Genomic DNA, 144,179 nt, shown 5'->3' on the forward strand with positions numbered 1-144,179 from the left:
TAATTCTGACTGATTATGCTTCCCCTTTCCAAGTCTCTCTGTCCGGATAATCCCTCAATGGGAATTGATTTTCCTACTCCTAATTGATTGCGTTTTACGTGGCCACCTATACGTAACTGCCATTTTGGCACATTTTGGAACACCAGGAACAATCATCCCCAGATGGGTTTTTTCTATTCTATTGATTATGAACCCTAGGGCCTGTCCTGGTGACTATATTCCCTATATAGTGCGCTACTTCTGACTAGGACTGATAGGGCTCTGGTCAAAAGTAGTGCACTATGTAGGGAATAGGGTGCCATTTGAGATGCAGACGAACGGATCAATATTCTTTGTTAAACCTTCTTAATCTCCTGTCTGTGTGGGGGCTATTTCTTCTGGATAGGTTTTTGAGAACGAAACAAAAGTGGGTGCTGAAGACAATTTAGAGTTTTTAGAAACATTTTGTCAAATGTACAAAAATATTATTAAAACGGTTTGTATACTTTAACAATTGTAATCTAATTTAGGCTACTGCTATGTGAACACTGTTTATACAGTGGAATTGTCTCTGCCAAAATCAATATGCTACCAATTTCCATTGGTAGCAATGGAAATGATGCACCAATGTTGTGGTATAAAATCTCTATATACTCTCCACACTTGATAAATGTATTGGTTTTAGTTGGTTAAAAACAATTGATTAAAAGCTATTGTTCTCTACATTGCAGCTCTAACATGCATCAACTCAGCCTAAGATAACAATCAACAATAAAATGATCGGTTGAGCATTATTAACCATAGTTTTTGGTGAACAGGCCCTCGGCTGCCATTAAACAAGCTTGTCAGAGCAGTATAGCGGCCCGGCTTGAGTTCTCTGTCCCAGAACCAGAGCATGCTCCTCAGTTACCTATTTAACGAGAGACCGGGGGCTTGTCATGAAATAACTAGCGTCCTCTCTGTACACTGACACTGTTCTCTTTCTCTCTCTCTCTTTATTTTACTTTTGCCATCTCACACCCTCAATGTTTGTCTACACTGACACCAAACTCTTGTGATGCTATTTCTGAGACTCTCTTCCCAGCTCTGGTGCTTGTTTTAGTTCTGTGTGTCTGTGATCACCGGACCGTGCTCCTAGCTCCTCTGTTCTCTACTGCTTATCCACACCCCACTACATCCAAATGCAGCCCAGTTAGTCCAACACCCAAAAGACTATACTGGAAAGCTCAGTGCAGAAGGGAATCATAATGCTTCTCGGCTAATCTCCCGCCACAAATGTTTATTTAATCACTTTTCCCATTTCTACCAGCCGCAAGTATAAGGCTACTTCCTCAATGATACCATAGGGAATTGTTTCATTCAGGACAAAGGGTGAATTTTGTTTTTATTTTTACATGAATATGAATCTCGCCTACTCTGCATATCAGCAAGTTTTTTTGATCTTTTGATGAATATTTTTCACATTTATTCAGCATTTGACAAAATGTTGGTACGTTTAATTCACATTACAAATTGTTCTCTTTAAAACTCCAGTAATGCTATCTCATTTGGTACCAAACTGTATTAATGAAAACTCTTATTGAAAATGAAAATGTTCCCCAGAAACTTTTTCAAAATGTCTGCCATGTTCAGAGAGATAGAACCTTTGATTACAATGAGGTAGTTTTCTCATGATGTTGATATATAATGATATCTGCTGCCTCTGCCTGTCTTTGCCATTCACTGTCAGGTGGAGATGATGAGTGATAGAGGAGGAAAGGAGAAACCGTTAGAAAAGCACATCACTCCGTCTTCGAGATGGAAAGGGAGGGAGGGTAAGAGGGGATTCTTGGGAAAGGTCTTCTCTCCTGGTAATAATTGAAAGCACACACTAAAAGAATGTGAGCAAGTTTTTCTTGAAAGAGGAGGATATCAAAGCTCATGAGTTATGATCCACAGATGCATTATCATATATAGAAAGGCTTATACTGAGTCAACATACATGTCTGCATACAAGGTTCTGGGTTCAATCTACTGGATTATTTTCTTCACTTATCTTCTATGAATTCTTCTAAAGATCTTGACATGTTTTATGTTCATTTTAATTGGTTGTACTAAACACTACTTCAATCAAAGATGGTGAAGTAATTGGAGAGAATTTGGAATACGCTGTTTTCAATTTGCCATAATAGATGGAATGGTCCTAGTTATTTGCCATAATAGATGGAATGGTCCTAGTTATTTGCCATAATAGATGGAATGGTCCTAGTTATTTGCAATAATAGATGGAATGGTCCTAGTTATTTGCCATAATAGATGGAATGGTCCTAGTTATTTACCATAATAGATGGAATGGTCCTAGTTATTTGCCATAATAGATGGAATGGTCCTAGTTATTTGCCATAATAGATGGAATGGTCCTAGTTATTTGCCATAATAGATGGAATGGTCCTAGTTATTTGCCATAATAGATGGAATGGTCCTAGTTATTTGCCATAATAGATGGAATGGCCCTAGTTATTTGCCATAATAGATGGAATGGTCCTAGTTATTTACCATAATAGATGGAATGGTCCTAGTTATTTGCCATAATAGATGGAATGGTCCTAGTTATTTGCCATAATAGATGGAATGGTCCTAGTTATTTGCCATAATAGATGGAATGGTCCTAGTTATTTGCCATAATAGATGGAATGGTCCTAGATACAGTGGGGCAAAAAAGTATTTAGTCAGCCACCAATTGTGCAAGTTCTCCCACTTAAAAAGATGAGAGAGGCCTGTAATTTTCATCATAGGTACACTTCAACTATGACAGACAAAATGAGAAGAAAAAAAATACAGAAAATGACATTGTAGGATTTTTAATGAATTTATTTGCAAATGATGGTGGAAAATAAGTATTTGGTCAATAACAAAAGTTTATCTCAATACTTTGTTATATACCTTTTGTTGGCAATGACAGAGGTCAAACGTTTTCTGTAAGTCTTCACAAGGTTTTCACACACTGTTGCTGGTATTTTGGCCCATTCCTCCATGCAGATCTCCTCTAGAGCAGTGATATTTTGGGGCTGTTGCTGGGCAACACGGACTTTCAACTCCCTCCAAAGATTTTCTATGGGGTTGAGATCTTGAGACTGGCTAGGCCACTCCAGGTCCTTGAAATGCTTCTTACGAAGCCATTCCTTCGTTGCCCGGGCAGTGTGTTTGGGATCATTGTCATGCTGAAAGACCCAGCCACGTTTCATCTTCAATGCCCTTGCTGGTGGAAGGAGGTTTTCACTCAAAATCTCACGATACATGGCCCCATTCATTCTTTCCTTTACACGGATCAGTCGTCCTGGTCCCTTTGCAGAAAAACAGCCCCAAAGCATGATGTTTCCGCCCCCATGCTTCACAGTAGGTATGGTGTTCTTTGGATGCAACTCAGCATTCTTTATCCTCCAAACACGACAAGTTGAGTTTTTACCAAAAAGTTATATTTTGGTTTCATCTGATCATATGACATTCTCCCAATCTTCTTCTGGATCATCCAAATGCTCTCTAGCAAACTACAGACGGGCCTGGACATGTACTGGCTTAAGCAGGGGGACACGTCTGGCATTGCAGGATTTGAGTCCCTGGCGGCGTAGTGTGTTACTGATGGTAGGCTTTGTTACTTTGGTCCCAGCTCTCTGCAGGTCATTCACTAGGTCCCCCCGTGTGGTTCTGGGATTTTTGCTCACCGTTCTTATGATCATTTTGACCCCACAGGGTGAGATATTGCGTGGAGCCCCAGATCGAGGGAGATTATCAGTGGTCTTGTATGTCTTCCATTTCCTAATATTTGCTCCCACAGTTGATTTCTTCAAACCAAGCTGCGTACCTATTGCAGATTCAGTCTTCCCAGCCTGGTGCAGGTCTACAAATTTGTTTCTGGTGTCCTTTGACAGCTCTTTGGTCTTGGTCATAGTGTAGTTTGGAGTGTGACTGTTTGAGGTTGTGTACAGGTGTCTTTTATACTGATAACAAGTTCAAACAGGTGCCATTAATACAGGTAACGAGTGGAGGACAGAGGAGCCTCTTAAAGAAGAAGTTACAGGTCTGTGAGAGCCAGAAATCTTGATTGTTTGTAGGTGACCAAATACTTATTTTCCACCATAATTTGCAAATAAATTCATTAAAAATCCTACAATGTGATTTTCTGGATTTTTTTTCTTCTCATTTTGTCTGTCATAGTTGAAGTGTACCTATGATGAAAATGACAGGCCTCTCTCATATTTTTAAGTGGAAGAACTTGCACAATTGGTGACTGACTAAATACTTTTTTGCCCCACTGTATTTGCCATAATAGATGGAATGGTCCTAGTTATTTGCCATAATAGATGGAATGGTCCTAGTTATTTACCATAATAGATGGAATGGTCCTAGTTATTTGCCATAATAGATGGAATGGTCCTAGTTATTTACCATAATAGATGGAATGGTCCTAGTTATTTACCATAATAGATGGAATGGTCCTAGTTATTTGCCATAATAGATGGAATGGTCCTAGTTATTTACCATAATAGATGGAATGGTCCTAGTTATTTGCCATAATAGATGGAATGGTCCTAGTTATTTACCATAATAGATGGAATGGTCCTAGTTATTTGCAATAATAGATGGAATGGTCCTAGTTATTTGCCATAATAGATGGAATGGTCCTAGTTATTTGCCATAATAGATGGAATGGTCCTAGTTATTTGCCATAATAGATGGAATGGTCCTAGTTATTTGCCATAATAGATGGAATGGTCCTAGTTATTTGCCATAATAGATGGAATGGTCCTAGTTATTTGCCATAATAGATGGAATGGTCCTAGTTATTTGTATTTTTTTATCTGTTGTAATATGCTGGACTTTATCAAAGTGAGTAAAATCATTTGAAACAATTAGGAATATAATGTTTTTGCTTTGCCAATATAGAATGAATGACCATTGTTATTTTTCACAGATTTTTTAAACAAATTGTTTTATCCATTCTAAATCATACTAGCTAACTCAAAAGTAATACAATGCACGTTCCCTCACACTAACTATGAAACTCCAGGTAGGACCTCCTACCAAATGTCTGCAAGAATAAATTATAGCAGTTCACGAAATGTTATTATCAGCCTATCAAACTCTCAAAAATACACCAACGTGTCTGTGATCATTAAAGACGTACAAAACTTGGCTCAAGTCTAGAATGACATCATTTCACTTGTGGCATGCTCACCCCAATGCCAAGTGTTTTCATGTGGTTATCAACATTTTCCTGGACCATCCAAGGTATATTTTAGTGCCAATGGAAGAATGTGAGGAGAAAAGTTGATTTATGAAGTCTTAAAAAGACAAGCTCTACTTTTGCCACACTTGCAGCGTTGTTTTACTGCAAGTAATACAATGTGATAAAGAAAAATACACTGGCCTGCTGGTGAACACCAAACAGCTTCTGGCTGAGATGGATTTATTGCCTTCTCTTCTAATTCATGCAACACAACCGATGGCCATTCTTCATCATTCGTTTTCTACAATCAAATGTCCCCCGAGACTTTCCAACACTGCTAAATAGCCCTGATTTATTTGCATCTACAGTATCATCAGAAACAAAAATGCATCAAGACTGAATTGTTTCTACTTCTCCACAGAAAAGGAAAGATCTTAGTTGGATCTGTGCAGTGTATCTCACCTAGGCAGACCTTGGAAATTATCTTCGAAGATCCACTGCAGATTGCTTTACTGCCCATAAAAAGACATAGGCCAGACCCCATCTAGTGATTAGTTAATAGTTGTGTAATTTAGACCTTACTTACTTAGCTGTCCAGAGGGAGGGAGAGAAACAGAGAGAGAGAGATGGACAGAAAGAATGAGAGAAACAGAGAAAGAGTGTAAAGTGAATGGCACATGTTTTCCTCAGTGACAGACAAACACATTTAAAGAAAATGCCTAAGCCAGGCGCAGATAAGAGAAGAGCTCCTGATGAGATAAACATATCTGAACCCACTGACCATTTACATACTGTAGATTAACCAAACAGAAAAACAGAAAATGCATCCCTTCAATGACCATTTGTAAATTGGTCATCTGAGACCAGAAATAGGTTAAGGCAGAATAGCGAGTGGACAGAAGTCAAGTTACGTAGTTATCTTCACAGTAGAGCTAGGCATGCTGTATTTCTATAAATATACATTTCAATGATCAAAGTGGCATTAATTACCTTTCAGGTACAGTCCCAGTGTTCATAACTTAATTACAATTTAATTTGAATTTGCTAAGTATGAATTATTATAGTTATTTAATTGTAAAAGTGTTAGGCATGTTATATGTTGGATTTTAAATGTGCCACCTGTCAGTCACCAAAGCCAGATGAGATCACAACAGGAACCGCCTCACTAAAAGGGTTATTTTGCACACAGGGAATGGGTGTATTGTATGGGTGTCTGTGTCTGTGTCTGTCTCTCTCTCTCTCTCTCTCTCTACCCCCTTCTCATGTGTAATTTATTTTAGGGTTGTTTTGGACACAGGGAATGGGTGTATTGTATGGGTGTCTGTGTCTGTGTCTGTGTCTGTGTCTCTCTCTCTCTCTCTACCCCCTTCTCATGTGTAATTTCTTTTAGGGTTGTTTTGGACACAGGGAATGCAACTGTATGGATGTGTCTGGCTTCACTGAGAATCTCTCTCTTTCCCTCTCTCTCTCCCTCTCCCTCGCTCTCCCTCTCTCGCTCTCAATTTCAATTTCCATTTCAATTTAAGGGCTTTATTGGCTCTTAAAAGGACAAAGTACAAAAGGGAAAATAAATCAACATAAATATGGGTTGTATTTACAATAGTGTTTGTTCTTCAATGGTTGTGCTTTTCTTGTGGCAACAGGTTATTGAATTCTTTGTGTATCTGTGTAATCTGAAGGAAAAATCTGTCTCTAATATGGTCATACATTTGGCAAGAGGTTAGGAATTGCGGCCAGGTTGAGGCCAGGTCATGCAGACTGTTCTAGTGCCCTCGCCAATTCGTTGATATATATGTTGAGGAGGGTGGGGCTTAAGCTCCCCTTCTCATGTGGAAGCTATTTCTTTAAACAGAAAGTCATTCCTTTGATTGAACATTCCACCGTAACAAAAACCTTTGTCATTGTGACATGAAAGGATCCTGGATTAAAGGTACAAACGCAAGTTTACCAATTCTCTATTACCTCCTAGTGGTCTGTCTAAGACTATAGAGGTAAATGTCCTCTTTGTTTCTGATGTTGTTGTCTTCTGGGACACAACGTCCCCATTCAGACATCTGAGGCTGCGGGGCATGTTGTGTGGATCAAAAACCGCTCTCCCATGATGCTTTTCTGTGAATGAGAACATGGCTCGGAAAGGCATAGCAGTAATCCGGTTAATATTAGATTTTTCCCTCCAGTGTTGTCGTCACATGTAGTTCCTCTTACGTCACCAGTAGGGGTCGATATGACAGAATGCACTACAGTGAATAGGGGACGCTAGCGCCATAGAAATAGAACAGGCCATTAGAACGAGATCAATTATTATATTTTGATGGAATTAGATCCATTATTCACGCACAATTAAACTGGGGAAGAATGTGCTGCTGGCGCTGTTCGTTAACGACTCGGGAACTCTTTCAACGTGGCCACGTTCCAGGCCTGGGAATGCGGTGGCAGCTCCGCTCTGATCTCGTGTGACTGACGAATCTGCTATAGAAGCCGGATCCTTTCTATTCCCCGCTAAAATAAGTGTGGTGTTGACTGTTGACACAACATGTGATGGAACCTGTGGTGCATAGGTTAAATGTTTTGTTTTATGGGTGTGATTAATAATGAGGATTAGTTAGCCAGGGAGGAGGGTCCAGAGCTGGGCTGTCTTCTAGCGTGACTCTGTCCCAACGGGTCCAATGCAGCTGAACTGTCTGTGTTGCCTGACAGTGAGCAGAACTACAGAACCAGAACACTCTAGTGTCAAGCTACATTAACCTTTTGGAACCGTCACTTATTTGGAGTGAGATTTACTGTAATGCTTTTATTAAAACGCTGACAAAGCGGTGAGTTTTGCCATAAAATTAAGTGATATGTAGGTTTATAATCATAGTGTGTTTCAAAGGTTTATTTTAGCTGTACGTCTTTAAATGATTTAGCAAAATCAGAAAAGGCCAGTGAAGAGAAAAGGTTGATGTCAGAACCACAGCTGAACTGTACATGTATTAGTAGACTAGCATTCTATACACCTTTCATGTCTCTGTCATTTCTGAAGGAAACTGGGTTGTCCCTGAAAATACACAACAGCTGGAATAACCATACAAAATACTGTATACCCTGTATAAACCCTAACATACACAATGGGATGGTTTAGCCACCGGTAATGTGTATATGAGAGTGTGGAGTAGACACACACACACAGTGAGAGAGAGAGAGAAAGAGAGAGAGAGAGCATAAAGAGAAATAGAAAGCTCCAAGGGAGCAACCATGCAGGCAATAAATACTGTGGTTTGGTGGTAGCTGGCATGCTGACTGACTGACACTCAGGGAGCCAACAGAATAATGAGATGATACCACTCCGTCCTCTGAATCCTGTTTAACCCAACTGCAGCCTCTCTTTTCTCCTCCCGTACCTCATTTATATCTGTCATAATGTTCTCATGGCTGTGCTTGCCAGGTTTGCAAGCATGCTCACCCATTTGCATAAGAAATGACTTTTGCAGGTATTTTGTGTTCCCCTGTGCTAGTTAAAAATACATGTTGAAGAGATTTCCATGGAATGAACATTGGAATATTCTTGTTTTTTTATGGTACACAAGCAATATTTCTGTCTTGTTTTCAGAGAGAAAGACTTGTAAATGCATTGTTAGGTAAATATTTTCCTCGGAAAGTAAGTTGGGGGCGCTTCTTTCCATGGAGAGGGGGAGAAGCCCAATAACAGTCTTCTTCTCATTAAGGTTAGTCGGTGTGTAGCCTACCCCTTGGCCATATTGCATGATGGAAGACTGACATCCCCTTCGAGTCTCCATTGACCTGACTGGGCTCTGCCTGCTTCTCTGCTCTCACAGAGCCTGCGTCCCAAATGGCACCCTATTCCTTATATAGTGCATTACTCTGTCAAGAGTAGTGCACTACAGCGGGAATAGGGTGCCATTTGGTACGCAAACAGAGCTATTTCTGGCAGTTTTTTGCCTCCTACCCGCTCTGATTTATCGGACCAATGTTGCTTCCATTCACCAAGCGCTGCACTTCCCACAGCTCTTAGACACTCCCTTTATGCACCTATATTTATCCTTGAGCATGTCTGTGTACTTTCTCTTTGAAGCTTTGAACCTCTCAATTTGAGTCCCAAGATTGAGTGTTAGGATTAAGTAGGATTTCTGGCCTATTTGGCCTCCCATCTAGTCCACAGATCTCTATCATCTCTCCTAGATCCTCAGCTTTTGACCCTGAGGCCTAATCTTGGTTTGACTGGATGTGGCCCATCAGTCCTAATGCTTTAGGACAGTGGCAGCTCAGCCATACCTGTTGTGCTGTTTTGATCACACTCATATTTCTGACTGTCTTAGCAGTTCCACTATGAGGCCAACCTTTTTATTATCTAGTAATACCTATGTGAAACAGGCATAATAAACGTTGCCTTATAATTCAGTTCTGATTTTAAAAAGATGGCAATATTGTGCACTTGTCTGACATAGGAAAATGGATACACTCTTACAGTATGTCATGTGTTTGGGATGTCATTCCTGCCTGTGTTTTCCCTTTCAAGGCCTAAATGGCCTAAAGGTCTAGCAGCAATATTCAATAAATCACTCTGGGTCATAATAGTTATGACTGTCTGCTTTTGGAGAGGAGAAGAACAAATGTCACTCGCTGAGAGATGACATATACAGTATGTGGTGAAAAAGTCAAAGGAAATCAACAGACAGAGGGAAGGATAAACCAGTGTAGGATAAATCAGTATAAACAGAGGGAAGGTTGGCTAAATGAAAGGACTTGTTATTCTCCCCCTATAATAGCCCTCAGCCCTCATTCAAACGTAGATATCCGTATAATAGGCCTGAAATCATGGACTTTTTATCCCCTTGAAAATAACTATTATGCAATGTTAGAGAAGGGCCTGAAATCAAGGGGTCTACCTAGAAACAGGAGAGCGAAACAATACAAAATCAGTCCAGGTATAATCAAAATGGCGACACTGTCAGAACAGAATTTGCTTGTCGGCAAGAAAAGAGCACTGTTGTTCCTTTAACTGAATTACATTTATTTATTTATTTTCCTTTGTTGATATCAAAGCGCAAACAACTGTGAAAATACAGGGAAAATTATAGGATATTTGACAGATGTCTGCCACCCCAGCACAGCTGCATGCCTTCATTGCCTTGCAGTAGAACAAAAAGAGGATGTCGTGATCGTGCAAGCATTACTACCCACAGTGCTGGAAGCAGGGTGAATTTACAAGAAGAAGTGTGTAGGATTTAGAGATGATTGACTGTCTGCAACATCTCCTGAATAAAATCCTGAGACAAAAACAACATCTCCTGAATAAAATCCTGAGAGAAAAACAACATCTCCTGAATAAAATCCTGAGAAAAAAACAACATCTCCTGAATAAAATCCTGAGAGAAAAACAACATCTCCTGAATAAAATCCTGAGAGAAAAACAACATCTCCTGAATAAAATCCTGAGAGAAAAACAACATCTCCTGAATAAAATCCTGAGAGAAAAACAACATCTCCTGAATAAAATCCTGAGAGAAAAACTAAGTCCTATTAGTCCTAGACCACAGTTTAACAGTCTGGTATTGCAAATATTTGGGGTTCACGAGTGTGGACTGTTATCCTGGTGATATACGGTACACCAGAACTGGGTTACAAATACCTACATCGATTCACATAGTGTATCTGTGTCTGTTTGAGCTTGCCTGGCTTAAGAAACAAACAGGAAAGTAAAAAAAACTGCAAACCCTGCCCATCTGGCACTTCAGGCAGAAGGCAAGCAAACGTTCCAAATATTTGGATACATCTTTTTTATATTTGAAGCACAGGTCTGTGGCACAAATGGTGTTTTCATCCATATAGTAACTCTCCATGTACTTCCGATGTTTTCAACATCACAGAAACCTATCAATGTAATGTGGTGTTATTGTTGTCATGCGGTGTTGCTACCATCTGTGCTGTCATGTGTTGCTGCCATGCTATGTTGTTGTCTTAGGTCTCTCTGACGTGGTGTGGTCACAACAACATACAGGAACTCAAGTCCTTCTGTTCACCTGATTTAGAATTCCTCACAATCAAATGTCGACCGCATTATCTACCAAGGGAATTCTCTTCGATTATAATCACAGTCGTATATATTCCCCCCCAAGCAGACACATCGATGGCTCTGAACGAACTATATTTGACTCTTTGCAAACTGGAATCCACAGAAACCACATCCTGAGGCTGCATTCATTGTAGCTGGGGATTTTAACAAGGCTAATCTGAAAACAAGACTCCCTAAATTGTATCAGCATATCGATTGCGCAACCAGGGCTGGTAAAACCTTGGATCACTGCTATTCTAACTTCCGCAACGCATATAAGGCCCTGCCCCGCCCTCCTTTCGGAAAAGCTGACCACGACTCCATTTTGTTGCTCCCTGCCTACAGACAGAAGCTAAAACAAGAAGCTCCCGCGCTGAGGTCTGTTCAACGCTGGTCCGACCAATTTGATTCCACGCTCCAAGACTGCTTTCATCACGAGGACTGGGATATGTTTCGTATTGCGTCAAACAACAACATTGACAAATACGCTAATTCGGTGAGCGAGTTCATTAGAACGTGCGTTGAAGATATCGTTCCCATAGCAATGATTAAAACATTCCCAAACCAGAAACCGTGGATTGATGGCAGAATTTGCGTGAAACTGAAAGCACGAACCACTGCTTTTAATCAGGGCAAGGTGACCGGAAACATGACCGAATACAAACAGTGTAGCTATTCCCTCCGCAAGGCAATCAAACAAGCTAAGCAGAGACAAAGTAGAATCACAATTCAACGGCTCAGACACAAGAGGTATGTGGCAGGGTCTACAGTCAATCACGGATTACAAAAAGAAAACCAGCCCAGTCACGGACCAGGATGTCTTGCTCCCAGGCAGACTAAATAACTTTTTTGCCCGCTTTGAGGACAATACAGTGCCACTGACACGGCCTGCAACCAAAACATGCAGACTCTCCTTCACTGCAGCCGAGGTGAGTAAAACATTTAAACGTGTTAACCCTCGCAAGGCTGCAGGCCCAGACGGCATCTCCAGCCGCGCCCTCAGAGCATGTGCAGACCAGCAGGCTAGTGTGTTTACGGACATATTCAATCAATCCCTATCCCAGTCTGCTGTTCCCACATGCTTCAAGAGGGCCACCATTGTTCCTGTTCCCAAGAAAGCTAAGGTAACTGAGCTAAACAACTACCGCCCCCCCGTGCTTTGAGAGACTAGTCAAGGACCATATCACCTCCACCCTACCTGACACCCTAGACCCACTCCAATTTGCTTACCGCCCAAATAGGTCCACAGACGATGCAATCTCAACCACACTGCACACTGCCCTAACCCATCTGGACAAGAGGAATACCTATGTGAGAATGCTGTTCATCAACTACAGCTCAGCATTTAACACCATAGTACCCTCCAAACTCGTCATCAAGCTCGAGACTCTGGGTCTCGACCCCGCCCTGTGCAACTGGGTACTGGACTTCCTGACGGGCCGCCCCAGGTGGTGAGGGTAGGTAACAACATCTCCACCCCGCTGATCCTCAACACTGGGGCCCCACAAGGGTGCGTTCTGAGCCCTCTCCTGTACTCCCTGTTCACCCACGACTGCATGGCCACGCACGCCTCCAACTCAATCATCAAGTTTGCGGACGACACAACAGTGGTAGGCTTGATTACCAACAACGACGAGACGGCCTACAGGGAGGAGGTGAGGGCCCTCGCAGTGTGGTGTCAGGAAAATAACCTCACACTCAACGTCAACAAAACTAAGGAGATGATTGTGGACTTCAGGAAACAGCAGAGGGAACACCCCCCTATCCACATCGATGGGACAGTAGTGGAGAGGGTAGTAAGTTTTAAGTTCCTCGGCGTACACATCACAGACAAACTGAATTGGTCCACCCACACAGACAGCATTGTGAAGAAGGCGCAGCAGCGCCTCTTCAACCTCAGGAGGCTGAAGAAATTTGGCTTGTCACCAAAAGCACTCACAAACTTCTACAGATGCACAATCGAGAGCATACTGTCGGGCTGTATCACCGCCTGGTACGGCAACTGCTCCGCCCACAACCGTAAGGCTCTCCAGAGGTTAGCTAGATTACTCGTTGGTTATTACTGCATTGTCGGAACTAGAAGCACAAGCATTTCGCTACACTCGCATTAACATCTGCTAACCATGTGTATGTGACAAATAAAATTGGATTTGATTTGATTTGATTTGAGGGTAGTGAGGTCTGCACAACGCATCACCGGGGGCAAACTACCTGCCCTCCAGGACACCTACACCACCCGATGTCACTGGAAGGCCATAAAGATCATCAAGGACAACAACCACCTGAGCCACTGCCTGTTCACCCCGCTATCATCCAGAAGGCGAGGTCAGTACAGGTGCATCAAAGCTGGGACCGAGAGACTGAAAAACAGCTTCTATCTCAAGGACATCAGACTGTTAAACAGCCACCACTAACATTGAGTGGCTGCTGCCAACACACTGACTCAACTCTAGCCACTTTAATAATGGGAATTGATGGGAATTGATGTAAAATATATCACTAGCCACTTTAAACAATGCTACTTAATAATGTTTACATACCCTACATTATTAATCTCATATGTATACGTATATACTGTACTCTATATCATCTACTGCATCTTTATGTAATACATGTATCACTAGCCACTTTAACTATGCCACTTTGTTTACATTACTCATCTCATATGTATATACTGTACTCGATACCATCTACTGCATCTTGCCTATGCCGCTCTGTACCATCACTCATTCATATATCTTTATGTACATATTCTTTATCCCTTTACACTTGTGTGTATAAGGTAGTAGTTTTGGAATTGTTAGCTAGATTACTTGTTGGTTATTACTGCATTGTCGGAACTAGAAGCACAAGCATTTCGCTACACTCGCATTAACATCTGCTAACCATGTGTATGTGACAAATAAAATGTGATTTGATTTGATTTGATTTCTTCATGTAGTGTTGTGGTGTCTCTCTTGTCGTGATGTGTGTTTCGTCCTATATTTTTAATGCCAGCCCCCGTCCCCGCAGGAGGCCTTTTGCCTTTTGGTAGGCCGTCATTGTAAATAAGATTTTGTTCTTAACTGACTTGCCTAGTTAAATAAAGGTTCAATATCATCTAATAAAATAGTTCTGCGTGAACTGTGAATGAACTAACATGTTGGTTCGATGTTAGATATAATGCTATTCTTCCCTCTTGGCACAGCTGAGAAAGAAGCTGCAATAGAAACGTTTTCTATTTACGGGTAAACAGTATAATTCTTTGAATCTCTATGTAGCAGCATCACTGTTTAGATAACCAATTCCAGTACACTACCAGTCAAAAGTATGGACACACCTACTCATTCATAATATACTTAATTTATTATTTTCTACATTGTACAATAACAGTGAAGACATCAAAACTATGAAATGTGTCCATTGGTCTGATGAGTCTAAATTTGAGATTTGCTTTGCTGGTGACACTGTCTGTGATTTCTTTAGATTTTAATTTAATTTAACTACTCGGCAAGGCAGTTAAGAACAATTTCTTATTTTCAATGACAGCCTAGGAACAGTGGGTTAACTGCCTTGTTCAGGGTTAGAACAACAGATTTTTACCTTGTCAGCTCGGGGATTTGATTTTGCAACCTTTCGGTTACTAGTCCAATGCTCTAACCACTAGGCTACCTGCCACCCCGATTCAAGGCACACTTAACCAACATGGCTACAACACCATTCTACAGCGATACGCCATCCTATCTGGTTTGCGCTTAGTGGAACTAACATTTGTTTTTCAATTGGACAATGACCCAAAACACACCTCCAGGCTGTGTAAGGGCTATTTGACCAAGAGAGTGACGGAGTGCTGCATCAGATGACCTGGCCTCCACAATCACCCAAACTCAACCCAATTGAGATGGTTTGGGATTAGTTGGACTGCAGAGTGAAGGAAAACCAGCCAACAAGTGTTCAGCATATGTGGAAACTCCTTCAAGACTGTTGTAAAATCATTCTAGGTGAAGCTGGTTGAGAGAATGCCAAGTGTGCAAAGCTGTCATCAAGGCAAAGGGTGGCTACTTTGAAGAATCGAAAATCTAAAATATATTTGGTTACTCCATGATTCCATATGTGTTATTTCATCGTTTTGATGTCTTCAATAGTATTATACAACATAGAAAATAGTAAAAATAAAGAATGAGTAGGTGTGTCTAAACTTTTGACAGGCACACCTATTAATTGAAATGCATTCCAGGTGACTACCTCATGAAGCTGGTTGAGAGAATGCCAATAGTGTGCAAAGCTGTCATCAAGGAAAAGGGTGGCTGCTTTGAAGAATCTCAAATATAAAATATATTTTAATTTGTGTCCAAACTTTTGACTGGTACTGTAGATAATAAGGAAAAAAATCCCCAGCTGTCAATCTTGCTCTTTAATCTTCCTCCGCGTCCCAGGTGTCCCAATGCCATCAGCACAGAATACAATCACACACATGTAAATCATTCTGCAGAGTTGTTAGAGCACCATTCAACCAGGGTGTTCAGTGCACTGTTTCTGACCAGGGCCCATTATTGCTTCCTCCTAGTGAGTGTGTTAATGAATCATACTTTAAATATGCAGCACACTGTTACTAAGAATGAATAATACCCTAAATATTCAGACTGTTACTAACAACATGACTTTATTCTCTGCCTGACATAAATATAAAACCTGAGTGTATTTCGGGACAGCTGTTAATGGAGATGGAAGGATGGAACAATCTGGCTCATTTTGAGATATTGCCTCGCTCTAAAAGGGAGTGCTTAAAGGTTCTATCCTCAGAGCACACAGACATGCGCGTATGGAAGCTTATGGGTCTGAGTTATGACAGAGTGGACTGGGAGTTAGCCTTAAGACACCGACAGTATTCCATGTGGTCATATTCAAAGTGTTGAAGGAGGAAATGCTCATTTATTCTCAGCAGGCGCCTTCACAAACATAAAACCCCCGTTGTAAATCTCCACCCAATGCTGCCTGAGAAGAGCCTCAGGCTCCAAAACACTGTCCAACGTGGCCTTCTCCCGTTAAAACAAAATTCTATCCTTTTTCATAGTGTATCCACTATCCATATTACTCCCCCTCCCTTGCCCTGTAACTCTCCCCGCATTCCCCCATCTCCACCCTTGGTTCTGCTGCTGGCTTATAAAGGAAATGCGTGGGTTGCCATATAGCGTGCCGATGTGATATGAATCAAGTGTACATGGAGTAGTAAACGCCTGATGGCTTGCATTGAAGAGGCTCACCACCAGAGTACTTGACACTGCCTGCCTCTCTTTTCCTGTCTTCCATTCCATTCTGTCAAAAATAAAATCTGCTCACACAGTGAAGGGTGCTCCTTCTCAAGGGCAGGAGAGGATAGGAAAGAGCTGGAGTGTGTCTCAAAAGGCACCATATTCCCTATATAGTGCACTTGTTTTGAAAAGAGCCCTATGGTTCCTGGTTTTAAAAAAGTAGTGCACCACAAAGGGAATAGGGTGCCATTTGGGACACCGACCAGGCCTGCTCAGGCAGGGAATAACCCCCAGTGCTCTGTTAGAATAACTATGGGACAAGGGCCAAGTAACAGATCAATAGCTTTTGCTCTTATGAATCGTAAATATTAAAATATACTTGTAATTTTATAACAAAATGGGCTTAAAAATGTTATTGGACAAGATAAGTATTGGCCTTCTGGATAAAAATGCTGACTGTGTCATTGGATCCTGGACACATGTATTTAACCATTCCTGAAAGGATAGCTGGGTTACTGAGCTCTTTTATCCAAGCTGGGCTTCACAATAACAACATTGGTGTAGAAACATTTTCTATTACATTTTTTGTCCATTCAGGTGTTAGCTCAAAGTTAAACAACAGAAAAGTAAACACAATTTTTTTTTTGTATCCAACTCAAGCAGGAGATTATGGCTGTGTATTGTCCTCCTAAATACATTATCTGCATGCGGCACCAAATTTACAAATCCAATTTACCTGGATCTGACTCCCAGATGGAGACTTAGAATAAAGATCTCTCATTCGGCGAGAACGTCAGAACGCTGCACGCCGCCACTGTTTGGTAGGCCTCCATTTTAATCACACCTAACAGGTTTTGGGCCCATAAAGCCACAGATATAAAATAAATAAGTCATTCTGTGGTTAATTGCTTGCAGTTGCTGTTTTCCCTCCATTCGTTTTCTATTATTCCATATTTTTTTATGCTGTCAGGCCAGTCTCCGGGGGCTGCGTCGTTGAATATATGCCTTGTCTGGTTCTTGGGGAATAGCAGCAGCTGGATGACATGTGGAAATGGAGTGGAGAAGTGGAAGACGAGGCGGAGACGGATACACTTGAAATGGGACAAGTCTCAAAAGAGGAACTTTGCTTGGAACCGAGGAGCAGAGGATATATAGGTTCATGAATCAGGATATCAGGAGGAAAGGATAGTTCATGAATCAGGGATCAGGAGTAGAGGATAGTTCATGAATCAGGGATCAGAAGGAAAGGAGGAGGAGAGGATAGTTCATGAATCAGGGATCAGGAGGAAAGGAGGAGAGGAGTAGAGAATAGTTCATGAATCAGGGATCAGGAGGAGAGGAGGAGAGGAGGAAAGGATAGTTCATGGATCAGGGATCAGGAGGAGAGGGGGAGAGGAGGAGAGGATAGTTCATGAATCAGGGATCATGAGGAGAGGAGGAGAGGAGGAGAGGATAGTTCATGAATCAGGGATCAGGATGAGAGGAGGAGAGAATAGTTCATGAATCAGGGATCAGGAGGAGAGGAGGAGAGGATAGTTCATGAATAAGGGATCAGGAGGAGAGGAGGAGAGGATAGTTCATGAATAAGGGATCAGGAGGAGAGGAGGAAAGGATAGTTCATGAATCAGGGATCAGGAGGAGAGGAGGAGAGGAGGAGGGGATAGTTCATGAATCAGTGATCATGAGGAGAGGAGGAGAGGAGGAGACGATAGTTCATGAATCAGGGATCAGGAGGAGAGGAGGAGAGGATAGTTCATGAATCAGTGATCAGGAGGAGAGGAGGAGACGATAGTTCATGAATCAGGGATCAGGAGGAAAGGAGGAGAGGAGGAGATGAGAGTTCATGAATCAGGGATCAGGATGAGAGGAGAAGAGAATAGTTCATGAATAAGGGATCAGGAGAAGAGGAGGAAAGGATAGTTCATGAATCAAGGATCAGGAGGAGAGGAGGAGAGGAGGAGAGGATAATTCATGAATCAGGGATCAGGAGGAAAGGAGGAGAGGAGGAGACGATAGTTCATGAATAAGGGATCAGGAGGAGAGGAGGAAAGGATAGTTAATGAATCAGGGATCAGGAGGAGAGGAGGAGAGGAGGAGAGAATAGTTCATGAATCAGGGATCAGGAGGAAAGGAGGAGAGAATAGTTCATGAATCAGGGATCAGGAGGAGAGGAGGAAAGGATAGTTAATGAATCAGGGATCAGGAGGAGAGGAGGAGAGGAGGAGAGAATAGTTCATGAATCAGGGATCAGGAGGAAAGGAGGAGAGAATAGTTCATGAATCAGGGATCAGGAGGAGAGGAGGAAAGGATAGTTCATGAATCAGGGATCAGGAGGAGAGGAGGAGAGGATAGTTCATGAATCAGGGATCAGGAGGAGAGGAGGAGAGTAGGAGAGAATAGTTAATGAATCAGGGATCAGGAGGAGAGAAGGAGAGGAGGAGAGAATAGTTAATGAATCAGGGATCAGGAGGAGAGGAGGAAAGGGTAGTTCATGAATCAGGGATCAGGAGGAGAGGAGGAGAGGATAGTTCATGAATCAGGGATCAGGAGGAGAGGAGGAGAGAATAGTTCACGAATCAGTGATCAGGAGGAGAGGAGGATAGGATAGTTCATGAATCAGGGATCAGGAGGAGAGGAGGAGTGGATAGTTCATGAATCAGGGATCAGGAGGAAAGGAGGAGAGGAGGAGAGAATAGTTCACAAATCAAGGATTAGGAGGAGAGGAGGAGAGAAGAATTCATGATTCAGGGATCAGTAGGAGAGGAGGAAAGGATAGTTCATGAATCAGGGATCAGGAGGAGAGAAGGAGAGGAGGAGAGAATAGTTCATGAATCAGGGATCAGGAGGAGAGGAGGAAAGGGTAGTTCATGAATCAGGGATCAGGAGGAGAGGAGGAGAGAATAGTTCACAAATCAGGGATCAGGAGGTGAGGAGGAAAGGATAGTTCATGAATCAGGGATCAAGAGGAGAAGAGGAGAGGATAGTTCATGAATCAGGGATCAGAAGGAAAGGAGGAGAGGAGGAGAGAATAGTTCACGAATCAGTGATCAGGAGGAGAGGAGGCAAGGATAGTTCATGAATCAGGGATCAGGAGGAGAGAAGGAGAGGAGGAGAGGATAGTTCATGAATCAGGGATCAGGAGGAGAGGAGGAGAGGAGGAGAGGATAGTTCATGAATCAGGGATCAGGATGAGAGGAGCAGAGAATAGTTCATGAATCAGGGATCAGGAGGAGAGGAGGAAAGGAGAGTTAATGAATCTGGGATCAGGAGGAGAGGATAATTCATGAATCAGGGATCAGGAGGAAAGGAGGAGAGGAGGAGAGAATAGTTCATGAATCAGGGATCAGGAGGAAAGGAAGAGAGGAGGAGAGAATAGTTCATGAATCAGGGATCAGGGATCAGGAGGAAAGGAGGAGAGGAGGAGATAATAGTTCATGAATCAGGGATCAGGAGGAGAGAAGGAGAGGAGGAGAGAATAGTTCACGAATCAGTGATCAGGAGGAGAGGAGGAAAGGATAGTTCATGAATCAGGGATCAGGAGGAGAGGAGGAGTGGATAGTTCATGAATCAGGGATCAGGAGGAAAGGAGGAGAGGAGGAGAGAATAGTTCACGAATCAAGGATTAGGAGGAGAGGAGGAGAGAATAATTCATGATTCAGGGATCAGTAGGAGAGGAGGAAAGGATAGTTCATGAATCAGGGATCAGGAGGAGAGAAGGAGAGGAGGAGAGAATAGTTCATGAATCAGGGATCAGGAGGAGAGGAGGAAAGGGGGAAAGGGTAGTTCATGAATCAGGGATCAGGAGGAGAGGAGGAGAGAATAGTTCACAAATCAGGGATCAGGAGGTGAGGAGGAAAGGGTAGTTCATGAATCAGGGATCAGGAGGAGAGGAGGAGAGAATAGTTCACAAATCAGGGATCAGGAGGTGAGGAGGAAAGGATAGTTCATGAATCAGGGATCAAGAGGAGAAGAGGAGAGGATAGTTCATGAATCAGGGATCAGAAGGAAAGGAGGAGAGGAGGAGAGAATAGTTCACGAATCAGTGATCAGGAGGAGAGGAGGCAAGGATAGTTCATGAATCAGGGATCAGGAGGAGAGGAGGAGAGGAGGAGAGGATAGTTCATGAATCAGGGATCAGGATGAGAGGAGCAGAGAATAGTTCATGAATCAGGGATCAGGAGGAGAGGAGGAAAGGAGAGTTAATGAATCTGGGATCAGGAGGAGAGGATAATTCATGAATCAGGGATCAGGAGGAAAGGAGGAGAGGAGGAGAGAATAGTTCATGAATCAGGGATCAGGAGGAAAGGAAGAGAGGAGGAGAGAATAGTTCATGAATCAGGGATCAGGGATCAGGAGGAAAGGAGGAGAGGAGGAGAGAATAGTTCATGAATCAGGGATCAGGAGGAGAGAAGGAGAGGAGGAGAGAATAGTTCACGAATCAGTGATCAGGAGGAGAGGAGGAAAGGATAGTTCATGAATCAGGGATCAGGAGGAGAGGAGGAGTGGATAGTTCATGAATCAGGGATCATGAGGAAAGGAGGAGAGGAGGAGAGAATAGTTCACGAATCAAGGATTAGGAGGAGAGGAGGAGAGAATAATTCATGATTCAGGGATCAGTAGGAGAGGAGGAAAGGATAGTTCATGAATCAGGGATCAGGAGGAGAGAAGGAGAGGAGGAGAGAATAGTTCATGAATCAGGGATCAGGAGGAGAGGAGGAAAGGGGGAAAGGGTAGTTCATGAATCAGGGATCAGGAGGAGAGGAGGAGAGAATAGTTCACAAATCAGGGATCAGGAGGTGAGGAGGAAAGGATAGTTCATGAATCAGGGATCAGGAGGAGAAGAGGAGAGGATAGTTCATGAATCAGGGATCAGAAGGAAAGGAGGAGAGGAGGAGAGAATAGTTCACGAATCAGTGATCAGGAGGAGAGGAGGCAAGGATAGTTCATGAATCAGGGATCAGGAGGAGAGAAGGAGAGGAGGAGAGGATAGTTCATGAATCAGGGATCAGGAGGAGAGGAGGAGAGGAGGAGAGGATAGTTCATGAATCAGGCATCAGGATGAGAGGAGCAGAGAATAGTTCATGAATCAGGGATCAGGAGGAGAGGAGGAAAGGAGAGTTAATGAATCTGGGATCAGGAGGAGAGGATAATTCATGAATCAGGGATCAGGAGGAAAGGAGGAGAGGAGGAGAGAATAGTTCATGAATCAGGGATCAGGAGGAAAGGAAGAGAGGAGGAGAGAATAGTTCATGAATCAGGGATCAGGGATCAGGAGGAAAGGAGGAGAGGAGGAGAGAATAGTTCATGAATCAGGGATCAGGAGGAGAGAAGGAGAGGAGGAGAGAATAGTTCACGAATCAGTGATCAGGAGGAGAGGAGGAAAGGATAGTTCATGAATCAGGGATCAGGAGGAGAGAAGGAGAGGAGGAGAGGATAGTTCATGAATCAGGGATCAGGAGGAGAGGAGGAGAGGAGGAGAGGATAGTTCATGAATCATGGATCAGGATGAGAGGAGCAGAGAATAGTTCATGAATCAGGGATCAGGAGGAGAGGAGGAAAGGAGAGTTAATGAATCTGGGATCAGGAGGGGAGGATAATTCATGAATCAGGGATCAGGAGGAAAGGAGGAGAGGAGGAGAGAATAGTTCATGAATCAGGGATCAGGAGGAAAGGAGGAGAGGAGGAGAGAATAGTTAATGAATCAGGGATCAGGAGGAAAGGAGGAGAGGAGGAGAGAATAGTTCATGAATCAGGGATCAGGAGGAGAGAAGGAGAAGAGGAGAGAATAGTTCATGAATCAGGGATCAGGAGGAGAAGAGGAAAGGGTAGTTCATGAATCAGGTATCAGGAGGAGAGGAGGAGAGGATAGTTCATGAATCAGGGATCAGGATAAGAGGAGGAGAGAATAGTTCATGAATCAGGGATCAGAAGGAGAGGAGGAAAGGATAGTTAATGAATCTGGGATCAGGAGGAGGAGAGGAGGAGAGGATAATTCATGAATCAGGGATCAGGATGAAAGGAGGAGAAGATGAGAGAATAGTTCATGAATCAGGGATCAGGAGGAGATTTGGAGAGGAGGAGATAATAGTTCGTGAATCAGGGATCAGGAGGAGAGAAGGAGAGGATGAGAGAATAGTTCATGAATCAGGGATCAGAAGGAGAGGAGGAAAGGGTAGTTCATTAATCAGGGATCAGGAGGAGAGGAGGAGAAGATAGTTCATGAATCAGGGATCAGGAGGAGAGGAGGAGAGAATAGTTCACGAATCAGGGATCAGGAGGAGAGGAGGAAAGAATAGTTCATGAATCAGGGATCAGGAGGAGAGGAGGAGAGGATAGTTCATGAATCAGGGATCAGGAGGAGAGGAGGAGAGGATAGTTCATGAATCAGGGATCAGGAGGAGAGGAGGAGAGGAGGAGAGAATAGTTCATGAATCAGTGATCAGGAGGAGAGGAGGAAAGGATAGTTAATGAATCAAGGGATCAGGAGGAGAAGAAGATGTAGAGTTTCATGAATCAGGGGATCAGACTACGGAGGAGTCACTCAGTGATTGGGGAGGACAGTAGGGGGACGAGGGGGTGACACTAAGCACATGAGGACTCCCTTGCGTCAGTGGGATCCCACATCTGGGAATAATAATACCCAAGGTCAATCATAGCAGTGAGCGAGTGGGACTGTCATCCAGACCGTTCTAAAAGTTTTACTGAGGTAATTTACCTCTTTAACCTTCGTCCTGTACTAGATTACCCCTGACTTGACCTGAACAACTAATACATGTGAGCTGAGTTTCATGGGAAATGAACGGGACTCTCTGGTATTGTGTGGATTATTTATTCACAATAAACATGTCACCCGCAATACATACAGTGGGGCAAAAAAGTATTTAGTCAGCCACCAATTGTGCAAGTTCTCCCACTTAAAAAGATGAGAGAGGCCTGTAATTTTCATCATAGGTACACTTCAACCATGACAGACAAAATGAGAAAGAAAATCCTGAAAATCACATTGTAGGATTTTTTATTTATTTATTTGCAAATTATGGTTGGAAAATAAGTATTTGGTCACCTACAAACAAGCAAGATTTCAGGCTCTCACAGACCTGTAACTTCTTCTTTAAGAGGCTCCTCTGTCCTCCACGCGTTACCTGTATTAATGGCACCTGTTTGAACTTGTTATCAGTATAAAAGACACCTGTCCACAACCTCAAACAGTCACACTCCAAACTACACTATGGCCAAGACCAAAGAGCTGTCAAAGGACACCAGAAACTTGTAGACCTGCACCAGGCTGGGAAGACTGATTCTGCAATTGGTAAGCAGCTTGGTTTGAAGAAATCAACTGTGGGAGCAATTATTAGGAAATGGAAGACATACAAGACCACTGATAATCTCCCTCGATCTGGGGCTCCATGCAAGATCTCACCCCGTGGGGTCCAAATGATCACAAGAACGGTGAGCAAAAATCCCAGAAACACACAGGGGGACCTAGTGAATGACCTGCAGAGAGCTGGGACCAAAGTAACAAAGCCTACCATCAGTAACACACTACGCCGCCAGGGACTCAAATCCTGCAGTGCCAGACGTGTCCCCCTGCTTAAGCCAGTACATGTCCAGGCCCGTCTGAAGTTTGCTAGAGAGCATTTGGATCATCCAGAAGAAGATTGGGAGAATGTCATATGGTCAGATGAAACCAAAATTTAACTTTTTGGTAAAAACTCAACTCGTCGTGTTTGGAGGACAAAGAATGCTGAGTTGCATCCAAAGAACACCATACCTACTGTGAAGCATGGGGGTGGAAACATCATGTTTTGGGGCTGTTTTTCTGCAAAGGGACCAGGACGACTGATCCGTGTAAAGGAAAGAATGAATGGGACCATGTATCGTGAGATTTTGAGTGAAAACCTCCTTCCATCAGCAAGGGCATTGAAGATGAAACGTGGCTGGGTCTTTCAGCATGACAATGATCCCAAACACACCGCCCGGGCAACGAAGGAGTGGCTTCGTAAGAAGCATTTCAAGGCCCTGGAGTGGCCTAGCCAGTCTCCAGATCTCAACCCCATAGAAAATCTTTGGAGGGAGTTGAAAGTCTGTGTTGCCCAGCAAAAGCCCCAAAACATCACTGCTCTAGAGGAGATCTGCATGGAGAAATGGGCCAAAATACCAGCAACAGTGCGTGAAAACCTTGTGAAGACTTATAGAAAACATTTGACCTCTGTCATTGCCAACAAAGGGTATATAACAAACTATTGAGATAAACTTTTGTTATTGACCAAATACTTATTTTCCACCATAATTTGCAAATAAATTAATAAAAAATCCTACAATGTGATTTTCTGGATTTTTTTTCTTCTCATTTTGTCTGTCATAGTTGAAGTGTATTTACAGGCCTCTCTCCTCTTTTTAAGTGGGAGAACTTGCACAATTGGTGGCTGACTAAATACTTTTTTGGCCCACTGTATGTACCACTCCTAAACCAACCTCCCCATGAATGCACATAAATATGGCATCGTTGTCACAAATATAAGGCCAACCTACTCTCTATGTAAACATACACATCACTCATCCAGAACGTACACTGAGTGCACAAAACATTAGGGACACCTGCTCTTTCCACGACATAGACTGACCAGGTGAAAGCTATGATCCCTTATTGATGACACCTGTTAAATCCACTTCAATCGGTGTAGATGAAGGGGAGGAGACAGGTTAAATAATGTTTTTAAGCCTTGAGACAATTGAGATATGGATTTTGTGCCATTCAGACGGTGAATGGGCAAGACAAAAGATTGAAGTGCCTTTGAATGCAGTATGGTAGTAGGTGTCAGGCGCACCAGTTTGAGTGTGTCAAGAAGTGCAATGCTGCTGGATTTTTCACACTTAACAGTTTCCCAAGACATCCAGCCAACTTGAGACAACTGTGGGAAGCATTGGAGTCAACATGAGCCAGCATTCCTGTGGAACCCTTTCGACACCTAGTAGAGTCCATGCCCCAACGATTTGAGGCTGTTCTGAGGGCAAAATGGGGTGCAACTCAATATTAGAAAGGTGTTCCTAATGTTTTGTACACTCAGTGTACACTATTATGTTACTCTTATGTACACTATTATGTACACTATCTCCCTCATACAAAACTCCCTATGTGTACTACTGTGCACACACTTCCAGAGCCATACATTTAAGATAGATACAATAAATAATGATAATAACATTTTAATAATATTTTAAATATATGGCTCTGCACACTTCCATTTAGTCAGGTCTGTCTCTGGTTTAAAGTAACTGTCCAGTTTTTCCAGATTTTAATTAATGACAATAAGAGTGAAAAAAACATGTAATTACGTAAGTGAAAAAGCAGCTTTTCTGTGTTTGAATTATGTTGGCATACCCAAACAACAGAATGTTGTGGGTGTTTACTGGTCATTAAAAACATTCAATAAGTAGACCACTGATTGGCCAGCTCATCCTACTCAGGAGTTTGAGGTGGGGTTTTTTAAGTTTTTTTTTCTTTAATTCATGTTTTGGCCACAAATAAGAGTATAGGATGAGCCAACGACATTATTTGGGTCTGAGTTAACAGAAAATGAACTTTTAAACGTTTTTTTTTTTTCGCTAGACATTTACTTTACTCGTGTGGCCAAACCCATGACCAAACCAGACTGAATAATGATGTCTAATACAATGACATGTTAGGTGCAGAGAATATTCCCCCTGGAACAGATCATACTGGCTGGGATGATGCATCTTGGAACAGATCATACTGGCTGGGAAGATTCATCCTGGAACAGATCATACTTGCTGGGAATATTAATCCTGGAACAGATCATACTTGCTGGGAATATTAATCCTGGAACAGATCATACTGGCTGGGAATATTCATCTTGGAACAGATCATACTGGCTGGGAAGATTCATCCTAGAACAGATCATCCTGGCTGGGAATATTCCCCCTGGAACAGATCATACTGGCTGGGAATATGTTACCCCTGGAACAGATCATCCTGGCTGGGAATATTAATCCTGGAACAGATCGTACTGGCTGGGAAGATTCATCCTGGAACAGAAGATACTGGCTGGGAAGATTCATCCTGGAACAGATCATACTGGCTGGGAAGATTCATCTTGGAACAGATCACACTGGCTGGGAATATTCCCCCTGGAACAGATCATACTGGCTGGGAATATGTTACCCCTGGAACAGATCATCCTGGCTGGGAATATTAATCCTGGAACAGATCGTACTGGCTGGGAAGATTCATCCTGGAACAGATCATACTGGCTGGGAAGATTCATCCTGGAACGGATCATACTGGCTGGGAAGATTCATCTTGGAACAGATCATACTGGCTGGGAAGATTCATCCTGGAACAGATCATACTGGCTGGGAATATTCCCCCTGGAACAGATCATACTAGCTGGGAATATTCCCCCTGGAACAGATCATACTGGCTGGGTATATTAATCATGGAACAGATCATACTGGCTGGGAAGATTCATCCTGGAACAGATCATACTGGCTGGGAAGATTCATCCTGGAACAGATCATACTGCTGGGAAGATTCATCCTGGAACAGATCATACTGGCTGGGAATATTCCCCCTGGAACAGATCATACTGGCTGGGAAGATTAATCCTGGAACAGATCATACTGGCTGGGAAGATTCATCCTGGAACAGATCATACTGGCTGGGAATATTCCCCCTGGAACAGATCATACTGGCTGGGAAGATTCATCCTGGAACAGATCAAACTGGCTGGGAAGATTCATCCTGGAACAGATCATCCTGGCTGGGAAGATTCATCCTGGAACAGATCATACTGGCCTGGAAGATCACCCCCTGGAACAGATCATACTGGCTGGGAATATTAATCCTGGAACAGATCATACTTGCTGGGAAGATTCCCTCTGGAACAGATCATACTGGCTGGGAATATTCATCCTGGAACAGATCATCCTGGCTGGGAAGATTCCCCCTGGAACAGATCATACTGGCTGGGAATATTCATACTGGAACAGATCATACTGGCTGGGAAGATTAATCCTGGAACAGATCATACTGGCTGGGAAGATTCATCCTGGAACAGATCATACTGGCTGGGAATATTCCCCCTGGAACAGATCATACTGGCTGGGAAGATTCATCCTGGAACAGATCAAACTGGCTGGGAAGATTCATCCTGGAACAGATCATCCTGGCTGGGAAGATTCATCCTGGAACAGATCATACTGGCCTGGAAGATCACCCCCTGGAACAGATCATACTGGCTGGGAATATTAATCCTGGAACAGATCATACTTGCTGGGAAGATTCCCCCTGGAACAGATCATACTGGCTGGGAATATTCATCCTGGAACAGATCATCCTGGCTGGGAAGATTCCCCCTGGAACAGATCATACTGGCTGGGAATATTCATACTGGAACAGATCATACTGACTGGGGAGATTCATCCTGGAACAGATCATACTGGCTGGGAATATTCATCCTGGAACAGATCATACTGGCTGGGAAGATTCATCCTGGAACAGATCATACTGGCTGGGAATATTCCACCTGGAACAGATCATACTGGCTGGGAATATTCATCCTAGAACAGATCATCCTGGCTGGGAAGATTCCCCTGGAATAGATCATCCTGGCTGGGAATATTCATCCTGGAACAGATCATACTGGCGGGGAAGATCCCCCCCTGGAACAGATCATACAGGCTGGGAATATTCATCCTGGAACAGATCATACTGGCTGGGAATATTCATCCTGGAACAGATCATACTGGCTGGGAATATTAATCCTGGAACAGATCATACTGGCTGGGAATATTCATTCTGGAATAGATCATACTGGCTGGGAAGATCCCCCCTGGAACAGATCATACTGGCAGGGAATATTCATCCTGGAACAGATCATACTGCTGGGAAGATTCATCCTGGAACAGATCATACTGGCTGGGAATATTCCCTCTGGAACAGATCATACTGGCTGGGAAGATTCATCCTGGAACAGATCATACTGGCTTGGAATATTCATCCTGGATTAGATCATCCTGGCTGGGAAGATTCATCCTGGAACAGATCATACTGGCTGGGAAGATCCCCCCCTGGAACAGATCATACTGGCTGGGAATATTCATCCTGGAACAGATCATCCTGGCTGGGAAGATTCCCCCTGGAACAGATCATCCTGGCTCGGAATATTCATCCTGGAACATATCATCCTGGCTGTGAATATTCCCCCTGGAACAGGTCATACTGGCTGGGAATATTCATCCTGGAACAGATCATATTGGCTGGGAATATTAATCCTGGAACAGATCATACTGGCTGGGAATATTCATCCTGGAATAGATCATACAGGCTGGGAAGATCCCCCCTGGAACAGATCATACTGGCTGGGAATATTCATCCTGGAACAGATCATACTGGCTGGGAAGATTCCTCCTGGAACAGATCATACTGGCTGGGAATATTCCCCGTGGAACAGATCATACTGTCTGGGAAGATTCATCCTGGAACAGATCATACTGGCTGGGAAGATTCATCCTGGAACAGACCATACTTGCTGGGAATATTAATCCTGGAACAGATCATACTTGCTGGGAATATTAATCCTGGAACAGATCATACTGACTGGGAATATTCATCCTGGAACAGATCATACTGGCTGGGAAGATTCCCCCTGGAACAGATTATCCTGGCTGGGAATATTCATCCTGGAACAGATCATCCTGGCTGGGAAGATTCCCCCTGGAACAGATCATACTAGCTGGGAATATTCCCCCTGGAACAGATCATACTGGCTGGGTATATTAATCCTGGAACAGATCATACTGGCTGGGAAGATTCATCCTGGAACAGATCATACTGCTGGGAAGATTCATCCTGGAACAGATCTTACTGGCTGGGAATATTCCCCCTGGAACAGATCATACTGGCTGGGAAGATTAATCCTGGAACAGATCATACTGGCTGGGAAGATTCATCCTGGAACAGATCATACTGGCTGGGAATATTCCCCCTGGAACAGATCATACTGGCTGGGAAGATTCATCCTGGAACAGATCAAACTGGCTGGGAAGATTCATCCTAGAACAGATCATCCTGGCTGGGAAGATTCATCCTGGAACAGATCATACTGGCCTGGAAGATCCCCCCCTGGAACAGATCATACTGGCTGGGAATATTAATCCTGGAACAGATCATACTTGCTGGGAATATTCCCCCTGGAACAGATCATACTGGCTGGGAATATTCATCCTGGAACAGATCATACTGGCTGGGAATATTCATCCTGGAACAGATCATACTGGCTGGGAAGATTCATCCTAGAACAGATCATCCTGGCTGGGAAGAGTCATCCTGGAACAGATCATACTGGCAGGGAATATTAATCCTGGAACAGATCATACTGGCTGGGAATATTAATCCTGGAACAGATTATACTTGCTGGGAATATTAATCCTGGAACAGATCAAACTGGCTGGGAATATTCATCCTGGAACAGATCATACTGGCTGGGAAGATTCCCCCTGGAACAGATCATACTGGCTGGGAATATTCATCCTAGAACAGATCATCCTGGCTGGGAAGATTCCCCTGGAATAGATCATCCTGGCTGGGAATATTCATCCTGGAAGAGATCATACTGGCGGGGAAGATCCCCTCCTGGAACAGATCATACAGGCTGGGAATATTCATCCTGGAACAGATCATACTGGCTGGGAATATTCATCCTGGAACAGATCATACTGGCTGGGAATATTAATCCTGGAACAGATCATACTGGCTGGGAATATTCATCCTGGAATAGATCATACTGGCTGGGAAGATCCCCCCTGGAACAGATCATACTGGCAGGGAATATTCATCCTGGAACAGATCATACTTGCTGGGAATATTAATCCTGGAACAGATCATACTTGCTGGGAATATTAATCCTGGAACAGATCATACTGACTGGGAATATTCATCCTGGAACAGATCATACTGGCTGGGAAGATTCCCCCTGGAACAGATTATCCTGGCTGGGAATATTCATCCTGGAACAGATCATCCTGGCTGGGAAGATTCCCCCTGGAACAGATCATACTAGCTGGGAATATTCCCCCTGGAACAGATCATACTGGCTGGGTATATTAATCCTGGAACAGATCATACTGGCTGGGAAGATTCATCCTGGAACAGATCATACTGCTGGGAAGATTCATCCTGGAACAGATCTTACTGGCTGGGAATATTCCCCCTGGAACAGATCATACTGGCTGGGAAGATTAATCCTGGAACAGATCATACTGGCTGGGAAGATTCATCCTGGAACAGATCATACTGGCTGGGAATATTCCCCCTGGAACAGATCATACTGGCTGGGAAGATTCATCCTGGAACAGATCAAACTGGCTGGGAAGATTCATCCTAGAACAGATCATCCTGGCTGGGAAGATTCATCCTGGAACAGATCATACTGGCCTGGAAGATCCCCCCCTGGAACAGATCATACTGGCTGGGAATATTAATCCTGGAACAGATCATACTTGCTGGGAATATTCCCCCTGGAACAGATCATACTGGCTGGGAATATTCATCCTGGAACAGATCATCCTGGCTGGGAATATTCATCCTGGAACAGATCATACTGGCTGGGAAGATTCATCCTAGAACAGATCATCCTGGCTGGGAAGAGTCATCCTGGAACAGATCATACTGGCAGGGAATATTAATCCTGGAACAGATCATACTGGCTGGGAATATTAATCCTGGAACAGATTATACTTGCTGGGAATATTAATCCTGGAACAGATCAAACTGGCTGGGAATATTCATCCTGGAACAGATCATACTGGCTGGGAAGATTCCCCCTGGAACAGATCATACTGGCTGGGAATATTCATCCTAGAACAGATCATCCTGGCTGGGAAGATTCCCCTGGAATAGATCATCCTGGCTGGGAATATTCATCCTGGAAGAGATCATACTGGCGGGGAAGATCCCCTCCTGGAACAGATCATACAGGCTGGGAATATTCATCCTGGAACAGATCATACTGGCTGGGAATATTCATCCTGGAACAGATCATACTGGCTGGGAATATTAATCCTGGAACAGATCATACTGGCTGGGAATATTCATCCTGGAATAGATCATACTGGCTGGGAAGATCCCCCCTGGAACAGATCATACTGGCAGGGAATATTCATCCTGGAACAGATCATACTGCTGGGAAGATTCATCCTGGAACAGATCATACTGACTGGGAATATTCCCCCTGGAACAGATCATACTGGCTGGGAAGATTCATCCTGGAACAGATCATACTGGCTGGGAATATTCATCCTGGATTAGATCATCCTGGCTGGGAAGATTAATCCTGGAACAGATCATACTGGCTGGGAAGATCCCCCCCTGGAACAGATCATACTGGCTGGGAATATTAATCCTGGAACAGATCATACTTGCTGGGAATATTAATCCTGGAACAGATCATACTTGCTGGGAATATTAATCCTGGAACAGATCATACTGGCTGGGAATATTCCCCCTGGAACAGATCATACTGGCTGGGAATATTCATCCTGGAATAGATCATACAGGCTGGGAAGATCCCCCCTGGAACAGATCATACTGGCTGGGAATATTCATCCTGGAACAGATCATACTGGCTGGGAAGATTCCTCCTGGAACAGATCATACTGGCTGGGAATATTCCCTGTGGAACAGATCATACTGTCTGGGAAGATTCATCCTGGAACAGATCATACTGGCTGGGAAGATTCATCCTGGAACAGACCATACTTGCTGGGAATATTAATCCTGGAACAGATCATACTTGCTGGGAATATTCATCCTGGAACAGATCATACTGACTGGGAATATTCATCCTGGAACAGATCATACTGGCTGGGAAGATTCCCCCTGGAACAGATCATCCTGGCTGGGAATATTCATCCTGGAACAGATCATCCTGGCTGGGAAGATTCCCCCTGGAACAGATCATACTAGCTGGGAATATTCCCCCTGGAACAGATCATACTGGCTGGGTATATTAATCCTGGAACAGATCCTACTGGCTGGGAAGATTCATCCTGGAACAGATCATACTGCTGGGAAGATTCATCCTGGAACAGATCTTACTGGCTGGGAATATTCCCCCTGGAACAGATCATACTGGCTGGGAAGATTAATCCTGGAACAGATCATACTGGCTGGGAAGATTCATCCTGGAACAGATCATACTGGCTGGGAATATTCCCCCTGGAACAGATCATACTGGCTGGGAAGATTCATCCTGGAACAGATCAAACTGGCTGGGAAGATTCATCCTAGAACAGATCATCCTGGCTGGGAAGATTCATCCTGGAACAGATCATACTGGCCTGGAAGATCCCCCCCTGGAACAGATCATACTGGCTGGGAATATTAATCCTGGAACAGATCATACTTGCTGGGAAGATTAATCCTGGAACAGATCATACTGGCTGGGAATATTCCCCCTGGAACAGATCATACTGGCTGGGAATATTCATCCTGGAATAGATCATACAGGCTGGGAAGATCCCCCCCTGGAACAGATCATACTGGCTGGGAATATTCATCCTGGAACAGATCATACTGGCTGGGAAGATTCCTCCTGGAACAGATCATACTGGCTGGGAATATTCCCCGTGGAACAGATCATACTGTCTGGGAAGATTCATCCTGGAACAGATCATACTGGCTGGGAAGATTCATCCTGGAACAGACCATACTTGCTGGGAATATTAATCCTGGAACAGATCATACTTGCTGGGAATATTCATCCTGGAACAGATCATACTGACTGGGAATATTCATCCTGGAACAGATCATACTGGCTGGGAAGATTCCCCCTGGAACAGATCATCCTGGCTGGGAATATTCATCCTGGAACAGATCATCCTGGCTGGGAAGATTCCCCCTGGAACAGATCATACTAGCTGGGAATATTCCCCTTGGAACAGATCATCCTGTCTGGGTATATTAATCCTGGAACAGATCATACTGGCTGGGAAGATTCATCCTGGAACAGATCATACTGCTGGGAAGATTCATCCTGGAACAGATCTTACTGGCTGGGAATATTCCCCCTGGAACAGATCATACTGGCTGGGAAGATTAATCCTGGAACAGATCATACTGGCTGGGAAGATTCATCCTGGAACAGATCATACTGGCTGGGAATATTCCCCCTGGAACAGATCATACTGGCTGGGAAGATTCATCCTGGAACAGATCAAACTGGCTGGGAAGATTCATCTTAGAACAGATCATCCTGGCTGGGAAGATTCATCCTGGAACAGATCATACTGGCCTGGAAGATCCCCCCCCTGGAACAGATCATACTGGCTGGGAATATTAATCCTGGAACAGATCATACTTAATGGGAAGATTCCCCCTGGAACAGATCATACTGGCTGGGAATATTCATCCTGGAACAGATCATCCTGGCTGGGAATATTCATCCTGGAACAGATCATACTGGCTGGGAAGATTCATCCTAGAACAGATCATCCTGGCTGGGAAGAGTCATCCTGGAACAGATCATACTGGCAGGGAATATTAATCCTGGAACAGATCATACTGGCTGGGAATATTAATCCTGGAACAGATTATACTTGCTGGGAATATTAATCCTGGAACAGATCAAACTGGCTGGGAATATTCATCCTGGAACAGATCATACTGGCTGGGAAGATTCCCCCTGGAACAGATCATACTGGCTGGGAATATTCATCCTAGAACAGATCATCCTGGCTGGGAAGATTCCCCTGGAATAGATCATCCTGGCTGGTAATATTCATCCTGGAAGAGATCATACTGGCGGGGAAGATCCCCCCCTGGAACAGATCATACAGGCTGGGAATATTCATCCTGGAACAGATCATACTGGCTGGGAATATTCATCCTGGAACAGATCATACTGGCTGGGAATATTAATCCTGGAACAGATCATACTGGCTGGGAATATTCATCCTGGAATAGATCATACTGGCTGGGAAGATCCCCCCTGGAACAGATCATACTGGCAGGGAATATTCATCCTGGAAAAGATCATACTGCTGGGAAGATTCATCCTGGAACAGATCATACTGACTGGGAATATTCCCCCTGGAACAGATCATACTGGCTGGGAAGATTCATCCTGGAACAGATCATACTGGCTGGGAATATTCATCCTGGATTAGATCATCCTGGCTGGGAAGATTCATCCTGGAACAGATCATACTGGCTGGGAAGATCCCCCCCTGGAACAGATCATACTGGCTGGGAATATTAATCCTGGAACAGATCATACTTGCTGGGAATATTAATCCTGGAACAGATCATACTTGCTGGGAATATTAATCCTGGAACAGATCATACTGGCTGGGAATAATCCCCCTGGAACAGATCATACTGGCTGGGAATATTCATCCTGGAACAGATCATCCTGGCTGGGAAGATTCCCCCTGGAACAGATCATCCTGGCTGGGAATATTCATCCTGGAACAGATCATACTGGCTGGGAAGATCCCCCCCTGGAACAGATCAAACAGGCTGGGAAGATTCATCCTGGAACAGATCATACTGGCTGGGAAGATTCATCCTGGAACAGACCATACTTGCTGGGAATATTAGTCCTGGAACAGATCATACTTGCTGGGAATATTCATCCTGGAACAGATCATACTGACTGGGAATATTCATCCTGGAACAGATCATACTGGCTGGGAAGATTCCCCCTGGAACAGATCATCCTGGCTGGGAATATTCATCCTGGAACAGATCATGCTGACTGAGAAGATTCCCCCTGGAACAGATCATCCTGGCTGGGAATATTCATCCTGGAACAGATCCTACTGGCTGGGAATATTCATCCTGGAACAGATGATACTGGCTGGGAAGATCCCCCCCTGGAACAGATCACACAGGCTGGGAATATTCATCCTGGAACAGATCATACTGGCTGGGAAGATCCCCCCCTGGAACAGATCATACTGGCTGGGAATATTAATCCTGGAACAGATCATACTTGCTGGGAATATTAATCCTGGAACAGATCATACTTGCTGGGAATATTAATCCTGGAACAGATCATAATGGCTGGGAATATTCATCCTGGAACAGATCATACTGGCTGGGAATATTCCCCCTGGAACAGATCATACTGGCTGGGAATATTAATCCTGGAACAGATCATACTTGCTGGGAATATTAATCCTGGAACAGATCAAACTGGCTGGGAATATTCATCCTGGAACAGATCATACTGGCTGGGAAGATTCCCCCTGGAACAGATCATACTGGCTGGGAATATTCATCCTAGAACAGATCATCCTGGCTGGGAAGATTCCTCTGGAATAGATCATCCTGGCTGGGAATATTCATCCTGGAACAGATCATACTGGCGGGGAAGATCCCCCCCTGGAACAGATCATACAGGCTGGGAATATTCATCCTGGAACAGATCATACTGGCTGGGAATATTCATCCTGGAACAGATCATACTGGCTGGGAATATTAATCATGGAACAGATCATACTGGCTGGGAATATTCATCCTGGAATAGATCATACTGCTGGGAAGATTCATCCTGGAACAGATCATACTGGCTGGGAATATTCATCCTGGAACAGATCATACTGCTGGGAAGATTCATCCTGGAACAGATCATACTGGCTGGGAATATTCCCCCTGAAACAGATCATACTGGCTGGGAAGATTCATCCTGGAACAGATCATACTGGCTGGGAATATTCATCCTGGATTAGATCATCCTGGCTGGGAAGATTCATCCTGGAACAGATCATACTGGCTGGGAAGATCCCCCCCAGGAACAGATCATACTGGCTGGGAATATTAATCCTGGAACAGATCATACTTGCTGGGAATATTAATCCTGGAACAGATCATACTTGCTGGGAATATTAATCCTGGAACAGATCATAATGGCTGGGAATATTCATCCTGGAACAGATCATACTGGCTGGGAATATTCCCCCTGGAACAGATCATACTGGCTGGGAATATTCATCCTGGAACAGATCATCCTGGCTGGGAAGATTCCCCCTGGAACAGATCATCCTGGCTGGGAATATTCATCCTGGAACAGATCATACTGGCTGGGAAGATCCCCCCCTGGAACAGATTAAAAAAGGCTGTGAAGATTCATCCTGGAACAGATCATACTGGCTGGGAAGATTCATCCTGGAACAGACCATACTTGCTGGGAATATTAATCCTGGAACAGATCATACTTGCTGGGAATATTCATCCTGGAACAGATCATACTGACTGGGAAAATTCATCCTGGAACAGATCATACTGGCTGGGAAGATTCCCCCTGGAACAGATCATCCTGGCTGGGAATATTCATCCTGGAACAGATCATCCTGGCTGAGAAGATTCCCCCTGGAACAGATCATCCTGGCTGGGAATATTCATCCTGGAACAGATCCTACTGGCTGGGAATATTCATCCTGGAACAGATGATACTGGCTGGGAAGATCCCCCCCTGGAACAGATCACACAGGCTGGGAATATTCATCCTTGAACAGATCGTACTTGCTGGGAATATTACTCCTGGAACAGATCATACTGGCTGGGAATATTCATCCTGGAACAGATCATACTGACTGGGAATATTAATCCTGGAACAGATCATACTGGCTGGGAATATTCATCCTGGAACAGATCATACTGGCTGGGAATATTCATCCTGGAACAGATCATACTGGCTGGGAATATTCATCCTGGAATAGATCATACTGGCTGGGAAGATCCCCCCCTGGAACAGATCATACTGGCTGGGAATATTCATCCTAGAACAGATCATCCTGGCTGGGAAGATTCCCCCTGGAATAGATCATCCTGGCTGGGAATATTCATCCTGGAACAGATCATACTGGCTGGGAATATTCATCCTGGAACAGATCATACTGGCTGGGAAGATCCCCCCTGGAACAGATCATACTGGCAGGGAATATTCATCCTGGAACAGATCATACTGCTGGGAAGATTCATCCTGGAACAGATCATACTGGCTGGGAATATTCCCCCTGAAACAGATCATACTGGCTGGGAAGATTCATCCTGGAACAGATCATACTGGCTGGGAATATTCATCCTGGATTAGATCATCCTGGCTGGGAAGATTCATCCTGGAACAGATCATACTGGCTGGGAATATTCATCCTGGATTAGATCATCCTGGCTGGGAAGATTCATCCTGGAACAGATCATACTGGCTGGGAATACTAATCCTGGAACAGATTATACTTGCTGGGAATATTAATCCTGGAACAGATCAAACTGGCTGGGAATATTCATCCTGGAACAGATCATACTGGCTGGGAAGATTCCCCCTGGAACATATCATACTGGCTGGGAATATTCATCCTAGAACAGATCATCCTGGCTGGGAAGATTCCCCTGGAATAGATCATCCTGGCTGGGAATATTCATCCTGGAAGAGATCATACTGGCGGGGAAGATCCCCCCCTGGAACAGATCATACAGGCTGGGAATATTCATCCTGGAACAGAACTTACTGGCTGGGAATATTCATCCTGGAACAGATCATACTGGCTGGGAATATTAATCCTGGAACAGATCATACTGGCTGGGAATATTCATCCTGGAATAGATCATACTGGCTGGGAAGATCCCCCCTGGAACAGATCATACTGGCAGGGAATATTCATCCTGGAACAGATCATACTGCTGGGAAGATTCATCCTGGAACAGATCATACTGACTGGGAATATTCCCCCTGGAACAGATCATACTGGCTGGGAAGATTCATCCTGGAACAGATCATACTGGCTGGGAATATTCATCCTGGATTAGATCATCCTGGCTGGGAAGATTCATCCTGGAACAGATCATACTGGCTGGGAAGATCCCCCCCTGGAACAGATCATACTTGCTGGGAATATTAATCCTGGAACAGATCATACTTGCTGGGAATATTAATCCTGGAACAGATCATACTGGCTGGGAATAATCCCCCTGGAACAGATCATACTGGCTGGGAATATTCATCCTGGAACAGATCATCCTGGCTGGGAAGATTCCCCCTGGAACAGATCATCCTGGCTGGGAATATTCATCCTGGAACAGATCATACTGGCTGGGAAGATCCCCCCCTGGAACAGATCAAACAGGCTGGGAAGATTCATCCTGGAACAGATCATACTGGCTGGGAAGATTCATCCTGGAACAGACCATACTTGCTGGGAATATTAATCCTGGAACAGATCATACTTGCTGGGAATATTCATCATGGAACAGATCATACTGGCTGGGAAGATTCCCCCTGGAACAGATCATCCTGGCTGGGAATATTCATCCTGGAACAGATCATGCTGACTGAGAAGATTCCCCCTGGAACAGATCATCCTGGCTGGGAATATTCATCCTGCAACAGATCCTACTGGCTGGGAATATTCATCCTGGAACAGATGATACTGGCTGGGAAGATCCCCCCCCTGGAACAGATCACACAGGCTGGGAATATTCATCCTGGAACAGATCATACTGGCTGGGAAGATCCCCCCCTGGAACAGATCATACTGGCTGGGAATTTTAATCCTGGAACAGATCATACTTGCTGGGAATATTAATCCTGGAACAGATCATACTTGCTGGGAATATTAATCCTGAAACAGATCATAATGTCTGGGAATATTCATCCTGGAACAGATCATACTGGCTGGGAATATTCCCCCTGGAACAGATCATACTGGCTGGGAATATTAATCCTGGAACAGATCATACTTGCTGGGAATATTAATCCTGGAACAGATCAAACTGGCTGGGAATATTCATCCTGGAACAGATCATACTGGCTGGGAAGATTCCCCCTGGAACAGATCATACTGGCTGGGAATATTCATCCTAGAACAGATCATCCTGGCTGGGAAGATTCCTCTGGAATAGATCATCCTGGCTGGGAATATTCATCCTGGAACAGATCATACTGGCGGGGAAGATCCCCCCTGGAACAGATCATACAGGCTGGGAATATTCATCCTGGAACAGATCATACTGGCTGGGAATATTCATCCTGGAACAGATCATACTGGCTGGGAATATTAATCCTGGAACAGATCATACTGGCTGGGAATATTCATCCTGGAATAGATCATACTGGCTGGGAAGATCCCCCCTGGAACAGATCATACTGGCAGGGAATATTCATCCTGGAACAGATGATACTGCTGGGAAGATTCATCCTGGAACAGATCATACTGGCTGGGAATATTCCCCCTGAAACAGATCATACTGGCTGGAAAGATTCATCCTGGAACAGATCATACTGGCTGGGAATATTCATCCTGGATTAGATCATCCTGGCTGGGAAGATTCATCCTGGAACAGATCATACTGGCTGGGAAGATTCATCCTGGAACAGATCATACTGGCTGGGAAGATCCCCCCCAGGAACAGATCATACTGGCTGGGAATATTAATCCTGGAACAGATCATACTTGCTGGGAATATTAATCCTGGAACAGATCATACTTGCTGGGAATATTAATCCTGGAACAGATCATAATGGCTGGGAATATTCATCCTGGAACAGATCATACTGGCTGGGAATATTCCCCCTGGAACAGATCATACTGGCTGGGAATATTCATCCTGGAACAGATCATCCTGGCTGGGAAGATTCCCCCTGGAACAGATCATCCTGGCTGGGAATATTCATCCTGGAACAGATCATACTGGCTGGGAAGATCCCCCCCTGGAACAGATTAAAAAAGGCTGTGAAGATTCATCCTGGAACAGATCATACTGGCTGGGAAGATTCATCCTGGAACAGACCATACTTGCTGGGAATATTAATCCTGGAACAGATCATACTTGCTGGGAATATTCATCCTGGAACAGATCATACTGACTGGGAAAATTCATCCTGGAACAGATCATACTGGCTGGGAAGATTCCCCCTGGAACAGATCATCCTGGCTGGGAATATTCATCCTGGAACAGATCATCCTGGCTGAGAAGATTCCCCCTGGAACAGATCATCCTGGCTGGGAATATTCATCCTGGAACAGATCCTACTGGCTGGGAATATTCATCCTGGAACAGATGATACTGGCTGGGAAGATCCCCCCCTGGAACAGATCACACAGGCTGGGAATATTCATCCTTGAACAGATCGTACTTGCTGGGAATATTACTCCTGGAACAGATCATACTGGCTGGGAATATTAATCCTGGAACAGATCATACTGACTGGGAATATTAATCCTGGAACAGATCATACTAGCTGGGAATATTCATCCTGGAACAGATCATACTGGCTGGGAATATTCATCCTGGAACAGATCATACTGGCTGGGAATATTCATCCTGGAATAGATCATACTGGCTGGGAAGATCCCCCCCTGGAACAGATCATACTGGCTGGGAATATTCATCCTAGAACAGATCATCCTGGCTGGGAAGATTCCCCCTGGAATAGATCATCCTGGCTGGGAATATTCATCCTGGAACAGATCATACTGGCTGGGAATATTCATCCTGGAACAGATCATACTGGCTGGGAAGATCCCCCCTGGAACAGATCATACTGGCAGGGAATATTCATCCTGGAACAGATCATACTGCTGGGAAGATTCATCCTGGAACAGATCATACTGGCTGGGAATATTCCCCCTGAAACAGATCATACTGGCTGGGAAGATTCATCCTGGAACAGATCATACTGGCTGGGAATATTCATCCTGGATTAGATCATCCTGGCTGGGAAGATTCATCCTGGAACAGATCATACTGGCTGGGAAGATCCCCCCCAGGAACAGATCATACTGGCTGGGAATATTAATCCTGGAACAGATCATAATGGCTGGGAATATTCATCCTGGAACAGATCATACTGGCTGGGAATATTCCCCCTGGAACAGATCATACTGGCTGGGAATATTCATCCTGGAACAGATCATCCTGGCTGGGAAGATTCCCCCTGGAACAGATCATCCTGGCTGGGAATATTCATCCTGGAACAGATCATACTGGCTGGGAAGATCCCCCCCTGGAACAGATTAAAAAAGGCTGTGAAGATTCATCCTGGAACAGATCATACTGGCTGGGAAGATTCATCCTGGAACAGACCATACTTGCTGGGAATATTAATCCTGGAACAGATCATACTTGCTGGGAATATTCATCCTGGAACAGATCATACTGACTGGGAATATTCATCCTGGAACAGATCATACTGGCTGGGAAGATTCCCCCTGGAACAGATCATCCTGGCTGGGAATATTCATCCTGGAACAGATCATCCTGGCTGAGAAGATTCCCCCTGGAACAGATCATCCTGGCTGGGAATATTCATCCTGGAACAGATCCTACTGGCTGGGAATATTCATCCTGGAACAGATGATACTGGCTGGGAAGATCCCCCCCTGGAACAGATCACACAGGCTAGGAATATTCATCCTTGAACAGATCGTACTTGCTGGGAATATTAATCCTGGAACAGATCATACTGGCTGGGAATATTCATCCTGGAACATATCATACTGACTGGGAATATTAATCCTGGAACAGATCATACTAGCTGGGAATATTCATCCTGGAACAGATCATACTGGCTGGGAATATTCATCCTGGAACAGATCATACTGGCTGGGAATATTCATCCTGGAATAGATCATACTGGCTGGGAAGATCCCCCCCTGGAACAGATCATACTGGCTGGGAATATTCATCCTAGAATAGATCATCCTGGCTGGGAAGATTCCCCCTGGAATAGATCATCCTGGCTGGGAATATTCATCCTGGAACAGATCATACTGGCTGGGAATATTCATCCTGGAACAGATCATACTGGCTGGGAAGATCTCTCCCTGGAACAGATCATACAGGCTGGGAATATTCATCCTGGAAAAGATCATACTGGCTGGGAATATTTATCCTGGAACAGATCATACTGGCTGGGAATATTCCCCCTGGAACAGATCATACTGGCTGGGAAGATTCATCCTGCAACAGATCATACTGGCTGGGAAGATTCATCCTGGAACAGATCATCCTGGCTGGGAAGATTCATCCTGGAACAGATCATACTGGCTGGGAAGGTCCCCCCTGGAACAGATCATACTGGCTGGGAATATTAATCCTGGAACAGATCATACTTGCTGGGAATATTAATCCTGGAACAGATCATCCTGGCTTGGAAGATTCCCCCTGGAACAGATCATCCTGGCTGGGAATATTCCTCCTGGAACAGATCATACTGGCTGGGAATATTCATCCTGGAACAGATCATACTGGCTGGGAAGATCCCCCCCTGGAACAGATCATACAGGCTGGGAATATTCATCCTGGAACAGATCATACTGGCTGGGAATATTCATCCTGGAACAGATCATACTGGCTGGGCATATTCATCCTGGAACAGATCATACTGGCTGGGAAGATCCCCCCCTGGAACAGATCACACAGGCTGGGAATATTCATCCTTGAACAGATCGTACTTGCTGGGAATATTAATCCTGGAACAGATCATACTGGCTGGGAATATTCATCCTGGAACAGATCATACTGGCTGGGAATATTAATCCTGGAAGAGATCATACTAGCTGGGAATATTCATCCTGGAACAGATCATACTGGCTGGGAATATTCATCCTGGAACATATCATACTGGCTGGGAATATTCATCCTGGAATAGATCATACTGGCTGGGAAGATCCCCCCCTTGTACAGATCATACTGGCTGGGAATATTCATCCTAGAACAGATCATCCTGGCTGGGAAGATTCCCCCTGGAATAGATCATCCTGGCTGGGAATATTCATCCTGGAACAGATCATACTAGCTGGGAATATTCATCCTGGAACAGATCATACTGGCTGGGAAGATCTCTCCCTGGAACAGATCATACAGGCTGGGAATATTCATCCTGGAACAGATCATACTGGCTGGGAATATATATCCTGGAACAGATCATACTGGCTGGGAATATTCCCCCTGGAACAGATCATACTGGCTGGGAAGATTCATCCTGCAACAGATCATACTGGCTGGGAAGATTCATCCTGGAACAGATCATCCTGGATGGGAAGATTCATCCTGGAACAGATCATACTGGCTGGGAAGATCCCCCCTGGAACAGATCATACTGGCTGGGAATATTAATCCTGGAACAGATCATACTTGCTGGGAATATTAATCCTGGAACAGATCATACTGGCTGGGAATATTCATCCTGGAACAGATCATACTGGCTGGGAAGATTCCCACTGGAACAGATCATACTGGCTGGGAATATTCATCCTGGAACAGATCATCCTGGCTGGGAAGATTCCCCCTGGAACAGATCATCCTGGCTGGGAATATTCCTCCTGGAACAGATCATACTGGCTGGGAATATTCATCCAGGAACAGATCATACTGGCTGGGAAGATCCCCCCCTGGAACAGATCATACAGGCTGGGAATATTCATCCTGGAACAGATCATACTGGCTGGGAATATTCATCCTGGAACAGATCATACTGGCTGGGCATATTCATCCTGGAACAGATCATACTGGCTGGGAATATTCACCCTGGAAAAAGTCATACTGGCTGGGAAGATCCCCCCCTGGAAGAGATCATACTGACTGGGAAGATTCATCCTGGAATAGATCATACTGGCTGGGAATATTCATCCTGGAACAGATCATACTGGCTGGGAATATTCATCCTGGAACAGATCATACTGGCTGGGAATATTCGTCCTGGAACAGATCATACTGGCTGGGAATATTCATCCTGGAACAGATCATACTGGCTGGGAAGATCCCCCCCTGGAAGAGATCATACTGACTGGGAAGATTCATCCTGGAATAGATCATACTGGATGGGAATATTCATCCTGGAACAGATCATACTGGCTGGGAATATTCATCCTCGAACAGATCATACTGGCTGGGAATATTTATCCTGGAACAGATCATACCTGCTGGGAATATTCCCCCTGGAATAGATCATACTGGCTGGGAAGATTCCCCCCCCCCCCCCCCCCCCCCCTGGAACAGATCATACTGACCGGGAAGATTCATCCTGGAACAGATCATACTGGCTGGGAAGATTCATCCTGGAACAGATCATCCTGGCTGGGAATATTCATCCTGGAACAGATCATACTGGCTGGGAAGATCCCCCCCCTGGAACAGATCATACTGGCTGGGAATATTCATCCTGGAACAGATCATACTGTCTGGGAATATTCATCCTGGAACAGATCATACTGGCTGGGAAGATCCCCCCCTTGAACAGATCATACAGGCTGGGAATATTCATCCTGGAACAGATCATACTGGCTGGGAATATTCATCCTGGAACAGATCATACTGGCTGGGAATATTCATCCTGGAACAGATCATACTGGCTGGGAATATTCATCCTGGAAATAATCATACCTGCTGGGAAGATCCCCCCCTGGAACAGATCATCCTGGCTGGGAAGTTTCATCCTGGAATAGATCATACTGGCTGGGAATATTCATCCTGGAACAGATCATACTGGCTGGGAATATTCATCCTGGAACAGATCATCCTGGCTGGGAAGATTCCCCCTGGAACAGATCATCCTGGCTGGGAATATTCATCCTGGAACAGATCATACTGGCTGGGAAGATCCCCCCCTGGAACAGATCAAACAGGCTGGGAATATTCATCCTGGAACAGATCATACTGGCTGGGAATATTCATCCTGGAAAAAATCATACCTGCTGGGAAGATCCCCCCCTGGAACAGATCATACTGGCTGGGAAGTTTCACCCTGGAACAGATCATCCTGGCTGGGAATATTCATCCTGGAACAGATCATACTGGCTGGGAATATTCATCCTGGAACAGATCATACTGGCTGGGAATATTCATCCTGGAAAAAATCGTACCTGCTGGGAAGATCCCCCACTGGAACAGATCATACTGGCTGGGAAGTTTCACCCTGGAACAGATCATACTGGCTGGGAAGATTCATCCTGCAACAGATCATACTGGCTGGGAAGATTCATCCTGGAACAGATCATCCTGGCTGGGAAGATTCATCCTGGAACAGATCATACTGGCTGGGAAGATCCCCTCTGGAACAGATCATACTGGCTGGGAATATTAATCCTGGAACAGATCATACTTGCTGGGAATATTAATCCTGGAACAGATCATACTGGCTGGGAATATTCATCCTGGAACAGATCATACTGGCTGGGAAGATTCCCCCTGGAACAGATCATACTGGCTGGGAATATTCATCCTGGAACAGATCATCCTGGCTGGGAAGATTCCCCCTGGAACAGATCATCCTGGCTGGGAATATTCCTCCTGGAACAGATCATACTGGCTGGGAATATTCATCCTGGAACAGATCCTACTGGCTGGGAAGATCCCCCCTGGAACAGATCATACAGGCTGGGAATATTCATCCTGGAACAGATCATACTGGCTGGGAATATTCATCCTGGAACAGATCATTCTGGCTGGGCATATTCATCCTGGAACAGATCATACTGGCTGGGAATATTCATCCTGGAAAAAATCATACTGGCTGGGAAGATCCCCCCCCTGGAAGAGATCATACTGACTGGGAAGATTCATCCTGGAATAGATCATACTGGCTGGGAATATTCATCCTGGAACAGATCATACTGGCTGGGAATATTCATCCTGGAACAGATCATACTGGCTGGGAAGATTCCCCCTGGAATAGATCATACTGGCTGGGAAGATCCCCCCCCCCCCCCCCCCCCCCTGGAACAGATCATACTGACCGGGAAGATTCATCCTGGAACAGATCATACTGGCTGGGAAGATTCATCCTGGAACAGATCATCCTGGCTGGGAAGATTCATCCTGGAACAGATCATACTGGCTGGGAAGATCCCCCCCTGGAACAGATCATACTGGCTGGGAATATTAATCCTGGAACAGATCATACTTGCTGGGAATATTAATCCTGGAACAGATCATACTTGCTGGGAATATTAATCCTGGAACAGATCATACTGGCTGGGAATATTCATCCTGGAACAGATCATACTGGCTGGGAATATTCATCCTGGAACAGATCATACTGGCTGGGAAGATCCCCCCCTGGAACAGATCATACAGGCTGGGAATATTCATCCTGGAACAGATCATACTGGCTGGGAATATTCATCCTGGAACAGATCATACTGGCTGGGAATATTCATCCTGGAACAGATCATACTGGCTGGGAATATTCATCCTGGAAAAAATCATACATGCTGGGAAGTTCCCCCCCTGGAACAGATCATACTGGCTGGGAAGTTTCATCCTGGAATAGATCATACTGGCTGGGAATATTCATCCTGGAACAGATCATACTGGCTGGGAATATTCATCCTGGAACAGATCATACTGGCTGGGAATATTCATCCTGGAACAGATCATACTGGCTGGGAATATTCCCCCTGGAACAGATCATACTGGCTGGGACGATTCACCCTGGAACACCCAGATCCAGACAGAGAGGTGACGAACGACAATACCACCCCGCACTTTGGAATACACCAATTCTTTGGAGAGAATTCTGCATGTAGGGCTTCAATTGGATGCTTGTCCCACATTTTAAACTTCAGTTTATTGAGTTGCCCCAAACCTCACTTCCGTAAAGTGCTATTGGTAGGATTATGCTCTCAAATCGCTCTCTCTCTCTCTGTCTCCCTCGCTCTCTATTTCCACTCCATTATCAGTCTGTCTGTCAACTCTTTCACAGAGCACATGGACACTGTGGCCTTTCCATACTGGGTAGCTCTCTCTCTCTCTCTCTCTCTCCCCCTCTCTCTCTCCGTCTTTCTCTCTCCGTCTTTCTCTCTCCCTCTCTCTCTCTCTCTCTCTCTCCCCCCCCTCCCCCCCTCTCTCTCTCCCTCGTTTGGAATAAATGTAGTGATTTCTGCGAATAATGAATCTCTTGGTGAGGAATATTTCTCATAGGAAAGGAGAAAGTCAATCTCTGTTTCTTCCTCCCCTGTCGTGCAGTGACCACATACACGCTCATCTTTGTGTAGCCATGTCTTCTTACAGCACGTCTGCTGGTTTCTATTGCCAATTGGTGGTCACTCAGTCCATTAATATTCTCTGTTTAGGACCTGATAGCAATTTTGTCGGCTTTGGGATTTGTTTTTGTTTTTCCAATGTCCTTTGATTGGTTTTGTTTATTTGAATTATTTATTTTGAAGCAGTGCTAGTGTCAGCTTGGTTGGTTAGGTCCAACACCAGTTGACTGAGAGGGCTTGTTCCTGGGCTCAGCTCTTAAATTGGAGACTTGAATTTGGACTTGAATATTTCTGACCTACATGCATTGGTGTATTTCTTTGGAATACACCAATTCTTTGTAGAGAATTCTGCATGTAGGGCTTCAATTGGATGCTTGTCCCACATTTTAAACTCCAGTTTATTGAGTGGCCCCCAAACCTCACCTAAGCAAGCTGGTCCTGGGGCTCTGTTCACAAACACAAACAGACCCCACAGAGCCCCAGGACAGCAACACAATTAGACCCAACCAAATCAAGAGAAAACTAAATTGTGACGACCCTCCCACTCTGTCTGCCGTATTTTGTCTTTGTTCTTGTTTCCTTATTAGGATGCCGGTGGGCGGAGTTGAGAGGGTCGTCAGCTACATGGGAAACACCTGGGCCCAGGTGTTTCCCAGGATAAATACACCCCTTCCCCATTCATGGAGGAGACTCTCTCCATGCAGACACCTTTGTAGATTTTGTTGTGGTTCTTGGTGGCCTTTTGTTTGTTTGCTTTGGCACCTTTCAACACCCTGCATTATCACATTCATGCACGCAAAACTCACTTACACTACTGATTACTGATTACACACATCATTGTATATTTTCCTTAGTTGCTTTAGTTAATAAATATATATTTTGTTACTCCTTATCTCCACGTTGTCTCCCTTTGTTAGGGGCTTTGAGCCGGTTCGTGACAAAATATAATTACTTGAAACATAGGAAAGAATTAACAAGCAAACTAGAATGTTATTTGGCCTTAAACAGAGAATACACAGTTACAGAATACCTGACCACTGTGACTGACCCAAAATTAAGGAAAGCTTTGACTATGTGCAGACTCAGTGAGCATAGCCTTGCTATTGAGAAGGCAGGCCTGGCTCTCAAGAGAAGACAGGTTATGTGCACACTGCCCACAAAATGAGGTGGAAACTGAGCTGCACTTCCTAACCTCCTGCCAAATGTATGACCATATTAGAGACACATACTTCCCTCAGATTACACAGACACACAAAGAATTCGAGAAAACAAGTCCAATTTTGATAAACTCCCATATCTATTAGGGAAATACCACAGTGTGCCATCACAGCAGCAAGATTTGTGACCTGTTGCCACAAGAAAAGGGCAACCATTGAAGAAAAAACACCATTGTAAATACAACCCATATTCATGTTTATTTATTTTTCCTTTAGCACATCGTTACAACACTGTATTTATTTATTTCACCTTTATTTAATCAGGTAGGCTAGTTGAGAATAAGTTCTCATTTACAACTGGTATAGAAACATAATATGACATTAGAAATGTCTTTATTCTTTTGGAACTTTTGTGCGTGTAATGTTTTTTAAATTGTTGATTTCACTTTTGTTTATCATCTATTTCACTATCTTTGGCTATGTAAACATATGTTTCCCATGCCAATAAAGTCATTTTCTTCCTGAGAGATCGCTGGTCAGATTTTCTCACATATAAACCTTCGGCAACTTATTCTCTTTACTGTCGTGTTCTTCTCTCCTAATCTAGTCCTCACATTTCTAAAAAACAAACCTTTAGCCTAAGTGGCTCTGGAGAGGCCCCTACCCCGCTACACATAACCCTTGTAGCCCACTTGATCCTCATCACCATCCTTTCCCCAGCGATGTGCCTGGTACACTGCTACTGCTACTGCTGCGCTAAAGTACCATCTTATTATAGATGGACTCTCCAGCTAGTGAGTGCCTTTCTCTGTCCTCTGCATGGGAATTACACACACAGAGCCGCATCTCAGTTGTATGTCCATTCACAGTATTGTAACTTTACATACCACACTTGTCAAAGGCACAGATAATTGCCCATTGATGTTTTAAGGTCTCCATATATCTCTGTGTAGAGGTTGTTGAGCTACTGAGATAATGGGTTAAGCAGAACTACTGTAGCACTGTGAATTCCCCAGCTGGAAGAGAAACATGCCCAGAGAGTTAAATCAACTATAGTCTGGGGAAAAGCCTACTAGGCTGCGGTTAACTACCTAATGTGTGCCTAAGATATTAAGGCTCATGCAGAACGGAAAGCACATTATTTATTTATTAAGACAGAGTGGATAGTACTGTTCAAACTCATCCTGGGAAAAACGATTTTGTTGAGAGAGAAATAGCGAGAGATTGAGAGAGATAGACAGACATAGAGCGATTTAGAGAGCAAGAGAAAGAAAGAGTGAGAGTGAGAAGAGAGAGAGGGAAGAGAGAGAGAGAGAGACTCTCAAGATGTCCCTAGGAAGTGTATCTAGTCAACACACATATTCCGATATAAACTGAACAACAATATTAATGCAAGATGCAACAATTTAAAAGATTTTAAGGGACTTACAATTCATATAAGAAAATAAGTAAATTAAATTAATTCATAAGGTCCTAATCTATGGATTGCACATGTCTGGGAAAACAGATATGCAAATAAAAAAAAGATGGGGAGTGGGTCAGTATCTTGTGCGACCACCAGTTGCCTCAGGAAGCATGACATCTCCTTCACAGAGTGGATCAGGCTGTTGATTATGGCCTGAGGAATGTTGTCCCACTCCTCTGTGTGAAGTGGCTGGAAATCGTCTGGAACTGGAACACCCTGCCATACACCTAGATCCAGAGCATCCCAAACATGCATATTATATTACATTTTATAATTATGTTATATAATTATATTGTACTATTATATGATATTATTATATGATATTATTAAATTATATGGTGTTATTATTATGATTATTATGATTATTATATGATATTATTATATTACATTATTATATTATTATATTACATTATATTATTATATTCATATTATTATATTATATTGTACTATTATATGATATTATTATATAACATTATTATGATTATTGTGTTATAATATTATATTGCACTATTATATGATATTATCATATTATATTATTATATGATATGATATGATATTATTATGATTATTACATTATAGTACTATATTACAGTATTATATTATCATATTATATTACATGATATTATTATTTCATATTATTATATTATATTATTATATGATATGATATTAAATTATATTATATTACATTATATTATTACATGATTAAATCATTATATTACATTATAATTTTATATGACTTTATAATATTAGTATATGATATTAATATATTATTATATGATATTAATATATTATTATATGATATTACATTATTATATTATTAAATAATTATATTACATTATAATATTATTATATTATATTACTTCATAATATTATTATTTTATATTATTATATTATAATATTAAATTATATTATTATATATTATTATATTACATTACATTATATCCATGAAGCCTATAGTGTTTCTCATTCTGTCTTTGTCCAAAGACCTGATCACTGTTGACTATAATGGTTTGCAATTCACTTATGTCTAATTTTAGTCAACAGATATCAGTATTGATGTTGACTAGGCTGTCATACTTCTTGTTAAAACAAAATTTCTGTAATAGAGTTCTCTCCCTAATGTGTTGCACGTCTTAGAGGGCTGTCTGAGGCAGGTAGTGCACTAAATAGGGAAAAGGGTGCTATTTGAGACACACACAAAGATCCAAGAAAACTAACGACGCTCGACTGAGCGTGAATACTGAGTGTGAATTCAAACAGCTTGTGTCCTGATGGGTGGTTACTGGTTTCTTAATAGTTTCTCAGGCTCGGACCCATTTACGATCTATCTTCTTCCACTGCTGTCATTTGATTTATGTAGTTGTTGGTTTGAGTTTCACTACTTTTTAAGGCTAGTCCCTCTGGTTGTTCCCTGCGGTATACTCTGTGGACTGTGTCCTTAAATGAAGTTCAGCTTCTCTCCAAATTCTCCACAGGTCAACGTGTCCCCAAAGTTTTCGTTTCTGGCAACAAAATCAAAATGTGGACAGATTGCGTAAACCGAAATGGTTCCGTAGATCTGTCATGATACAACAGGATGCATGAGCAGCACTAGTTCCAGTGCGTTGGACAAATCACAATTTAATCTAGCATTTTAACAATTGGGTGAGACTTTAGTTCTGGATTAACCGAGATTACGGGCAACACTACATTGTCACGTTCAAATATCCATAATTTTCTCCAAAATGACCATTACATGAAAAACTTGCTCTTTAAGCTACAACTGTCTCTGTTCCCTTGAAGTCTTGAATTATAAATGTATGGCTTATAAACAGTATCAGAGGTGTTCCTGTATAGAATTGATAGCCCATAACAGTTTGTCATTAACACTGTGCCTTTGGAACAACGACCCAACACTTGCTAGCCTGAGGGACACTGCCTCACAGTAGTAACACAGGATCAGGATCAAGGTAAAAAGGTAGACCTCGCACATACATTACAATCCCCACCCTTCTCTCCTTCCTTCCTTCCCTTGTCTGGGTGCCACAGAAATGTACACTGGCATTTTTCTGTAACATCCACCTATTCCCATATTTCTCTCTGTGCACCATTTCACAGGCGGGTGGGTGGGTAAGCCATGCCAGCAGCAGATAAGTACCTTGTTCTCTGTGTGGCACTGCCCTCAGCCATCTGGCAGGGGTAGGAGCTGGAGCTGGCATGCAGAGACGAACAGGGGCTTTAACTGTCTGTGCTCAGCGGGAGTTCCACCTAGGCACTGATCTGTGGTCAGTTTTACTGTTTTTTTGCTGATTCCGGGAGGTTATGCTGATCATAGATATGTGCCTACAGGTAACTTCTACTCCAAGCTGTTCAGATGACCATGCCTGTTCTGAGGATGTATTTTCAGGGTGTACGGTAGCGAATGCACTTGTACTGATATCATTTCCTTTCCTACACTGCTCCTTAGCCACCAGTAAGCCACAGCTTATTATGTCACATCAATAATGTTCATATAGGACTGATAGGTTTTTAAGTAACACTAGAATAATTAAGTGCTTAATCACAGCAACATTAATGAAATGCTTAATCGCCTCTCCAGTTCTTTCTCCTCTAAGACTGAACACATTCCCCCAGCCCCCCTCTGTCCTCCAAAGCCAGTCAAAATGACATGCTTACTGATGTATGTCTATCAACTGACAGTGGAACCTGCTGTGGAGCCCCAGTGAGGTGTGGAAAGCTAACAGCAGTGCACTGATTGGCGTAATGGGTTTACAATGGGGATCTGCAGGGCCAATGTAAAGAGACCTGAGGGGAATTCTAATCTAACTCCCAGGCATGGCAGTCCAGCCATTCCACCTGAGAAAGAAGCACCGCTGTTGACAATACAATGATTAACTAGCATTAACTATTTTTGTCTGCCTCTTGTGTTGTCAGCCTCGATCGATCTCATTCTCTCTCTCTCTTGCTATTGCTGGAGTTTTCCTCCTCTCTCTCTCGCTGTAGTTTTCCTCCTCTCTCTCTCGCTGTAGTTTTCCTCCTCTCTCTCACACTGTGGTTTTCCCCCTCTCTCTCACTCTAGTTTACCTCCTCTCTCTCTCGCTCTAGTTTTCCTCCTTTCTCTCTCGCTGTAGTTTTCCTCCTCTCTCTCACACTGTAGTTTTCCACCTCTCTCGCTCACACTGTAGTTTTCCTCCTCTCTCTCACACTGTAGTTTTCCCCCTCTCTCTCACACTGTAGTTTTCCCCCTCTCTCTCACACTGTAGGTTCCCCCCTCTCTCTCACACTGTAGTTTTCCCTCTCTCTCTAGTTTTCCTCCTCTCTCTCACACTGTAGTTTTCCACCTCTCTCTCTCACACTGTAGTTTTCCTCCTCTCTCTCACACTGTAGTTTTCCTCCTCTCTCTCACACTGTAGTTTTCCACCTCTATCTCTCACACTGTAGTTTTCCTCCTCTCTCTCACACTGTAGTTTTCCTCCTCTCTCTCACACTGTAGTTTTCCTCCTCTCTCTCCAGTTTTCCTCATCTCTCACACACTGCAGTTTTCCTCCTCTCTCTCACACTGTAGTTCTCCTCCTCTCTCACACACTGTAGTTTTCCTCCTCTCTCTCACACTGTAGTTTTCATCCTTTCCTCCTCTCTCTCACACTGTAGTTTTCATCCTTTCCTCCTCTCTCTCACACTGTAGTTTTCCTCCTCTCTCTCACACTGTAGTTTTCCTCCTCTCTCTCACACTGTGGTTTTCCTCCTCTCTCTCACACTGTAGTTTTCCTCCTCTCTCACACACTGTAGTTTTCCTCCTCTCTCTCACACTGTAGTTTTCCTCCTCTCTCTCACACTGTAGTTTTCCTCCTCTCTCTTACACTGTAGTTTTCCTCCTCTCTCTTACACTGTAGTTTTCCTCCTCTCTCTCCAGTTTTCCTCCTATCTCTCTCTCTCCAGTTTTCCTCCTCTCTCTCTCTCCAGTTTTCCTCCTCTCTCTCTCTCTCTCTCCAGTTTTCCTCCTCTCTCTCTCTCTCTCGCTCCAGTTTTCCTCCTCTCTCTCTCCATCTCTTTTTGAACGATCATTAACTTTTTTTTGTCAGTCACATACATGAATGCAAACACACATGCGCGCAGACACACACACACACACACACACACACACACACACACACACACACTCACACTCACACTCACACTCGCACTCACACTCACACTCACACTCACACTCACACTCACACTCACACTCACTCACACCACAACCCGGGACAGAAAAACTTGAATATCCCCAGAACAGTCAATATGGGAACCACTGTTGCAGTATATTAGTATTCAAGAGTAAAGAATGTTGTGCTGTTCTCAACCCTCAAGGCTGCCTAATCGTGATTCAAGACAACAACCTGGTTCTGTTTGTTAATCCAATTTTCCGCTAGAATGTTTTTCTTCCCTTCTCTTCTCTGTCTCCACAGACTTGGCTGGGACCAGACAGTATGGGGTTAAAAAGCTCCTACTGGCTTTTGATATCTTTCATGGTGGTGAGTACATCTTCAGCTTCTCATTAACAAAAGTAAGGACACATCTACTCATTCAAGGGTTTTTCTTTATTTTTACTATTTTCTACATTGTAGAATAATAGTGAAGACATTCATGGCATTCTCTCAACCAGCTTCACCTGGAATGCTTTTCCAACAGTCTTAAAGGAGTTCCCACATATGCTGAGAACTTGTTGGCCGCTTTTCCTTCACTCTGCGGTCCAACTCATACAAACCATCTCAATTGGGTTGAGGTTGGGTGATTGTGGAGGCCAGGTCATCTGATGCAGCACTTCATCACTCTCCTTCTTGGTCAAATAGCCCTTACACAGCCTGGAGGTATGTTTTGGGTCATTGTCCTGTTGAAAAACAAATGACAGTCCCACTAAGCGCAAACCAGATGGGATGGCGTATCGCTGCAGAATGCTGTGATAGCCATGCTGGTTAAGTGTGCCTTGAATTCTAAATAAATCACTGACAGTGTCACCAGCAAAGCACCCCCACACCATCACACCTCCTCCTCCATGCTTCACGGTGGGAACCACACATGCGAAGATCATCTGTTCCCCTACTCTGTGTCTCACAAAGACACGGCGGTTGGAACCCTTATTATTGCGTTTGAGCCAATCAGTTGTGTTGTGACAAGATAGTAATGATGAACTGTCATTTCTCTTTGGTTATTTGAGCTGTTCTTGCCATAATATGGACTTGGTATTTTACCAAATAGGGCTGTCTTCTGTATACCACCCCTACCTTGTCACAACACAACTGATTGGCTCAAACGCAATAATAAGGGAAGAAATTCCAAAAATCAACAAGGCACACCTGTTAATTGATATGCATTCCAGGTGACTACCTCATGAAGCTAAGTGTGCAAAGTTGTCATCAAGAGTGCAAAGTTGCACACCAAGAGTGTGCAAAGTTGTCATCAATGCAAAGGGTGGCTACTTTGAAGAATCTAAAAATTAAAATATATTTTGATTTGTTTTACACTTTTTTGGTTACTACATGATTCCATATGTGTATTTCATAGGTTTGACGTATTCACTATTATTCTACAATGTAGAAAATAGTAAAAATAAATTAAAACTCTGGAATGAGTAGGTGTGTCCAAACTTTTGACTGGTACTGTAAACACTTTTGCTGTGTTTATTACTGTAATGCAATTTATATATTACTGTAATTTTTTACCAAATTGTACAGGATTTGTTATGTAAATGTGTTTTAACTTGATAAAATACCATGCATTGTCTCAAAGTAGTAGATAAACTGCAATACGTTTTGCTGTGCTGGTTTTCAACGCATAGAGAAAATCAGAGAGATGAATTTGATGTAGTTCACTAATCCGTTAATCACTAATTGGTTCAGTTTGGCAACTAGAGGCATGGATGACCTAAAAGCCAGAAGATCTTTCAGCCATGACGCTCTGCAGATACTTTCTATGAATGGCAGAGGTTGGTTGGCTGGTGTGTATCTGTGTCTCTGTGTCTCTGTGTCTCTGTGTCTCTGTGTCTCTCTGTGTGTGTGTGTGTGTGTGTGTGTGTGTGTGTGTGTGTGTGTGTGTGAGTGAGCGAGCATGCATCCCCACTTGTTTGCCAACCCTCATCATACTTTACTTAAACCCAATGGTCAGCTGGCATGGTAAACCAGTTATAAAAACCTGCCACTGTCTTTGCCTTTTGTTACTTTATGATCATGAAACTCAAGGCAGCAGATATCAGCCTCATTTATTATTCATAAGATGCAAAGGGTATTATGTATAATGGTAATTTGTTAGAACATTTGTGTAATTACAGTTTGTAATACCATGTCTTGTTTTGAGGTGTTTTTACTTATGCACGACTATACTAAGGGAGGGAGACGAGCTCAGTTTCCCTGCCTGTCTCATTACACTACGATCAAAGCCAGCAACAAACAATAATCAACTAGGGGGAAATCAGATTTTTTAAATCTTGATGTTATATTTATAATTATAAAAAAATATATGCAACAAATTTTCCACTAACTGGTTTCTGTGCAAATGCACCACACACATCCAATAAGCAATGAATAACTGCATAACGATTACCGACTTCGAGCGCTTATCGTCATGTTTGTTTTTCCAACACCACAATCAAGTAGAGAATGTTCATTCTCGACAAGCTGAAAATACATCCCTTCCTACTCAGTATCGAAGGCTTGGTTTGGCAATCTCTGAATGTCATTAAACTCTTTGATGTTTTGTAACAGATTTTTGGGGCATTTTGTCTCTTTCCATTAATCAAAAGGTTGTGGCGCAATTTGGATGCTGGAATTATATTAGAGTGGAGTGGATGAATGTGCGCAGGTAGCCTACAGGTATCCTACAGGTAGCCTACAGGTATCCTACAGGTAGCCTACAGGTAGCCTATTTTATTTAGTGTCAAATCGCCTTGCTTCTACATCTGTTTTGGGGTTTTAGACTGGGTTTCTGTATAGCACTTTGTGACATCGGCTGATGTAAAAAGGGCTTTATAAATACATTTGATTGATTGATTGATTGATTGATTGATTGGCAACCGATCCCTCACAGGATTAATTGACACATTAACAAATATTACAATAAGTCACTGTGATAGTTCAGTGATAATGTTTATGGTGTTCTGTGCAGTGCGCACCTCATAAAGAGTGGAGAAGAAATCACTACATAATAGTAAATAAGGTTATCAACAATAATTATATCCTTAAAGCAGTAAAAATCGTACATACAGATAAATAAATCCAAGCGCAATGACACACTGGCCTCTCCCCTGCCTATCAACTACTCTTCTATCTTGTGGATTTATATTGAAAATCTGTGCAGATGTGAATGATTTAATCTGTGGTATGATTGCTAGTTAGCCGATTGCAGATCTGGACAAACGATCCACCTACCACTATTGTCACTATGAATGGTGGATAGAGGGCAGGATAGACCTTTAGACAGGTAGACTATATTGACCTGTAGAACAGTAAGCGTGCAGAAAAGCATAGTGCATAATGGAAGTACCAAAACACCTTAATAGGGGACGCGCATGCAAGCAGATGAGGAGATTTGGCAATATGGAAGAGATTAGATAGTAAAACCGACAAAATGGCCAATGTAAATCAAGGAAAAAACACAATACCTCCCTATTTTGGACCAGCTAGCTAACCAACAACTGTAACAATGTATTTAAGAAACAACAGTGCATATTGGGTAACTTTATTGATGTTTTCAATTAAGATTTGGAGAGGAAATATGGTTTAGATGTTGTCAATAACCTTTTATTGTAAGCCAACCTCATCTGTCCTGCCCCAAAGTTGCGCACGCTTTGGTTTTGTTTGTAAACAGCCCAGGTAAAGCATGTAGAGGTAAAGGAGGTAAAGCATGTAGAGGTAAAGGAGGTAAAGCATGTAGAGGTAAAGGAGGTAAAGCATGTAGAGGTAAAGTAGGTAAAGCATGTAGAGGTAAAGTAGCTAAAGCATGTAGCGGTAAAGTAGCTAAAGCATGTAGAGGTAAAGTAGCTAAGCATGTAGAGGTAAAGTAGGTAAAGCATGTAGAGGTAAAGTAGGTAAAGCATGTAGAGGTAAAGTAGGTAAAGCATGTAGAGGTAAAGTAGGTAAAGCATGTAGAGGTAAAGTAGCTAAAGCATGTAGCGGTAAAGTAGCTAAAGCATGTAGAGGTAAAGTAGCTAAGCATGTAGAGGTAAAGTAGGTAAAGCATGTAGAGGTAAAGTAGGTAAAGCATGTAGAGGTAAAGTAGGTAAAGCATGTAGAGGTAAAGTAGGTAAAGCATGTAGAGGTAAAGTAGGTAAAGCATGTAAGCATGTATATGTAAAGTAGGTAAAGCATGTAGAGGTAAAGTAGGTAAAGCATGTAGAGGTAAAGTAGCTAAAGCATGTAGAGGAAGTAGCTAAAGCATGTAGAGGTAAAGTAGATAAAGCATGTAGAGGTAAAGTAGCTAAAGCATGTAGAGGTAAAGTAGCTAAAGCATGTAGAGGTAAAGTAGGTAAAGCATGTAGAGGTAAAGTAGGTAAAAGCATGTAAGCATGTATATGTAAAGTAGCTAAAGCATGTAGAGGTAAAGTAGGTAAAGCATGTATATGTAAAGTAGGTAAAGCATGTAAGCATGTATATGTAAAGTAGCAAAAGCATGTAGAGGTAAAGTAGCTAAAGCATGTAGAGGTAAAGTAGGTAAAGCATGTAGAGGTAAAGTAGGTAAAGCATGTAGAGGTAAAGTAGGTAAAGCATGTAGAGGTAAAGTAGGTAAAGCATGTAGAGGTAAAGTAGGTTAAGCATGTAGAGGTAAAGTAGGTAAAGCATGTAGAGGTAAAGTAGGTAAAGCATGTAGAGGTAAAGTAGGTAAAGCATGTAGAGGTAAAGTAGGTAAAGCATGTAGAGGTAAAGTAGGTAAAGCATGTAGAGGTAAAGTAGGTAAAGCATGTAGAGCTTGCCCAGGTAAAGCATGTAGAAATTAGTTTTCTTTGTCACCAAAATGGATTCTAGACGTTTTATTTAACATGTTTGTCGGGACACTTGTATTGTTGAACTGCTTTATCGCTACACCAACAGGTTTTTGGCTCATAATAATACTTTTGTACTGATGATAATACCTTTGTACTGATAATAATACCTTTGTACTGATAATAATACCTTTGTACTGATAATAATACCTTTGTACTGATAATAATACCTTTGTACTGATAATAATACCTTTGTCCATTTGGTCTTCTATTCATCAGTGTCGATGTGAAATGAAATGTTCACCTGATGATAAGTTGGCTGCTGATAAGTGTTTATACCATGTAATTAAATTACATTTGTCTGCCTGGCTGAGTGTAAAAGGTAAATCGAATTCATGCTGATCTCTTTAATCTGGCTGATGTTCATGCACTTGTCTTTGCATCCAGTGAAGCTTTACTCTAAGCTTCTGAAGTAACTATTATTTCAGCAAGATGCGTGGAGGAAAGGATAGAGGAAGGACATTTGTGTACAGGTGAGGTTTACTCACTGTCTGGACCTTTAAAGCTGACATTGGTGGTGGCCTGGTGGTCGTATGTATGACGTCATTTACTTCAACGTTTGGAGTGACATCATATGTACGGCTGCTAAACTGCTACATGGGACATCGTCAATATTCCGAAAACTCTCTCAGACGAAAAAAAAAATCTCCCCTTCCTTTTATGTTTGTGTCTGTAGCTCAGTATGCTTTGAATTGTCAGGTAACTGATGTACTATTCACTGGAGAAGGAAAAGAACTCTCCAAAAGTTCAACGGGAAGAGATTAAAGTAATTAAAAAAGAGAGAAAGGAGGGTGGAGGTTAGGGCGTGTGGGAGGTGTTTGCGAGCAAATCTCTCCAAGCTATTGTGTTAATATTTATGTATAATTAATTAAAGTGTGGAAGCGGAAAGAGAACAAGAGAATAAGAGAGAGAGAGCGAGAGAGAGAAATGACAAGCCCCAACGCTTGAGTGGCTTAATTCTCTGTAGAAATATTAGGAGAGATGAGTCACACTCACGACGACGCATTGGACACAGATGCTATTTGAATCTTGATTTCCTTCTCGTCTTTGTGCAGCGAAGTGTTATCTACATCAGCGTTGGAGACGAGACGAGCTCCCATGGTTTTTTAAGATTTTTTTTCCAAACCACACAATAGGAGAACAGACAGGATCAGAGAGACGCTCTTGTCCTCTACATATAAAAAATCTATCCCTTTTTCTTAATTATTTTGTGAGTTCTCAAATGCATTTTACTGTGTGGAGGAATACATGAATGAGTCAACCACGGTTTGACAAAACTATCGATAGAGAATTTGTAGGTTCTTGTATGCTAGTCATCTGTAACCATGTCAACGCACGTTTCAAGTACAGCATTGGGACACTCACAGAATGATATTCTATTCTTCTATTGCTATAAGCATGAATTTAAAAAAATACAAATATTTCCTTTATTTAACTAGGCAAGTCAGTTAATTAAGAACAAATTCTTATTTTCAATGACAGCCTAGGAACAGTGGGTTAACTACCTTGTTCAGGGGCAGAACAACAGAGTTTTACCTTGTCAGCACAGGGATTTAATCTTGCAACCTTTCAGTCACTAGTCCAACGCGCTAACCACTAGGCTACCTGCCTCTATCCACTAGGCTACCTGCCTCTAACCACTAGGCTACCTGCCGCCCCAAGTTCACGTGGGACTATACTGTCAATAAATCGCTCTCACAATTCCAATAGTATACCATAGAAAGAGAACAACTCATTCTAGGACTCATTATAGATCATTACACATTGACTGCTGAAGAACAAGCATGCCAATATTGTCACAACACAATACAAATTGATTCAGCGCAGGGCAATTCGTTTCAGGGCAGCACAGACTAGGTGCAACATACACATACATCACTATCCAGTCACTTAGATGTTAAATAGCTCTATTGTGGTAAGATGAAGTTGTTGCTGTGTCTTTGCAGAGCGGAACTGTTGCCGGGGAGTCCAGCTCTGAGCCTGCTGGCCCAGACACATCTCTCAGGCCTGTCCTGGCCATAATAGAGGACGAGAGGCAGACCATGACCGAGGGTCAATACAAATGTCTTGAGCTGTTCAGCCGAGACCAGCAGCACAACATCACAGGTGAAGCACAAATCACTCATTTAAAAGTACAAAAATGGATGTACCAATCCCAGATTGCCCCTTTAATCTAATCACACAATTTACTGGGAGTTAATCTGATTAATGGAGCTCTTTGAGAAAGCACTAGTGTTGATGCTATGACCTTTGTTGCGTAAGTAAATCTTAGTGGATGGATGTGTAATCAGTGCTCCCTTGATGCTTTAGGTAATAGAAATGCTGGTACTATCTTTTGGTATTTGTTTCATTAGTCCATTGTTGATATAGTCCCAAAATGTTTTGCTTGTCACCAATCAAGTTTTCAAGATAGTATATAACTTTCAAAATACAGAAATAATCTCATATGATACATGTTGCATTATATAATGTAAAACACAGCATCATATGATGTAAAATGCGCCATATGGAGATAATTTCTGTATTTTGAAAGTTACATATCTTGAAAACTTGTTTGCTGTGTTATATGCCTATAAAATACTTTAATGCAGTGATATATGACTATAAAATACTTCAATTCAGTGATAAATGCCTATGAAATACTTAAATGCAGTGATATATGCCTATAAAATACTTAAATGCAGTGATATATGACTATAAAATACTTAAATGCAGTGATATATGCCTATGAAATACTTAAATGCAGTGATATATGCCTATAAAATACTTAAATGCCGTGATATATGCCTATAAAATAATTAAATGCTGTGATATATGCTTATAAAATATTTAAATGGAGTGATAAATGCCTATAAAATAATTAAATGCTGTGATATATGCTTATAAAATACGTAAATGCTGTGAAATATGCCTATAAAATACTTAAATGCTGTGATATAGGCCTATAAATGACTTAAATGCAGTGATAAAGGTCTATAAAACTACCATAGCTAAATGGTTGGAGCATCTCTGCTTTTATGGAAAGTGCTAAAGGCACCGAGCATCTGCTAAATGTCTCAAATGGACAGTACCAGTCAAAAGTTTGGACACGCCTACTCATTCAAGGGTTTTTCTTTATTTCTAAAAATGTTCACATTGTAGAATAATAATGAAGACATCAAAACTATGAAATAACACATATGGAATCATGTAGTAACCAAAAAAGTGTTAAATCAAAATATATTTTAGATTCTTCAAAGTAGCCACCCTTTGCATTGATGACAGCTTGCACACTCTTGGTATTATCTCAACCAGCTTCATGATGTAGTCACCTGGAATGTATTTCAATTAACAGGTGTGCCTTGTTAAAAGTTGATTTGTGGAATTCTTTCCTTCATAAATAATGCATTTGAGCCAATCAGTTGTGTTGTGACAAGGTAGGGGTGGTATACAGAAAATAGCCCTATTTGGTAAAAGACCAAGTCCATATTATGGCAAGAACAGCTTCAATAAGCAAAGAGAAACGACGGTGGGGGTCCTCATGAGAGCAAGTTTCATCATAGCGCTTGATGGTTTTTGCGACTGCACTTTAGGAAACTTTCAAAGTTCTTGAAATGTCCTGTTCATCATTACTTTAAGACATGAAGGTCAGTCAATATGGAGAATGTCAAGAACTTTGAAAGTTTCTTCAAGTGCAGTCAAAAAAACTATCAAGCGCTATGATGAAACTTGCTCTCATGAGGACTGCCACAGCAAAGGAAGACCCAGAGCTACCTCTGCTGCAGAGGATACGTTCATTAGAGTTAACAGCCTCAGAAATTGCAGGCCAAATAAATGCTTCACAGAGTTCAAGTAACAGACACATCTCAACATCAACTGTTCTGAGGATACTGTGTGAATCAGGCCTTCGTGTTCAAATTGCTGCAAAGAAACCACTACTAGGACACTAATAAGAAGAAGAGACTTGCTTGGGCCAAGAAACACAAGCAATGGACATTAGACTGGTGGAAATCTGTCCTTTGGTCTGATGAGTCCAAATTGAAGATTTTTGGTTCCAACCGCCGTGTCTTTGTGAGACACAGAGTAGGTGAACAGATGATCTCTGCATGTGCGGTTCCCACCGTGAATCATGGAGGAGGAGGTGTGATGGTGTGGGGGTGCTTTGCTGGTGACACTGTCAGTGATTTATTTAGAATTCAAGGCACACTTAACCAGCGTGGCTACCACAGCATTCTGCAGTGATACGCCATCCCATCTGGTTTGCGCTTAGTGGGACTGTCATTTGTTTTTCAACAGGACAATGACCCTAAACACACCTCCAGGCTGTGTAAGGGCTATTTGACCAAGAAGGAGAGTGATGGAATGCTGCATCAGATGACCTGGCCTCCACAACCACCCGACCTCATCCCAATTGAGATGGTTTGGGATGAGTTGGACTGCAGAATGAAGGAAAAGCAGTCAACAAGTTCTCAGCATATGTGGGAACTCCTTCAAGACTGTTGGAAAAGCATTCCAGGTGAAGCTGGTTGATAGAATGCCAAGAGTGTGTAAAGCTGTCATTAAGGCAAAGGGTGGCTACTTTGAAGAATATAAAATAGAAAATGTATTTTGATTTGTTTAACACCTCTTTGGTTACTACATGATTCCATAGGTGTTATTTCATAGTTTTGATGTCTTTACTGTTATTCTACAATGTAGAAAATAGTAAAAATAAAGAAAAACCCTTGAATGAGTAGGTGTGTCCAAACTTTTGACTGGTACTGTAAATAATAGGGTTAGACATGAATCGTTAACACATGGTTCAGCAATATGGAGGTAGCCTGAAGTGTTATTAATGAACAGTTAGCTAAAGATATTAAAAAGTAATTCTCCCTGACGCAGGTGTGTTCTGTAGTCGTATGTGGGATGGCTTGTTATGTTGGGACGAGACTCCGGTGGGGACCTACGCCACACAGAACTGCCCAGACTACCCCGGCCTGGACACCACTGGTAAGACCGCACACTGATAAATAATCACATTTCTGCAGAGGGAATTGGCCAGGCCACAGGTAGATTATAGAGATCATTTTGACCAATAGTCTCTATAGGAATGACAATGTAGCATCTTACACTCAAGTTCTGATCTAGGATCAGTTTTGCTTGAATAAGATTATATGGACAGAGGGGAACTGGTCCTAGATCTGTATCAAACATCAATCTAGGATCAGGTCCTCCCTGTCCATGTACTCTTATGGAATGTGATCTAAAATGGCAAAACTGATCCTAGATCAGCACTCCTACTCTGAGATGCTTTTTGAATACAGGTACTTTACTGACCAATCTGACCAGTGACACAATGACTGCAATGAGAGTTGGACTAACGAGTGTAGAGTATATAGATTGTTAATCACTAGTGATGCAACAATGTATCTAATTATTTCACTCTTCTTTTGTTCGGTTGAAGCAAGCTGTCTTGTATAGCTCAGCTGGGTTTTATGTACCGAACCGTTGATTAGCTGCTGGGCGAGGACAGGCTGCTGGGTTAGCGTGCTTACAGACAGGGAACATCGTGATCTCAGTCATTATCCAACAGGAGATACAACTCACGCTTTAGTGATTAGAACAGGGAAGAGTTTCCCCAAGTCTGGTATATTAAAGTGTTATATGATGCCCATAACGTATATATCTTAAGTGGTTTTCTAGCCTTGGTGGTGAATTAGTTGAATGACAAGGAGCTGGCTCTCAGTGTTATGGAATGCAGTGATGCTCAATTGAGTAATGAGGACAAACAGAATAACACTTAAAGGGGCAATCTGCTGTACAAATAACAACATTTATATGACAGCAAAATGAGAGAGAAAAAACTACCGACAGGGCAAAAAACTGGTTGAATCAACGTTGTTTCCACGTCATGTTAAAAAAAATAACTGATAGGATTTAAAAAAAATCATCAATGTAAAGGCATTTCATATTTTTTTCATCCAGCTTCTAACCTAATGACATAGTGAAATGTTTTGTTATTTTCACGTTGAATTCACGTTAGTTGACAACTCAACCAAATTCAAAACTAGTTGTTGAACTGACATCTGTGCCCTGTGGGTAACTATTGCCTCTACAGTTGATATTACAGTCCAGTCAGTGTAGCTATAGCAGCGGCTTCATATGACAATGATGGATTCAGGGATGGATTGATGATGGATTCAGCACCTGCCAAATCACCATTACTCATCGCTGAAATTATATCGCTAACAATTACCATGAATTGTTTCTTTTTTTTGCAGGAAAAGTGTCAAAATATTGTGATGAATCTGGTAATTGGGTCCAAAGTCCCTTCATTAATAAGACCTGGTCCAAATGTCTGACGTTCTCCAAGGAAAAGTTAAAGGTAATTGGAGATTGATTCGTTCCCAGTTGATTAATGGACAAAACAGTACAGGTCTGTCTGGGACAGGCAATGCATCCAAAATGGCACCATATTCCCTATAAAGTCCACTACTTTGGACCAGAACCCTATGGGCCCTGGTCTAAAGTATTGCATTTTTTAGTGAATAGGGTGCCATTAGGAGTGCACCCTGGCTGTGCAGACAGGACCCCAACAGCACTAGTCAGACTATTCTGAATCCTTATTCTGTTTCTGTTGTCGGTCTGTTGTGTTTCCTGGTTATTATTCCAGTGATATGTTTAAAACCATAACTAGAGCCAGGAGGTTTTCCTACTCTGTGATCTTGATCAGGAACAACTCTGGGCCCGCCTACCCATTCTGTATGTTGTCTGAATTGTTTTCTACATGTTTTTCAACCGTTTTTTACTTCTATTAGTTATTGATCTGTCTTTATATAAAGACTGTTGACAAGTAGAAATCCTCACGCTGTATTCCATCTATCTGTGTCTTGGTAATCACTGTTCCCTGTTGACAAGTAGAAATCCTCACGCTGTATTCCATCTATCTGTGTCTTGGTAATCACTGTTCCCTGTTGACAAGTAGAAATCCTCACGCTGTATTCTATCTATCTGTGTCTAGGTAATCACTGTTCCCTGTTGACAAGTAGAAATCCTCACGCTGTATTCTATCTATCTGTGTCTTGGTAATCACTGTTCCCTGTTGACAAGTAGAAATCCTCACGCTGTATTCCATCTATCTGTGTCTTGGTAATCACTGTTCCCTGTTGACAAGTAGAAATCCTCACGCTGTATTCTATCTATCTGTGTCTTGGTAATCACTGTTCCCTGTTGTCAAGTAGAAATCCTCACGCTGTATTCTATCTATCTGTGTCTTGGTAATCACTGTTCCCTGTTGACAAGTAGAAATCCTCACGCTGTATTCCATCTATCTGTGTCTTGGTAATCACTGTTCCCTGTTGACAAGTAGAAATCCTCACGCTGTATTCCATCTATCTGTGTCTTGGTAATCACTGTTCCCTGTTGTCAAGTAGAAATCCTCACGCTGTATTCCATCTATCTGTGTCTTGGTAATCACTGTTCCCTGTTGACAAGTAGAAATCCTCACGCTGTATTCCATCTATCTGTGTCTTGGTAATCACTGTTCCCTGTTGTCAAGTAGAAATCCTCACGCTGTATTCCATCTATCTGTGTCTTGGTAATCACTGTTCCCTGTTGACAAGTAGAAATCCTCACGCTGTATTCCATCTATCTGTGTCTTGGTAATCACTTTTCCCTGTTGACAAGTAGAAATCCTCACGCTGTATTGTGTTTGTTTCTTTATGATTTCTGTCCCGTTACATGTGGTTCTTCCCCAGAAGGTGACTCCCCATGGTCTGCTAGAGCCAGGGTCTGTGGAGCCCACTGTGGAGACTCCAGACAGCCAGAAGGTGACTCCTCATGGTCTGCTAGAGCCCACTGTGGAGACTCCAGTCAGCCCCAGGGTCAGTCAGGAGGAGGAGGAGAGGAAGAAGATCATCGACGGTCAATACAAATGCTTTGAGAAGATGAACAGAGATCAGCCGTATAACAAATCAGGTAGTGATGATGTGCGCTACTCTAATTCTGCTTTCACATAGGATTTTTGCCTGTAAAAAAATTGGCATTTTCGCCTGCATATGCTTTTCATACCTCCAGTACACATTCCTTTTAAACCTCCAGTGCACATGCCTTTTAAACCTCCAGTACACATGCCTTTTAAACCTCCAGTACACATGCCTTTTAAACCTCCAGTGCACATGCCTTTTAAACCTCCAGTGTGCTTTCCTTTAAACCTCCAGTGTGCTTTCCTTTAAACCTCCAGTACACATGCCTTTTAAACCTCCAGTACACATGCCTTTTAAACCTCCAGTACACATGCCTTTTAAACCTCCAGTACACATGCCTTTTAAACCTCCAGTGCACATTGCTTTTAAACCTCCAGTGTGCTTTCCTTTAAACCTCCAGTGCACATTCCTTTTATATCTCCAGTGCACATGCCTTTTAAACCTCATTGAGGTTTTGATTGATTATTCAAGACCCCAGGCTTGTCTCAAAGCAGCACGAAATGGTGCTGAAATAGTTGACCACACGCGGGTAGGCTATTGCTTCAATCAAATGTAGGCTATTATAACAATATTGGATGCCTTTGGGAGTTTCATTTAGCAAGAATTTGATGCTTTCAATTTCATTGGCATACTTTATTCCAGTATTTTCATAATTCAGTGATTCTTTATTCCCACAGTAATTCGTTACGGATCCGTCCAGTTGTGGTTAAGAAAATCGTGCATGTGGTGGGCTATGTGAAGAGATGGGTGAAGTGACATGGCTCGCAAAGTTTAGAACTGCCAGGAGGATAGTAGTAACGGGTGCTGCTTAGCAACCACCACAAGCTTAAGAGCGTAGTGCAGGCCTGGGCGGCCACATTAGAATGTATTTTTGCCATCGCGGGCCAGAATCATATTACAAGATTATACATCATGTGTATGACTGTGTTGATAGATACAGTGAGGGGGGGAAAGTATTTGATCCCCTGCTGATTTTGTACGTTTGCCCACTGACAAAGGCGTGATCAGTCTATAATTTTAATGGTAGGTTTATTTGAAGAGTGAGAGACATAATAACAACCTGAAAAACACATGTCAAAAATGTTATAAATGTATTTGCATTTTAATGAGGGAAATAAGTATTTGACCCCTCTGCAAAACATGACTTAGTACTTGGTGGCAAAACCCTTGTTGGCAATCACAGAGGTCAGACGTTTCTTGTATTTGGCCACCAGTTTTGCACACGTCTCAGGAGGGATTTTGTCCCACTCCTCTTTGCAGATCTTCTCCAAGTCATTAAGGTTTCGAGGCTGACGTTTGGCAACTCAAACCTTCAGCTCCCTCCACAGATTTTTTATGGGATTAAGGTCTGGAGACTGGCTAGGCCACTCCAGGACCCTAATGTGCTTCTTCTTGAGCCACTCCTTTGTTGCCTTGACCGTGTGTTTTGGGTCATTGTCATGCTGGAATACCCATCCACGACCCATTTCAATGCCCTGGCTGAGGGAAGGAGGTTCTCACCCAAGATTTGACGGTACATGGCCCCGTCCATCGTCCCTTTGATGCGGTGAAGTTGTCCTGTCCCCTTAGGAGAAAAACACCCCCAAAGCATTTTCCACCTCCATGTTTGACGTGGGGATGCTGTTCTTGGGGTCATAGGCAGCATTCCTCCTCCAAACACGGCGAGTTGAGTTGATGCCAAAGAGCTCCATTTTGGTCTCATCTGACCACAACACTTTCACCCAGTTGTCCTCTGAATCATTCAGATGTTCATTGGCCAACTTCAGACAGGCATGTATATGTGCTTTCTTGAGCAGGGGGACCTTGCAGGTGCTGCAGGATTTCAGTCCTTCACGGCGTAGTGTGCTACCAATTGTTTTCTTGATGACTATGGTCCCAGCTGCCTTGAGATCATTGACAAGATCCTCCTGTGTAGTTCTGGGCTGATTCCTCACCATTCTCATGATCATTGCAACTCCACGAGGTGAGATCTTGCATGGAGCCCCAGGCCGAGGGAGATTGACAGTTCTTTTGTTTCTTCCATTTGCGAATAATCGCACCAACTGTTGTCACCTTCTCACCAAGCTGATTGGCGATGGTCTTGTAGCCCATTCCAGTCTTGTGTAGGTCTACAATCTTGTCCCTGACATCCTTGGAGAGCTCTTTGGTCTTGGCCATGGTGGAGAGTTTGGAATCTGATTGATTGATTGTTTCTGTGAACAGGTGTCTTTTATACAGGGAACAAGGTGAGATTAGAGCACTCCCTTTAAGAGTGTGCTCCTAATCTCAGCTCGTTACCTGTATAAAAGATACCTGGGAGCCAGAAATCTTTCTGATTGAGAGGGGGTCAAATACTTGTTTCCCTCATTAAAATGCTAATCAATTTATACCATTTTTGACATGCGTTTTTCTGGATTTATTTGTTGTTATTCTGTCTCTCACTGTTCAAATAAACCTACCATTAAAATTATAGACGGATAATTTTTTTGTCAGTGGGCAAATGTACAAAATCAGTATGGGATCAAATACTTTTTTTCCTCACTGTATATCTACTGTAAATCATGTCCAGATATGCAAATTATTTGACTTTTTTAACATGCACAGAAATAAACCACATCCATGTTCTCCTTTTGGTAGGTTTTTTCATTATTAAACATGCAATGAACTACATGGAGGGAAAAGTACACTGTGCATTCAGCACCACGGACAGAACTCTTGTTAACGGGTATGCACAAAAACACAAAAAAGAGAGAGAGCTCAACATTACAGTTAAACTACTCAATCAGTGTGGGGAGTGAAGTGTCTGATGGGCATTGACTAGAGCAGTGAAGTCAGTTATAGTTTCTGACGTCGCTATGAGCAGGAGTGCTGAGATGTGAGAGTCAGTAAGAGATGATCTGTATCTTGACTTGTTATACTGTATTTCATCACTGAAAATGTCTGTTCACATGCATTGGTTGACCCAAACAGTACAAACATCTTCTGAGCATGACTCCTAATATTTGGAAAGTTTTGTTCATCGAGAGATGAATAGAACCTCGTCAGTGACATTGTTTTGAATAGTTCTCCAATCACTGCATCAGACTGAAGATCGATAAGCTCAAGTTGCAGGTCAGTGGGAGTGTTGTCCACATTGAAAGTGAAAGGAGAGGAAACCAACAGCATGTCATTTTCCAATGTCGTGGAAATATTCAATCAATCATATTTCTCAAATACTGGAGTCTGTGAGTTCAAATAGACTTTTATTACAATATAATAAAAGCTGAGCTGGTTCATGAAAACAACTGCCTTTTCAACCTTGGCACACACTTCTTATACATTTTTCCTCCTTACGTCACAGACATAGTAACTCAATTTATGTTAATGATTCATCCCCTCTGGCATTTAGCCACCATTATCTTTTTGCCTTGCACTAATTTTTAGTTTGGTTTCATGTTAGGGCATGGAAACATCAGAGCCATAGCAATAGTTCAAAAATAAACAGACATGTCATCCTGCTAACTCCTCTGAAATGAACACACATGTTCTGGAAAATTCCCAATAGGTGTAACCATAGCAACAGTAAATATTAGGCCATATCGCTGGCACATAAATAAACAGTCATATCCACTCCCCAGACAGGTGCATGTCTAATGGTGTCTAATGACCCAGAGCACATATAGAGTGCACTATTCTTGCTGGCTCCTCTGAAATAAGCACATGTGTTCTGGAAAATACCCAATACCAACACTTTGAAATCCTCAAAATGACGAGAAAACTCCACATATTTTCCTTTCATTTGCAAAAACTCAGCAATCTCTGACTTTTAAGCACCTTCCTCAAACTCAGCCGTCTCACGTTTGTGTGGTAGGGGAGATCTGCATGACCCGACGCTGTCTCTTCCAACAGTGAGACAAACTGCCTGTGGTTTAAAGATTTTGCTCTTATGAAGTTTACCACTTTACTGACTGTATCCACAATATGGCTCATTTTCAGAACACATTTACAGAGCACCTCCTGATGAATAATGCAATGCAGGAAAATAATTTTCTGATCTGGGTTTAGCTCAGCTACTTGATCTTGTATCCTTTTCAAAAGGCCAACGTTTTTTCCTGGGCACCCATCAGTGGTCACACTGGATAACTTTCAAAAGTTAGTCCCAGCTTTGACATACACTTATTAACCTCCTCCAAGAAATCTTTCCCTGTGGTTGTGCTCTTCATTGACTGCACTGAAGCAAGCTCCTCTGTAATTTCAAAGTCTTGGATTATGTCTTGTAAGAATATCAACAACTGTACCGTGTCATGTGCATCACTGCTCTCATCCAGGGCCAAGGAGAAATAGGTGAAATCCTTTACCTTGTTTTTCAACTGTTGTTCCATATTCTCTGCGATGTCCTCAACACGACGTGTCACTGTTCGTCTTGACAGGGAAACATTTTCAAACAGCTCTTTCTTGTCGGGGCAAAGTATTGCTGCAGAGTCAATTAAACATTCTTTAATGAATTCGCACTCAGCGAATGGCTTGCTATGTTTAGCAATTTTGTGGGACAGTACATAGCTAGCTCTAGCATAGCTAGCTCTACATAGCTAGCTCTATTGCTTACTGAATGCAGTTTTGTGAAAAGTCCTTGCTGCTTTTGCAACTGAGAAAGCAACTCTTTCGATGCACTTGCACTCTGCTCAGAAGACATATTCCTCTATTTCTCTAACGTAAACTCACGTAAACTCGTACATCACCTTGGTCCGTACAATTGCCCTTATTTTAGCGCCCCAAAAACGTAATACTTCCAGATCAACTGTAATGTTGATTGTACCATTGTAAAGCACAATTTCTCCCCTTTCCAACAAAATAAATTACATGACCTAAACACTGCCCCGTTTCTGCATAATTCAAGCAGGCAATGAGCCCCGTCGGGTCTTTTTAAAAATGACAGGTGGGGAAGTGAAACTAATGCGTGATAGTGAGAAGGAGAGATGTCGTGAGGGAAAATAGCTTTTTTCACTCGATTTGTCCAACTTATCACCTTATCGCCTCTAAAATGTAAATAAAACACTATAAAGAGTTTATATAATGTGTCATTACATACCTATTTGAAGGTTTGTGTTGAATTTGAATCAGGTTTTTAGGGCGGTGCTAAAGTGATCTTAGAAGTAAACAGCGGCTTTGAGAATGATGATCGCATGCAATGATGACGAAAAAAATGACTAGGTATCCCCCCTTACCTCCGTCACTGTCCATTTCTTGTTTTTAAACGATGAGAGAAGTGCTACACCTGGTGGAGAGAGATTGTAAGACATAAATTGTAGCTTTGTGCGTGCTGTACGTCACAACATGACACGTCAAGATGTAACAGAGGGTCAGTTTTTTCAACTTTTCTCCAATACTATAGAGCCATTACCATGTCGATCAACGCTTGAATAGAAACCTAGTTCACACCCCCGATTTTGACGTCAACACAGTCCCATTAGTTTTCTTTGTAGCCTCGTTTGAATGTCGCGGTTATGCACATTTGTACAGAACGGGGTGAGTTTACATTACATGCTTCGTCTGGAAGTGTCGGGACAAGTTGTAGTTTTTCAAGACAGCGATGCTCTCTTTGCACACTAAGCACACAGCTTTCCCTGATACCGCAATAAATAAATATTTCGATGTCCACTCTTGTTTGAACACCCTACATTCATTGTCTACTTTCCTTTCCTTTGAAATCTTCGAAAAACTATTTTTTGCGCAATTTATAGATAGCTGCTATTTGTAACTGTGACGTGTGTGTCAGCCTGTCAGTCACTGTTTGTCCTTGTGCAGTTGTTATTTATACGTGCCTTCAAAATAAATGTCTCACAAGCGGTGGGAGTTAAATCATTATGCAAAGGCGAGTGTTCATTGGTCTTGTAATTTGAATAACAAATCATTTTTGTACGGCCCCCGGGCCGGTCTTTGCCCGGGCCTGGCGTAGTGCTTGCCAATGCCACCACAGCATTACGGATACATTTTATAGTAGGCAGAACTTTTCCTCAATCATGACTGGGTAGGTTGGCTTTGTAACCGGCAATATATTTTATAAAGAAAAGTATGCAAAAAGTTGACTGGATGCTAAAGTTGGCAGAAAAACGTATTGGTTTAAAAGGTGTATAATAATACAAACTCAGAGTGTATATAATATATATAATATATATAATAAATATAATAAATATATAATAAATATAATTATAATAGAATATAATACATTTCATAGCCACTTCAAGGTTACAGCAGGCTCTGTCGTAACCGGCCGCGACCGGGAGGTCTGTGGGGCGACGCACAATTTGTCTCACAATTGTCTCATCGCGCACCAGCGACTCCTGTGGCGGGCCGGGCGCAGTGCGCGCTAGCCAAGGTTGCCAGGTGCACGGTGTAGCCTCCGATACATTGGTGCGGCTGGCTTCCGAGTTGGATGCGCTGTGTTAAGAAGCAGTACGGCTGGTTGGGAGGACGCATGACATTCAGCCTTCGTCTCTCCCGAGCCCGTACGGGAGTTGTAGCAATGAGACAAGATAGTAGTAGCTACTACAACAATTGGATACCACGAAATTGGGGAGAAAAAGGGGTACAAAAAAACAGACACGTACGGTCACAAATCACGGAGCCAAACAATGTCACTGTGCAGAGTTACGATTAACATGCTATTCCAGTAGACAGATGAGAGACGAGTGTGGCCAAATGGTTCATGTAGCCTACAGCTGGTTTCACTAAGCTAAGCTACGTAGTGTTTTCATTCGTGTGCTGTGTCTGGTTGTGTGTTGCTGGCGGTGCAGGGCTGTACTGTAACCGGACCTGGGATGGCTGGCTGTGCTGGGATGATACACCTGCTGGGACAGTCACCTGGCAGAACTGCCCCAACTATTTCCCTGACTTCGACTCCACAGGTAAGGCCTGGCTATAAGAGGCGTTTGTTTTTGTGTCCTGTGTGTGCTTTTTTTTCTATGCTATTTTTTACTATGTAAATTCTGCATTTCTTTACTTTCTGTAAACTACAAGCAATAATAATAGTCAAAGTTCTGGACGGTCAGATGCTCCAATGCTGACTTGTTAACTCCTTGTGGAACTTGGCTTGAATTTAAAATATGAATATGAATTTAAGGCCTAGTGCTTTATATACATTTTCACACTATGAGGTTGGTATAATATTGTGAAATTGTGAAAATTATGATAAAAGCCTTTTAGTTGTTTGAAAAGATGGGATGGAGTTTTGGCCTGCCTGGTGACATCACCAGGGGGTAAATTAGTTATTAGACCAGTAAGAAAGAGAGTTCCAAACCTCTCTGCCAACAGCTGGTTTTCAGTTTCCACCTCCCCACCACTCCCAGACAGTCCTAGCAACATTCTTGCTTAAGAAATTAAATTAAAAATAAGCTATTTTTGCCCATTTGAATTAAAAACAATAACAGTAAGGTACTTAATTGTTACCCATAAATGATTTGATATCACATTATCACATTAACGGCTGCAATTGGACCTTTAATTCATTATTCATGGTTTCAAGAGGTTGCAAAGCTTATGGACATGTTGCACAGTTTAAGTTTTTATGTTTAAAGGTCAACTTTGGGCACACAAAACGGTCCAACTCGCCTCTTTCTCAATTTTCAAACAGATATGGGGTGTGCATTTGGTGGTTCATCAATGTGTCATCCTGGTCATGGGCGCCGCGACCGACGTAGCTAGTTCGTTAGCTAAGCTAGCCACTTGTAGCTAGCCAGTAACTCCTTCAGTATGTGTTGACATCATTTCACAGGATTTGTTTTTGGACAGAAGCTGCAGAGATCTGTAAGAAATGGCACTTCTGTAGCCAAATATCTCATTCATCATTTTATTTGTATTTATTTTTGCATTCAATTACCTGGTACGATGGTGCATTGATCAGTTATAAAGTTTAAAGCCGTTATTTTTGCGTTTTTTTTGTCCAAAGTCGACCTTTAAGTGTCATAGACTACCATAGACTACCATAGACTACCATAGACTACTTTCAAGGTGAGGAACCATCTAACATCAAGTTGTAAATTAGTGTGTCATTAGTCCTACTTTATTGTTTCATCAGAAAAAGCTACAAAGATCTGTAGCGAATCAGGACAGTGGTTCCGCCACCCAGACACCAATAGGACGTGGTCCAACTACACTCTGTGTAACTTCCACACTACAGGCAAGCTGAAGGTAAGGGTTGTCACAGAGTGATCCATCAATCCCATTTATACATGCTATTTTGAGCATACACTTGATCACATTTTACAATCACAATAAGGGGACATTTTCTCAAGGGGATAATACAGGTATATTCAATGCAGAGGAGGCAAAGGTGGGAAGAATGTGTTAAATTAAGCTAAATATGGTACAGTAAATGTACCAAAGCTTACACTTGATGACATTTTACAATCTTGACATATGGAAGAGGTCATATAGAGAACAACTGGTCAAATTTAGCTGGCAAAGGTTTCTATTTCTGACCAGTGAGTAGTAGTAAAACTCCTGACCCTAGCAATGGGAAACAGGCAGGGCTGGTTTCTTAAATCAATCAAATGTATAATTTATTTATAAAGCCCTTTATCAGCAGATGTCACAAAGTGCTATACAGAAGCGGGGCATCCTGAGGACACAAAGAATGCTATGACTCTTTGTCTACGTCAGTGGTCACCAGCCTTTTATAAGTTAGGATCTCTTTCTGAGTTAAAGTGCAAGCCGAGATCTATCGCTCAGTTTGTTATTAAACATGACTAGAAAAACATAAGCCTTTGCAACATTAACCGATTAAAAACAGTTCTGTAGCAATGAGGTTTGTGCAGAACACTTTAGGCCCAATACATTATCACTGCATATTGGCTATGCTTGAATTGCCCTGCCAATGTTCTTGTCAGACAATTTTTTTAAATTATATTTTTAAAATGTAGGTATATGATCACGCTGATAATAGATCATTTGTTGTATTACTTGTGAGCCACAGCTGAGTGAGCATAATAATATAGATTTTTTTACTGGACTGATGGCCTGATCTGATGATCAGCCTGAGGGGAGGGAGGGAACAGCGGTGAGGCTAGCTCTCACCCAACTCACCGTCTCTCCGCTCTCCCTCCTCCCTTTGCTGAGAAAAGGGGACACATTCTTCCACATTCTGATGGTGGAACTCAAGTCGCACTGCATTATCTCTTCCTCATGCACCAATTCCTGTTGTTACTCCTATGATTAGAGAAAGTGAATTATAAAAAAAAACACAAGCAGCTAATAATAACAACGCAAGCGTATCGGAACACTTTGCTGTACTCAGTGGTGTAGTGTACTCAGTGGTGTAGTGTACCCAGTGGTGTAGTGTACCCAGTGGTGTAGTGTACTCAGTGGTGTAGTGTACTCAGTGGTGTAGTGTACTCAGTGGTGTAGTGTACCCAGTGGAAACGTGGAGGCATGTTTTTTTTATAAAGACTTACTCATAATATGCATTCTCCTGTTTTACTGGTTTTCAAATCAACATTCTTTCATTGTCTAGCAGCCAAAGGTATTATCCTAGTCATATTAGCAACACATGATAGTAGTTGCATCTTTAAATCCCCCCTCTCTCTAAATGTCTAGCGGGTATTTCCATCTCTGACCATAAACCAGCTCTCATGTGCATTTTAGAATGGTGTTTTCCAGCAATTGCATTTTGGAAGATTCACACATAGGCCTACATTGCTGTGCCTAAAATGTGAAGAAATAATTGTTTATCAAATTGTAACCTGAACATTCTGACCTGTTCCATCTCTTATTAATTGATATGGCGTGTACTTCCACCACAATACTTTGATACATATCAGTGGGGATTAAGAAGTGAGTATACGTAATGCCCACTGAAAAATAAGTGGGTATGCAGTGTGTACCTGGGTATACCCTCCACTACACCACTGGCTATACTCATTCATTGCAGCTGCAGTGCTGGTTGTAGCATGAGTGAAAGTAGGGAGAACATTAATTATATTGCATATGAAAGTGTAGAACAAAGTGTTGACAGTGCTGAATAACAACTTAAACATAAACTTACTCATAAAAAAAGCAACTCTTTGCTGTATTGGTTGAGTTTCACTCTAGTCATGGTTTTAAAAGTTTGGAAATATCACATTATCATTATCATGGTTTGGTTGATCCAAGATGGCATAGCAGTCAGACGTCTTTGTTCTTTGTCTTGTCGTGTCCCATGTGTATATCTTTTTTTCTTTGCATATCTTTTATATTTTTCTGAACCTCAACTTCAAATACTCTCCTGCAACCCGCCTCACCCAATGTGGTGTGGATCTGTCTCTTCTAAAGTGTTCTTATCCACCTCCGAACTGGTATTCCCCAACAGAAACTAGCCAGCTAGCCAGCTAACTAACTAATAGTCAGCTAACCACTGCTAGCGGTCATCAGCCAACCTTTAGCTCGGAAAGCTCTCGCCAGTTTGTACAGCGCGATTCAAAACAGAGCATACGGACGTATTTTTCTCTCCATATCCCCAGATTCCTACAGAAAGCTCTGAACCTTTTCACCTGGATCACCACAGCTAGCTAGCTGCAATCCGAGTGACTATTCCTGGTTTAACGTCACGTCCCTGTTTCGAAGCTAGCAGCAATTAGTCTGGCTCTAGTCCATGCTAGGACCATATCCCGGCTAGCAGAAGAAGCCCAACAGCCACTCCTGAGCTACAATACCCTTTTTGCCAACTGGCCCGGACCCCCTTCTGCTGCCGGTACGTTGCACGGAACCCCGCCGATCCTTCACGACTGGACTACTGACGAAATCTGCTCGAGGGGGTACTCAAACTGTTAGTCGCGGCCCGCTAACGTTAACTGTCTAGAGCACACCGGACTGTTAGCTTAAGAGGCCCATCGGACAAATTCTTCAGCCACTATACCTATTTTGCTAATTGGCTTGGTTTACAACAACTGCTAAATCCGTCTGCTGTCATTGTCAGCATGAGGGGGCCACAACAGACTTTCTTCCGTTGCGACGTCCTTCTAAGGCCCTTCTAAGGCCCTTCTGCTAGCTGCTAGCCCCGGCCCTCTAGCTACCTGAAGCCACTCACTGGACTCCCATGATTACTCGGCTACGCATGCCTCTCCCTAACATCAATATGTCTTGTCCATTGCTGTTTTGGTTAGTATTTATTGCCTTATTTCACTGTAGAGCCTCTAGCCCTGCTCAATAGGCCTTAGTGAACACTTTAATTCCACCTCCAACACATTCAGTGACATCACCTGGTTTAAATTATATACTGAGAGACAATATCTCTTTCATCGTCACGCTATGCATAGGTTTACCCCCACTGTATTCACATCCTACCATACCTTTGTCTGTACATTATGCCTTTAATCTATTCTACCGCGCCCAGAAATCTGTTCCCTTTACTCTCTGTTCTGAACGTACTAGGCAACCAGTTCTTTTAGCCTTTAGCCGTACCCTTATCCTACTCCTTCTCTGTTCCTCTGGGATGTGGAGGTTAACCCAGGCCCTGCAGTGCCTAGCTCCACTCCTATTCCCCAGGCACTCTCATTTGTTGACTTCTGTAACCGTAAAAGCCTTGGTTTCATGCATGTTAACATTAAAGCCTCCTCCCCAAGTTTGTTTTATTCACTGCCCTAGCACACTCTGTCAACCCGGATGTCCTAGCCGTGTCTGAATCCTGGCTCAGGAAGACTACCAAAACCCCTGAAATGTATAACATTTTCTGACAAGATAGAACTGCCAAGATAGAACTGCCAAAGGGGGCGGAGTTGCAATCACTGCAGCGATAGACTGCAGTGTTCTGTCTTACTATCCAGATCTGTACCCAAACAATTCAAGCTTCTACTTTTAAAAATCCAAGTCTCTCACCGTTGCCGCTTGTTATAGACCCCCCCCCCCCCCCCCCCCCCCCCCCAGCCCCCAGCTGTGCCCTGGACACCATATGTGAACTGATTGTCCCCCATCTATCTTCAGAGCTCGTGCTGCTAGGTGACCTAAACTGGGTCATGCTTGACACCCCGGCCATCCTACAATCTAAGTTTGATGTCCTCAATCTCACACAAATTATCAATATACCCACCAGGTACAACCCCAAATCTGTAAACACGGGCACCCTCAAAGATATCATCCTAACCAACTTGCCCTCCAAATATACCTCTGCTGTTTTCAACCAAGATCTCAGCGATCACTGCCTCATTGCCTGCATCCGTAATGGGTCCGCGGTCAAGCGACCACCCCTCATCACTGTCAAACGCTCCCTAAAACACTTCAGCGAGCAGGCCTTTCTAATCGACCCGGCCTGGGTATCATGGAAGGATATTGACCTCATCCCATCAGTAGAGGATGCCTGGTCATTATTTAAAAGTGCCTTCCTCACCATCTTAAATAAGCATGCCTCTTTCAAAAAAATTTAAATCAGGAACAAATATAGCCCTTGGTTCTCTCCAGACCTGACTGCCCTTGACCAGCACAAAAACACCCTGTGGCGTTCTGCATTAGCATCGAATAGCCCCCGGGATATGAAACTTTTCAGGGAAGTCAGGAACCAATATACACAGGCAGTTAGGAAAGCTAAGGCTAGCTTGTTCAAGCAGAAATTTGCATCCTGTAGCACAAACTCAAAAAAGTTCTGGGACACTGTAAAGTCCATGGAGAATAAGTGCACCTCCTCCCAGCTGCCCACTGCACTGAGGCTAGGAAACACTGTCACCACCGATAAATCCACTATAATTTCGAATTTCAATAAGCATTTTTCTACAGCTGGCCATGCTTTCCACCCAGCTACCCCTACCCCGGTCAACAGCCCTGCACTCCCCACAGCAGCTCGCCCAAGCCTCCCCGATTTCTCCTTCACCCAAATTAAGATAGCTGATGTTCTAAAAGAGCTGCAAAATCTGGACCCCTACAAATCAGCCGGGCTAGACAATCTGGACCCTCTCTTCTAAAATGATCTGCAGAAATGGTTGCAACCCCATCGCTAGCCTGTTCAACCTCTCTTTCGAATCGTCTGAGATTCCCAAAGATTGCAAAGCTGCAGCGGTTATCCCCCTCTTCAAAAGAGGAGACACTCTAGACCCAAACTGCTACAGACCTATATCTATCCTCCCCTGCCTTTCTAAGGTCTTCGAAAGCCAAGTTAACAAACAGATGTCCGACCATTTAGAATCTCACCGTACCTTCTCCGCTATGCAATCTGGTTTCAGAGCTGGTCATGGGTGCACCTCAGCCACGCTCAAGGTCCTATCATAATCGCCATCGATATCAGACATTACTGTGCAGACTTATACATCGACCTGGCCCAGGCTTTCGACTCTGTCAATCACCACATTCTTATTGGCAGACTCAACAGCCTTGGTTTCTCAAATGATTACCTCGCCTGGTTCACCAACTACTTCTCCGATAGAGTTCAGTGTGTCAAATCGGAGGGCCTGTTGTCTCTGATCCACCTTTACGCAGACGACACCATTCTGTATACTTCTGGCCCTTCGTTGGACACTGTGTTAACTAACCTCCAGACAAGCTTCAATGCCATACAACTCTCCTTCCGTGGCCTCCAACTGCTCTTAAATGCAAGAAAAACTAAATGCATGCTCTTCAACCGATCACTGCCTGCCTGCCCGCCCGTCCAGCATCACTACTCTGGACGGCTCTGACTTAGAATATGTGGATAACTACTGTTAGGTTCTTAGTTTTCAGAGTAAATAACCCACGGACACTAGAGAAGCTTTAACCAAGTTTATTCAACCCAAAGGTTCTGTACAGCTGAAATCAGACAGCAAAACATTTCAGACATCACAGTTTATATACATCCCACTTAAGACACTCCTCTTTCTCTCCAATCCTTACATTTTATGGCTCTACAGGAAGCTAATAAAGAGGGTACCAGGATTCCTAACATTTATTACTCTCTTAAGAGAATCTGTCCTCACCTCCTGACTTCAACCTCTCTTTCATCTAATACACATATGTCCATCTGTCTTCCCTATATCAACCCATCGCTCTCCTCTCCTCCATCAAACACATTCCAAAGCCTTCTGTCTTTCTTCAGAGAACCATTAACTTCTAACATAACACCCAGTCTCTTTCATTTCCTATCATTCATTTAATATCTCAATGTTCAAAGTTTAGCTGATTCCAATACTACAAATACCTAGGTGTCTGGTTAGATTGTAAACTCTCCTTCCAGACTCACATTTAGCATCTCCAATCCAAAATTAAATCTACAATCCGCATCCTATTTCGCAACAAAGCATCCTTCACTCATGCTGCCAAACATACCCTCATAAAACTGACCATCCTACCGATCCTCGACTTCGGCGATGTCATTTATGAAATAGCCTCCAACACTCTACTCAACAAATTGGATGCAGTCTATCACAGTGCCATCCGTTTTGTCATTAAAGCCCCATATACTACCCACTACCCATATACTGCCTATTTCTTGCCTTAACTCCCATATCTTACCTCATTTGCACTCACTGTATATAGACTTTTTGTTTTCTTTTTCTACTGTATTATTGATGGTATGTTTGTTTATTCCATGTGTAACAAACACTGTGTTGTTGTATGTGTCGAACTGCTATGCTTTATCTTGGCCAGGTCGCAGTTGTAAATGAGAAATTGTTCTCAACTAGCCTACCTGGTTAAAAAAAGGTTAAATATTTTTTTTTTTTACTCTGCAGACACAGTGATCTGAGCTATCTGATTGGTCAGCAGTAGACCTATAGGTGCACTTGATTTGCTCTCTGGGCCTGCCAAGTGGGTGGAGTTCTACCTTCATTGAACCTTTATTTAACTAGGCAAGTCAGTTATGAACCAATTCTTATTTACAATGACAGCCTACCAAAAGACAAAAGGCCTCCTGCAGGGACGGGGGCTGTAGGACATATAGGACAAAACACACATCACGACAAGAGAGACAACACTACATAAAGAGACCTAAGACAACAACATAGCAAGGCAGCAACACATGACAACACAGCATGGTAGCAATAGAACATGACAACACATGGTAGCAACACAACATGGCAGCAACACAACATGGTAGCAGCACAAAACAGGGTACAAACATTATTGGGCACAGACAACAGCACAAAGGGCAAGAAGGTAGAGACAACAATACATCACGCAAAGCAGCCACAACTGTCAGTAAGAGTCCATGATTGAGTCTTTGAATGAAGAGATTGAGATAAGACTTACTCATAATATGCGTTCTCCTCTTCTATTGGTGTTATTCCAATTTGAATGCTTGTTGCAGCTCGTTCCAGCTCGTTCCAGTCGCTAGCTGCATCGAACTGAAAAGACGAGTGACCCAGGGATGTGTTTTCTTTGGGGATCTTTAACAGAATGTGACTGGCAGAACGGTGTTGTATGTGGAGGATGAGGGCTGCAGTAGATATCTCAGATAGGGGGGAGTGAGGCCTAAGAAGGTTTTATAAATAAGCATCAACCAGTAGGTCTTGCGATGGGTATACAGAGATGACCAGTTTACAAAGGAGTATAGAATGCAGTGATGTGTCCTATAAGGAGCATTGGTGGCAAATCTGATGGCAGAATGGTAAAGAGCATCTAGCCACTCAAGAGCATCCTTACTTGCTGATCTATAAATGACATCTCCTTAATCTAGCATGGGTAGGATGGTCATCTGAATCAGGGTTAGTTTGGCAGCTGGGGTGAAAGAGGAGTGATTACGATAGAGGAAACCAAGTCTAGATTTAACTTTAGCCTGCAGCTTTGATACAGTATGTGCTGAGAGAAGGACAGTGTACTGTCCAGCCATACTCCCAAGTACTTGTATGATGTGACTACCTGAAGCTCTAAACCCTCAGAGGTAGTAATCACACCTGTGGGGAGAGGAACACTTTTCTTACCAAACCACATGATCTTTGTTTTGGAGGTGTTCAAAACAAGGTTAAGAGCAGAGAAGCTTGTTGGACACTAAGAAAGCTTTGTTGTAGAGCGTTTAACACAAAATCCAGTAGGGGCCAGCTGAGTATAAGACTCTATCATCTGCATATAAAGGATAAGAGATCTTCCTACTGCCTGAGCTAAGTTGTTTATGTAAATTGAAAAGAGCGTGGGGCCTAGTATCGAGCCTTGGGGTTCACCCTTGGTGACAGGCAGTGGCTGAGGCAGCAGATGTTCTGACTTTACACACTGCACTCTTTGAGAGAGGTAGTTAGCAAACACAGACACATTAAATGGTTCAAAAGGAGAACCCTTTGCCTTCCCGGCCCTAGGGCTACTGAATCAAGTGCAACTGCCGCCAACGCAAAATTAATTAAAAAAAATAGGAACCCAAGGCTTTATCATAGTTTTTTTTTTACATAAATGGTTATTGACTAGGAATGGAGATTGACCAGTCGACCGACCAGTTAGTGACCACTGTTCTACATGGTAAATGGTTCAAGCGTGGCTTAGTCAAAATGTGATTAGAGTACGAATGAAAACCAGCTGTGCTACAGAGCTTAAGGACCTGATTTGAAATACCCAGGTCCTAGACCTTAAAGGGATACTTTGGGATGTTGGCAGTGAAGCCCTTTATCTGCTTCCCCAGAGTCAGATGAACTCGTGGACACCATTTTTATTTGAGCTGTTCCTGTAAACTCTGTCATTGCGGTAACACTAGTCAATATTGTCTCGCAAAAACTTCCTTCATACTGAACACAGTCATAAAAATAGTATCCACGAGTTCATCTGACTCTGGGGAAGTAGATAATCATAATCATGCGTGCCAAAATCCTGAAGTATCCCTTTAAGATCCTAGTCTCACCCCTTTTATATTTTGTTACATCAGGGTAGCAAATGGAAGTCAGGGTTAATGGTTCATGAATGTCCTTGATGCACCACTGTATGAAATGTTTTGTCATACCTGTGGTATACAACAGCTGTCAGCCAAACAGCATTCAGTGCTCAAACCACCCAGTTTATAATGGTTCATGAATGTCCTTGATGCACCACTGTATGATCCTATTTGTTTTAATGTTCATGTATCTGTATTTTCCAGATGGCCTATATCCTGTACTACATGGCGATTGTGGGTCATGCCTTATCCATAGCCTCCCTCCTGATCTCTCTGGCCATATTCTTCTACTTCAGGTAATTATTATACATGCTGCTGTTGCTTTCTTTATGAAACAAACTACTGGTTTGATTAGGGAGAGTAGTCGGTCTTGGACTATCAAAGCTTTTTTCCCCACATGATTAATGAATACTTCTGATGATGGTGATAATGATGACGATGATGATAATGGTGATTATGGTGAAGATGAAGACACATCTAATCGTGATGAAAATGAGGATGTTGATGATGATAGTGGTGATAAATATGATGAAAGTTATGATAATATTGATGGTGGTGCTGACTGCGATTGATACAGTTCAGGCGGTATAATATATTTATCCTAAGGTTCTGAGGTTCTGCTTTATCAATCATCTTGTCATTATTTAACTGAAAAGATGGCTGTGTATTTCCTCTGAGATAACTGAATTGTAAAGATGGCCGCAGTGGTGTAAAGTACTTAAGTAAAAATACTTTAAAGTACTACTTAAGTCCTTTTTGGGGGGTATCTATACTTACTATTTTTATTTTTGACAACTTTTACTTTTACTCCACTACATTCCTAAAGAAAATATCGTACTTTTTACTCCATACATTTTCCCTGACAACCAAAAGTACTCGTTACATTTTGAATGCTTAGCAGGACAGGAATACGGTCAGATTCATGCACTCATCAATAGAACACATGGTCGTCCATACTGCCTCTGGCGGACTCACTAAACACAAATGCATCTTTTGTAAATAATGTCTGAGTTTTGGAGTGTGCCCCTGGCTATCCATACATTTTAAAACAAGAAAATTGTGCTTGTTGTCTGCTTTGCCCATTTATACAGACCTACATGTACATATTACCTCAATTACCTTGACTAACCTGTTCCCCAGCACATTAACTAGGTACCTGTACCCCTCATATATACTGTAGCCTCGTTACCGTTATTGTCTTGTGTTACTTTAGTTTATTTAGTCAATATTTTCTTAACTCTATTTTTCTTAACCACATTGTTGGTTAAGAGTTTGTAAATAAGCATTTCAGGGTAAGGTCTGCCCCTGTTTTATTCGGTGACAAATAGATTTTTTTATTTATTATTAATATAAGGAATTTTAAATGATTTATACTTTTACTTTTATTCTTGAAACTTAAGTATATGTAAAACCAAATACTTTTATACTTTTACTAAAGCAGTATTTTACTGACTGACTTTCACGTTTACTTGAGTAACTTTCTATTAAGGAATCTATACTTTTACTCAAGTATGACAATTCTACTTTTTCCACCACTGGATGGCTGTGTGTTTTCTCTGAGATAACTGAATTGTAAAGATGGCTGTGTGTTTCCTTTGAGATAGCTGAATTGTAAAGATGGCCGTGTGTTTCAACTGATATAACACTGGATATATTGGGATCTATTGGGGCGGTAAGCAAATTGAAGTGGGTCTAGGGTGCGTCTTTCTTTTTCCCAATGCAGTTAAGCCAAAACAACGGCCCGTTATTCAGAGAGGCGTTGTACTACGCTGTCATTGGCTGGCTAACGTTGTCTCACTCACAGGCGATCACCGCAGAGACAGTGGCCTTCCTAGGTAAGGATGGAAAGTGTAATTTAACAATTAGCTGCCTACCGTAATGCAGGCCTATTATTATAATGTTTGGTCAAATTTGCCCATGTATTTATTTTTAGAGTTGTAAAAATGTCTGCTGAATTCCCTCAATTGAAGGTCAGCTAAGTTTACCTAGAATACGTAACGTTACTAGCTCCGTATTGTTATATTATCATTAGTAGTCTATTATCAGGTAAAAGTATATGCTTATTATTAATAATTTCTCAAACATGTATTAGCTAATCATTCAGTCGAATAAGCTGTAGCATAGCTTATTCGACTGAATGATTAGCTAATACATATTTGAGAAATTATTAATAATAAGCATATACTTTGACCTGATAATAGACTACGGGGCGTAGCCATTGAATCTATCTTTGAGCGTTAAGGGACGTTAGTGGCTAGGTCTGTCCACGACATTACGTTATATATTTTTCAATCTTGAAATACATGGGCAAATGTTATTAATCAGAGACTGAAATTTCACGCTACGTGATATTCACTTCCAGACTTGGAGAGCGCTCAAAGCGTTGTAGAACGCCACTGAATAACGGGGCATGGTTTTGGCTTAACTGCGTTGGGAAAAAGAAATACGCTGTGGGTGTAGCAGACTGGGATAGGGAGAGATTGAATATGCCAGTTGGTCTGCGCATGCTACGAGGGCGCGGCTTGGGACGCCATCTGGGTCGGGATCCTTGCGAGAGTTAACACGCTTTAATGTCTTACTCACGTCGGCCACGGAGAATGAGAGCCCACCATCATAGGTAGCTGGCCACGTCGGTGGCACTGTGTTGTCCTCAAAGCGGGCGAAAAAGGTGTTTAGCTTATCCGGAAGTAAGACGTAGGTGTCCGTGACGTGGCTGGTTTTCCCTACAACATACTGTGTCTGAGCCGTTGATAAGTTATTAATATGTCCATTCACTCTTGATTTTTTTGCTATCTTGAAGCTGAAAGGGTTCCCCCGGTTGTCCCCATAGGATAACCCTTGAATAACCATTTTTGGTTGCAGTTAGAACCCTTTTGGGTTCCATGTAGAACCCTTTCTATAAAGGGTTCGTTCTACATGGAACCCAAAAGGGTTCTACCTGGATCAAAAAGAGTTCTAACTGGAACCAAAAAGGTTTCTCCTGTGGGGACAGCTGAAGAACCTTTTTGCAACCTTTTTGTCTAAGAGTCTATAACCATTAGGCCATTATCCTTGAATAAACATTATGAGGGACATAACTGCAGGAGCAAAAACAACATTTCTGCATCATATTGGTTAATATAGACTTGGGATAGTTCTCATTTGGCTCAGTTGCCAATGTGAAAATTCCCAAAATGTTGACATTTGACGTGTTTCAAATCTCAATGGATATAGCAAGTAGGGTGTTAACCAGCAAATGCAGCTGTGGGTCAACGTAGGTTTTCTAACAGACTGCAATGTGAGCCAACGTACAGTAGGTCTTGTAACAGACTGCAATGTGAGCCAACGTACAGTAGGTCTTGTAACAGACTGCAAAGTTCCGCAAAGTTTATACCTGCTCATAAATCTAGCTAAGACATAGTTCAGGTGCATATCTTAGTAGCCAACTAGCCGCTATCCAAAACAAAAGTAAACGCTCAAACTACACTGTGTGTGTCATGACACGAATCAGATAGAATAGATCCTTTCTTGGCATTGTAAAGCATCAATGGACGATCAAAGAGATCAGCTAATTATGACCTCAATTACGTTTTAAAGATGGCAAGCAAAGCATTGCTTTTTAGGGGAACATCGTTTTTATGATCATGGCACTATATTTATAGGCTGATCCCTTTAAAACTGAAAGTCTTAATGTTCCCAGATGTGCAGTTTACAGTGGTATTTGACGCAGTACAGCTGCACTTCTTATTTATGACCTCCACTTCAGCACTGCCAGGACTCACCGACAAAAAATACTCCAGCTAGCTGTGGAAAAATAGAGTTGGGTTAGCTTAAAAAATATTGTATCACTGTGCAGTCTGATCCTGTCCTAATGCATACATGATGCTTGTTGTCATAAAATGGCTGTCTGTTTTGACAGGGCCTGTCTGATTAAAGTGTCAATGTACATGGGGTTATCATTTTGGTAGTTCCTGCTTTTACTGTACCTTGCATGCCAGACGTTGCCCTGAAACTCCTTTAGCTTGTTTAGGTGTAGTCTGAGAACATCCATACATCATCAGATGAAGAGCGTTCTTCTGTCTGTTCTATTTTATGCTTATCCTAGTTTGAAGATATTTTACTAAAACGTCCTTTTGCTTCTGTTGGGCCATTTAAAGTTAGCCTTGTTCTCAAGGACATCACACACCACTGACCAAGAATAAGTCATTTACTAATGCTGCCATGTTGAGATTTCTTCTTCTTCTTCTTCTTCTTCTTCTTCTTCTTCTTCTTCTTCTTCTTCTTCTTCTTCGTCTTCTTCTTCTTCATCTTCTTCTTCTTCTTCTATAAACAACACATTTACAGCAAGACTGCTACATTAGCTTCCAATGACTGGAGACAAATAACAGGACATTGTTGCTGTACACAGGTTTGGCACATAGTGTTTTCACTCCAGTAAACACTGTTCCATCCTATCTTTAATTGCTCGTGTTTGGCATTACTTTCCTAACCTTTTTATAGAAAATAGTATCATTTGATTACACTGCCATCCATATGGATGATGGAGCTTTTGATTACTGATTATTTTACCCACACTACTTTGTAAATGACTTATTATGTGACTAATATGCTTCTGTATCAGATTCCGTGAGAATCAGGAAGCTCCACAGGGACCTCAAATACTGATTCCACTTATTGACGTTGGGTGTGCCAGTATTTAGCACGGCTGAACCGAAGCAAATGATTTCAGTTCTTTGGTGTTGCTTGAGAGAATTACTGTGTATTATTATACCAGTTTACAGCATGCTCTGAATGGAAAGACAATCTGTATTTATATTTTACAAGAGGATCCTTCGTTCAGATGACCGCAACATCTGACTAAGTCATTATGGGCCGGAGTTAGTCATTCCAATGGTTCATGTTATTTATCGTCCTGTTTACTTCATCAAAGCTCGAAACATATTTTTTTGTAGGATTTAATATGTTGAAGTTGCGAATTTAGTTTTTATTGCAACGTGCAGAATGGATTTTTCATCATGAATATTCATTATTTTGATGATGTTAAAATTCGATTTGCATACAGTCCCATTAATTTGTTTAATCGTTTCTCATGACAAGAATAATTTACCTCCAGCTTTGCAGATTATATTCTCATCTGTGACTGTTAACTGTGAAGTTATTTTTCATATTTCACATACTAACGATTTATATTGAAGTTTGTTCTCTCGTTTCAGACATACAATTTACACTCTGTATCACTTACAATTCTGTAACCTATGTTATCGACAGCATTCCTTATATATTTTCACACTTAAAAATGAGATAATCAGCTTAATCATTTTGCTTCTGTCATTTAGTAAATTGTTTGATGTAGCTCTCTCTGTGAATGTCTGCTGGGGTAACTGTGAATGTCTGCTGGGGTAACTGTGAATGTCTGCTGGGGTAACCGCAGCCAGACCCACATCATATGTTAACTTTATTATGCTGTTTCTTTGTCTTCACTCAGGAACCTGAGCTGCCAAAGGATCACGCTTCATAAGAACCTCTTTGTTTCCTATGTCCTCAACTCCGCCCTAACTCTCATCTACCTCATAGCAGTGGTCAACAACCCAGATGTAGTGGGAAGAAATCCAGTAAGTGTCACTTTACTTCACTCAACTCATATCACAGTCAAACACATCACAGAAATACATTTCACATTTAAGGTCAATAAGATCAATGGGAAGAGAAAATATAATGTACGACTCTTCAGTGTTGCACTGCATGATCATTTCAAAATAATATTTGTTTGAATTCTTAAAAACGATGTGGCCCTCGAGCACTATTTTATTTCATTCAAATGAGTTTACTCTATATCAGCTGTTTTTTCTAAAAGCGTTCGTTAGAATATAATTTCTTCTTTTCAGCATATCTTTTTAATGTGTTTTGCCATTAACAGACAGCCCAGAGCTATACTTCTCATATCACTCAGACTTCTTTCATTTGTCAGACTTTTGAACTGTTGCCACTCGTTGAGTTTCAGTCAGACGTGAATTCTTTGTATCCTGAGGTCTGTTAAGGTGAAGATAGTAAATCTGCCTCTATGGAATGTGACATTACTGTATCTGGTATAATCATCCCTTTCTGATACTTTCAGTATTGTCTTTTAAGAGACATTTTCATTGTCCACCTTTCAATGCAAAGGATTTGAATAAATCAGCTTCTTATTATACACTATAGTGACTCAGCAGACAGAGTTACAGAGTCGCAGTTCCATAAAAATGTAACGTTTTTTTATTTTTTTATTTTTTTAAGAGGTCTGAGAATTGTAGAGATGATCTTAATGTAGAGAAATAGCTAGAACATGGGCTTGTAGAGATGGATAGCCTATAAGTAGAGACATTCGTTTTTTTCCCAGTTAGGTTAAATGGTTAGAAAAAGACTGCTGGCCCAATGTATACAGTAAGGTCCTGTTATCATTCTCTCGATTAAAGTATCTCTTTAGAGATGTCCTTCAGTTTAGCCAGACACAGAAAAATACTGTCGTCTGGGTTTGATTTTCAGCGTCTCTTCTCTTCTCCCCGTACCATCACGTTCTCACTGGAGAAACAGACTTCAAGCCTAATCCAGCATATTCACAGTGGAAGATTTATTCAGATATACCAACTGACCCTGGTGATCCAACCGACAGGGAGAAAGGAACGACAGCTTTCAAAATGAGTATGAATAGCTATGTTCTAGCAGCATTGGATCAGAACCACCTTTCCCAATCTGTCTTAAATTTATTATAATCTGCTTGTTTTGAAAAGCGAGAGAACCAAATTGCAGTTTGTCTTTCACACCTCAGACAACATGGTCTTGATTTCCAGGGATGGGATGAAAAGAAATCCCATCACAGTTGGTTGCACATACTACATGTCTTTAGTGGAACATGTTGAAATTCTCGAGCTGCAAATTTAGACTGGGTCGGTCTGTGTTCTGACTGCATGTTTGATTTAGGGATGTGGTGCTCTGTTGGGAGAATAGACTCAGCTCTCTCTGAACAAAAAGAACAAGGTCTCTTTCTCTCTGGCGGATCACAGCAGAGACTAGTAGTCTGCCAGTAGTGAAAGAGGAGTGGATCCCTAGTGCTCAGGTCAAGTAGGGCAAAGACTTGAGACACACTTTGGAATCGTCAGACAAGAGTGCCTTAAACTCTGTTCCATAAAACATTGAGAACCATCCAGACTGTCCCATTACATTAGGCTGTGGTTATGAAGTGGTGAGACGTTTTTTGTGTGAGTTTTTTTAATTTAACCTCTACAGGATCGGTGGATTCCTCGCAGAATGGTTGAGCTAACGAAGGCTAATGTGTTTAGCATGAGGTTGTAAGTAACAAGAACATTTCCCAGGACATAGACATATCTGATATTGGCAGAAATTATTTTAAATTATTTTTAATCTAACTGCACTGTCCAATTTACAGTAGCTATAATGCCATGAAATAATACCATTCTATTGTTTGAGGAGAGTGCACCGTTAGGAACTTGAAAATGTATTAATAAACCATTCAGGCATATTTGGGCAGTCTTGATACAAAACTTGGAACAGAAATGCGATGGTTCATTGGATCAGTCTAAAACTTTGCACATACACTGCTGCCATCTCAAATCTAAACTGGAATAATACATTATGGCCTTTTTCTTGCATTTCAAACATGACGGTACATGAATTTAACATTTTCACAAACTTCGAAGAGTTTCCTTTCAAATGGTATCCAGAACATGCATATCCTTGCTTCAGGTCCAGAGCTACAGGCAGTTAGATTTGAGTGTAATTTTAGGCAAAAATTGAAGAAAAAAAAAGGGGCAGATCCTTAAGAGGTTTTTAACTAGGCAAGTCAGGTTAAGAATAAATTATTATTTACAATGACGGCCAACCCTGGCCAAACCCTAACCCGGACGACGCTGGGCCAATTGTGTGCCTCTCTATGGGACTCCCAATCACGACCGGTTGTGATACAGCCTGGAATCAAACCAGGGTCTGTAGTGACGCCTCTAGCACTGAGATACAGTGCCTTAGACCGTTGCGCCACTCGGGAGCTCCCATGAAGTGTTCTGATCACACCAATAGACCTTAGTAATGTCAACTGTCTTTCACCATACATGTAATGCCGCAGGAGAAATAGGAGGAGGAGGAAGAGGGGAGAAGAGGAGGTGACATATGGCTAAGAGTTTGTGGGTGACTGACAGGTTTTTAAGGCTGCGTATGCCGCATACACAGACCTCAGGGACAGGAGACTAGCTAATACCAATGCCAGTATCTTCTAATTAGATCAGCACACTTGGAGACAGAGGGCTGAGAACCAGGAATCTCAACATGGAAAAACTAGAGGATGAGCCTCAGTTAATATGTATGGGCCCGTCCCAAATGGAACTCTGTTCCCTATATAGTGCACCACTTTTGACCAAGTCCCATCTTAGAAGAAAAGGTGCTATCAATAACCTAAAAGGGTCCTTCGGTTGTCCCCATAGGAGAACCCTTTGAAGAACCCTCGTTATTTGTAGAAAATAGGGAGCCATTTGGGACGCAACCCCATAAAAAAAATAGAAAGGCTTTAAAAGACAGAAAGAGACATATGATAGTATGGTGTTGACTGACAAGAATGTGGGGATATTATTGAACAGAATATAGGCTGCTTAACAGTAAATTTTGTCTGGCAAATACAACTATCTGAAATGTGGAGCGAGGGATACTCTGTGGCTCGAGCAGTAAGGAGTAAACGGATAAACATCCTCCTCTCGGAAAATCATAATACCCCACTAACGATATTGTGTCAGGGTTGGTTGAGTGTTGGGCTTTGTGTTGTTGTTGTTATTGTCTCTGTGTGACTCTCTGTGATCCTAATCCCCTGCAGGTTGGCTGTAAGGTGTTGCACTTCTTCCACATGTACATGTTGGGCTGTAACTACTTCTGGATGCTGTGTGAGGGGATCTATCTGCACACGCTCATTGTGGTGGCTGTGTTCGCCGAGGAGCAGCATCTACACTGGTACTACCTCCTAGGCTGGGGTGAGTCTTACCTGCCTTAACCACAGATCTAGGATCAGTGGTTATAGCCAGCAATAGAAGGTCAACAGTCAATTCAATAATCCAGAGTTGAATGGTCACAAAACCAAAAAAGGTGAACCAAAAAGTTTGAAATGTCCTTAAATCCGACGTCTCAAAAACGGTTAAATTCTTTCTACAAAAATATAAATTATAATACAATAAGAAGTGTAGGAGAGTCAATCAACAAAGGAAAAAATTATAAATGATAAACCAAAGATTATCTACATATTGACAAGATGCTGGACTGACCGCTCGTATGCTGTGTTCATAACCAATTGAGAAGGTGGTATTTACCACATACGACTGGGAAATACCTCCAGCTGGTAATTACTAGTGGGAAACTGAGCTCCAACTTCTCCCAGATGCTGACCTCTTGCGTCACCTACTAAGGAATTGACCTTGATTACATTTTTCGGCAGTTAAATGCAACAAAAATAAAATTTTATAAAAGCAATCTAATGAATCTATTTTTTTAACACAAATGTGTTTACATGCATGATAGTTGTACTTTTAGTTTATGCTTGATGAAGCTTGTGGCCATTAGCAAATCAGCGTTTCTGAACGAGTTCAAAGCACGTGAATGCATCCAACTGGTATGTATGACTTCACAACTGGCAATTACCACCTTCCCACTTGGTTATGAATGCAGCATAACAATGGGAATAAATGTCCACAAAGGCGGAAGGCAAGCGAGAGGAGGCGGTATCAGGCTGGAACATTCTAGCTCATAAGAGGGCAAATACGCATGTGAACACCAGCGACAACTCCGATATAAAATTGTTTTTCTCAAAGTTGCCTGAATGCCATGTGCGTCCATTTATTTACCTTCGTAACAACCTAAACATTACTAAATGTATATTTAATATAATAAGCCTCACATAGTAAATTAGAAATGTCATTATTTGTTGACCAAAGTCTTTTCTGCTTCTCGCTGTATTTTTCACACGGACAGATTCATTCTGGGGCGCATTTAGGCCTCTCACGTAGCCTCTTCCTCTCTGGATAAACTCACCACTCCTTGGTGATGATAGGAAGTCCTTATGTGAGAGTAGTCCAGTAATTCCCTTTCTCCAGGCAGATAACCCAAGGGAACAGGTTTCTACCACAGGTAGCCGGTTGCACCTTAATTGGGTTAATTGTCTTCCATGTGTTTGATACCATTCCATTCACTCCATTCCAGCTTTATTATAAACCGTCCTCCCGTCAGCAGCCTCCTGTGGTTCCTCCAGCACACACTATTTAAAATTGAATTCGTTGTTTCTCAAACCATGGCCATTTCTCTCTCCTCTTTCTACTATACTTAAAGTGACAGTCCTCATTTTTAACCATCAAGAGAAATGTAATTTAATGATGCAGTCGTTTAGCCAGATGTAGGCTATTCACCTTTATGTTGACCTCACTAAAACGGAATCCATAACTTTGACAGTGCACTTTGTGCACCTAATTTATTTGATTTTCTCTGTACTCTATTCTGTTTTGTAATTATATTTACATACCACAAAAAACGATGTCTGAGTTAACACGATATGGTAACAAGTCTGTACAGCAGCTTGTTGTATGTTACAGTGTGTTCTAAACGTTAAGCTAATCACCTCTTACCTAGCCTCAGAGGCCTTTGCTCCCTTATTATGATTCATAGCCTATCTTCATATTTCATCACTGTAGACATAAAATAACATAGTAAACAGCTCCCAACATATCGCTGGACCACACATAGATCAGCTTGTGTCACACAACAGGACGGGACAGAGTCTGTGTTGGGACACAGGATCAGAGACAACCCTGTTAACCGCAACATTCCCCGTGTGTCGAACCTGCCAAACCTTGCATCAGATTGACAGCTTTATTAGCTCTTCCTATTGGATAGCAGCTATTAACGTGCTGTCTGTTCTGATTAAAGGAGGAGTGTTATAGTATGAGCCCTGGCCACCCGAGTGGTACGATATAACTGTGAATGATCGGCCATTATTAAAGATGCGGCGATATAACTTCGGGGCAGTAGCTACAGTATCTTTCACACAGCCACCCAAAGGGATGGAGGGATGGATGGAGAGAGGGAGAGAGGGATAAGAGAGAGGGATGGAGGACCTTGATTAATGACTTCTAAACTGACCCGATGCTCGGATTCATCTGTTTCATCTGTTTATGGCCCCAGCTAAAATGAGAACCCCAATAAATACTGGCATGGTTGTGTTGTCTTTAGGGAAAGGATTTAACCAGACTTGGTAAGACTTGGTAAGTAGAGGAAATGGCCTCGTATGGGGTTGTTCTTGCTAAGGTTGTAGCAGACAACATAAGCTTGTTTTGAGTTTAGAAAGAGCTTCCACTGTCTGTTCTGTCAGGTATCTTCACTATAAATTGCATGATCAATACTTAACAGCCTTAAAGGGACAGTTCAAAGGGATATCCACTTACCTTGGCTGTGTTTATGCTCATTTTGTATTTTGAGTGAAAGGGAAAGGGGGATACCTAGTCAGTTGTACAACTCAATGCCTTCAACTGAAATGTGTCTTCTGCATTTAACAGAAACCCCTCTGAATCAGAGAGGTGCGGGGGCGACCTTCCCCTTTAACTTCTTCTATACAGGTTACAGTACAGTAGATATGCAAAAAGTTACTCTTATAAATGAGGAATTACACACAAATTACTGTAGTAAAAATATTATAGCTGTTTACTTTATAATAAACACAACATCATTAGTTCATGAATTGATTAATTCAAGTTTTGCAGATGTCCTTACAGTGTTTGTCTTCTCGTTTCCAGGGTTTCCCTTAGTGCCTGCATCCATTCACGCTGTAGCGAGGAAGAAGTATTTTGATGACAAGTGAGTGATGGTCCTCTGCACTAGTATTGTAAATAAGCTGAGCAGCTGTGTGGTGGGCTGCAGTAAACAGATCTATGAAGGAGAAGAAGAATACTTCATTGTCTGTTTGTAGAGAGGGACTTGTTTAACGGCTAATGTTTCTCTTTCCTGTAGCTGCTGGATGAGTGTTGAGACCCACCTGCTCTACGTGGTCCACGGTCCCATCATGGCAGCGCTGCTCGTAAGTCACACCCTACTCAATTGAAATACCTGAAGTGGACACTCAAGGCTACATCCTGTACAGCCTGGTTGCATAGACTAGATGTAACATAGCAAACGTAAATCCGGGACACCGAAATTAGTATGATGTTACATTTGATATGGATGCATGAGACAGAAAGTTACTTAATGCGAACATCTAGGAACTCAAAAGGTTGCACATACGAATCTCATCACGGACAATTTTAGCAGTTTAGCTAATTAGCAACTTTGCAACTATAATAAATAAAAATCTAAATGCAACAATTTCAAAGATTTTACTGAGTTACAATTCATATAAGGACATCAGTCAATTGAAATAAGACCTTAATCTATGGATTTCACATGACTGGACAGGGGTGCAGCCATGGGTGGGCCTGGGAGGGCATAGGCCCACCCACTGGGCTTCATTACAGACAGAATATTCCTCAGCCCCCCCCCCCCCCCTCCCCCCCCACCCCACCCCCTCAGGCAAGGCAGGTTGGCTGTACTGACAAATTCTCTAAAACAACGCTGGAGGCAGTTTATGGTAGAGAAATTAACATTCAGTTATCTGGCAACAGCTCTGGTGGAAATTCCTGCAGTCAGCATGCCAATTGCCCTCTCCCTCAAGACTTGAGACATCTGTGGCATTGTGTTGTGTATCAAAACATTTTAAAGTGGCCTTTTATTGTCCCCAGCATAAGGTGGGTTAAGATCACATGGTCCGTTAACTGTATGCAAGGTCTTACCGAAATTTGACTTCCTTTTTATCCCAACCCCTCCACATACAGTACCAGTCACAAGTTTGGACACACCTACTCATTCAAGGGTTTTTCTTCATTTTGACTATTTTCTACATTGTAGAATAATAGTGAAGACATCAAAACTATGAAATAACACATATGGACTCATGTAGTAACCAAAAAAGTGTTAAACAAATCAAAATACATTTTATATTTTAGATTCTTCAAAGTAGCCACCCTTTGCCTTGATGACAGCTTGGCACACTCTTGGCATTCTCTCAAACAGCTTCTTGAGGAATGCTTTTCCAACAGTTTTGAAGGAGTTCCCACATATGCTGAGCACTTGTTGGCTGCTTATCCTTCACTCTGTGGTCCAACTCATCCCAAACCATCTCAATTGGGTTGAGGTCGGGTGATTCTGGAGGCCAGGTCATCTGATGCAGCATTCCATCACTTTTCTTCTTGGTCAAATAGCCCTTACACAGCCTGTAGGTGTGTTTTGGGCCATTGTCCTGTTGAAAAACAAATGATAGTCCCACTAAGCGGAAACCAGATGGGATGGCGTATCGCTGCAGAATGCTGTGGTAGCCATGCTGGTTAAGTGTGCCTTGAATTCTAAATAAATCATGGACAGTGTCACCAGCAAAGCACCCCCTCTCCATCACACCTCCTCCTCCATGCTTCACGGTGGGAACCACACATGCAGAGATAATCCGTTAACCTACTCTGCGTCTCACAAAGACACGGTGGTTGGAACCAAAACTCTCAAATTTGGACTCATCAGTCCAAAGGACAGATTTCCACCGGTCTAATGTCCATTGCCTGTGTTTCTTGGCCCAAGTCTCTTCTTATTATTGGTGTCCTTTAGTAGCGGTTTCTTTGCAGACATTCGATAATGAAGGCCTGATTCACACAGTCTCCTCTGAACAGTTGATGTTGAGATGTGTCTGTTACTTGAACTTTGTGAAGCATTTATTTGGGCTGCAATCTGAGCTGCAGTTAAATAGAATGTACTTATCCTCTGCAGCAGATGTAACTCTGGGTCTTCCTTTCCTGTGGCAGTCCTCATGAGAGCCAGTTTCATTATAGCGCATGATGGTTTTTGCAACTGCACAAGTCTTGCCATTTTACTGATTGACTGACCTTCTAGTCTTAAAGTACAAATTGATTGTCATGTCTCTTTGCTTATTTGAGCTGTTCATGCCAGAATATGGACTTGGTATTTTATCAAATAGGGCTATCTTCTGTATACCATCCCTACCTTCTCACAACACAACTGATTGGCTCAAATGCATTAAGAAGGAAAGAAATTCCACAAATGAAAAAAGGCACACCTGTTAATTGAAATGCATTCCAGGTGACTACCTCATGAAGCTGGTTGAGAGAATGCCAAGCGTGTGCAAAGCTGTCATCAAGGCGAAGGGTGGCTATTTTGAAGAATTTCAAATATAAAATATATTTTGATTTGTTTAACACTTTTTTGGTTACTACATGATTTCATATGTGTTATTTCATAGTTTTGACGTATTCACTATTATTCTACAATGTAGAAAATAGTAAAAATAAATAAACATTTCAATGGTACTGTATATATACAGGTTGGAGAGGTTGGAGCAGGGGGCTGCCACACTGGGCGCACTTGGAGCAGTTGTTGTGGCAGGTTAAGTGCCTTGCTAAATGGCACAATGGTAGGAAATGGCATCTAGGATTCTATACTATAAAATCCTTTCTTTCTTTTCTTTCCCAGGTAAATCTGTTCTTCTTGCTAAACATCGTGAGGGTGCTGGTTACTAAGCTGAGGGACACCCACCGGGCAGAGTCTAACATGTACATGAAGGCAGTGAGAGCTACCCTGATCCTGGTCCCTCTCCTGGGCATCCAGTTTGTCATCTTCCCCTGGAGGCCAGAGAACCGCCTGGCGGGGGAGGTCTACGACTACATCATGCATATATTAATGCATTACCAGGTAATGACTACATCATGCATATATTACCAGGTAGTGACTACATCATGCATATATTACCAGGTAATGACTGTATCATACATTACCATTACCTGTTTTTTTACACTGCTGCTACTCGCAGTTTATTATATCACTCTCTATTATCTATCACCCCTACCTACATATACAAATGACCTCGACTAACCTGTACCCCCTGTATATAGCCTCGATATTGTTATTTTATTGTTTTATTTAGTTTATTTGGTCAATCTTTTCTTAACTCTTTCTTGAAATGCACTGTTGGTTAAGGGCTTGTTAGTAGTCATTTCACAGTAAGGTCTACACCTGTTGTATTCGGCGTATGTGACAAATAAAGTTTGATTTGATTACCAGGCATGACTACATCATGCATATATTACCAGATAATGACTACATGATGCATATATTAACACATTACCAGGTAATACTACTGATCGCTATGACTACATCATGCATATAAACTCAGCAAAAATGAAACAATCTTCACAGATCTTCATTGTAAAGGGTTTAAACATTGTTTCCCATGCACAAACAATTAATGAACATGCACCTGTGGAACAGTCGTTAAGACACTAACAGCTTACAAACGGTAGGCAATTAAGGTCACAGTTATAACAACTTAGGACACTAAAGAGGCCTTTCTACTGACTCTGTAAAACACAGAAAGAAAGATGCCCAGGGTCTCTGCTCATCTGCGTGAATGTGCCTTAGGCATGCTGCAAGGAGGCATGAGGACTGCAAATGTGGCCAGGGCAATAAATTGCAATGTCCGAACTGTGAGAAGCCTAAGACAGCGCTACAGGGAGACAGGACGGACAGCTGATCGTCCTCGCAGTGGCAGACCATGTGTAACAACACCTGCACAGGATCGGTACATCCGAACATCACACCTGCGGGACAAGTACAGGATGGCAACAACAACTGCCCGAGTTACACCAGGAACGCACAATCTCTCCATCAGTGCTCAGACTGTCCGCAATTGGCTGAGAGAGGCTGGACTGAGGGCTTGTAGACCTGTTGTAAGGCAGGTCCTCACCACACATCACCGGCAATGTTGTCTCCTATGGGCACAAACCCACCGTCGCTGGACCAGACAGGACTGGCAAAAAGTGCTCTTCACTGACGAGTCGTGGTTTTGTCTCACCAGGGGTGATGGTCGGATTCGCGTTTAATCGTTGAAGGAATGAGCGTTACAACGAGGCCTGTACTCTGGAGCGGGATCGATTTGGAGGTGGAGTATCAGTCATGGTCTGGGGTGGTGTGTCACAGCATCATCGGACTGAGCTTGTTGTCATTGCAGGCAATCTCAACGCTGTGTGTTACAGGGAAGACATCCACCTCCCTTTTGATTTTAACCCCCCCCCCTATGTTCAGGGACACATTATTCCATTTCTGTTAGTCACGTCTGTGGAACTTGTTCATGTTTATGTCTCAGTTGTTGAATCTTATGTTCATACAAATATTTACACATGTTAAGTTTGCTGAAAATAAACGCAGTTGACAGTGAGAGGACGTTTCTTTTTTTGCTGAGTTTATTACCAGGTGTGACTACATCATGCAGATATTACCAGGTAATGACTACATCATGCATATATTAACAGATTACCAGGTAATGCTACTGATCGCTATGACTACATCATGGATATATTAATGCATTACCAGGTAAATTATGCAAGTGATGGTATGCCAGCAGCACAGTCCTTGCCAAAGCTCTGAGCTGACAAACAGTATGTTAATATTAGCAAGAGGATCTGATGTTTGTTTGTTTTGCTTTTCCTCCAGGGGTTACTAGTGGCAACGATATTTTGCTTTTTCAATGGCGAGGTAAGCATGACTTTTCAGTAAAACTCAAGCAACTCAAGCAATTCACTTCCCATTCACTTCTACTCTTAGATCATTTGTTTCTTGAGGTACAGTTGACAGTATACAGTAACAATTTACACTTGATCCTCTGAAGAACCCTTACCCTCTAGTAAAGTACAGTTTTAATTGATCCTCTGAAGAACCCTTACCCTTTGGTTAAAGTACAGTTTTAATTGACCATGTCGAGGGGAAGACAAGTCAGATACAGCATATCACAAAAGTGAGTACACCCCTCACATTTATGTAAATATTTGAGTATATATTTTCATGTGACAACACTGAAGAAATGACACTTTGCTACAATGTAAAGTAGTGAGTGTACAGCTTGTATAACAGTGTAAATTTGCTGTCCCCTCAAAATAACTCAACACACAGCCATTAATGTCTAAACCGCTGGCAACAAAAGTGAGTACACCCCTAAGTGAAAATGTCCAAATTGGGCCCAATTAGCCATTTTTCCTCCCCGGTGTCATGTGACTCGTTCGTGTTACAAGGTCTCAGGTGTGAATGGGGAGCAGGTGTGTTAAATTAGGTGTCATCGCTCTCACACTCCCTCATACTGATTGGTCACTGGAACCACTCTGGGGAGAATCACCCTGCCTGTCTGCCTGTCTGTCACCCACTTAGCTCAGCCTGCAGCTATTTGCTGTCTACATTCACCAGTGGGCTCCCCCACCCAGTTAGTTAATGTCATACATTGATAGAACGCATTTGATAGTTCAGGGGTTGCATACTGCTTGGCCAGACACTAGGAGAAAGAGGGACTGACTGAGCATTTTCTTCACTTGAGAAACGAGAAAACAAAACCAATACGCAGACCAAGAAAAACTGAGACCTTATTTGAATACTCAGCATGAGGTGGTATCTTGCACTGACAAAAACACTGCGAATTAACACAGCGTTCGTTCATTATCAGGTGCAGTGTTAAGTTATGTTTTATACATTGGAACTGATTTCTGGGCTGGGAAAACAGGTCAATCGTTAGCTCCTGCATGAGAAACCAGACCTCATCAGCGTCACTCCATCGGATCCCGTAAACAAGTTCGACATGTCCAAAGAACAGATTCAGTTTCGGGGGGATAAAAGACACATTGACACAAAGTAATTGTTTTTTCGGTATAGGAATGTTTGTTTGCTTTGCCGCATAATAGTTTGTACTGTCTCTGAGACATTCGTTTTTGGGGCTGAGTTCATTGCCGATTTGCCAAACTGCATAGACCTAAGCTATGTTCCAAATGATACCCTATTCCTTATATTCCCTATGGGCCCTGGTAGTGCACTACAGTATATATGGGAATAGGGTGCCATTTGAGACTTAACTAAACAACACACTGTTGAATAGCTCTTTGTCAAGTTCAGCCAATGGGGAAAAAAGTTGTACTTATTTTTATGTTTTCTACGTTGTGTCTGGCACCCTATTCCCTATATAGTGCACTACTTTGGAACTACAATTAGTTAATTCAAAGGAAAGAGAAACCCTGTGCACAGCAGTGTGTCTCGGTACAGCTGCTGGTTTTGGCAGGAACGAGTATTACAAAACGAGTAAAAACAGCATACTGAAGAAAGACATTCGATTGGTCGCCTTTTTATTGTTTTAGAATGCTAGTTGTTGATATGCTCTGCATCATTAGATCATGGGAGAGTGCAGTGTGTCCTGTCCTCATTTTCCCTCAGTAATTAGTGTGGCGTTGTTCAGGAATTAGACATTCCTTGTTCTGGGTCAGCCCGTTCTTTTGAGTTAACTATTGGCTCTATTCATTCGGTATCACGGACATTCAGCATTACAGCGCGATTGATATTGAAAGGCAATGTTCCCTCGTTAGCTGTGATTGCATTCACTATAAACGTCAGCTCAATCGGAAATTACCTTTACATATTTTATGGCACATTCTGTAACTCTTCAGCGATACAGATTATAATTATTATTATTATTGAATAGGGCCCTATTTCACACACTGCTTTGATTGACATTTTTACACTGCACACTTTTCATGCAGTATAACATTATCACAGAAGATAACACTCCTTATTCAGATTGGTGCTGTGCTCAAAAATGTGATACTCTCATAATGTAAAATGTACAAACAAAAATCAGATAAACTAGCCTAAATGGACACTTGTGTTCACGTGTTTCTTTTCCAAAGTGCCTAACTATTGTTTAAATGCCTCAAGCTTCTCAACCTGCACTAAACTCAGTGAGGAAGGAAGGTATTATCCTTCAAGTAATGACAGGAAATGGGAGCCTAGATTGTGATTGAATTCAGTTCTTGCCGAATTCATATCTACAAACTTCTATTAACATGTATCAAATCAATCCACATTTCCTCAGCTGTCACATTAAATTGAGTTAATGATCATGCATATTGATGAAAGTGTGTGGTTAGACACTAAAATGCCTAACGCAGTATGTAACCAAATTCTTACACACTCACATGAACACACACATTTAAAAATAAAAAAATATACTATGGAACGCCGTTTGGGTCTTTGCGTGTCAAAAAAGATACACGTCAAATAACACTATTTGACTGCACGTCACATAATAATTTAACGCGTTCATACATGTTTTACGTAGTTATTACGCATTGATTACACTATCAGTCATATTCCATATGTCACAACGATTCATCGATACGTATGCTATGACGCTGTTAAAGTTGTCTCGCGCACCTAATGTGCTGGTCATAAAAAAAGATAGTTAGCTGATGGATGCAAACAATGTCTTCCCCAAAAACATAGCAAAACGACATCATCTGTTTCAGTAGCTATAGTTAGCTATCTAACTATATAGCTGGGTGTCATCATCTAAAATAACCCTAATTTATAAAACAGTTCTTATTTGATTAATGGTGGTCGGACCCATCTATATGAAGCTAGCCGCAATAAGGATTAGCCACAATACTGGACTTTGCGGTTAGCCTTCAAAATAAAAGTATATAATTGACAGCGATGAAAATTAATACAAATAGTAGAATTATGCCATAATTTAATCATGTTAAACGAGTTTGGAATGTTGTTATATAAAATCAACAAAAGGCAATAATTTGTTAATTTGACAAAAATATGTTGAAATCACACTGGATGTAGTATACTTTAGAATTGCATTGTGGGCATACTTATTTCACTGTACAGTCTTACCTATGGATTGTGGATCAATGACGTGGGGTATCAGTCTACTCAGTGACACGCAGAGAACACCAGCGTTGTAACAGTTAGCTCTTATTGTGTATAATTTGTCGTTTGTTGTAGCCCCTAGCATATATTATAATTGTCTATTCATTGGTAATAAAAACAAATAATAATATATATATATATATATATATATATATATATATATATATATATATATATATATATATATATATATATATATACATTTTTTTATTTGTTTTATTAGCTCTTACTGCGGGTCTCTGAAAGAACTGAATTGAGACACATTTATTGTCAACCTACTACGTGTATTGAACACTATTCAAGAGGAAAAACAATACTGCGTGGGTATTTTGGAGTCTGATAAGTCTGAGAAGGGCGTTGGGAAAAATATATTGGGTATTGAGTAACTAGATTGATAGCCACATTTCATTGATCACCAAGCCTAATCCTTATTGTGGCTAGCTTCACAATACAACCCGGTCCGGTCGAGCCTCACTAGTCCGATGAAGCTAGCTGGCTGTTTATAACATTAGCTTTGGGCAACAGGGTTAAGTAGTTGGCTAGCTATTTATTTTCATGAACTGAAGTTCAATATCAATAGGCAAACAACAAGTGGCTACCTAGCTAATACTTACTCACAAGGATTCCTAAATCATTGCTAAGAATAATGAAAATGACTGCAGTTTCTACTGGTCATTGTTGTCAGGCTGGTTGTATTGGTGCTAGCTAGGTACGAAGCTAAAGCTAGCTAGCTTGCCCAGAACCAGCGTTCGAACAGGTATTGTGAACAGATCAAATTGTATTGGTCACATACACATGGTGTGTGCTTGTTTGCAGACTTTAGTACAGCTTTGACAGTGCTACTGATACGTACTGGTGGCGCTTGGCTTGCACGTGGAAATTCAGCACACACAACATTCTACAATAGAATAGTGTTATTTGACGTGCATCTTTTTTGACACACAAAGAACCATACGGCGTTCCTAAAATACCTGTTTTTCTTCGTAATTACTGATCAATTCATTTATACACGTATAAATAGTAGGTTTTGTTATCTGTTTTAACAAACTTGTTATTTATTTATTTGTCTTATGTTCAGTCTTGTGAAAAAGTAAGTATACACCCTGGAAAGTAGTCTTTTTTAAACATATTTGAACAGATGGATATGTAATCTTCACTTCAACACTATTGACAGATAAAGGTAACCTATTTTAACAAATGACACTGAAAGATTATACTTTGCAATCATTTATTCATGAAAAAAATCTACAGAAATGCAATTCCATAGTGCAGAAAAAAAGAAGTACATTCTAGCTTCAATAGCTTGTGTTGCCCCCTTTGGTTGAAATAACAATGTAGCCGTTTCTTGTAACTGTCTATCAGTCTCTTACATCCACTGGGAGGAATTTGACCCGCTCTTCATTACAGTACTACTTCAATTGTGTCATGTTCAAGAGCTTTCTTGCATGCACATCCCACTTCAAGTCCCCCCACAGCATTTCGATAGGATCTGAGCTTTGACTCCATAACCCTACATTTCTTATTTTCCACCATTCTGTTGTAGCTTTGCTTTTGTGTTTTGGATCTTTGTCCTGTTGCAAGATCCGTGTTCAGCTTCAGCTTTTTGGCAGATGGTGGTGATGGTAAAGGTAGCGGTATACTAACTTTTTCTGCATAAGGAAAATGCATTTTTGTTTATTTAATTCCATAACATTTTCCCAAATTTTGGGGGGGTGATTTGTTTTACTGGGTTACCTTTGTCAATGATTGTGGTGGGAATTTAGCTCATATCCATGTGTTCAAAAATGTTCAAAACATTTTATAAATAATACTTTCCAGGGGATGTACTTACTTTTTCACGACTGTATATAGATGTTTTCATATCAGCCCTTGGGTTTCCAACCACACCTGCACACTGTTTATTTTATTTCTTTATATCTGTATTGTTGTCTATCACTTGTTTTCTTTGGTGATGACAGGTACAAACAGGCTATGTGTATTTGTTATATGCACATGTCCCTGTCTAATGAGTCTATCACCCCCTGTATGTCTGTAAAACCCTGATGAAGGCAACAGCTGAAATGCATTGATTTAATTCATAAAGAAGCTTTTATGAAATGTACTTCCATTGTCTTCCAAGAGTAGCTAAATATGGCTGTTCTCTCTCTCTCTCTCTCTCTCTCTCTCTCTCTCTCTCTCTCTCTCTCTCTCTCTCTCTCTCTCTCTCTCTATGAGTGTTTATGCATTTGCATGTTTACTCACCCATTAGAGAATACAGTTTATAATCTGAATGTCCCTTTTTCTCAGGTGCAGGCGGCTCTGAAGCGACAATGGATTCAGTATAAGGCCCAGTGGGGTCAGAGACGGAGGGACCACTGCTCCATGCGCTCTACCTCCTACACCGCCACATCAATCACTGAGGTGCCCGCCTTCATGTACCACCACGACTGCAACAGCGAACACTTAAACGGCAGACACACCTCTGAGGACTCTGAGCTGGTGGCTCTTAAGACAGGGGAGACGTACGCCTGACAAGCGGGAGGCAGTCTGAGTGTCGGAGGAGAGAAGAATTAGTAGAGGAACCAAGATGGAGACATTTCTCTAATATCCCGCCGCAGTTCCACATTTCATAGATAGAACTGGTGGGTTCAGCCCAAGACTGTGAAGGAGAAGACCGTGTGTCTCTGGACAGTGATATCTCTCCCATGAATTGGCCAATGATGGCTGATGCTTCATTTACATGACATTGCTGCTGCTCTGGCTGCTTATTAAAAACACTAAGATATACAGTACATGAAACGGGAGCCGCGTTTGAAATTTGGCGCGTCCTAAAGCTGCTATCTGTGGGACTCTTAACACATCATGGGAATGTTAAGGATGATTATAATGATGATGAAGAAGATGATAATTAGAATGACTATGATGATTATTAGAATGATGATGATGATGATAATGATGAAACTATTGTTGCTTTGCCTATACCAAAGGGTGTGTGGGGTGGGCTGCCAGTATGAGAGGCATGCTCTGTGTGAACTGAATCCAACACTGAAGAGTTCCCCTGAAGGTCACATACTGACGGACAGCACAGTGCATGTGTGTGTGTGTGTGTGTCCATGGCGACACAAGAGGTCAATGGTTTAAAAGGCTCCCTGTGCCTAAGTTCTGGAATCCTGTAAATAATGGTTCACCACTTTCACTTTAAAAGTGTCAAAGTGTGTTTTAGAGGATTTTATTTTTATGACTAAATGTTTTTTTTCTTGCCAACAACTTGCTCTTTAAATACTTTCTGTCTGTTTCGTGAAGCTAGCGAGCTCCTCCAGACTGCTTACAGCTGCTGACTGTGCTTGCGGTGTGTTTCTGTCACAAGGCCTGTATTTAAAGAGTGCAGAAGATACAGAATGTCTTGATATGGACTCAAGAGAGAAAGAATAAAAAGGATTGGTTAACTTAGACTAAAAATAAAAACAGACTGAATCGCATAGGTAACATGTTTAGCAGACACATTTTTGAGTACCACCTGGCTCTTGAGAATATTTTCTGTGAAGTCTGTTTGACGTGTCCATTTGCCAAAAGGTCTAATGTGAAGCTTCTAGGATTCCACAATAAGCGTTATTTTATGTTTTGTGCTTAAATGAAAGCCATTCCAATATGGTGAAATTATTTTCTCTATGTCATATCAGTTATGAATAGAGAGGGAGGAGAGAAGAAAAAACAGTATGGTTACCTGCAAAAATAATCATATAAACAATAACAATATACCATTTTTAAAAGAAAAGTCTTGACAATCTAGGCCTATGGAAGATGTTTCAAGGTAAAAACCCTCGTTTCCCCAGGCAATTATCTATATCGAAAACATAATTACCTTGAAATAGCATCCTTCTAGTGTACAGAATCTGTCAAATGTTAAGAAAATCCTTCTAATTGAGGGCTATTTGAAAGATTCTGTTGTCATTTCTCTTGTGTGAATACTACAGTGTATTTTCTTTCATTGTTTATTATCACACACCTACTATATTATGCCCTTAGATTATTATGCCCTTAGATCCTAAATGAAATCTCCACCTATTCTCAAATGTATTCCTTTGTAGGTTGCGCAACCTTAACAGATTCCTAAATTAGACACATGGAAAACCAATCTAAACCATTGAAATACTGTTTTGTATTGAGTTAAGATGTGTGTGAGTGTTCGTGTGTGCGCGAGCGTGTGTGTGTGTGTATGTGTGTTCATGTTTATCAGTGTGTAAAGGGAGCTAGTGATGCATGAGCCTTGGGGCCTTCTGATGTTTAAATTATTCCCATTCACATTAATGGTGTTTAAAGATAGACATCTGTTATGATTTATCTCCAGGGGACTTTCAGAAACTAAGAACAGCTCTGATCTGGATATAGTGGACACTTAGGAAAAAATAGTTCCATTAAGGGTTCTTCTGCTGTCCCCATAGAACCCTTTTTGGTTCCATGTAGAGACCTTTGTAGAAGGTCGGCCTATGTAGAACCCAAAAGGGTTATACCTGGAACCAAAAGTTTTTTTCAACAGGTTCTCTTATGGGGACAGCCAAAGAACCCTTTTAGGTTCAAGATAGCACATTTATTTCTAAGAGTATAGCACTATGCTAGATAGATACCAAGACTTTAGTAGGGTACCGAGGACAGCCGATTCATTTTTTTAACCTATATTTAATCCTAAATTGTGCATACAATGAAATTCACAATGTGATTTATACATCTCAAACAATTTAAACATGAGGCCTCAGGTGCCCAGACCCATAGCAGACTAGTCTGGATTTGAATGCCGAAGACACATCTTCCTTTGGGGACAATTAAGCTTATCTTACCTTAGACCCTGTCAAACTTATTGTGCCAATCTAATTTATTTTACAGCTTCAAGTCCAATTAGGCCAAGATCAAATAAATCTTTAGACTTATGCCAATGTTTATACTGAATCCAATGTCTTTGCTGTTGTTGGGCCATCATGGAAGAGATGGAGAAAATCAGTTTGAAATGGGAGAAGGCCATTAGATGAGGTCTCAATAGGCTCTATTCAATCTGGATTGAGGAAGTTTGGCGTTACAGAGCGATTGAAATGTAAAGGAAATGTTTCCTCAATCGGAAATTACCTTTACATTTCTAGCGCGCATTCTGTAAGGCTTCAGCAATCCAGATTAAATAGAGCCCTAAGAGCTCATTCTGTAAGGCTTCAGCAATCCAGATTAAATAGAGCCCTAAGAGCTCATTCTGTAAGGCTTCAGCAATCCAGATTAAATAGAGCCCTAAGAGCTCATTCTGTAAGGCTTCAGCAATCCAGATTAAATAGAGCCCTAAGAGCTCATTCTGTAAGGCTTCAGCGATCCAGATTAAATAGAGCCCTAAGAGCTCATTCTGTAAGGCTTCAGCAATCCAGATTAAATAGAGCCCTAAGAGCTCATTCTGTAAGGCTTCAGCAATCCAGATTAAATAGAGCCCTAAGAGCTCATTCTGTAAGGCTTCAGCGATCCAGATTAAATAGAGCCCTAAGAGCTCATTCTGTAAGGCTTCAGCAATCCAGATTAAATAGAGCCCTAAGAGCTCATTCTGTAAGGCTTCAGCAATCCAGATTAAATAGAGCCCTAAGAGCTCATTCTGTAAGGCTTCAGCAATCCAGATTAAATAGAGCCCTAAGAGCTCATTCTGTAAGGCTTCAGCGATCCAGATTAAATAGAGCCCTAAGAGCTCATTCTGTAAGGCTTCAGTGATCCAGATTAAATAGAGCCCTAAGAGCTCATTCTGTAAGGCTTCAGCGATCCAGATTAAATAGAGCCCTAAGAGCTCATTCTGTAAGGCTTCAGCGATCCAGATTAAATAGAGCCCTAAGAGCTCATTCTGTAAGGCTTCAGCGATCCAGATTAAATAGAGCCCTAAGAGCTCATTCTATAAAGCTTCAGCGATCCAGATTAAATAGAGCCCTAAGAGCTCATTCTGTAAGGCTTCAGCGATCCAGATTAAATAGAGCCCTAAGAGCTCATTCTGTAAATCAGAGAAGGTGTTAACCACTGTGAAATCTTATAGATGATTTAGAAAGGTTTTGATCCATCCATATTTTAAGGTTGATTTGTTCTGGATATGAACACAATGTTAAAAGTCGTTTTTTTCTTCATTTGGAGGATGATGAATATTTCTGTATATTTAGTATGTTCATGGCTATGTTGTCCAGTGCCCATGTCAACATGACCGCAAAATTTGTGTGTGTAATAGATGTGAAATGTTTTGACCACTGTTTTTGGTTCTTTTGTTTTGCTTGTGTTTGGCTCTCGACCTCTAAGCTCTTTGTGTGGCGTTACTTCAAACAAGAGAAAAACTGTTTTTTTAATGCACAAATCGACCAGCTTTTTGTTTAAAAGCTATTGCAATCAGAAATATATTGGAAAAGATTCTCTGTTATTTATTTATTGTGTGTGTGTGTGTGTGTGTGTGTGTGTGTGTGTGTGTGTGTGTGTGTGTGTGTGTGTGTGTGTGTGTGTGTGTGTGTGTGTTTTGAAAAGGAGCAGAAAAATATGATTTTAACCTTTCTGATCTCCCCATCCCGGATCCGGGATCGTGAATACAGACTCAAGCTCATTACCATAATGCAACGTTAACTATTCATGAAAATCGCAAATGAAATGAAATAAATATGCTAGCTCTCAAGCTTAGCCTTTTGTTAACAACACTGTCATCTCAGATTTTCAAAATATGCTTCTCAACCATTGCAAAACAAGCATTTGTGTAACAGTATTGATGGCTAACGTAGCATTTAGCGTAGCATTTAGCGTTAGCATTCAGCAGGCAACATTTACACAAAAAAACAGAAAAGCATTCAAATAAAATCATTTACCTTTGAAGAACTTCAGATGTTTTCAATGAGGAGACTCTCAGATAGCAAATGTTCAGTTTTTCCTGAAAGATTATTTGTTTAGGACAAATCGCTCCGTTTTCTGCGTCACGTTTAGCTACGAAAAAACCCCTGTATCCAGGATTGTGTAAATTTATCAGCAAGCTCATTAGCATAACACAACGTTAACTATTCATGAAAATGGCTAATGAAATGAAATTAATCTATTTGCTCTCAAGCTTAGCCTTTTGTTAACAACACTGTCATCTCAGATTTTCAAAATATGCTTTTGAACCATAGCTAAACAAGCATTTGTGTAAGAGTATTGATAGCCTAGCATTGCATTAAGCCTAGCATTCAGCATGCAACATTTTCCACAAAAAACCATAAAAGCATTCAAATAAAATAATTTACCTTTGAAGAACTTCAGATGTTTTCAATGAGGAGACTCTGTTAGATAGCAAATGTTCCGTTTTTACAAAAAATATTATTTGTGTCGACTAATCACTCCGTTTTGTTCATCACGTTTGGGTAAGAAAAAAAAAAAAGAAAAAGTCATTAAAACCAATTAACTCCATAATATCGACAGAAACATGGCAAACGATGTTTAGAATCAATCCTCAAGGTGTTTTTCACATATCTATCGACGATAAAATCCATCGTGGCAGTTTACTTTCAATTCTGAAGAAATGGAACGCGCATGGACTTACTGATTACGCACACAGGACACCGGGCGGGACACCAGGTAAATGTAGTCTCTTATGGTCAATCTTCCAATGATATGCCTACAAACATGTCACAATGCTGCAGACACCTCGGGGAATATACAGAAAGCGCAGGCTCATTCCTGGCGCATTCACAGCCATATAAGGAGACATTGGAACACAGCGCCTTCAGAATCCGGGGCATTTCCTGTATGAAACGTAATCTTGGTTTCGCCTGTTGCATTAGTTCTGGGGCACGCACAGATAATATCTTTGCAGTTTTGGAGACGTCAGAGTTGTGTCTTTCCAAGGCTGTCAATTCCATGCATAGTCAAGCATCTTTTCGTGACAAAATATTGCGCTTAAAACGGGCACGTCTTTTTATCCAATAATGACACAGCGCCCCTATAGGTTCAAGAGGTTAAAAGTTCAAAAATACTTCATCACCGATGTACCTCTCAGCAGACAACAACCAATCCTCACTGTAATATTTGTGTATAAAAATGTCCCCACTAAATTATTTAGGTGTACTTTGATATCTAGTGTCCTTTATGGAAAATACACATTTCAAGGTTCAGAAGATTTGCCTGGTAAGTATGTGAGGGAAATTATGTATAGTGTTTGACTTAATTCATATTCCTGCTCTCTCATTCATCAACCGTCGTACAGTAATGCTTTTCACACCCATTATACAACACAAAGTCTCAAATGGCATTCTATTCCCGACATAGTGCACTACTATTGACGAGGGCCAAAAGAGCTCTGGTCAAAGTAGTGCACTATGGAAGGAATAGGGCCCAATGGAGATGCAGACAAGGTCTGGGCTCATCAGAGCTCAGTTGTCCTCTGAATAGGACAGTTCTTCTCATCAGTAGACTCTGGTAAAGGCTGTTATCATCCTAAAAGGGACTGCTTTTGCTTTTCTTAAGAGCCCCCGCAACTATAGGGTATCTATAACATGAAGTACAATTTCAAGGCCTGTTGGTTCCTAAGCACAGCTTAAAAGGAAAAAGCATTCCGCCCCCATATTCATAGCATTGTGTGTTTGTAAACCCATAATAAGTCAGTGGCAATGAAGTTGGATTTGTAAAGCCATTTCAATAATATTATTCTAATTGCTGTTTTACAGTACTTACAGGCAAACCCCAACCCATAAAAAGGAATCATTAAATGATAGTGTTCAACTTGAAACTGAAGGTGAATTCACCATGCCTGTAAAGTTTCATGAAAATAATCTGAATCTTAGCATTCAAACTAAGCAAGAGTAGACCTACAGTACCAGTCAAAAGTTTGGACACTCATTCAAGAGTTTTTCTTTATTTGATTATTTTCTACATGGTAAAATAATAGTGAAGACATCAAAACTATGAAATAACACATATGGAATCATGTTGTAACCAAAAAAAGTATTAAACAAATCAAAATACATTTTAGATTCTTCAAAGTATCCACCCTTTGCCTTGATGACAGCTTTACACACTCTTGGCATTCTCTCAACCAGCTTCATCTGGAATGCTTTCCCAACAGTCTTGAAGGATTTCCCACATATGCTGAGCACTTGTTGGCTGCTTTTCCTTCACGCTGCGGTCCAACTCATCCCAAACCATCTCAATTGGGTTCAGGTCGGGTGATTGTGGAGAATGGGTCATCTGATGCAGCACTCCATCACTCTCCTTCTTGGTCAAATATCAAATCATATTTTATTGGTCACATACATATGTTTAGCAGATGTTATTACAGGAGTAGCGAAATGCGTGTGTTTCTAGCTCCAACAGTGCAGTAATATCTAACAAGTAATTTCAAAACATTTCACAACAATACACAATACACACAAATCTAAAGGAAAGGAATGGAATTAAGAATAAATTAATATTTGGATGAGCAATGTTGGAGTGGCATAGACTAAAATACAGTAGAATAGAACAGAATACAGTATATACAGTTGAAGTCGGAAGTTTACATACACTTAGATTGGAGTCATTAAAATTGGTTCACAAACTATAGTTTTGGCAAGTCGGTTAGGACATCTACTTTGTGCGTGACACAAGTCATTTTTCCAACAACTGTTAACAGACAGATTATTTCACTTATAGTTCACTGCATCGCAATTCCAGTGGGTCAGAAGTTTACATACACTAAGTTGACTGTGCCTTTAAACAGCTTGGAAATTTCCAGAAAATGATGTCATGGCTTTAGAAGCTTCTGATAGGCTTATTGACATAATTTGTGTCAATTGGATGTGTACCTGTGGATGTATTTCAAGGCCTACCTTCAAACTCAGTGCCTCTTTGCTTGACATCATGGGAAAATCAAAAGAAATCAGCCAAAAAATTGTACACCTCCACAAGTCTGGTTCATCCTTGGGAGCAATTTCCAAACGACTGAAGGTACCACGTTCATCTGTACAAACAATAGTACGCAAGTATTAACACCATGGGACCACGCAGCAGTCATACCGCTCAGGAAGGAGACGTGTTCTGTCTCCTAGAGATGAACGTACTTTGGTGCAAAAGGTGCAAATCAATTCCAAAACAACAGCAAAGGACCTTGTGAAGATGATGGAGGAAACAGGTACAAAAGTATCTCCATCCACAGTAAAATTAGTTCTATATCAACATAACCTGAAAGACCACTCAGCAAGGAGAAGCCACTGCTCCAAAACCACCATAAAAAAGCCAGACTACAGTTTGCAACTGCACATGGGGACAAAGATCGTACTTTTTGGAGAAATGTCCTCTGGTCTGATGAAACAAAAATAGAACTGTTTAGCTATAATGACCAGTGTTATGTTTGGAGTAAAAAGGGGGAGGCTTGCAAGTCGAAGACCACCATCCCAAACGTGAAGAACAGGGGTGGCAACATCGTGTTGTGGGGGTGCTTTGCTGCAGGAGGGACTGGTGCACTTCACAAAATAGATGGCATCATGTGAAAGGAAAATCATGTGGATATATTGTGTGTGTGTGTGTGTGTGTGTGTGTGTGTGTGTGTGTGTGTGTGTGTGTGTGTGTGTGTGTGTGTGTGTGTGTGTGTGTGTGTGTGTGTGTGTGTGTGTGTGTGTGTGTGTGTGTGTGTGTGTGTGTGTGTGTGGTGTGTGGTGTGTGTGTGCATGTGTGTTTGTGTGTGCATGTGTGTGTGTGTAGTGTGAGGAAACACCACATCTGATAGATGTTGTCAATCTGGTTGTCACTGTCTGGGGACGCTAGAAACAACTGGGTTCCAAAAGGGTTATTTGGCTGTCCCCATAGAATAATCCTTTTCTGTTCCAGGTTGAACCCTCTGTGGAATGGGTTCTAAACAAAACCCCAAAAGGTTCTACCTGGAGCCAAAAGGGTTCTACCTGGAGCCTTTTAGGTTCTAGATGGAATCTGTTTTTCCAAGGGTGTAGTGCACTACTTTTGACCAGGGCCCATAGGGTTTTGGTCAAATGTAGTGCACTATGTTGGGAATAGGCGGGCCAGTTGAGATGCAGACAGACAGCGATATGATGTAGGGACGATATGACAGTAGGGCAACTTCCTGCTTAGCTTACAATCTGACATTACAGCCTCTCCCTACTGTTTTAACATTATGTTGCCATAGATAGACTTATTTAATCTATTGTGTAATTTTACACAATGATAACAGAAGATACACAAAGGCCATAAAAACCCTTTGCCATCGACTAAGGTGGAACACACCCATCTGTTACATCAGAGCTTTGGCTTGCTTGTGATCCCATCCCTCCATTTTGAAGCGCTTCCATCTATTATTCAGGAAACACAGTTCAATAACACCGCTATTGGATTTTAAATAGCACTTGATGGTGTGTGTCAAACTGTCAGATTAGCATCCCTCAGATGTCTTCTGATACCTTCAACTTCCTCTTTATGGATTATAATACAATGCACACTGCGTAATCATCAACAATGACCTAAGTAGCATAAATCCTTTGATATTTAAAGTGGTTACTACAATACACATGGCGTGATAATCATCATTGAGCATTCTGATTTAAATCCTTTCATATTAAGTATAAGTGATTCAACAATGCCCACCAGAGCACCTCTTAATCCACTTCTGTAACGTTTACTTTCAATTTATATTACCATATTTTTATTTGTAAAGCAGGGGATGAGACAAAAGACCAACGAACATCGGAGACTGGGCTGAAAGCCTGCATGCTGCCATTCATAATCAACCTACTGCTGCCATTCATAACCAACCTACTGTTGCCATTCATAACCAACCTACTGCTGCCATTCATAATAAACCTACTGCTGCCATTCATAACAAACCTACTGTTGCCATTCATAATCAACCTACTGTTGCCATTCATAATCAACCTACTGTTGCCATTCATAACCAACCTACTGTTGCCATTCATAACCAACCTACTGTTGCCATTCATAACCAACCTACTGTTGCCATTAATAACAAACCTACTGCTGCAATTCATAACCAACCTACTGTTGCCATTCATAATCAACCTACTGCTGCCATTCATAACCAACCTACTGTTGCCATTAATAACAAACCTACTGCTGCCATTCATAACCAACCTACTGTTGCCATTCATAATCAACCTACTGCTGCCATTCATAACCAACCTACTGTTGCCATTAATAACAAACCTACTGCTGCCATTCATAACCAACCTACTGTTGCCATTAATAACAAACCTACTGCTGCCATTCATAACCAACCTACTGTTGCCATTAATAACAAACCTGCTGCTGCCATTCATAACCAACCTACTGTTGCCATTAATAACCAACATACTGTTGCCATTCATAAGCAACCTACTGCTGCCATTCATAACCAACCTACTGTTGCCATTCATAACCAACCTACTGTTGCCATTCATAACCAACCTACTGTTGCCATTCATAACCAACCTACTGTTGCCATTCATAACCAACCTACTGCTGCCATTCATAACCAACCTACTGTTGCCATTCATAACCAACATACTGCTGCCATTCATAACCAACCTACTGTTGCCATTCATAATCAACCTACTGTTGCCATTCATAATCAACCTACTGTTGCCATTCATAACCAACCTACTGCTGCCATTCATAATCAACCTACTGCTGCCATTCATAATCAACCTACTGTTGCCATTCATAATCAACCTACTGTTTCCATTCATAACCAACCTACTGCTGCCATTCATAATCAACCTACTGCTGCCATTCATAACCAACCTACTGTTGCCATTCATAACCAACCTACTGTTGCCATTCATAACCAACCTACTGTTGACATTCATAACCAACCTACTGTTGCCATTCATAATCAACCTACTGCTGCCATTCATAACCAACCTACTGTTGCCATTCATAACAAACCTACTGCTGCCATTCATAACCAACCTACTGTTGCCATTAATAACAAACCTACTGCTGCCATTCATAACCAACCTACTGATGCCATTAATAACAAAACTACTGCTGCCATTCATAACCAACCTACTGTTGCCATTCATAATCAACCTACTGCTGCCATTCATAACCAACCTACTGTTGCCATTAATAACAAACCTACTGCTGTCATTCATAACCAACCTACTGTTGCCATTAATAACAAACCTACTGCTGCCATTCATAACCAACCTACTGTTGCCATTAATAACAAACCTACTGCTGCCATTCATAACCAACCTACTGTTGCCATTCATAATCAACCTACTGCTGCCATTCATAACCAACCTACTGTTGCCATTAATAACAAACCTACTGCTGCCATTCATAACCAACCTACTGTTGCCATTAATAACAAACCTACTGCTGCCATTCATAACCAACCTACTGTTGCCATTAATAACAAACCTGCTGCTGCCATTCATAACCAACCTACTGTTGCCATTAATAACCAACATACTGTTGCCATTCATAACCAACCTACTGCTGCCATTCATAACCAACCTACTGTTGCCATTCATAACCAACCTACTGTTGCCATTCATAACCAACCTACTGTTGCCATTCATAACCAACCTACTGTTGCCATTCATAACCAACCTACTGTTGTCATTCATAACCAACCTACTGTTGCCATTCATAATCAACCTACTGTTGCCATTCATAATCAACCTACTGTTGCCATTCATAACCAACCTACTGCTGCCATTCATAATCAACCTACTGCTGCCATTCATAATCAACCTACTGTTGCCATTCATAATCAACCTACTGTTGCCATTCATAACCAACCTACTGCTGCCATTCATAATCAACCTACTGCTGCCATTCATAACCAACCTACTGTTGCCATTCATAACCAACCTACTGTTGCCATTAATAACAAACCTACTGTTGTCATTCATAACAAACCTACTGTTGCCATTAATAACAAACCTACTGCTGTCATTCATAACCAACCTACTGTTGCCATTAATAACAAACCTACTGCTGCCATTCATAACCAACCTACTGTTGCCATTAATAACCAACATACTGTTGCCATTCATAACCAACCTACTGCTGCCATTCATAACCAACCTACTGTTGCCATTCATAACCAACCTACTGTTGCCATTCATAACAAACCTACTGTTGTCATTCATAACAAACCTACTGTTGCCATTAATAACAAACCTACTGCTGTCATTCATAACCAACCTACTGTTGCCATTAATAACCAACATACTGTTGCCATTCATAACCAACCTACTGCTGCCATTCATAACCAACCTACTGTTGCCATTCATAACCAACCTACTGTTGCCCTTCATAACCAACCTACTGTTGCCATTCATAACCAACCTACTGTTGCCATTCATAACCAACCTACTGTTGTCATTCATAACCAACCTACTGTTGCCATTAATAACCAACATACTGCTGCCATTCATAACCAACCTACTGTTGCCATTCATAATCAACCTACTGTTGCCATTCATAATCAACCTACTGTTGCCATTCATAACCAACCTACTGCTGCCATTCATAATCAACCTACTGCTGCCATTCATAATCAACCTACTTTTGCCATTCATAATCAACCTACTGTTGCCATTCATAACCAACCTACTGCTGCCATTCATAATCAACCTACTGCTGCCATTCATAACCAACCTACTGTTGCCATTCATAACCAACCTACTGTTGCCATTCATAACCAACCTACTGTTGCCATTCATAACCAACCTACTGCTGCCATTCATAACCAACCTACTGTTGCCATTCATAACCAATCTACTGTTGCTATTCATAACCAACCTACTGTTACCATTAATAACAAACTTACTGCTTTTGAAACTGCAGGAGTGGTACAATGTAATGAGATTAGTTTTTACATAAAGTGACTCGACCAAATTCACATAGAAATGTGGTTATAGATCTGTCATTCTACTTGAAAGCAAGTCTAAGAAGCTTTATATCTGTTCTATGTGCACTATTTCTTTGTACACCAGATTCTAACAGCTGAAACAACAATATTTTTGGTTATGGAAAATATAAATCACAGATGTTCTAATGACTCTATACTATGCTAGTTTATTTTGTCACAAACTGAAATTAGGCGAACTATTCGAGTTTTAAATGTCGGAGCGATTTCTGCCTAGTGCAACTTCAAGGGAAGTTTATTATTCTCCTGCTGCAACGTCTACATCCCAAATGGCACCCTATTCTCTTTATAGTGTACTACTTTTTACCAGGGCCAATAGGGTTGCACCCAGTCAGACAGGAACAGAGAGGACACAGAAAACTATGAGCTATTTAGAGATGCTGAGTGTTCCAATACTATGATGATACAATATTTACAGATGCTGAATGTTCCGCTACTACGATAATATACTATTTAGAGATGTTGAATGTTCCAGTACTACGATAATATACTATTTAGAGATGTTGAATGTTCCAGTACTACGATAATATACCATTTAGAGATGCTGAATGTTCCAGTACTACGATGATATACTATTTAGAGATGCTGAATGTTCCAGTACTAGGATAATATACTATTTAGAGATGCTGAATGTTCCAGTACTACGATAATATACTATTTAGAGATGTTGAATGTTCCAGTACTACGATGATATACTATTTAGAGATGTTGAATGTTCCAGTACTACGATAATATACTATTTAGAGATTATGAATGTTCTGGTACTACGATGATATACTATTTAGAGATTCTGAGTGTTCCAATGCTACGATTATACACTATTTAGAGATTATGAATGTTCTGGTACTACGATGATACACTATTTAGAGATGCTGAGTGTTCCAATGCTACGATGATACACTATTTACAGATGCTGAATGTTCCAGTACAACAAGTATACACTATTTACAGATTATGAATGTTCTGGTACTACGATTATACACTATTTAGAGATTATGAATGTTCTGGTACTACGATGATACACTATTTAGAGATTATGAATGTTCTAATACTACGATGATACACTATTTAGAGATTATGAATGTTCTAATACTACGATGATATACTATGGATGGAAACAAATCACTCTCTTTATGCTCTGTGTACCATGAGCAAAGTCAGATTTGTATCTGGCAGTGGATTGTGGATTTATGTTCCACATAACTCCCCTCCCCTTAGCCCCCTAATGGTACTTGTGCATTATGTCATTAACAGATTTTCAAGGCAAATAATTCATTTTCAGAAGGTACTCAAAAGATGGTCTGTTCTGGTGAGTAGCTTCTCAGAACAAATAATGTATTGTCCTTTTGTGTATGTGTGTATGTGTGTGTGCTTGTTTGTGTATGTGCACGTGCTTGTGAGTGTCTGTGCATCTGAGCCTGTCCATGCATGCATCTATGTGTGTGTTTTAGTGTGTGTGTTATGAAAGACCTGTCCTATCTCTTACCAGCCCACAGTGTCCCATATAAAACCAACAATCTGCCAGAGATGAGCTGATTAGACTCATTAATGTTAAATGGTTATGACAGGGACAATTGTACCCCTGTGTTTTTGTTTGGAGGAAATCATTTTAACATTGTCACTAATTGCAGCTTTACTAGAAGAAGCCACTTTCACTGGGAGAGGGAATGTAACTTTGCAAATAATTACATTGTCCTAACACTTAGTTAAACAAGCTCTGATCACAACATGCTACTAAAGATTTTGTTATATATTGTTTTAACAAATTAGTTCATTAGTTTATAGTCTGTGGAACATTCTTCTGTTATAAAGGGGATACAAAGCTAAAATACAAAGCTGAGGCACACACACACACACACACACACACACACACACACACACACACACACACACACACACAGAGAGAGAGAGACACAGAGACACAGAGACAGAGACAGAGAGAGAGAGAGAGACACAGAGACACAGACAGAGACAGACAGAGACACAGATACACACCAGCCAACCAACCTCTGCCATTCATAGAAAGTATCTGCAGAGCGTCATGGCTGAAAGATCTTCTGGCTTTTAGGTCATCCATGCCTCTAGTTGCCAAACTGAACCAATTAGTGATTAACGGATTAGTGAACTACATCAAATTCATCTCTCTGATTTTCTCTATGCGTTGAAAACCAGCACAGCAAAACTTATTGCAGTTTATCTACTACTTTGAGACAATGCATGGTATTTTATCAAGTTAAAACACATTTACAGAACAAATCCTGTACAATTTGGTAAAACATTACAGTAATATATAAACTGCATTACAGTAATAAACACAGCAAAAAGTAATCTAACAATAAGTATTTACAGTACCAGGTTTGGTAACACCTACTCATTCCAGAGTTTTAATTTAACAGGCAACAGGAGATGGGTAAAGAATTGACTGTACCCTCATGGCTGAGAATCATAAAGCCAATTGTTTTGTCATTCATTTATATTATCATATCATTATTAAACAAGGACACACATTAGACATTTCAATCAGACAGAGGGGTGTGTTTTACTTAACTCAACGTTGGCTGTATTTCATCTTTAAGCTATGACTGTGGTGCCCCAAATGACATCCTATTCCCTACACCATACACTACTTTTGACATGAGCCCTATGGGCCCTGGTCAAAAAGTAGTGCACTATAAAGGGAATAGGGTGCCATTTGGGTGCAGACCATGATGAAATCAGATCACATGTTTGAGGCTTAGTCTGATGGGAACATAGAGCCTTGTAAAGCAGTGGTTAGATTCTAGAAGGGTACGGATTGAAATATTTCAATCCAAGTTCCACATCCCTCATCCTCCACGGTGCTAACATAGTTTTATGAGGTGTCCCAGTCACAGTGGGAGCAGCGATAACTTGTTTCCATTTGTTATTCCACGGGTGTAAATTCTTCGTCTGCTGGCTCTAATGAAAACCAGGTTGAAAGATGTCTGGAGGCAAGTCGGCAACTTTGATGGAAGGTAGCGAGAGCTGCTATCTCTCTCTCTCTCTGTGTGTGTGTGTGTGTGTGTGTGTGTGTGTGTGTGTGTGTGTGTGTGTGTGTGTGTGTGTGTGTGTGTGTGTGTGTGTGTGTGTGTGTGTGTGTGTGTGTGTGTGTGTGTGTGTGTGCGTGCGTGCGTGCGTGTGTGTGGACTAAAAGTGGCAGGCACTCTACACTAAAGGAAGTGTGTTTCCCAAGGGCTATAGACCAGGGTAGCTGCTCAGCACCCAGAGATTGGCCATGTTGTTGACAGCCATTCAGGCCTGACTCAGGCACCAAGATCTAAAACGTCACTTTATCCCCTGTCAAGCCTGAGTGGAGATTCCGTAATCATCTGGTTCAGGCCAAATGTCTCCAGATATCTTCAGGATCACTCGTTATGGATGATGGAGTTCGGAGGGCTTTCTGCTCCTACAGCACAGCATAGTTGAAGGAAAATATTTGGAAGAGTGGGGATAGATAGTAATTTCTCAACTGAACAGTGGAAAGTAAAACTAAAATGTAATTTTTGCACACACACAGATGGTTTTAACGGTATCTCAGGACTTGACAGACAGGTTGGAAATCATTTATATATCCTCAGCTCCTCCCTCTATTATTTCCCACTCAGATGGTGTGATGCTGCGATCTGCTGCCAATCTGTTCCCAGACACGTACACCCTGAAGGTATATTATCATCTCCATGATGAATGAGATGACAGGACTGTGAGGCAGTGGAGGAGAGAGGGAGGAGGGAGGAGGGGAGGGAGGGGGCGGTAGAGGATTTGTTGGTGCAAAATGTAAACACGACTTGCATTTCTACCTCCTGTTGTAGATCAAAGCTACTGTGTTCCTGTAATCACTAGTGGTATTAGACACACCCTCACTTTGCTCCCAGTGAAGCTTCTGTCAGGTAACGCTAGTAGGGAAGATTAGATCTGCATAAATAGGTAAATAACTTGTGTTGTGGTATACTGTTTTTTTGTAATATAAAGGGAGTCTGGTTTAAGGAATATATGGGCTGTGAAGTTTCAGTCAGGTAGCTGTGGTCAGAGACACCCTATAGTGAGCTAGAGATGACATCTGTATAAATAGTGAACTAGAGATTACATCTGTATAAATAGTGAACTAGAGATTACATCTGTACTGGATAAATAGTGAACTAGAGATGACATCTGTATAAATAGTGAACTAGAGATTACATCTGTATAAATAGTGAACTAGAGATGACATCTGTATAAATACTGAACTGGAGATTACATCTGTATACGTAGTGAACTAGAGATGATATCTGTATAAATAGTGAACTCGAGATGACATCTGTATAAATAGTGAACTGGAGATGACATCTGTATAAATAGTGAACTAGAGATGACATCTGTATAAATAGTGAACTAGAGATGACATCTGTATAAATAGTGAACTGGAGATGACATCTGTATAAATACTGAACTGGAGATTACATCTGTATAAATAGTGAACTGGAGATGACATCTGTATAAATAGTGAACTGGAGATGACATCTGTATAAATAGTGAACTGGAGATGACATCTGTATAAATAGTGAACTATAGATGACATCTGTATAAATAGTGAACTAGAGATGACATTTGTATAAATAGTGAACTAGAAATTACATCTGTACTGTATAAATAGTGAACTAGAGATGACATCTGTATAAATAGTGAACTAGAGATTACATCTGTAATGTTTAAATAGTGAACTAAAGATGACGTCTGTATAAATAGTGAACTAGAGATTACATCTGTATAAATAGTGAACTAGAGATGACGTCTGTATAAATAGTGAACTAGAGATGACATCTGTATAAATGCTGAACTGGAGATTAAATATGTATAAGTAGTGAACTAGAGATGACATCTGTATAAATAGTGAACTGGAGATGACATCTGTATAAATAGTGAACTGGAGATGACATCTGTATAAATAGTGAACTGGAGATGACATCTGTATAAATAGTGAACTAGAGATGACATCTGTATAAATACTGAACTGGAGATTACATCTGTATAAATAGTGAACTGGAGATGACATCTGTATAAATAGTGAACTAGAGATGACATCTGTATAAATAGTGAACTGGAGATGACATCTGTATAAATAGTGAACTAGAGATGACATCTGTATAAATAGTGAACTAGAGATGACATCTGTATAAATAGTGAACTAGAGATGACATCTGTATAAATACTGAACTGGAGATTACATCTGTATAAATAGTGAACTGGAGATGACATCTGTATAAATAGTGAACTGGAGATGACATCTGTATAAATAGTGAACTGGAGATGACATCTGTATAAATAGTGAACTAGAGATGACATCTGTATAAATAGTGAACTAGAGATGACATTTGTATAAATAGGGAACTAGAAATTACATCTGTACTGTATAAATAGTGAACTAGAGATGACGTCAGTATAAATAGTGAACTAGAGATGACATCTGTACTGTTTAAATAGTGAACTAAAGATGACGTCTGTATAAATTGTGAACTAGAGATTGCATCTGTATAAATATTGAACTAGAGATGTTGTCTGTATAAATAGTGAACTAGAGATGACATCTGTATAAATAGTGAACTAGAAATTACATCTGTACTGTATAAATAGTGAACTAGAGATGACATCAGTATAAATAGTGAACTAGAGATTACATCTGTATAAATAGTGAACTAGAGATGACGTCTGTATAAATAGTGAACTAGAGATGACATCTGTATAAATAGTGAACTGGAGATGACATCTGTATAAATAGTGAACTGGAGATGACATCTGTATAAATAGTGAACTGGAGATGACATCTGTATAAATAGTGAACTAGAGATGACGTCTGTATACATAGTGAACTAGAGATGACATCTGTATAAATACTGAACTGGAGATTACATCTGTATAAATAGTGAACTGGAGATGACATCTGTATAAATAGTGAACTGGAGATGACATCTGTATAAATAGTGAACTGGAGATGACATCTGTATAAATAGTGAACTGGAGATGACATCTGTATAAATAGTGAACTGGAGATGACATCTGTATAAATAGTGAACTGGAGATGACATCTGTATAAATAGTGAACTAGAGATGACATCTGTATAAATACTGAACTGGAGATGACATCTGTATAAATAGTGAACTTGTCAACAATCTCTTTTGGTCATTTGGTCATTTGTTGTGTCGGACTGACCCAACCATAAACCTTTGCTCAGTAATACATGTATAAATCCTAATAATCATCAGCGTTGACGGCTGTGCCTCTGCAGTAGGGAAATCATAAACAATTTCACAATAGCTAAGTTTCCATCCAATTGGTGACATATTTTCATGCAAATATTCAAAAATCTGCATAAGAAAATATGTGCATTTTCCCACCAGTGATCTTTCCACCAAACCGATGAAGTAGGTCACACAAAATGTACTTTTTCACTTAAGTTTTCATCTTAAGTTCAATGTGTTTCCATCTCATTTTCAACTCTACTTTGGTCACAAAAACTGTTGCGTTAAATAGCAAATGTGCCTCCTCTGGTTTTGGCACCTGCGCTCTATAGCCAAAAGTTTGCTGATACAGTGTGGGTAGGCTGTGCAGGTAGGCTGTGCAGGTAGGCTAGTCTACATGGTGAGATTATTATGGATAAGAGCGAGAATATTGTTATTTGTCAAACGCCGGTCAAACACAAACCATCATGCCACCAGAATAACAACCTCAATATGTATTGAAAGGAGCATCAAGCTCATCACCGTGCACTTTCACCACCATGTGAAGTTCATCATAACTTATTTCATCTGCAGCCTAATAAACTGCATGCTTTCCTTAGTCATAGTGGGAGGACCACACAACATGTCATCGTGTGACTCCAAGTTAACTTTGATATAGCATTATATCAATATTTCAATATTTGCGCATAAAGGCGTTTCCACAGCCATTTCTCACATAATTAATTTTACAGACACAAAAAGATCCCACCATGTCGAACAAACAAATGATCTGTCTGTATTTATAAAATTGTACCGATACTTCCTGTTTCCTTTACTTGCATAAAAACTGTGGATGGAAACGTGGTTAGAGACAAACAGACAGGAGACAGAGAGACAGATAGACAGGGAGACAGAGAGACAAACAGACAGGAGACAGAGAGACAGATAGACAGGGAGACAGAGAGACAAACAGACAGGGAGGCAGAGAGACAGATAGACAGGGAGACAGAGAGACAAACAGACAGGGAGACAGAGAGACAGATAGACAGGGAGGCAGAGAGACAGACAGACAGGGAGGCAGAGAGACAGGCAGACAGGGAGACAGACAGAGAGACAGACAGGGAAACAGAGAGACAGACAGTGAGACAGAGAGGGAGACAGAGAGGGAGACATAGAGACACACAGAGAGACAGACACAGACAGACAGGGAGACAGACAGAGAGACAGACAGGGAGACAGAGGGAGAGACAGGGAGACAGAGAGACAGACAGGGAGTCAGAGAGAGAGACAGACAGAGAGACAGACAGGGAAACAGAGAGACAGACAGGGAGGCAGACAGGGAGACAGAGAGACAGACAGGGAAATAGAGAGACAGGCAGGGAGACAGAGAGACAGAGAGGGATTCAGAGAGACAGACAGGGAGACAGAGAGACAGACAGGGAGACAGAGAGACAGACAGGGAGACAGAGAGACAGGCAGGGAGACAGAGAGACAGACAGGGATTCAGAGAGACAGACAGGGAGACAGAGAGACAGACAGGGAGACAGAGAGACAGACAGAGAGACAGACAGAGAGACAGACAGGGAAACAGAGAGACAGACAGGGAGACAGAGAGACAGACAGAGAGACAGACAGGGAGACAGAGAGACAGACAGGGAGACAGACAGGGAGACAGACAGGGAGACAGACCGGGAGACAGACAGGGAGACAGAGAGACAGACAGAGAGACAGACAGGGAGACAGAGAGACAGACAGGGAGACAGACAGGGAGACAGACAGGGAGACAGAGAGACAGACAGAGAGGGAGACAGCAATAGAGGATTTATGAGAAGGAGATGTTCCTCCAAGTCAGGTTTCCTGAGTGGCCATTAGCATTCTGATTGTCATGTCTGGTATAGGGGTTCTGATTCTGACTAGTGGTACTTCAGCCCGTAAGGGTGAAAACAGGGTTCAACCTCCTCCCAAATCACTCAGCACACACCTATCACTAACAGCCAAGACACTGTGGTAGCTCTTCTCAGAAAGCCTGATGAGCAAACAGTTTGTGGTTGTCTAGAAATCACAAAGTTACAAGACAGACTGTTGTTTATTCAGGCGAGTATCCTAACTGCTCATGGCAGAATTCAACTTGAAACCTCTAGAGATGGCAAAACCATACAAACAGGAGTAGAACTAGATATATCCCTCTACAGCCCAGGGCCAGTGAGAGTAACTTGTAGAGAGAAATGGAGGATTTATGTTTCTCTTTATTTGCCTCACTGGCAGGGATCTCTCAGTTGTGCATTTCACTAAAGCACCAGTCTTTTAATGTAGATGGTAGAAGTGTTGAATGTGAAATTGCGTGCACTCTTGCTTCTAAAACTGTCCATTACAAAGCAGTGGTATGGACACACAGCGGTATGGACACACAGCAGTATGGACACACAGCGGTATGGACACACAGCGGTATGGACACACAGCGGTATGGACACACACAGCGGTATAGACACACACAGCGGTATGGACACAGCGGTATGGACACACAGCGGTATGGACACACACAGCGGTATGGACACACACAGCGGTATGGACACACACAGCGGTATGGAACACATCGGTATGGACACACACAGCAGTATGGACACACAGTGGCATGGACACACAGCGGAATGGACACACAGCGGTATGGACACACACAGCGGTATGGACACACACAACGGTATGGACACACACAACGGTATGGACACACAACGGTATGGACACACACAGCAGTATAGACACACACAGCGGTATGGACACACACAGCGGTATGGACACACAGCGGTATGGACACACACAGCAGTATGGACACACAGTGGAATGGACACACAGCAGTATGGACACACACAGCGGTATAGACACACACAGCAGTATGGACACACAGCAGTATGGACACACAGCAGTATGGACATACAGCGGTATAGACACTCACAGCAGTATGGAAACACAGCGGTATGGACACACACAGCGGTATGGACACACACAGCGGTATGGACACACAATGGTACACACAACGGTATGGACACACACAGCAGTATAGACACACACAGCAGTATAGACACACACAGCAGTATAGACACACACAGTGGTATAGACACTCACAGCAGTATGGACACACAGCGGTATGGACACACAACGGTATGGACACACACAGCAGTATAGACAAACATAGCAGTATAGACACACACAGTGGTATAGACACTCACAGCAGTATGGACACACAGCGGTATGGACACACACAGTGGTATAGACACTCACAGCGGTATGGACACACATCAGTATGGACACACACAGTGGTATAGACATACACATCGGTATGGACACACAGCAGTATGGACACACAGCGGTATGGACTCACACAGTGGTATAAACACACACAGCGGTATGGACACACAGAAGTATGGACACACAGCGGTATGGACATACACATCGGTATAGACACTCACAGCAGTATGGACACACAGCGGTATGGACACACACAGCAGTATGGAAACACAGCAGAATGGACACACAGCGGTATGGACACACAGCGGTATAGACACTCACAGCGGTATAGACACACACAGTGGTATAGACACTCACAGCAGTATGGACACACAGCGGTATGGACACACAGCAGTATGGACACACACAGTTGTATGGACACACACAGCAGCATGGACACACAGCGGTATGGACACACACAGTGGTATAGACACTCACAGCAGTATGGACAGTCAGCGGTATGGACATACACAGTGGTATAGACACTCACAGCAGTATGGATACACAGCGGTATGGACACACACAGTGGTATGGACACACACAGTGGTATGGACACACACAGTGGTATAGACACTCACAGCAGTATGGACACACAGCGGTATGGACACACAGCAGTATGGACACACACAGTGGTATAGACACTCATAGCAGTATGGACACAGTGATATAGATACACACAGTGATATAGACACTCACAGCAGTATGGACACACACAGCAGTATGGACAAAGCAGTATGGACACACAGCAGTATGGACACACAGCAGTATGGACATACAGTGGTATGGACACTCACAGCAGTATGGACATACAGTGGAATGGACACTCACAGCAGTATGGACATACAGTGGTATCGACACTCACAACAGTATAGACATACAGTGGTATGGACACTCACAGCAGTATGGAAATACAGTGGTATGGACACTCACAACAGTATGGACATACAGTGGTATGGACACTCACAGCAGTATGGACATACAGTGGTGTGGACACTCACAGCAGTATGGAAATACAGTGGTATGGACACTCACAGCAGTATGGACACACAGTGGTATGGACACTCACAGCAGTATGGACACACACAGTGGTATAGACACTCACAGTAGTATGGACACACACAGCGGTATGGAACACAACGGTATGGACACACACAGCGGTGTCGACACACACAACGGTATGGACACATAACGGTATGGACACACACAGCAGTATAGACACTCACAGCAGTATAGACATACAGTGGTATCGACACTCACAACAGTATAGACATACAGTGGTATGGACACTCACAGCAGTATGGAAATACAGTGGTATGGACACTCACAACAGTATGGACATACAGTGGTATGGACACTCACAGCAGTATGGACATACAGTGGTGTGGACACTCACAGCAGTATGGAAATACAGTGGTATGGACACTCACAGCAGTATGGACACACAGCAGTATAGACACACACAGCAGTATAGACACACACAGTGGTATAGACATTCACAGCAGTATGGACACACAGCGGTATGGACACACAGCAGTATGGACACACACAGTGGTATAGACACTCACAGCGGTATGGACACACAGCAGTATGGACACACAGCGGTATGGACATACACATCGGTATAGACACTCACAGCAGTATGGACACACAGCGGTATGGACACACACAGCAGTATGGAAACACAGCAGTATGGACACACACAGTGGTATAGACACTCACAGCAGTATGGACACACAGCAGTATGGACACACAGCGGTATAGACACTCACAGCAGTATTTACACACACAGTGGTATAGACACTCACAGCAGTATGGACACACAGCGGTATGGACACACAGTGGTATGGACACACAGCAGTATGGACACACAGCGGTATGTACACACACAGCGGTATAGACACAAACAGTGGTATAGACACTCACAGCAGTATGGACACACAGCGGTATGGACACACAGCAGTATGGACACACACAGCAGTATGGACACACAGCATTATGGACACACAGCGGTATGGACACACAGCGGTATGGACACACACAGTGGTATAGACACTCACAGCGGTATCGACACTCAGAGCAGTATGGACACAGTGATATAGATACACACAGTGATATAGACACACACAGCAGTATAGACACACATAGCAGTATGGACACACAGCAGTATGGACACACAGCGGTATGGAAACACAGCGGTATAGACACTCACAGCAGTATGGACACACACAGCAGTATGGCCACAGCAGTATGGACACACAGCAGTATGGACACACAGCAGTATGGACATACAGTGGTATGGACACTCACAGCAGTATGGACATACAGTGGAATGGACACTCACAGCAGTATGGACACACAGTGGTATGGACACTCACAGAAGTATGGACATACAGTGGTATAGACACTCAGAGCAGTATGGACATACACAGCAGTATGGACACAGCAGTATGGACACACAGCAGTATGGACACTCACAGCAGTATGGACATACAGTGGTATGGACACTCACAGAAGTATGGACACACAGTGGTATGGCCACTCACAGCAGTATGGACATACAGCGCTATAGACACACACAGCAGTATAAACACACAAAGCAGTATAGACACTCAGAGCAGTATGGACACAGTGATATAGATACACACAGTGATATAGACACACACAGTGCTATAGACACGCACAGCAGTATGGACACACAGCGGTATGGACACACACAGCAGTATGGAAACACACAGTGGTATAGACACTCACAGCAGTATGGACACACAGCAGTATGGACACACAGCGGTATAGACACTCACAGCAGTATGGATACACAGCGGTATGGACACACACAGTGGTATGGACACACACAGCAGTATGGACCCAAACAGCAGTATGAACACACAGCGGTATAGACACACACAGCAGTATGGACACACAGCAGTATGGACACACGGCAGTATGGGCACACACAGTGGTATAGACACTCTAAGCGGTATCGAAACTCAGAGCAGTATGGACACACACAGCAGTATGAACACACAGCGGTATGGACATACAGCAGTATGGACACACACAGCAGTATGGACACAAAGCGGTATGGACACACAGCGGTATGGACACACACAGTGGTATAGACACTCTCAGCGGTATCGACACTCAGAGCAGTATGGACACACACAGCAGTATGGACACACAGCGGTATGGACACACAGCGGTATGGACACACAACGGTATGGACACACAACGGTATGGACACACACAGCAGTATAAACACACACTGCAGTATGGACACACAGCGGTTTGGACACACAGCGGTATGGACACACAACGGTATGGACACACAACGGTATGGACACACACAGCAGTATAAACACACACAGCAGTATGGACACACAGCGGTGTGGACACACAGCGGTATGGACACACAACGGTATGGACACACAACGGTATGGACACACACAGCAGTATAAACACACACAGCAGTATGGACACACAGCAGTATGGACACACAGCGGTATGGACACACAGCGGTATGGACACACAGCGGTATGGACACACAGCGGTATGGACACACACAGCAATATAAACACACACAGCAGTATAGACACTCAGAGCAGTATGGACACAGTGATATAGATACACACAGTGATATAGACACACACAGTGATATAGATACACACAGTTATATAGATACACACAGTGATATAGACACACACAGTGATATAGACACACACAGTGATATAGACACACACAGTGATATAGATACACACAGTGATATAGATACACTCAGCAGTATAGACACACACAGCAGTATGGACACACAGCAGTATGGACACACAGCGGTATGTACACACAACGGTATGGACACACAACGGTATGGACACACACAGCAGTATAAACACACCCAGCAGTATAGACACTCAGAGCAGTATGGACACAGTGATATAGATACACACAGTGATATAGACACACACAGTGCTATAGACACGCACAGCAGTATGGACACACAGCGGTATGGACACACACCATGGTATAGACACATACAGCAGTATAGACACACAGCAGTATAGACACTCACAGCAGTATGGACACACAGCGGTATGGACACACAACGGTATGGACACACACAGTAGTATAGACACACACAGCACTATAGACACACAAAGTGGTATAGACACTCAAAGCAGTATGGACACACAGCGGTATGGACACACAACGGTATGGACACACACAGCAGTATAGACACACACAGCAGTATAGACACTCACACCAGTATGGACACACAGCGGTATGGACACACACATCAATATAGACACACACAGCAGTATGGACACACACAGCAGTATGGACACACAGCGGTATGGACACACAACGGTATGGACACACACAGCAGTATAGACACACACTGCAGTATAGACACACACAGTGGTATAGACACTCACAGCAGTATGGACACACAGCAGTATGGACACACAGCGGTATGGACACACACAGTGGTATAGACACTCACAGCAGTATGGACACACAGCGGTATGGACATACACAGTTGTATAGACACTCACAGCAGTATGGATACACAGAGGTATCGACACACACAGTGGAATAGACACTCACAGCGGTATGGACACACACAGTGGTATGGACACACACAGCAGTATGGATACAGTGATATAGATACACACAGTGATATACACACACACAGCAGTATAGACACACACAGCAGTATGGACACACAGCGGTATGGACACACAGCGGTATGGACACACAGCGGTATGGACTCACAGCGGTACAGCCACTCAGAGCAGTATGGACACAGTGATATAGATACACACAGTGATATAGACACACACAGCAGTATGGACACACACAGCAGTATGGACACACAGCGGTATGGACACACAGCGGTATGGACTCACAGCGGTATAGCCACTCATAGCAGTATGGACACACACAGCAGTATGGACACACAGCAGTATGGACACACAGCAGTATGGACACACAGCAGTATGGACACACAGCAGTATGGACATACAGTGGTATGGACACTCACAGCAGTATTGTTATGCACGTGAGTGAGGACCCAAAAGCGGTTTAACAAAAACAGAGTCCTTTAATGTCAAAACACAGGGAAGACATAGATCCTCTTCAGATGTATATAATGGCAAAATAGACAACCCGCAGAGAGGGCGACAAATGAATCATAAAGTCCTTCTGATATTTACAGAAGAGTCCCCCTTCTTAGCAGCAGAGGAGAATAGCTGGGTTAGAGTCCCCTTCTTAGCAGCAGAGGAGAATAGCTGGGTTAGCGGCGACAGACTGCTGGTCTCTCTGGGTAGGCGCGGGTCGTAGAGGACAGAGGTACCTGATCACACGTAGCATCAGATGAACAGGCAGATTCCGACAGGACAGGACAAGGGTGAAGCAAACGAGACGATAGTTTGATTCTGGCATGAGAAACTAAAACGAGAATCTGACAAAGACAGAAGCAGGAACAGAGAGAGAAATAGAGACCTAATCAGAGGGAAAAAGGGAACAGGTGGGAAAAGGGTGAACGAGGTAGTTAGAGAAGATGAGGAACAGCTGGGGGAAGGAGAGGAAGAGAAGGTAACCTAATACGACCAGCAGAGGGAGACGGAGTGAAGAGAAAGAACAGGAACAAGACATAATATGACAATACATGACAGTACCCCCCCACTCACCGAGCGCCTCCTGGCGCACTCGAGGAGGAAACCTGGCGGCAACGGAGGAAATCATCGATCAGCGAACGGTCCAGCACGTCCCGAGAGGGAACCCAACTCCTTTCCTCAGGACCGTACCCCTCCCAATCCACTAGGTACTGATGACCACGGCCCCGAGGACGCATGTCCAAAATCTTACGAACCCTGTAGATAGGTGCGCCCTCGACAAGGATGGGGGGGGGGGGGGGGGGGGGGAGACGAGCGGGGGCGCGAAGAACGGGCTTAACACAGGAGACATGGAAGACCGGGTGGACGCGACGAAGATATCGCGGAAGAAGAAGTCGCACTGCGACAGGATTAATGATCTGAGAAATACGGAACGGACCAATGAACCGCGGGGTCAACTTGCGAGAAGCTGTCTTAAGGGGAAGGTTCTGAGTGGAGAGCCAAACTCTCTGATCGCGACAATATCTAGGACTCTTAGTTCTACGCTTATTAGCGGCTCTCACAGTCTGCGCCCTATAACGGCAAAGTGCAGACCTGACCCTCTTCCAGGTGCGCTCGCAACGTTGGACAAAAGCCTGAGCGGAGGGGACGCTGGACTCGGCGAACTGAGACGAGAACAGCGGAGGCTGGTACCCGAGGCTACTCTGAAAAGGAGATAGCCCGGTCGCAGACGAAGGAAGCGAGTTGTGGGCGTATTCTGCCCAGGGGAGCTGTTCTGACCAAGACGCAGGGTTACGAAAAGAAAGACTGCGTAAGATGCGACCAATAGTCTGATTGGCCCGTTCTGCTTGACCGTTAGACTGGGGGTGAAAGCCGGAAGAGAGACTGACGGAAGCCCCAATCAAACGGCAAAACTCCCTCCAAAATTGAGACGTGAATTGCGGACCCCTGTCCGAAACGACGTCTGACGGAAGGCCATGAATTCTGAAAACATTCTCGATGATGATTTGTGCCGTTTCTTTAGCAGAAGGGAGCTTAGCGAGGGGAATAAAATGAGCCGCCTTAGAGAACCTATCGACAACCGTAAGAATAACAGTCTTCCCCGCTGACGAAGGCAGTCCGGTGATAAAATCTAAGGCGATGTGAGACCACGGTCGAGAGGGAATGGGAAGCAGTCTGAGACGGCCGGCAGGAGGGGAGTTACCGGACTTAGTCTGCGCGCAGACCGAACAAGCAGCCACGAAACGACGCGTGTCATGCTCCCGAGTGGGCCACCAAAAACGCTGGCGAATGGAAGCAAGCGTACCCCGAACGCCGGGGTGGCCGGCTAACTTGGCAGAGTGAGCCCACTGAAGAACGGCCAGACGAGTAGGAACGGGAACAAAAATAAGGTTCCTAGGACAAGCGCGCGGCGACGGAGTGTGAGTGAGTGCTTGCTTTACCTGCCTCTCAATTCCCCAGACAGTCAACCCGACAACATGCCCCTCAGGGAGAATCCCCTCGGGGTCAGTGGAGGCTACTGAAGAACTGAAGAGACGAGATAAAGCATCAGGCTTGGTGTTCTTAGAGCCCGGACGATAAGAAATTACGAACTCGAAACGAGCGAAAAACAGCGCCCAACGAGCCTGACGCGCATTAAGTCGATTGGCAGAACGGATGTACTCAAGGTTCCTATGGTCAGTCCAAACAACAAAAGGAATGGTCGCCCCCTCCAACCACTGTCGCCATTCGCCTAGGGCTAAGCGGATGGCGAGCAGTTCGCGGTTTCCCACATCACAGTTACGTTCCGACGGCGACAGGCGATGAGAAAAATACGCGCAAGGGTGGACCGTGTCGTCAGAGAGGGAGCGCTGAGAAAGAATGGCTCCCACGCCCACCTCTGACGCGTCAACCTCGACAACGAACTGTCTAGAGACGTCAGGTGTAACAAGGATAGGTGCGGATGTAAAACGATTCTTGAGGAGATCAAAAGCTCCCTGGGCGGAAACGGACCACTTAAAGCACGTCTTGACAGAAGTAAGGGCTGTGAGAGGAGCTGCCACCTGACCGAAATTACGGATGAAACGACGATAGAAATTCTCGAAGCCAAGAAAGCGCTGCAGCTCGACGCGTGACTTAGGAACGGGCCAATCAATGACAGCTTGGACCTTAGCGGGATCCATCTTAATGCCTTCAGCGGAAATAACAGAACCGAGAAATGTGACGGAGGAGGCATGAAAAGTGCACTTCTCAGCCTTCACAAAAAGACAATTCTCTAAAAGGCGCTGGAGGACACGTCGAACGTGCTGAACATGAATCTGGAGTGACGGTGAAAAAATGAGGATATCGTCAAGGTAAACGAAAACAAAGATGTTCAGCATGTCTCTCAGGACGTCATTGACTAATGCCTGAAAGACAGCTGGAGCGTTAGCGAGGCCGAAAGGAAGAACCCGGTATTCAAAGTGCCCTAACGGAGTGTTAAACGCCGTTTTCCACTCGTCCCCCTCCCTGATGCGCACGAGATGGTAAGCGTTACGAAGGTCCAACTTAGTGAAAAACCTGGCTCCCTGCAGGATCTCGAAGGCTGAAGACATAAGAGGGAGCGGATAACGATTCTTCACTGTTATGTCATTCAGCCCTCGATAATCTATGCAGGGGCGCAGGGACCCGTCCTTCCTCTTAACAAAAAAAAACCCTGCTCCGGCGGGAGAGGAGGAGGGGACTATGGTACCGGCGTCAAGAGCTACAGACAAATAATCTTCGAGAGCCTTACGTTCGGGAGCCGACAGAGAGTATAGTCTACCCCGGGGTGGAGTGGTTCCCGGAAGGAGATCAATACTACAATCATACGACCGGTGCGGAGGAAGAGAGGTGGCCCTGGACCGACTGAACACCGTGCGCAGATCGTGATATTCCTCCGGCACCCCCGTCAAATCACCAGGCTCCTCCTGTGAAGAAGAGACAGAGGAAACAGGAGGGATAGCAGACATTAAACATTTCACATAACAAGAGACGTTCCAGGAGAGGATAGAATTACTAGACCAATTAATAGAAGGATTATGACAAACTAGCCAGGGATGGCCCAAAACAACAGGTGTAAAAGGTGAACGAAAAATTTAAAAAGAAAGGGTTTCGCTATGATTACCAGAGACAGTGAGGGTTAAAGGTAGCGTCTCACGCTGAATCCTGGGGAGAGAACTACCATCCAAAGCGAACAAGACCGTTGGCTCCCTTAACTGTCTGAGAGGAATGTCATGTTCCCGAGCCCAGGTCTCGTCCATAAAACAGACCTCCGCCCCGGAGTCTATCAAGGCACTGCAGGAAGCTGACGAACCGGTCCAGCGTAGATGGACCAACAAGGTAGTGCAGGATCTTGAAGGAGAGACCAGAGTAGTAGCGCTCACCAGTAGCCCTCCGCTTACTGATGAGCTCTGGCTTTTACTGGACATGAAGTGACAAAATGACCAGCGGAACCGCAATAGAGACAGAGGCGGTTGGTGATTCTCCGTTCTTTCTCCTTAGTCGAGATGCGGATACCCCCCAGCTGCATAGGCTCAGCACCCGAGCCGGCGGAGGAAGATGGTAGTGATGCGGAGAGGGGGGCAACGGAGAACGCGAGCTCCTTTCCACGAGCTCGGTGACGAAGATCAACCCGTCGCTCGAGTTCAATCAAGGAATCCACGCTGGAAGGAACCTCCCGGGAGAGAATCTCATCCTTTACCTCCGCGCGGAGACCCTCCAGAAAACGAGCGAGCAAAGCCGGCTCGTTCCAGTCACTGGAGACAGCAAGAGTGCGAAACTCAATAGAGTAATCTGTTATGGATCGATTACCTTGACATAGGGAAGACAGGACCCTGGAAGCTTCCTCCCCAAAAACAGAACGATCAAAAACCCGTATCATCTCCTCCTTAAAGTCCTGATACTGGTTAGTACACTCAGCCCTCGCCTCCCAGATTGCCGTGCCCCACTCACGAGCCCGTCCAGTAAGGAGAGATATGACGTAGGCGATACGAGCTGTGCTCCTGGAGTAAGTGTTGGGCTGGAGAGAAAACACAATATCACACTGGGTGAGGAACGAGCGGCATTCAGTGGGCTCCCCAGATTAACACGGCGGGTTATTGATTCTGGACTCATGGAGATTCGAAAGCCCAGGAAGTGGCCGGTGGATCGAGGCGGAGATGGTGAATCTGTTCTGTGAGGTCGGAGACTTGGGCGGCCAGGGTCTCAACGGCATGTCGAGCAGCAGACAATTCCTGCTCGTGTCTGCCTAGCATCGCTCCCTGGATCTCGACGGCTGAGTGGAGAGGATCCGAAGTCGCTGGGTCCATTCTTGGTCAGATTCTTCTGTTATGCACGTGAGTGAGGACCCAAAAGCGGTTTAACAAAAACAGAGTCCTTTAATGTCAAAATACAGGGAAGACATAGATCCTCTTCAGATGTATATAATGGCAAAATAGACAACCCGCAGAGAGGGCGACAAATGAATCATAAAGTCCTTCTGATATTTACAGAAGAGTCCCCCTTCTTAGCAGCAGAGGAGAATAGCTGGGTTAGAGTCCCCTTCTTAGCAGCAGAGGAGAATAGCTGGGTTAGCGGCGACAGACTGCTGGTCTCTCTGGGTAGGCGCGGGTCGTAGAGGACAGAGGTACCTGATCACATGTAGCATCAGATGAACAGGCAGATTCCGACAGGACAGGACAAGGGTGAAGCAAACGAGACGATAGTTTGGTTCTGGCATGAGAAACTCAAACGAGAATCTGACAAAGACAGAAGCAGGAACAGAGAGAGAAATAGAGACCTAATCAGAGGGAAAAAGGGAACAGGTGGGAAAAGGGTGAACGAGGTAGTTAGAGAAGATGAGGAACAGCTGGGGGAAGGAGAGGAAGAGAAGGTAACATAATACGACCAGCAGAGGGAGACGGAGTGAAGAGAAAGAACAGAAACAAGACATAATATGACAATACATGACAAGTATGGACACACAGTGGTATGGACACACACAGCGGTATGGACACACAGCAGTATGGACACACACAGCAGTATGGACACACAGCAGTATGGACACCCACAGCAGTATAGACACACATAGCAGTATGGACACACAGCAGTATGGACACACAGCGGTATGGAAACACAGCGGTATAGACACTCACAGCAGTATGGACACACAGCAGTATGGACATACAGCAGTATGGACACACACAGCAGTATGGACACACAGCAGTATGGACACACGGCAGTATGGACACACACAGTGGTATAGACACTCTCAGCGGTATCGACACTCAGAGCAGTATGGACACACACAGCAGTATGGACACACAGCGGTATGGACATACAGCAGTATGGACAGACACAGCAGTATGGACACAAAGTGGTATGGACACACAGCGGTATGGACACACACACAGTGGTATAGACACTCTCAGCGGTATCGACACTCAGAGCAGTATGGACACACACAGCAGTATGGACACACAGCGGTATGGACACACAGCGGTATGGACACACAACGGTATGGACACACAACGGTATGGACACACACAGCAGTATAACACACACAGCAGTATGGACACACAGCAGTATGGACACACAGCAGTATGGACACACAGCGGTATGGACACACAACGGTATGGACACACAACGGTATGGACACACACAGCAGTATAAACACACACAGCAGTATAGACACTCAGAGCAGTATGGACACAGTGCTATAGATACACACAGTGATATAGACACACACAGTGCTATAGACACGCACAGCAGTATGGACACACAGCGGTATGGACACACACGATTGTATAGACACATACAGCAGTATAGACACACACAGCAGTATAGACACTCACAGCAGTATGGACACACAGCGGTATGGACACACAACGATATGGACACACACAGTAGTATAGACACACACAGCAGTATAGACACACAAAGTGGTATAGACACTCACAGCAGTATGGACACACAGCGGTATGGACACACAACGGTTTGGACACACACAGCAGTATAGACACACACAGCAGTATAGACACTCACAGCAATATGGACACACAGCGGTATGGACACACACATCAGTATAGACACACACAGCAGTATGGACACACACAGCAGTATGGACACACACAGCAGTATGGACACACAGCGGTATGGACACACAACGGTATGGACACACACAGCAGTATAGACACACACAGCAGTATAGACACACACAGCGTTATGGACACACACAGTGGTATAGACACTCACAGCAGTATGGACACACAGCGGTATGGACATACACAGTGGTATAGACACTCACAGCAGTATGGATACACAGCGGTATCGACACACACAGTGGTATAGACACTCACAGCGGTATGGACACACACAGTGGTATGGACACACACAGCAGTATGGATACAGTGATATAGATACACACAGTGATATAGACACACACAGCAGTATAGACACACACAGCAGAATGGACACACAGCGGTATGGACACACAGCGGTATGGACACACAGCGGTATGGACACACACAGTGGTATAGACACTCACAGCAGTATCGACACTCAGAGCAGTATGGACACAGTGATATAGATACACACAGTGATATAGACACACACAGCAGTATGGACACACACATCAGTATGGACACACAGCGGTATGGACACACAGCAGTATGGACTCACAGCGGTATAGCCACTCATAGCAGTATGGACACACACAGCAGTATGGGCACACAGCAGTATGGACACACAGCAGTATGGACACACAGCAGTATGGACATACAGTGGTATGGACACTCACAGCAGTATGGACATACAGTGGTATAGACACTCACAGCAGTATGGACATACAGTGGTATGGACACTCACAGCAGTATGGACACACAGTGGCATGGACACACACAGCGGTATGGACACACAGCAGTATGGACACACACAGCAGTATGGACACACAGCAGTATGGACACACACAGCAGTATGGACACACACAGTGGTATAGACACTCACAGCAGTATGGACACACAGCAGTATGGACACACAGCGGTATGGACACACAGCGGTATGGACACACAGCGGTATGGACACACAACGGTATGGACACACAACGGTATGGACACACACAGCAGTATAAACACACACAGCAGTATAGACACTCAGAGCAGTATGGACACAGTGATATAGATACACACAGTGATATAGACACACACAGCAGTATAGACACTCACAGCAGTATGGACACACAGCGGTATGGACACACAACGGTATGGACACACACAGCAGTATAGACACACACAGCAGTATAGACACATACAGTGGTATAGACACTCACAGCAGCAGTATGGACACACAGCGGTATGGACACACAACGGTATGGACACACACAGCAGTATAGACACACACAGCAGTATAGACACTCACAGCCGTATGGACACACAGCGGTATGGACACACACATCAGTATAGACACACACAGCAGTATGGACACACACAGCAGTATGGACACACACAGCAGTATGGACACACAGCGGTATGGACACACAACGGTATGGACACACACAGCAGTATAGACACACACAGCAGTATAGACACACACAGTGGTATAGACACTCACAGCAGTATGGACACACAGCGGTATGGACACACACAGTGGTATAGACACACACAGCGGTATAGACACTCACAGCGGTATGGACACACAGCGGTATGGACACACAGCGGTATGGACACACACAGCGGTATAGACACTCAGAGCAGTATGGACACACAGCGGTATAGACACACACAGCAGTATAGACACACACAGTGGTATAGACACTCACAGCAGTATGGACACACAGCGGTATGGACACACAGCGGTATGGACACACACAGTGGTATAGACACACACAGCGGTATAGACACTCAGAGCAGTATGGACACACACAGTGGTATGGAAACACACACACACACACAAACAAACAGCGACACCTAGGTTGTCAGAGCTGCAAAGCAGAATTGTGTAATTGCTATTATAAAAGGGAAAGGGGGATACCTAGTCAGTTGTATGAAGAGATGTCAGATTCAGCTTTTGAACAATGCTAAGTGGTCCATGACAGACGGTGGATGATGTAATAAGTCTACAAACAGTTCGCTGTCATCTTTTAATCCACAGATGGAATGGAGCAAGAGGCAGGCTACCGTTGCCGTGACGACTGGTAGGCTACTGCTTTCTGACAGGATCTACCATCTACTAGGTGGGGCATTGTACACGCACACACGCGCACGCACGCACACGCACCCGCGCACACACACACACACACACAAATAACAATTTGTTCTTAACTGACTTGCTTAGTTAAATAAAGGTAAAAAATACAAATTAATTAAAAAATTAAACACACACACACACACACACACACACACACACACACACACACACACACACACACACACACACACACACACACCACACACACACACACACACACACACACACACACACACAGAGAGAGAGAGATTGGACATGTACCCCTCTCCTTAAGGACTCTTGGAAGATTAGTCCAAATGGGGACTGAAAGACATCTGAATAAAATCTAAATCTCTTCCTGGGATTTCTGTACCATTCGAAGGGCAGTATCCTGTTAGGTAGGTCAGCTGAGGCAACAAAATGCTTATTCGGATTTGTCTCTTTGATTTCCCTTTTCCAAAATCAGTGTGAAGGCATGCAAATCTGATCTAATTGTCAGTTAATGTCGTATTTGTCTGTTATACACTAAAGGGCAGGCTCCAGCTCAACTTATATACTTATACTTATATATACTTATACTTACTTATATAACAGACTATAGAGAACGCAGGCTTTACATGGGCTTGTGTTAAGTACACAAAACATTAAGAACACCTACTCTTTCCATGACATAGACAGACCAGGTGAGTCCAGGTGAAACCTATGATCCCTTATTGATGTCCCTTGTTACAGGTTAATGAAGGATTTTTAAGCCTTGAGACAATTCAGACATGGATTGTGTATGTGTGCCATTCAGAGGGTGAATGGGTGCCTTTGAACAGGGTATGGTAGTAGGAGCCAGGCACACGGGTTTGTGCCAACTCCAACGCTGCTGGGTTTTTCACGCTCAACAGTTTCCTGTGTGTATCAAGAATGGTCCACCAACTAAAGGACATCAAACCAAATTGACACAACTGTGGGAAGCATTGGAGTCAACATGGGCCCTCATCCCTGTGGAACGCTTTCGACAGCTTGTAGAGTCCCTGGCCTGATGAATTGAAGCTGTTCTGAGCAACTCAATATTAGGAAGGTGGTCCTAATGTCTGGTATTCTCAGTGTATAGGACACATGACACATGCATCACTTGTTCTTTTAAAGGGACACTGATAGGCAACATCAATATATTTTAAACAATTCTGTCTAGAACAAATTTATTTTTACCCTGCAAATGGAGAAAGGTGAGGGAGCCATTATCAGTTTTAATGGGCACCTCTGCTCTGCTCCAAGCTACAATCAGCCAAAAGACTGGCCTAGTGCAATCCATAAAGATATATGTTAAAGTAGCTGTATGTATGATTGATGACAGTGAAAACTTTTATGGAACCTAAAGGGAGAACTCGTCAGCTGCCAATAGCTAACAAAATAACAGAGCAAAGTGTTACAACAACAGAGTGATATTCCTCAACTTATTAGCAGAGATCAGCAGATCTCAACCAGAAAAAAAACACTGAGGTTTAAGGACTAAATGTATAATGGTCCAATATTTCATGGCTATTTGATATCTGCCTGTTGTACAGTGCAGTTTTGTGAGATGCAACGCAACAACCACAGTTGAAGTCAGAAGCGCACATCCAACCCGGAAGCCAGCCGCACCAATGCGCTGGAGGAAACACCGTGCACCTGGCCACCTTGGCTAGCGTACACTGCGCCCAGGCCGCCACAGGAGTCACTGGTGCGCGATGAGACAAGGACACCCCTACCGACTTAACCACTTAACCACTGCGCCACCCCTACCGACTTAACCACTTAACCACTGCGCCACCCGGGAGGCCCCCCAAGCATACTTTCAAAGTTGTGGCAAAATGGTTTAAGGACAACAAAGTCAAGGTATTGAAGTGGCCATCACAAAGCCCTGACCTCAATCCTATAGAACATTTGTGGGCAGAACTGAAAAAATGTGTGCGAGGAAAGGAGGCCTTCAAACCTGACTCAGTTACACCAGCTCAGTCAGGAGGAATAGGCTAAAATCCACCCATCTTATTGTGGGAAGCTTGTGGAAGGCTCTGACCCACTGGGAATGTGATGAAATAAATAAAAGCTGAAATAAATCATTCTCTCTACTATTATTATTCTGACATTTCACATTCTTAAAATGAAGTGGTGATCCTAACTGACCTAAGACAGGGAATTGGGATTAAATGTCAGGAATTGTGAAAAACTGATTTTAAACGTATTTGTGTGTGTGTGTAAACTTCCGAATTCAACTGTATCTAAGATCATCTATTTGGGTGTTTTTGTTTGTTTATCGCAGCATGAATATTCAGTCAATTCATTTAACTTGTGCGCACACATCATGTCTGATTAGCTGTAGGGTTATGCATGGGTCGTTGGTTTGACGGGGGTGGATAGGAGCTGAATAAAAGAATGCTGCAAATGGTCTCA

At 42.5% G+C, this 144,179-nt stretch overlaps 1 protein-coding gene across 1 annotated transcript; it reads left to right on the plus strand.

Annotated features, from left to right (window-relative positions):
- The first annotated feature begins 54,453 nt into the window (after positions 1-54,453).
- LOC139392339 (calcitonin gene-related peptide type 1 receptor-like) lies at positions 54,454-108,781 on the plus strand. The gene is made up of 15 exons (XM_071140256.1): positions 54,454-54,588; positions 61,034-61,193; positions 63,948-64,055; positions 65,327-65,430; positions 66,803-67,022; positions 73,783-73,893; positions 75,063-75,175; positions 83,973-84,064; positions 89,233-89,359; positions 92,602-92,755; positions 95,558-95,618; positions 95,772-95,838; positions 98,328-98,546; positions 100,344-100,385; positions 105,885-108,781. Exons 1-15 carry the CDS (start codon positions 54,544-54,546, stop codon positions 106,107-106,109), a joined length of 1,848 nt encoding a protein of 615 aa, XP_070996357.1. The 5' UTR covers positions 54,454-54,543; the 3' UTR covers positions 106,110-108,781.
- The last annotated feature ends 35,398 nt before the right edge of the window (positions 108,782-144,179 follow it).

The sequence above is a fragment of the Oncorhynchus clarkii genome, chromosome 32 (assembly GCF_045791955.1).
Source record: "Oncorhynchus clarkii lewisi isolate Uvic-CL-2024 chromosome 32, UVic_Ocla_1.0, whole genome shotgun sequence".
NCBI classification, from domain to species: Eukaryota; Metazoa; Chordata; class Actinopteri; order Salmoniformes; family Salmonidae; genus Oncorhynchus; species Oncorhynchus clarkii.

What these genes read in the sequence shown, in the direction of transcription:
- LOC139392339 (XM_071140256.1), top strand. Translation starts at nt 54,544, where the DNA reads ATGGGGTTAAAAAGCTCCTACTGGCTTTTGATATCTTTCATGGTG. An exon ending in TCTCCAAGGAAAAGTTAAAG is followed by an intron (nt 65,431 to 66,802) that starts GTAATTGGAGAT and finishes GTTCTTCCCCAG; the next exon opens with AAGGTGACTCCCCATGGTCT. An exon ending in ATGTAGTGGGAAGAAATCCA is followed by an intron (nt 89,360 to 92,601) that starts GTAAGTGTCACT and finishes AATCCCCTGCAG; the next exon opens with GTTGGCTGTAAGGTGTTGCA.